General features: G+C 41.4%; 2 protein-coding genes across 2 annotated transcripts; one reads left to right on the top strand and one right to left on the bottom strand.

Moving 5' to 3' along the window:
* Nucleotides 1–6,129: 6,129 nt before the first annotated feature.
* MCOLN3 (mucolipin TRP cation channel 3) lies at nucleotides 6,130–44,096 on the bottom strand. Its single transcript, XM_063117811.1, has 14 exons — nucleotides 44,031–44,096; nucleotides 22,320–22,549; nucleotides 20,276–20,443; nucleotides 17,992–18,145; nucleotides 16,638–16,722; nucleotides 16,464–16,560; nucleotides 14,785–14,884; nucleotides 13,293–13,405; nucleotides 13,057–13,206; nucleotides 11,808–11,909; nucleotides 11,552–11,674; nucleotides 10,717–10,923; nucleotides 9,292–9,422; nucleotides 6,130–6,283 (listed from the first exon to the last, which is right to left on the bottom strand). Exons 2-14 carry the CDS (start codon nucleotides 22,545–22,547, stop codon nucleotides 6,277–6,279), a joined length of 1,665 nt encoding a protein of 554 aa, XP_062973881.1. The 5' UTR covers nucleotides 22,548–22,549; nucleotides 44,031–44,096; the 3' UTR covers nucleotides 6,130–6,276.
* On the top strand, nucleotides 41,630–77,655 carry DNAI3 (dynein axonemal intermediate chain 3). The gene is made up of 23 exons (XM_063133652.1): nucleotides 41,630–41,775; nucleotides 43,545–43,588; nucleotides 43,797–43,844; nucleotides 45,864–46,045; nucleotides 47,109–47,213; nucleotides 47,391–47,537; nucleotides 49,154–49,353; nucleotides 50,964–51,080; nucleotides 52,577–52,767; nucleotides 55,137–55,261; nucleotides 55,398–55,487; nucleotides 58,562–58,651; nucleotides 59,761–59,889; nucleotides 61,572–61,645; nucleotides 65,497–65,644; nucleotides 67,490–67,577; nucleotides 68,452–68,582; nucleotides 71,071–71,134; nucleotides 71,846–71,976; nucleotides 72,967–73,171; nucleotides 74,289–74,380; nucleotides 75,562–75,684; nucleotides 77,515–77,655. Exons 1-23 carry the CDS (start codon nucleotides 41,630–41,632, stop codon nucleotides 77,653–77,655), a joined length of 2,811 nt encoding a protein of 936 aa, XP_062989722.1.
* Nucleotides 77,656–103,819: the final 26,164 nt, after the last annotated feature.

Here is a 103,819-nt window from a genome sequence, read left to right as displayed (position 1 = left end):
TTTGGGGAGGGGCTTCAGGGAGAACCGGGGAATTGTTCTGCCGATGGTTTCCGTTCCACTGGTAGGTGTTCAGGATTGGATGCAAGCCATGTATAGGAGTATGCATAGAATTGGGCTGTTGGACTGCAGTCTTATCCATACATACTTGAAAATATGTTACAATGCATTCACAAGATTAAACATAAACAATGCAAAACAGTTTTGATAAGACTAAAAAGGGTCTCCAGATTAATCAGGAAGCAGATTTTTCATGTTTTAAAATGATTTTTAATAGAGGTACTTATACTAACTGCAGATGGCAAGTTAGTATAAGAAAAAATAAGAAACAATGCCTCTTTTAAGACTGCTGCAGTTTGATTGGTGCAATGAGTCCATCATTAGGTAATGGAATTCAGGGTCACAAGATGTGGTGATGGCCACTGTCTCGATGACTTTGTTGCAGGAGTAGACAAGTTAATGGAAGACAGGTCGATCAACAGCTAATGGCCATGATAGGTTAATGTAACTTGTGTTCATAGGCAGTAAGATGGGGCAAACCACGAGGCTGGGGATGCTTGTAGGCATCCCGTCTGACCACACACTAGATGCTGGACTGGATGGATCCTTGGTCTGATCCATCAAGGTGGTTCTTGTGTGTAGAACCATTGAGCTGTCCAGAAGTGTGGTTGCTTCTTGGAAAAGTAGCTGCATGTGGTCTAAGATGTATCCCTCTCAAGTTCTACCACACTGGCAAGGTTGATAGGAGCACATTCCTGGCAACTATTTTCCACACCTCGTTTCCCCTCCCATTAATGGGTGTTGTTTAAACTTGACTGGGGTTCACACAATTAGTATAAGATAAGAGGTTGTGATGAGTTCTTTATTTTTTAAAAAAGATGTTATCTTGTCTTTCATGAGGGCACATGGTAGTCACTGAAATTGGAAAACACATTCCATGCTAATTAGGAATAATTCATCCATTTTCAGATCCACAAGTGGGGGCTTGCCCTGTGTGCCTTCCTTGTCAGAAGTTAAGATGGTCATCTACCAAGAGCAGGGACTGCCTTGGCATCTTCCTTGCGGGGTGTATACCACTTGGTGCCTCACAGCTAAATATGCAAACAAGCCAGTGGAAAGGCAGTGTTTGAGGTGATAGGAAAGCTCTGGACATGGCATTCAATCTACATAGGCCATTTGCCACATTTAGATTATCACCTGATGTTGAAGATGAGTGAAATCCCCTTTAGGTTTTGTACAGCTGTCATGAAGACGATGACATCATAAATCTGTTTGTAGTAAAAAGCAATTCAAGTGGATGCAAGGAATAATTTATTAAAATGCCAGTCACTGTGAAAGCCCTGAGTTTACTTTACATAGTTACTATCATGTTACAATGCCAGAGCAAACCTGGGGGTGGGGGCAGGTTGGTGGATCACTTTCAAAGTTCTACCTGTTCACACAAGTTAAAATGGGAGGCTTTGGTGTTTATTTTAAGACCAGCAGATCTTTATCTTTTTTGTAATCCCCTCCTGCCCCCTACCCCCAAACAATGTGGTGCTGGTGAGATTAGCTACATCAGGTAGAGGCTGATACTGTGACATCATAGATGAACTGGGTAGTTGTATCCAGGAGATCCAAATCTGCCCCTGGAACAACCTGTTTTTGGTATCTGCAGAGCTTTTCATGAGTGTAACCAGTGCCTCTGGGAGGGCAAATATGCCTCCCCTGCCTTCAGTCCTTCCTAGCAGATCAAAAACACTGTTCAAGTTGGACTATTTAGTTTACTAACCAAAAATATTGTTCAGGTTGTACAGTATAGTTTACTAACATATAAACAAATCATCTCTACTAAATAGGACACTATGTGATAAGGTGTTATTGTAAAATTAGTGTCGTAAAAAGATAGATACGCACAGGTGGAAGTTCATTCAAACTCAATAGAAGTAGCCCATAACAGCTTGAACAATTGAAACTAATTGCCTGCTGTATTGACAGCTCTGACTATCCAGCAGTGAGTCTCTTAAGACTACCTCTCTTGGGTCCAAGATTTCTTGGCTGGATTTGCCTGGAGCCTCTTATATCTTTTCCCCTTCAGATAGGATGCATATCTGAACTCCCTCGGACTGCATGATTCACCAGGATTATGTTTGTTACTTCTTCTTTGTACTATAAATATCATATGGCCCATCTTGTTCTTGACTGCTGTTTACTTGAGGTAGTACACTGTAATCTGGATGGTAGGCATAAAAGATTTTGGTGTAAAGTGGAACTAGATGTCCTTTGTAATCATCCAAACCTGCAATTTATGATTCAACTTCCTTTTAATTGAAGACACTTCTCTAGCTCCAAATAAACTCAGGTACATCACAATATTAAATCCTTTCCAAAATTACAAGATGGCAGTAATGAGAAAGTACTGGTTAAACAAATGTTTATTCTTAATATCAATATTAGCTTGAAAGTTTGATATGTAATACAATATTTACTATAGCATCTCCCTACAAAATATAAACAAACAGCACATACTTGATGTTTTCCAAAGTTTGTACACAGTACATAAAAATGTCTTGCTGCTTATTCAGTACTCTGCCATGACTGCTGCTTTTACATCTGAAATTTTGAAAAGTCTAAAAAGATTTCCTTTATTTTTCACACTTGCTTTCCAAGTACATACAGTATAACAAATAAGGCATCTAGAAAAGTCAGGTTCCACATAAAGGATTTAGACTACTATTTAGCAGCTCAAACACAAATTGCAGAAAAAGAACTATATGTGCAAATAGTTCTATGCCCAATGCTATTGCAAGCAGTCTGCACTTGTTTAATATAAAAGCTTGAGAAATACACTGATTTGAACACACCAGATTTGAAATGACATGTTAGGCCTTCCATTTATTAGTGTACACATCTCTTCCTACCTCACTGAGCATTGTGATAAAAGATGTAAAAACCCAGGATGCTTCATGCTCTTCCACTGAGTTTCAGTCCTGGCATCGAAGGAATACCAAATAATGCCAGGCACTAAAGCTTTGCTTGAACCACATTGGGATAACATGAGCATCTGTGTAGGGTATTGGCTATATTTCTGTGATTTCTTTAGTGTTTCCATTCTGGTAAGCAACAGCAGACTGTAGCAGACTTTTTTTCTAATTGCAAAAATATTTTGCACATTATTTTTTTCCTTGTCCCGCCATTTGCACAAATGGTAATTTGCTCACATTGGATTGGGGGTGAGATCCTAAAATTTGTGCAAATGAGATAGTGTTTTTTTAATCCCTTGTCTTTCATAAGAGCACAGATATAGCTGTCCAACATACTTAGTCTTGCCTTGTCAATTTCCTTGTATGTTTCAACTGTTAATGGGAACATGGAAATGGAATAGGTAATATAGAAAGAAATTGACAGAGAGAGACTGCATATAGGCCAATTTGCTGCACAGTTGTGAAGGGGTGAGGGAATAATAGTAAGACAAAGGAGGAACCCATTTGCACAATTCTGAGAGCCCGACCTCCCCCCCAAATTTAAAATTGAGTGAGGTGCACCAAAGTGGGATGGACGGATACACACACAGTATCTCCACTTGGCAATGTAATCCTCTTGCTATTACATGTTGAAGTGACACTTGTCACTGTCCTTTTATTTTTCAGCTTCTAAATTTGAGAAAATTTCCCTTCCCATTTACTTCCAAAATCTTAGAAGCTGTGAAGTAAATGGGGAGGAAATTTGTGCAATAGTAGTAACTGTTCCAAGGAGGAGCCCATGAAAACGGGGGAACCAATGCCTGTGGGCAGGGACTGTCAAGAAATATTTTTGTAAGCCACCATGAGAGGCTTTTTTGGCTGAATGGCGGGATAAAAAATGCTTAAATAAATAAATAACTCCCCTTTCTGGACTTGCTGGAGACTTGGGAAAGTGTTGAAAAGGAGAACACTGAGAAGTATCACGACAACACGTAATAGCAAGAGAATTGCCAAGTGGGAGATATCCCCCCCACAAACACACACACAAACTTTGGTGCACTTACTTTGTTCAGAACTTTTTTCTTTTTCAGTGCTGCAGGATTGCAGAAATGGATTTCTCCCTTGTCTTACTATTGTTCCACAAATTAGTCCATATGTAGTCTTGCCATGCCAATTTCCTTCCTACTCCACTTTGGTGCTCCTGTTGACAGCTGAAACATGCAAGGAAACTGACAAAGCGAGACCACACATATCAGACAGTTGAATCTGTGCTCTTGCACACTTGCAAAAGGAGAATTAAACAAACAAAAAAAGACCTCATGTGCACAAATTTCAGGATTCCTGACTTTGGAGAGGCAGCTGGTGCAGTTCTTTCCTTGCTGGCTCTGAGGCTGAGGAGAGTTGGAGTGTGGATTCCTGGATCCAAGGTCAGAGCGCTGTCTCCGACTTTGGATCCAGGAATACAAAGTATCCTATGGCCAGTCAGACACTGTCTAGAGGCCATAGGATTGCTCTCTCAATCAATAAAATAAATATAAAAACAATACAAGACTAAAACAATCTGTGGCTAGTTATTTGCTCAACATTACCCACATAGCAAGAGATCCCCAAGATTTAAAGCAGTGCCCTGGCCCTTGGTGGTGCCCTCCATACAGCACAGCCCTCTCTGAGCTGCAGCAACTCTTTTCATAAAAAAAATGAACCCCCTTTTTCACTCTCAGTCACAATAGCCCCATCTAATTTGACAGCTGTCAAACTAGCCGTGGTTATTGCATTGGAAGCAAAAAAGGAGGGTGCATTTTTCTATGAAAAAGAGTTGCTGAGGATTTTGGCAAGTGGAGATTTGAACCCTGGGGATAATCTTGCTAAGGGGATGATCTACACCCTATTTCCCCACCTATCAAATGTCAAACCAACCTATATGCAGTATTGTCATGGCTGTTATCTTGTATGTTTGACAATTCAAACATACAAGGTTCCAGGCAAGACAAGCCTATATATTTTTAACAGTTGGAGTTTCACAAGTGCCCCAATTAAAAAGGAAAAGGAAAGGGGGCATTTTCATACATTCTCCAGGGCTGGGAAAATGCGGGGAAACATATTTCAGCCCTATCTAAAAGTGTGTTGTTGTTGTTTTAAAAAGGCTGCAACCTTGACTGGGGCAGGGGACTTGGTTGCAGGCAAGATGGTCTCTGCTGCCAAATCCCCTGGGATAAATATCAAGATAATTGGAGGCAATGGTTGGATATACTAATTACAAAGCTAGGGTATCCACCCTCCAACCACAACTAAGAACAATAATCACAATACTATTTTACCTGACAGCCTTGAGAGCTAGATTCAGTAGTGCTTGGCCTAAAGTGTATGAGAAATTATGTATTAGGGGAGACTATTATGAAAGGCCTTGGCTTACAGTCTGAGAGAAGTGTGTTTCCGAAGAAGCAGTATCTCACGAAACAGGTTAATGTACTGGACTCCTGTTGGTGCAATGAAACTACAACGCTAAAGGTGTAATGAAACTTCTACACTAAAAAATTGGTGTATACAGATATGGAAATTGTTAAAATTCTAATTAAAAGTCTTATGTTTACATGTATGTAAAATTGTAATTATTGGAATGGTGAAATGCATTGTGATGAATCTATATTTTAAAATTGGTGCCAAAGATTATGTCTATGTATATATGACATCAAATTGGTGTGTTTGAATGATGATTAGTGTATATTGTAAAATTGGTGCAAAGACTGAGTTTATGCATATATGCAATGCTGCAGTTATTGGAATGTTGATATAGAATTATGATATATAATTGTTATTACAGAGGTCATATAAAGGGTTAAAATAGTATTGTGATTAATTATTGTTCTTAATTGTAGTTGGAGGGTGGATACCCTAGCTTTGTAATTAATAAATCCCCTGGGATACCAGATGAAGATGGCTGGAGAACCGAGGGGGAATGCAGGGGGTGGGGAAGAACCCACATTGAGCCCAAACATCGTCGGGTTCACCATGAGTTTTCTAACAACCCACATTGCATGGCTTATTCCAAAGTGTGGGTTGTCGTGTTGTGCAAACTCACCTATAGGTTAGTAGCCAGTAATGCCACTAACATAAACTGCTTTCCTTTCCACAGCAATTCTAATGTGTGCATTATAAGATAAGCAAACCGTGCTTATAAAAATGTTTAAAGTTGATGGATGCTGCAAGAACTTTACTGAGAGCATTGTGCTTCATGTGTAGAAGGAGTTTCCTCTGTGACTATTTAGTTACGGATCTGTGTTGAATGTGCAGTACAAGAATCTCCAGGTAAATTCAAAAATTCCTGCCAATATTTTCATTAAGACCTAAAAGAAGGGGGGAAAGTTAGATATGTTAGGTATGCTATATGCTTGTAGTGTGGGTGTCAAGCCTCTTTCAGCCCATGGGCGGAATTCAATTTTAGAGAAGCTGTCAAGGGAACAATAGCAAAAATGGCATTAGCTTAAAGTTCTTACTGCCAGTAACAAAGCCTTAGTAAGCTCCACAAAAACCATGAAACCACCAAAAGAATTGGGAGAAAGGGGATAGGATCAAGGAACAGGGCCAATTGCAGAACCCAGATGGGCCAGATTTGTTTTGGATTTCTATGAAACACATAGGATTAAGGGAGGGAGGGAGAGAAATCAAGACTGCTTATTTTATAAAACACAACGGAACAAATGAAACTGCAATCCTAACCATAATTACTCTGGGGCAAGATCTCATTGCACTCAAGATTTGTTTCTTAGTAAACCTGCTGCTTTATGATTTGCACTGAATATTTGATCATTTCCTTGATTATGAATATAAACAGTTTCTGTTGGGTATAATCCACATTTCTAGTTCTTGCCAAAATATCGCTGCAGTACATGAAGAGGACCATTGCTATGGTCTCACACAAAAATACCTCCATTGCAACAGTTAATGTTCTTGCATGTTCTGCTTCAGCTCAGGACTTCATGGCTGCCGTGACAACTATGGGGCTGTCTCAACATGTCACTGGCCCAACACATGCAAAAGGACACACGCTTGATCTGGTTTTCTTGACTGGACAGGAGGATGGTGATCTGGAAGTGGGGGAACTAACATCCACCCCCTTGTCATGGTCGGATAACTTCCTATTGAGGTTTAGACTCTCGGTGGCCTTTCCCCTCTGCAAGGGTGGGGGGCCTATTAAAATGGTCTGCCCCCGGAGACTAATGGACTCTCTCTGTCGATGCCCAGGTCGCTCTGTGGAATGCAGAGATGACTCGGGCGGTTGACACGATCGCGCCCAAGCGTCCTCTCCCTCTGAGCAGAGCCCGGTCAGCTCCTTGGTATACACCTGAGCTGAGGGCAATGAAGCAAGAGGGGAGACGGCTAGAACGCAGGTGGAGGAAAACTTGTGCTGAGTCTGATCGAACACGGGTTAGAGCTCACTATCGAGCCTTCTCTGTGGCAGTGAGGGTGGCAAAGAGACAGTTCTTTTCCACCAGCATTGCATCTTCACAGTGTCGTCCGACGGAGCTTTTCCGGGTGGTTCATGGCCTGTTACACTCTGGGCCAGGGCGTGAGATGGTTGAACCCTCGGTAGCACGCTGTGACGAGTTTGCACAGCACTTTGAAGATAAAGTTGCTCAGATTCGTCTTGAGTTGGACACCACACTTAATGCAGTTCCACTAACAGAGGCATTCAGAGTGCCGTCTGAGCCAGTTTTATTGGATGAGTTTGTTATTGAGGCCTGAGGATGTGGTTGGCCAAGTCCGGTCGACCACCTGTGTGCTTGACCTTGCCCTTCATGGCTTATTACATCAAATAAGGAGGGGATCGCCGGCTGGGTCCAGGAGGTTGTAAATGCCTCCTTGAGAGAGGGAGTGGTGCTGGCCTCTTTAAAAGAGGCGGTAATCAGACCACTCCTGAAAAAGCCAAACCTGGACCAGGAAGATGTTAAAAACTAAAGGCCAGTGGCGAACATCCCCTTCCTGGACAAGGTGCCCAGGATTTCTAATTGGCTATCCATTCCACTTAATTGGCTACCTGTTCCAGAGATGTAGCTATTCTCACCATTAGACAAAACAGACCAGCATTTACTGGTCACAGATTCCCATAAAGCATCACCTCAATATTTTGTCTCCAAGGAAATATCCAAATCAGAAGTTCAAAGATGCCCTCAGATCTTCTTCCTTGCAAGGAACTCTGTGCATGCTCTGAAACCCACAATTCTACTCAAGTAGGTAAGATGTAACTAATGAAGTAAGAATGACTTTATTGGTTTTAATTTCAAGCTGTGCAGGTGAGGAGAGAGATTACGTGCCTTTCTTTTTCTAAGGAAACTTATTGTTACGCATTGACATGTGGCTTCCCTGTTTAAAATAGTATTTCTCTAAAACTGCTCAGACTTCCCTATGTGCTAAGACTGCACAGGTGTCAAGCTATCCCTTATGTTCTTAGGATATTTTACAAGTTTTTTAAAGTCCTGTGTCTTCTGGGCTTTGGGAAAGGACATCCAGTGCACCTTACTGTTCACTACTTCTAGAGCTAGAACTAAGGTCCTTGGCAGTAGGGTAGAAACTCCTCAAGCAGCTGGACAGCCAAGGATTCAGGGTAGGTTCAGCCTGTGTTGGCAGCCTATTCGGATCCTTTTTGGGGAGAGACCATAATAAAAATGGTCTCTTTACCTCTCCCCATCTACCCCAAGATCCATCACAAAGATTTTGTACACAAAGGGCTTCTCTACACAAGACTTTTATTGTGCGCTCATGATTGGTCACTCATGGTAGTTCGAGTCGTTTACACAACGCCATCAACCTCCAGGGCCTCTCTCAGGCTTTCTGACCATTTCTTAATGGGGAAAATACAGAATTTTAATTGCAGATTGAAGCACTCCAACGGCTCGTGCACTCCCACAATTCCACTATACCGCAATGCCTTTTAGTGGCTGTATAATGAAACATATAGAACTTCCAGAGAAAGGAAATGTGTATAGGAGCTGATCTTAATCCCATAAAGAATCTGGAAGCAGAAGCCTTGGTAAAGGTGCAGGATAAAAGCCTGGTATAGAGAAGCCCAAAGATAGTGTCTGTACTTCTCAAAGGGGACTGTCTACTGGAGCTGTTTAGTATGGCTTAGCACAAAGCTTATTTTCAGCTGCAGAGTCATATAAACTTCAGTTTTTTATCCAGGTTGCTTAGGCAGCTCTTTATCTAGTAAAGAAAATGGGAACTAGCAATCAATTTCAACTTTGTATCATCAGGATGAGGCCCTGCATTAGGGCAGAATGGACAAACTACTAATGATATTTTCTGGAGCAGATTATGCAACTGAGCAAATATGGACATGCCCTTTATCACTAACCTTTTACAACAGCACAAGGTAGTTATGGCCCCCTCGTCTTCTAATCTGTATCTTCCAGAATTTGGTAAATCTTTGCATTGTGCTATGAATGCACGAAGTTCTGTTTCTGGAAAGCCATCTTGCTGGTAATGCTAAAAAGTGATATTTAGTTTCAATGCACAGCAAGCAACTCAAACTACTGTAGAAAAATATCATGGAATAATTTTAATCAGTGGTGACCAGCATATCACTCCCCTTATTTTCAAAAGGGTGGGGGTACTGTGGATAGGCCTGATAGGTGGAAAAGGGCTAGGGGAACAGAGTCAGAGTTTCTGCATATGAGGGATCTGAAAGGTATGCTGAAAAAATGTTTTCACATAATCCCCACCATGATTTGGATCAGGGCTGCTCACACACATAGTGTTTGTGTTGCTTTGCACTCTAGCAGCAGAGAACACGGGACAGACACAAATTCTCCACTGCTGGAGTGATGGAGATGGCCTTCCATTTCCTTCCTGCCATCTTGGAGCTTAAGTAAGGATTGAAGTCTGAGGATGCCTGCTGATAGGTCTACATTCTCCAAAACAACTTTCTTCTACAGGGTCCCCATCACATTTTACTTGAAAGTTGATGGAGGGTAGAGGAGTTGGCATTGGAATGTGTGCCCTTAAGTTCAATTTTCCCACCCTACCCATTGGAGATGCACTGCAACCCCTCTGCTGAATCAGGACCTTCCATCTCAACCAGTCGAGCTGCAGCAGTCACCCCCAGAGCTGCCCCCCTCTGGAGCCAGGCACCCTAATTCAACTGAGAAGATCTGCACATGGAAGCCGTGTTTCACATAGATCCTCTTAACTTAAGATGTGGAAACCCTTCATCCTATTTGCACTGCTATTTTCATCTCTCACTGAAATTGTGGAAGAGTGGGAAAGTGTGGGAGAGCCCACAACCTCCCTAGGTAACTGATTCCATTGTCGTACTGCTCTAACAGTCAGGAAGTTTTTCCTGATGTCCAGCCGGAATCTGGCTTCCTTTAACTTGAGCCCGTTATTCCGTGTCCTGCACTCTGGGAGGATCGAGAAGAGATCCTGGCCCTCCTCTGTGTGACAACCTTTTAAGTATTTGAAGAGTGCTATCATGTCTCCCCTCAGTCTTCTCTTCTGCAGGCTAAACATGCCCAGTTCTTTCATACTTACATTTACATACTTAATACATACTTATATTTTGGCTATTTTAATTCCAACAGAAAAACAAATGGGTAACTTGGCTATGATGGTTGTCTTAGAAGACAGCCATTGAAACAATACTTCAGGAAAAGAAACCACTGCTTGATCAACATTTTCCTGATCAGTAATATGCTTTTTCCAGAAGTTTTTGAAACTCACAACTGGATATAAGAACAACATTTTAAACATTAGTTCTCTATAAAGAATAGTCCATACATACCTTAACTGTTTCATATGTATCTGTAATAAGGGCAATGAAGAGACTCAGAACCATGTAGATAAACAGGCTAATGAAAGAGTAGAGGTAGATGCGACTGAATAACCAAACCAAATAGCTTTTCTGCTGCATTTTTGCAAAAGTGGCAAACATATCATCTCCATTTATCAAAGAGAAGAGACACTCAGAAACCATGTTCAAGGAACGGAACTTGAAGAGAAGGAGCCCAAAAACAAGAGAAAAAAAATAATTGTTATTTATAAAATGTCTAGATGTTTACAACGTACTTACAAATATAAAAATATAATAAATAAATAAATTAATTAAGCTTTGAGGAAACATTACATATTTTATTTGGGGCCATTGTCACACTTAGAACAAGATTTGGGTATCTGAACATTTGGACAGTACTTTATTCTGGTATTGTTTGCATGTACAGGAACCTACATACTCATGGATGAGGTAATATTTGAAACAGTCGGTTGCATCTAGACTTAGTCTTACATAAAGTAGACTAAAAGTAGAATTTATTTCAAAGGGACTGAAACTGATTATGATTCAATTAAATCCCACTGATTTCGATAGATCTACTCTTAAGTATGACTTAATCTGAATCCAATCTCATGTTTTTGGTAAGTCGCCCTAAATAAAGTCGTCTCTATTCACTTTATGACTAAGGAGATAGACCCACCCCTACAAATGTGTTGATAGTGTGCACATCTCCTTCTATATGCGTTTATGGAGGATTTAATGTTTGCGGAAAGAGCTCAGAAAATTTAGATGCAAGACTTTAAAACAAAACAAAAAAACACACCAGCACCAACCTAGATTACAGTACCTTGACATGATACGGGCCCAGCACAATCCAGCCGCAGAAACAGTAACCCAGATAAATCATAGCAGCACAGCAGCAAAACCGAATGACATTGGGCAATGCCGCACGTAGTGTCAAAATAAGGAGCTGCAAAAAAAAAAAAAAAAGCCCCCAAAATCCAATGATACCCATTAGACTTCAGTCACACATTGAATACAGCTCGATAGTAACAGAAAGCAAAATAAATACCAACAGCCTGGAGGTCTCAGAAGATCCTTACATTGTACTTCTGAAAGAAGCCCAGGTAGCGAATCACTCCAAGCCACACGAGCATGGTGGAGGTTCCCAAGAGGATACTACAGACATCGTAGCTCGTTAGACTCTGTATGGAATACAGAAGAGCAAAACAGAATCTGAAAAGGTGTTAGCCTCTGTTCTCGATGTGCACCTTCCCAAAGCCAGAGCGTTGTGACTATGATATAAAGAAGGGTGGATTGCATGGAAACCGGATTGTGTTTATGGCAGCAGTGCAAGTAAGACAGATCTGTGGCACATCCTGCAACAACAACAACAAAATTTTAAGATCTTATCAAATTGCAGTCCCAATCAAAGAGAATACTTAATAGGTATGTGGACTGCATTTTTTGGCCAGACAGCTAGATGAAATCTCTATTTGGTTCAGGACTGAGACCAAAAGCACATGTTACTTTAAAGATGTAGCTAGTTACTCTAGGCATAGCTCTAGAGCAGGGGTCAGAACCTCAGGCCTGGGGGCTAGATTCGGCCCTCCAGGGATGGGGGCTGCCCAGAAGGCCACAGGCCCCCCTTCCCATGTCCCTACCCCTTGCTCCCAACTACTGAGTGTTCAGTGATTTCCCAGCTCCCCCCCCCCCCCATTCTAAAGGACTGAAATATCTCTCCTAAGGCTTAGTTATTGGCAGTAACAGCTTTTAAGCTAATAAATGCTGGTATTTTTTTTAGCCCAAATCCCTTCCTTTTGCCTTTGTCCCCCACTGGATGTCAGCCTTCTCAAAAATAGAATTTAGCCCTTAGGCAGAAAAAGGTTCTGTACTCCTGCTCTAGAGTACATGTAAGGGCTTTGATAAGGATCAAGACCTTAACATACAGGATAAGGGGCATCTAGCTCTTCCCCTGCTGTGCTCCCAGTCCAGATTGGGGGCCCTGTGTCTGCAATTTATATTGCCAAACTAAAGCAATGTCTTCTTTCCCCTTTTTACTCTACTGTGCATGCCCAGAGGTGAACACATTCCCAGTTCACAGCATTGCCTATGTCAATGGGGGAGGAAAACCCCTTTTATGCATTCCCCCCAAATTCAGACTCCACAGTAGCCAGTGGAAAGATATCCAAATGAGAGAATTTAGGGTCTTGTGAGGGATGCAGTTTTAAAATGCTTAACCTAGAATGCCAAAATGCTAGAGGCAATTTCAGTTGGAAGGAGCTTCAGAGCAGAGGAAGAGGCTGGATTTGAATGTTTCTATGTTTTCTATCCAGCATGCCAGTGCCTTACCTTGGCCTGTATTTCCATCTTTAGTGTAGAACCAATTATGGTTAGAACATCACTAACAATGATCATGATATACCATCCATTGACAAATTCCATCAGATCATTGAAAGATACTTCTTTCTTGTAATGATGTTGGAAAAAGGACACAAATTCCTGGAGAGAAAGGACAGAAAAGATAAATGGCCATTGACAAGTTGCAGTTACACTTATTAGGAAACAATTACAAACTTGAAACTCACCCTCTGTAGACGAATTCCTTTAATTACAGATCGTGTGCAGAGAATCAGTGATGCTAGACATGTCAATATGACAAAAGCATCAAAGATCATCATGTAGTGGGTATTCTTCTGTACTGGAGGATGAAAAAGGAACCAACATTTGGTTTATTTTTATAGACATACTAGTAATCTTGATTCCCTCCTAGATCTCATGCTTATTCATGTCCATACATCTGTGTAAGCAAACTTTAATTTGTAAAATAGCCCTGAGCAAAGGTGCTAATTGAGAAGACAACTCTTTACTTCTGAGAGTTGGGCCACAATGGAGAGTAGATTTATATTTGTCAAGCCAACTCTACTGCTCATAGCACAGACCTTAAGTGACAGTTTCACTTTCAAGTGGTTAACTACATGGAAATTTCTGTCTGAAATCTGTTTTTACACATTATCCTGCAATAGACCTGTATTTCCTAAGTGGAACAAGTACCCAATCCCATTTTTTTGGTGACAGTACCTGTATAATACAAACACATGGTTGCCCATGTTATATATTGTACATTCATACACTGCTGCCAAGACACAAGACCTGTCTCCACAGTTGCTCTGCATATAACCATTATAAGAGAGATGGTGACCTAGATGTTAAACCCAGGGGCCAGGATCCAAGTCTGTCATGTCCTAAAAGCCCTGAATTATCAAGGTGAAAGTGACCCATGAAAAGAGTTGGCACATTTGTTTGAGTATCTTCCTGAGGTCCAAAGTACATGTGTCATGACATTAAATGCATCTTTGTACTGAATGTGGAGTTGTTTTTTTAAAAAAGGAAATTGCATCAGCTAAGACAGGGGAGAGAATAATTAATGTGATCACAACAAGCACAGAGAAATGGTTTAACCCTTTCTTCCCTTGCTGTGATCCTTGGGGAAATCCTTTTTCTTAAGATGGCATTTGTTTTGAGAAATGAGCAAGCCTCCACTGGGACCAGTGGAGAATGTTCTCCCAGTGCAAATACTAGCTTCATAGAATCACAGAATAGTAGAGTTGGAAGGGGCCTTTAAGGCCATCGAGTCCAACCCCCTGCTCAATGCAGGAATCCACCTTAAAGCGATAACTCGAAACCTGAAGTTATTGTCATGATGGGAGTATTCAATGCTGGGGTAATGGTGCATCCAGAACCTGATGTCTTTGCTTGGAACAAGGGTCCTCTTATTCGTGTTCTAATGCTACGTGAAGTTTTTCCCTACATGCAAATAGTCTTCATGGACAGAAAAATGATATAGATGACTTAAGATGAGGCTTTTTTTCATGACCACAGCAAGGGAGGAAAGGGTTAAATTGCACCTCCACGCCTTTCTCAGGTCCTATTAATTATCAGCTGATACAGTTTGCACTTGTATCTTAACTACACATTAGATATAAAGACTCATTTAACCACATGTGTGTTTAGGTTCTCTGTAAAAAGATCTGGCCTCCATCAACAGGAGAAAGTGCTAAAGGTGAAATAATTACTTACTTGATCCAGAAACATGCCAGTCTTTACATTCATTGATAGCAATATCATTATCTAGACTTATTTTAATTCTTCCACTATGTGCTTTGTTATCAAATACTATCTGTGCAGGGGGGGAGAGAAAGAGAAAGAAAAAAAAGGTCATTATGCTTATTTGTTACTGTATTTCATTTCAGTATTGCAGTATTTATATCTTTCACAGAAAGATATGAGGCCTTCTACTATGTTAACACACCATAAATACAGACTGAATTTGAAAAAAAATATTTTTCCAGCAAGAAAAATAGGATTGAAAAGTATTACTTTTTCCAGATGCTTGTACAGTAAAGTTAAATGAATGCGAAGATTAGAAGTTCAAATTTTAAAACAGAAGTGTATATGTGTTGCATGTTTCATGCCATTACTTACATGAAAGTGCTTCCATGTAGGTAATACAGTACATACCACTCCTTCATTTTTTGCTGAATCCTAGCTGTCATTGCAGAAATGATCATAGCTGTCATTGCAGAAATTATCATCTTTGTCAAAGTGGGCAATGTTAGTGAAATCAGGCCTGGAGTTGATACATGACATCCTTGGGAATCCCAGAGGGACCCACTACTGATTTCTGACCCGGAGCCCCACCTTGAAACTCCCCACCCCACCCCTCCAATCTGTACTTGAGTCTGGAAGTCACCATTTTAGTTTCCCACAACCTCCTGGGGTATTGTTACATCATGGCTACTGTAGGAAATTAAAATAGCAGCTCACTTCCTAACACTGATTGGAATACTGCTGCTACCCACTGCTGCCAAGTAAGCCTGTCAGGGCATAAGATTGCCCAGCAGAGGACATTTTGGTGAGGACCCCATCAAAACTCTAATGAATGCTCAGAAATCAGAGACTTCTTGTAATCAATGGAAATAGAGCTTCAGTGAAAACAGCTTTTCTACTGTTTCTGCAGCTACCGTTTCTTTGCCCATGTCCAGGCTTGGACAATCACAAGAGGAGATGAAGTGAGGGTTGGTGTGTTGTGAAAACCCAGTGCAGGGTACAGTGGCGGTCATTTTGTACACAATCTAAACTTACGACATGCAGTAGAGCTTGTGAGGTAGGTATGATGTGACCACCTCTGCACTCAGTTTGTATGACATGCCAACTCCTGCTGTATTGTGGGAGATTATGCAAATAGCAGCACACACAGTTGCGGGAAAGGAACCACAATGTTCCCTTCCCCCACTGTGATTGTCCATACCAGGTCCATGCCTCTACCACTGTATCCTTCACCACAAAACTCCAAGTTGTTTCAAAACAGGGATCTTGGAAGAATACACCAAAAAAATTAGATAACCTTGGAGCATAACTTGGGAAACTTAGGGGACGCAGCCTATACCCTCCTTTACCATCATGTTCCATGTTTAAGAAATATTTGCAAATGGTGGACTGAATTGTTGATTTTAAAAGACAGCAATTATCCCTACAGTAGAAATCAGCAATTGGCAGATTTAGCCCCATGATCAGCTAGTGCCATCTGCCCCCCGACCCCAAGTTGCCTTCCCAGACAGAGTAGCAGTGAGAAGGGATGTTGCTGTAGCCCTGGGCCCATCCCGACCTCAAAGTTGCCTTTTAGGTGCGGAAGGGAACTAATTACTGATGTGGGCCCTATAGTAAGTAGGACTCTTTTCAATCAAGTTTCTACTCACCGTCAAAGTGAAATCATAGCAATCTGGGAGTTCATGGTGACGAACCGTCTGGAGATTGATGGCCTTCAGTTTGAACGTGAGCTGCACAGTCACAAGTCTAGAAGACAGATTAGAATTTTATTTCACCATGACCAACAACATGAAAGTTCACAAGCAGCTGTTATTCCAGCTCACCTGTGGAAATCTAGGGTGAAGTTGAAAGGGTTCTTCCTCAGTGTCCTATTTTCGAAGGGCAGCATTGGCTCCACATAAAAACATTCTGTGAGGAGAAAAAGATGGGTAGTTTATACAGGACTAGCCCAAGACATTTTGCTTTGAAACAAGAGCACTGAATGGTACCTCCCCACCCACACCCCAAGTCAAGGTACACAGTAATCAAAGCCAGGCAAGTTAGAAACAAAAGAACATAGGAAGCTGTCTTATACTGAGTAAGTCCATTGGTCCATCTAGCCCAGTTTTGTTGACACTGACCGGTAGCAACTCTCTAGGGATTCCAGCGCTACCTGGAGACGATGGAGATTATTATTATTATTACTATTATTTATATAGCACCATCAATGTACATGGTGCTGTACAGAGTAAAACAGTAAATAGCAAGACCCTGCCGCATAGGCTTACATTCTAATAAAATCTTAGTAAAGCAATAAGGAGGGGAATAGAATGCAAACAGGCACTGGGTAGGGTAAACAGGCACAGGGTAGGGTAAAACTAACAGTATAGAGTCCAAACAACATCAGGTTTTAAAAGCTTTAGGAAAAAGAAAAGTTTTTAGCTGAGCTTTAAAAGCTGCGATTGAACTTGTGGATCTCAGATGTTCTGGAAGAGCGTTCCAGTCGTAAGGGGCAGCAGAAGAAAATGGACGAAGCCGAGCAAGGGAACCTGGGACCTTCCATTGAGCCATGCCCTTCCCAAGTTATTTTGACCCATGAGGCAAAAAATATCACAAGCAAGGCTCCCCATCCCTGGCAGTAAAAATAATAAAACATTAAATAACTAATGATTTGCTGCCCTTTCATGCTACCCAGCATCTGCTGCCTTGAGGCAGCTGCCTCATTCTACCATATGGTAGGGCTGGCCCTGCCACTACAATGTCATTTCCCTTCCAAAACGGAATATTTCTGTTATCAGTTGTGATGAAGCAATGGGTTCCACCTCTCAGGGAGATAAATGCTTATGCTAACATGGCCACAATCCAAAGGATTTCATACATGTGCTTAAGTTTATCTTTTCATAGGAGAGAATCTCTGTGTACTGGGCCCTAGATGGTGCCCTATGTGTCGTAGGTGTCTGCAATGATATTACATATATATATATATCTATATATCTATCTATCTATCTATCTATCTATCTATCTATCTATCTATCTATCTATATATATATATATATATGTATATATGTATATATGTATATAGAAATATTGATGATGATAGGAAATTGATGTATATTTCTTTCAAGTTCCATAAGATTTTTATGAACCATTCTTACTTACACATGCACATACATTGATTTGAATAGGTGAGAGTGTTACCAGTTTCAATTTCTGGATCAATATCGAAAGTGTCATTTCCAGGGCAGATAGTTCCTCGCTTGTAAAAGTATTGGCATATTGCCATAGGTGTCTCTTCTGCTCCTCTCTTTTCATAGGCATGATTTCCAATAGATATAGTACGCAGCTGTAAATACTAAGCCAAAAGCAACAAGTAATTATTTATTATTTATTTTATTTTTATACCACCCAATAGCTGAAGCTCTCTGCAATTCACACAAATTAAACACCATTCAAAATATAAAACAAACAGTATAAAAACATGATATAAAATACAATATAAAAGCACAACCAGGATAAAATCAGTAGCAGTGCAGAAATGCAATTTTAAAATACAGATTTAAAACAGCAATGTTAAAATTAAACTTATAAACTGTTAAAATACTGAGAGAATAAAAAGTTCTTCACCTGGCGTCTGACAGCATATAATGTAGGTGCAGGCGAACAGCCTTATGGAGCTCATTCCACAGCTGGGGTACCACAGCAGAGAAGGCCCTCCTCCTGGTAGCCACCTGCCTTACTTCCTTTGGAAGGGGCTCACAGAGAAGGACCCCTGAGGATGAGGTACATATGGGAGGAGGTGTTCCTTCAGATAGCCTGGCCCCAAGCCGTTTAGTTAATGAACCCTATGAACCTGCCTGACAATTAAGAGCCCTGTTCTCTGTCCCATTGATACACAAGGTCAGATGGGCAGCTACAAGAGACAGGGCCTTTTCAGTGGTGGTCCCAAAGTTGTGGAATGTCCTTCCTTTGGAAATATTCCTGCCTCCTTCTCTCTTGGTTTTTAGATGTCTTTTAAAAGACCTTCTTTCAGCAGACTTTTAGTGTGCAAATTTAAATCTCCTGGCTTGAATTTATTATATGCTATTATCTATGTACGACTTTTGAGTTTGTTTTTATTTGTAATGTTATTTATTATCTTTGGGTTTTGTTAATTTGTAAACTGCTTTGAATGATTTGCAGAGAAAGCAGCAGCGGCAATATTCTGCCAAGAGGATATCTCATAATATTTACAACACTGAGATCAACATTTAAAAGTTACTTAAGTAGATTTAGGGTTACTCTCATGGACAAAGTGTGTGAGATTACAACCTACACTTGACTGAGTATTTAATTTGCCTTTTTCCCATAGTTATTTAGGACATGAATGGACAATTTCTTCAGTCCATTAAGCCATTTTTCATAGGAAGCTCCCCAATATAAACCCCAGATGGTTGAAAGCTATGAGGTTGCTTTCACAGAGTGATAGCAATTGACCGTGTCCTCACTAGTACATACTAAGGCAGGATCCAATTTGGGCCAAATTAATAAGGCTTAGCTACACCTTACAGGAAGGTCTGTGTGTGTAATTCTGATTTTGGAATAGGAGGGTGTTTTCTCATTGCCTTACCACACACAGATACTGATGACAAACAGCAGGACTGATCTTGCTGTGAATGTACAGAAATATTTTTCTGGCCACACTGAAACAAAATGTGACATTGGTCTGATGAATCAAGGCAATTCTTGCAGTCCAACAGTTGTTAGCTTTAGTGGACAAAATGGGCAGCCAGTCAAGAATAGGCCCAGTTCAAAAAGCCAGGTTCTCCATCTCAGTTCCCAAATGTCACAGTGAGAAAAATGGATTGTGAGGCAAACCATAGTATCAACTAAGAAGTTATCATAGATTTGGTCTCAAGTAGACTTCTTCACTTTGTTACATAACTGCTTTTGTGATATAATTATAGTCAGTGCGGTATAGCAGTTAGAGCAGCCTTCCCCAATCTGGTGCCCTCCAAATGTTGTGGACAACAAATCCCAGAAAACCCAACCACTGGCCATGTTAGCTGGGGCTGATGGGAATTGAAATCCAAAATATCTGGAGGGCGGAAGGCTGGGTTAGAGTGTTGAAGAAGTACTGAAGAGACCAATGCTCAAATCTGCACTCAGCCATAAAACTGTGTGGGTGACCTTGGGTCAATTAGTATCTCTTAGCCTATCCTACTGCACAGGGTCATTGTGTGGTTTAAATCATGGGGAACAGATATGCATGTCACCTTGGGTAACCTGGAGGAAAGGCAGGACATAAACATAAATAAATACAAATACTGCAGAAAACAGATTTGTTCGTCCTGCTGCTACTTTTTTTCTGATAAATTAATGTTCATAACTGAATTTCAGGACTAATAACTTAGTTTTTAAAGCTTGCTTTAAATTTAGTGGATAATTTTATCCTTCTGTAAGATGATTCCTATTGCTCCATACGTACAGTAAGAGAAACAGTTACCTGGTTAATGGCAAAGGAGATTTGGTCATAGACATCCATTTGTGTATACACTGCGTAAGTGTCATCCATTCTGTCTGTATAGCCTTTCAGGAAGAGATGTTTAAAAGCCACTGTGTTTTCTTCTTTAAATTCAACCACCATTTGGTTGCTTAACCCAAACAGAACGAGCTGAGAGCCACCAAAAACAAAAAAACAAGAAGCCAAAGTTAGTTTTTAGATTTCAGGCAGTGTTGTATTTTAGCAGTTTAAAAGTTACACCTTTCTCTGCAAATAATTGCCCATGCATGAGCAGCAATGGCTAGGGCTATAAGATATGGAAGCCTTTATGATATGAATCCAATGCCAGGATCAAAAAGTGAGCCTAAATACAAGCAGTTTCAGAAAAATGAAAGTTCTCCAAAGATGTTTCTTTAAAACAGGAGGCATGGAGCTAACCCTATGTCAGTACAACACTGCTATGCATTTTCATTAGACAGCATGGAAAAGAAGCAGCCTCCTCCAATCTGCTCCTATCATCCCCAGTTGGTGCACCTTTGCTGGATGGGGATTATGAGAGTTGCAGTCCAACACATCTTGATGGCACCAGGTTGGGGAAGACTATGTGTGATTAAAGCAACTACAAAAGAGAAAGGAAGGAAGGAAGAGCCTTATCTCTTAATATTTCCCTCTTATCACACAATGGCTGCACCCATTCAAGCCTTCCTCAGCAACTGCAGATCAAAAGCTTATTGTTTTCACCATTCAAACAACAGATGAAACCAGCTTCATACACCAAAGCTGGAGGACCATACTTACCCAGTGCCAACCCCACCACCCCAAATCATTCTCCTCCTCCGTCTGAAATTGAGGGGAAAGTGGTGTGCAATAGCTCCTGGCTAAGATTGTACCACAGCAATAGAGTTATAGTCCCCTTAGAGCAGGAGAGAGAAATTGTTCATAAAGCCTGCACTAAACCTGTAGGAAGGGGAGAACTGGTGGTATTTCACAACATTCTTATTTCACAACATTGTCAGTCAAGATTATCTGTGTTCATTATCATGCTGTTAGACACAAATCGTTGAAGCTTTCTTCCCTGTTTATGGAATCGTTCTCATGTCTACCATTGTAATTTAACACAAGGGCAAATTTCAATGTTGTAGCTGTGCAATATTGCAGCTGTTTGGCCTTTGATGTGGCTTGGCAAAGAAACAGGGCAAGGTATTAGTACATTCCATATTTATTGGACATATTTTACAGTATGCCCCCCACCCCTGCCACCAAACACACACACAGGCCCTGTTCAGACAACACAGGTTAGGCCACTAAGCCTTTTGCAGTAAATGGTTAGTGGACATGTTTAAACCATGGTTATGTAGCCATCATGATTAGGAATGGTTCACATGTCACACTAAGCCATTATGTTTAGCTCAAAATGCTTAACCACTGTGGTTCAGCATGTTATCTGAACAGGGTCACACAGATTTTCTTATCAGTTGCTGAGCAATGCACATTTACTACAAGCCAAGGCATTGCCCAAGTAAAGGCAGTGGCGTTTCCTGCTGCAACTTTAAACGTAGCCTTTCACATTCTCTATTTGCACATACGTAGAGCTTGTTTCATTATTCAGCCTTCCCCAACCTGGTGTCCTCCAGACATTTTGGACTACAACTCCCAACCATGCTGGGTGGGTATAATGGAAGTTGTAGCCCAATGCATCTAGAGGTTGCCAGGGAGGGAAAAGGCTTCATTACCTTATCTAGAACCTCAAAGCTGAAGACAGCATAAAGGCTGTAAAACTGGTCCCAAACATTTGAGAAAGTTATTTTCCTCCCAAACATCCATGCTATGAAAACACTGAGGTCATTTCCCCACTCATGTATTATCACATTTCAAAATTTGAAACATTCAGGAAGTATTCAAAGTAGCAGTTCTGGAAATGTTCAAACCAGTATTAAATTTGGGATTACCAGTTCAGTGGCAACAATTTCTTGGAGTTGTGCTCTGATAACAAAAGCTTTCTAAAAAAGAAAAAAGATTATTACACTACAACTGTTCTTAGCCTCACCTGGATAGTAACCATGGCTATTTTTAGAAGTTGTATCCCCAGCTTCCAAGGCTTCCTCCCCCGGGCCCAGAATTTTTCACAGGGGTTCATGAAGAAAAATTTAAGTTTCCTTCTCAGCTGATCTTCCAGAAGTAAATCTTGACCCATTGAAGGACGTCGCTTGTAGCTGTAGATATTTTCATCATCATGAGAACTGCAGCTGCTTACAACCACTTCAGGATTTTCCATTGCTGGAATGCACAAACCACCGATAAAGTCAGAGAGACACATTAGCAATCTTGGAATGAGTAGCAGAAAAATGTATATTTGTGATTAGTTATGAGCATATCTAAAACAAGTCTTCTTGAAGGAGTGGCAGATTAAAGCCCAGAAGTATAAAGTGGACAGAGAGAACACACCCATCCCAAGTGCCAGCCAATTCAAAGGACCATCAACTTAGCTAGACCTAAGGTTTATCCTGGGATCGTCCCAGGGTCATCCCTGTTCATGTAAATGACACACAGGATATCCCAGGAGCAGGCAGGGATGACCCCAGGATGATCCCGGGATAAACCTTAGGTCTAGCTAAGGCCCTCGTCATCAACTTACTCATCAACTAAGCCCAGCAGAGAAGGACAAATCTGTTAAGAGTGAATTTTTTAAAATTCAGTCACAGTTCCCATGCTTCACTCACAAAAAGCACTATTTTTAGAACAAACATTTCCCTTAAATGCAAGTTGTATGTTAGTTTTCCTGTTTTCTTATTAGAGTTTGGACATGTGTAAAAAGAATTATCTTAAATCAGGGGAGGGGGTGAAAACTATTTTTAAAATAATCACCCTTGCATGGAAATTCTTGATTGAATTTTATCTACGTGCCTGGTAACATAGAGTTATCAGGTCAGAATGTGCTTTACCTCTTACCTACACATAATCCAAGAGGAGGATGGAGTCTTTGTATTACACTAAATGCAAATCGACATCCATACTAGCATCTGTAGAATGCATAGTCTTCAAATACAAGAAAAGTAAGGTAAAGTCCTCTTTTCCCCAGGTTGGATACAGACTTAGACATGCTAAGAACAGAACCATTGAAATCAATCATCAATAGGTTCAATTCTATCACCCAAGGCTTGAATCAGGATAAAGGATTTTTATCACACTGCATGTGTTCATTGGCTTACCTAGGACCTGGAGCTTTGGCTATGGGGCAGCATATAAATGTAATAAATTAAAATAATTATTATCAGTTAGAATTGCACTGTGAAGGACTACTGTTAATAATGTGATTGCCGCTGCCAGTATTTTCTGCACTTAATTTCCTTCTGATCTCACTCTTTACAATTCTTCCCCAAACACACCTGAATATAAACCTGAAACTCTCCAGAATACTTCATGCATTGGATAAAGTGGGCTATAGCTTATACGAGAATAAATTTATTAGTCCTTAAGGTACTACAGGACTCTTTCTTGTTATGATTTTTTGGTGATCATCCTCAAGTGAACCCTTTCTCAAAGTGGGAGAAAGCACAAGAGACCCTCAGGGTATGAGCAAAGAATTGCCAGCTTGAGTATCAGTGGCTGATGGTTGGGAGCAATCTTCTTTTTCCATCGAATTAGCAACAGGGAGAGGCGGGATTAATGCTCCTACCTACCCTAAGCCTTCTTTTCCTGCTATGCAGCTGGCTGCCTTCCCCAGAATACAGCAAAGAGCTGCAGCCCATTCAAAGGCAAGTCATTTAGGTCCAGCAACTACCCAAAGCAGCTTTTGGAGAGGCTGGCCCCATTCAGACAACACGCTAAACCATGCTGCTTAACCACAAAATGGTTAACAGAATGCATTCCATTAAATATTTTGTGGTTAAGCAGCATGGTTTAGTGTGTTGTCTGAACAGGGCCATTGTGAAGGTTCCTGGAAGCCTTGGTACATAGCCTATGCGGCAGGGTCTTGCTATTTACTGTGTTATCTGTACAGCACCATGTACATTGATGGTGCTATATAAATAAATAATAATAATAATAATAATAATAATAATAATAATAATAATAATAATAATAATATAGGGCAGTAGACACAGTGCCATAATCCAACATCCTGTTTTCTCTGCTTGTAACTTAAATGGGACAAAGATACTTTGTTCTTGATCACCCTTCCTTCTAGTTCTCCTGCCCCTATCTCTTGCACAGGTCATGTGAATTATTTAGTGTTTTGCCTGCAGTAGCGGCCAAATTATGCCAGGAATCAGTTAACAGGCTGCAGTACATTTTGTTTATTTATTTAATACACTTTTAAACCACCCAATAACTGAAGTTCTGCAGACAGCGTAAAATACCTTGAAAACATAAAATACAAACATTAAAAATGATAAGAACACAGAATAAAGCCAAGATAAAATCAAGAGCAAAGAATAAAGCTGTTCTAGCACATAAAACCAAATTAAAACCTTCAGCAGCAGAATAAAGTACTAACAGTACTAAAAACCATACTTTAGATGCCTGCAAGAATAAAAAGGTCTTTGTCTGGTACTAGAAAGACTGTAACATAGGCACTAGACAAGACTCTCTGGGGGAAAGCATTACGCAAATGGGGTGCCACTTCTGAAAAGGCCCTCTCTTTCATAAGCACTCACCACATCTCATTTGGCAGAGACATTGGGCAAGGGCCTCAGATGATTATCTTAATGTCCAAGTAGGTGCTGTTACTCTCATTATGGAAAACAAGAAAAGCTTCATTTGGAAAACAAAATCCTATATGACGGAAGAAGAAGAAGAAGAAGCAGCAGCAGCAGCTCATCAGCAAAGTAATAACTTTCATTCCCTATTTGGCAGACCAGGACCTTCAGAAAGCTGTTTTACTATCCCAGCAATAATACGACACTATCAGATTTCAACTAGGTGCTGTGATAACAATAACGAAGCATCAGCCATTGAGACAAATGACTTTAGAGAAAGGGCACATAGAATTAGTATAACCTCGTCAGTGAAACATATTGGAAGACACCCAGATCTATAGGACTATTTTGCTCTGAATCCATATAAATCCATATTACCTTTTGCTATGACTGGGAAGGGGAAGCTTTAATGGGGAAGGGGAAGCTTTAATGGGGCTTTCTATAGGTCCAACACCAAGCTGAAGAAAGATTTCTGCCCATTGAACAGGCTCATTGAACAGAATGGAACGTACTGCCAAGTAAGCATGCATAGGCATACATGGCTGACTCAAGTTACTTTTAATCAAATAAATCTGAACTAATTTGTGTGTGGGTTAAACAGTAATTTTCAAGGGGGAAAACATATTGCCCTTGCATTTAGATGTTGCATGTATATGTCTCAGCATTTCAAGAAACAATCAGTCCTTGGTGAGAATGAAGGGGAAATGTCTCTGGCCACTCACAGTTTATATAAATACCCCAGTGTCTCTTTTCAGAGGGGCTTCTGGGTTGTGGCACCATTAATGGAATACCTTCCCCAAGGAGATTTTCCTGGTGCCCACTCAGTTATCTTTTCAGTGCTGGGTGCATACATTCCTTCCCACATAACTTTAGATTTCAGATTCCTTATTCATCATTTAAATTGACCTGTAAAATGCTGGAATGGTGGTTTTTATATATTTTATATTTCCTATGCCAGTTATTGTTTTTGTGTGTACTGTTCGTATTCTTTTTATCATGTAATACACCCAGAAAACTTTTTTTGTTTTGAGGGGGACTAAAAATATAAATAAATAAAATGTAGATAGTGCTGGGAATAAATTATCCAAAACAATAAATGACTAAAACAAATAATAAATGGTTAACTTTTTTAAAAAAACTGTTCTCCAATTCATGGAGCTAATGTCTTTTTAGTTGATTAAAAGTTTTAGATTGATTGAACTAATTGATTAATGATTGCAGCCCTGCCTATCTCCAGGGCCAGCTCTAAGCCCTGAACCTATTTGTGTAAACAAAACAGGAGAAATTTGTGACATTTTAGAGACTAACACATTTATTCTGGCATAAGCTTTTGTGAACCACAGCCCACTTATTCAAATGCATGGAGTATTAAGGAGGGTTTCAGGTTTATATGCAGTACAGGGTAACCCATTGGAACAGCCTTTGCCAACCTGGTACCATCCAGATATTTGAGACTTCAACTCCCATCAGCCCCAGAAAACATGGCCAGTAGTCAGGAATGCTGGGCATTGTGGTCCAAATCTTCTCGAAGTTGGGAAAGGCTGTTCTGGAAAGTGTAGTCAGTGTCTTTAAGCATGTACAAGTGTCCTGCCCTTGCACAAAGTCCAACCCTTTTGAGCAAGGCTTTCCTAGGGCAGCAGCAGGCCCGTAGACAGCCTAAAATTGGGAGGGGTAAAAAAAAGTGGGGGGAGAGTTCATGTGGTTAAAGACAAAACTGTAAACTGTTTTTTTTAAAAAAATATTTTATTTATTTATTTATTTATTTATTTATTACATTTTTATACCACCCAATAGCCGAAGCTCTCTAGGCAGTTCACAAAAATTAAAACCGTAATAAAACAACCAACAGGTTAAAAACACAAATACAAAATACAGCATAAAAAGTACAACCAGGATAAAACCCCGCAGCAAAATTGATATAAGATTAAAATACAGAGTTAGAACAGTAAAATTTAAATGTAAGTTAAAATTAAGTGTTAAAATACTGAGAGAATAAAAAGGTCTTCAGCTGGCAACGAAAAGAGTACAGTGTAGACGCCAGACAGACCTCCAAAATTATTTGGAGAGAGGCAGAGGAAATTTAAGATGGGCCAGGCCCCCACCCCTGTCTATAGGCCTGGGCAGCGGCACCTAAAGGGCCCTGGGCTGTCACAGCAAGGCGCTTTTCATTGGGATGAATCAGATGACAGCAAAAGGGGTTCGCTTAAATAACGGGACGTTCGTAAGTGTCCATCGGTCTGAGTAGTACCCCATGGGCAATATCTAAGGTAACTTAAGTCCCAGTCATTTTAATAGGTCTACTCTAAGTAGGAGTAACATACAATCCAATGTCTCTCGCCCGGTTCCCTTCTTCAGCGGTTGGGAAGAAAGCACACTCACTCAAACATCCGACTGACTCCACCGAGGTGAAAAGCCCCGGTCCCCACGCTTTCCGTCCTACCGGCTCTTTGCTCAGGAGCGTCTGGCGCGCAGGGCCAAAGAGCGCCCACCAATTCCAGACTGACCTTTCGAAGGATAGCGAGAGAAGCAGCGCATTTCGTCGCAGCCCGGGGCGCCTTTCACTTCCATGAGCTGCCTCCCCGACGCGTCTCTCCCCACCCCCACCCCATCCATGAACAAGCCTACTCCGGCGACTTACTCATTTCTTCCCTCAGCCGCCGCCGCCGCCGCCGCCGCCTCCTTCACAGCCACGAGGAGAGGGGCCCCCTGAGCCTCAGTGCGAGGCGCAACCAGACACCTGAGGATGCTTGCAGCCAGGGCAAGGCGCTGCCCCCGCCGCCGCGCTCCACTCACCTGCCGCAGTCACCTCGACGCGTTAGGGGAAATATGCATGCACTAGCCGGCAGCCGCTTCAAGGGGAATCCGGTTTCATAGTGGCTCGGGTGGTGGCGCGCGTCGATCTCGTCCGCCCGGCGCTGCCCGAGGAAGCGTCGGCAGAAACCAAATGTTCAGGATTGTGGCGGGGAAGCGGCCTCGGAGCAGCTACTGCGGCGGCACCACGTGACCCAAGACGACTCCTGCAGCAGAAGCACCAGCCGCCGCTGCCGCCACCGCCACCTCCACTCCCACCAACAATGTAATCAGAAACTAAAGAAGCATTCCTGCCTCACCCGCCCCCTGCAACATCATAATTATAATCACTCCAAGACCTTAAAAGAAAAGAAAAAAAAGCACATTTAGCTGCCAGAGCTGTTGCTAGGCTTATAAAAGATTGAGCATGCACTAGTCAATAGGGTATAATTAGGGTGACCATATGAAAAGGAGGACAGAGCTCCTGTATCTTTAACAGTTGCATATAACTGTTATCTGATACAAAAGAGGGCAGGGCTCCTGCAGCTTTAACTGTTGTGATGAAGAGGGGATTTCACCAGGTGCAGCATGACACCTGCTGAAATTCCCTTTTCTATACAACTCGTAAAGATACAGGAGCACTGTCCTCTTTTCCATATGGTCACCCTATTACTATTCCCACTTACCTGACATAAGCCCCGCTGAACTAAGTGGAGCTAACTTCTGAATAGACATATATAGCACTGCATCATTTTAAATTTACCTCATAGGTCCCAAGTTATTGACCTTTATTCATCTTGTCAGTCATAGCCACCATTTTAAAGATGGTGACCAAACGCAAAAATTAGACAAATAACCCTCAAGCTATTTTTTTTTATCCTAGGGGCCTCAGAAATGATTATCAGCCATTAAAAGATCCCATTAAAAATTGCGTTGATGACATACAGACGACTGGCTGTGTATCTTTAAAAAAGAATTTTGTTCTTGTCAGAACAGTATCTGTAGAAACAGTTGCACTGCTTTTTGTGTCGTTCTACCGCACCCCTCCCCCGATTCCTGAATGCAGGAGAGAATACTATATATAATTATAAAGAGCAAACTCTTGGTACGGGGCGGGGCGCGCTACTGTGAATAGCTCCCTTTGATTGTATCGTCATCAAAAATAAAGCTCAAGTGCAATTACGCTATTAAAGTTATTAGATGGGCTTAAAAGAAGCCGTCTTCCGGCTGCAAGTCAGCCAGAAGCAACGAAGACAGAAGAAATGCTGTGACAAAAGAGAAGATCTCTAGTGAAGGGTAAATATACTGGAGATCGCTTCCATCTCTCTGGCTTTTCCACGGTTCAGCCACAGACAGCATTTGTTGTCTTCGGTAAAGTATTATGAAGAACATATAAAGGAGAGCGATGCAATGGCCTCAAGGAAGAATAAGAACCGCGCCTCCATCATATATAATCAAGAGATCTTTCCCATGGGGAAAGATTTTTTGCTTTGTTGATTTCATGCCCGCCTGCAACGTGCTGAAACGAACCAAACGCCAGCGCCTGAACAAAAAAGAGCCAACAACTCCCAAGATGCACTGCTCACACCCCTTACACCGACGGTTATGAGGGCTAGGGCAGTGCATGCTGGGATTTGTAGTACATTCGATGCTTCGTAGCTTAAAGTTGCGCTTTGCCCCGAAGCGTCCAATGGCTCTTTCCTTCAAGAGAGGGCGGGTTAAACCCAGAGAATGCTAATTCGCCCTTGCAACTGCCAGTCTTGAGTGGCTGTTGACCATAGCAACTGAACGACGCCCGCTGTAGAAAGGCAGCGTTAAGATTCGGAAGCCCAGACAGACACAGAGAGAGGAAAACATATTTGCAAGCAGGTAGGCAGTGATCCCCGGGAGAGGGAGGGATATAGTGTAATTTTGCGCTCGAAGCCAACTACTTTGGGGTATTCAAACCATTGCATATGGGGTTAGTAAGTAGCTGGGATATGCAACCATCAGAGAGGAATGCTATGGCCCAATTCTTTATCAGAGACCTTTCCTCAAAGTTTGCCATTGCAGTTTTCCTTCCTCACTTGATAAGGCTTTTTTAACCGTGCTGTGCAACTTTTCTTTCATTCCTGCTCACAAACCTGGATAGTATTGCACCCATTGAATGATGTACTAGTGAACTACTGGCTTCCTTCCAGTGCTGAACAAAGACACCAGCACCCACTAGCCCGTAATGGTTCTTGCTTGCAAATGGACCTGGCATTCATTATACAAACATAGGGTAGCCTGCGTTACTTCACTCTGGATGGCTTAAGGGGGAGAAAGCTGTCAGGAGGAGTTGCTTTATACAGACATGTCATTGTCGTGCTTCCTCCAAGTCAGGTTGCATGGTACCCAAGCCAGCCAAGTTATTTTGGCAGAAAATCCCACAACCGCCTCTCCCTCATCTCTGGCAGATCATCATCATCATCATCATCATCCACTGGTTATGGAAGTTAAAGAACTATGGCAACAGGAAAAAGTTACAATTATTCTGTTAGTCACATCAGTTTATTCTGTTAGTCACATCACTTTAAAAAAAAAAAAAAATCCGAAACTGGGCCTACCAAAATACATCCACACCAACATCCAGAAAGCAGTGATACTTAAAACATGTTCAATCATCAGGAAATTTCTGAATCTGTAAAAGACAGCATAATTTGGCAAAGCCCGTCATGCTCATCTACAAAAAACATCATGAGTGAGAAAATTTATTTATTTATTTTATTTTATTGCATTTCTATGCTGCCCAATAGCCGGAGCTCTCTGGGCGGTTTACGAATTGAAGACAATTCAAATATAAAACAACAGTATAAAACCGTAATATAAAATACAATATAAAAGCTCAACCAGATAAAAACAGCAGCAATGCAAAATTACAAATTTAAAACACCAAGTTAAAAGTTTATTTATAGACTGTTAAAATACTGGGAAAATAAAAAGGAGAATAATAATTAATAATTAAAATTCTGTCTTATCATGACTTCCCAAATTCTGTCTTATAATGATTTCACCTTAATCTGCCTAATGGTAAGACTGGCCCAGACAGAGTCAGAGACCACTAGCCGAGAACTATTGACTTTGACTGACAGTGCATGACCAAGAAGCCTTTCTAAGGACACTACCTTTTGAAAAGGAGGGAGTAGGGCTGGGGAAGGAAAGGATTTGCTCTGCCATCTTGTCACAGAAGTACCTGAGGGAGGGAGAACTAAAATTGTTGTGAATCACTGGGGACAATGACAACACATTTGTACTGGTTCAAGACCCATTGGTTCAGGACTTCAGAACCTGCAAGCCAAGTGTTGATCTTCACCCCACAAGGCAGGGTACAAGAATTCCAGGGTTAGCAAAGGCAGTAATCTACATAGGGGAATGTTACACAAAACTACACATTTGTTGTCTCTCCCTAGAGCATTTGACTGGCATTGCTTAAAGATCCCATTCAGTCCTAAAGAAAGAAAAAGAAAACTTGAAAGACATATGCAATACAGTGATGTTATAGTTGCTGGCATGCTAATGGCCTCAAAATGACTGGTTAATGTTTTCTCAATCAGAGCTAATACTTGGATATCTAGAGATCGCTCAAGTATTATTCATGCATGAAACAATTTTACGCAGGGATTGTAGACCTATTAAAAGAGAACTATAGAATGGAGCACTATGTGGAGAGGGAAGAGGGACTGTGTGAACTGAAGGGTTTGGTTGAGCTTTTTCATGCTCATCATGAACTAAGTGAACCTTATTTCTGCATAGATGTGTATTGGATTGTACTATAAAGCAGGCTTGTATTGAAGAGGTTTTGACTTTTTTGTAGACATATTCTTTAGTATAACTATTTATAATATTCTCAGCATGTTTCACATCACAAAGACATAAAATAACACTGCAGTCCAATACATGTAAAATTCACATCAGCAGGACTACTGTATGTGTAACTGTGTAGAGGTTTGCAGCCTACATTGATAAAAGTATATGGCTGAAGTTATGTAAACCATGCACTGGGCCATGTAGAATTTAGTAAAGTTAAGACTCTCAGGTGTCCTTTTAAAATGATAATAAGTTCCTAGTGCATGTGATGCAGAAATCTTGGAAATATGAGCTAAACAGGAGTATTGTTAACACCCTCAGCATATTTACAGCTAGATACAATAACATATTTAACATTTAGAAAAGTACATATTTCATCTTTTTTGGTAAGTATGGATTTTAAATGTTAATAATGCTAACTCATTCATTCTTAGTCATTTGACTGGAAACATTGGCCTGGTTTGGACGACATGATAATCAACAGAGTGGGGGTGGGGAGGCAACTGTGCATTGAGTTGCTTGTGTCGTGGTAGGGGGAAAAACAACACACTATGTTATTTTCTTCATTTAAACAATGTGGAAAAACAACGGGCTGCTCCATTGCTTATCCAATAATCAATTGATTAAAATGGCGTGTGGAGGGCTCCACCGTATCATCTCCCCCCGTCGAGTGCACTATTCCACACGTCATAGAGTTCTCCAGCAGGAGTGGCTGAAAACACCCCGGCTGCTCCTGACCACCTGGCTGAACTTGCAATGGCTGATGGGATAGGGCAGGAGGACTGAGGGAGGAGGAATGGAGGATGCTGGGACTTTCAGCCACGCGATGGGGGGAGGGGCAACATGTTGTGTGGGGAGTACCAGCAAAATAATGCATGGTGAGTGTGCTATTCCCCCCTCTGTTACCTAATTTGTCAACCAAACTCAGCCATTGAATATTTCTTAAACTATCTCTTTGCACCTTCCTAGGTGGGTGAGTCCCATTTGCTCAACACAGTTGACATGCCCACATCATAATTTTTAATACTGAAAAACATTTGTTTTATTTGTCATAGGTGTTTCTTCACTGCTTTTTAGGCAAAGCAGTTTTCATTAAAAGCCTAAAGCCACAATAAATGATAAAAAGAATAAGCAACAATAAAACCAGAACAATAGCAAAAGGGCCAGATGACATCACAAATTAAAATATACTAAAAGCCTGAATGAATATAAAGCTCAACTAGCACTGAAAGGAAAGCAAAATTGGTGCCAGGCAAGCCTCCCTGTTGCTGCCACAGAGAAGGCCTGATGATAGGTCATCATTTGCCTCCCTTCAGATGATGGGGCCTAGCAGAAGGGACTCCACTGAGGTTCTTGGGCAGTTTAACATGTGCCCAAGTTCTGAACCAAGCTGTATACACCTGGCTTACAAGCAACTTCCATTTTTAACCAACTCCATTCTAGACCATCTATTAGCAACCACCACACTTCCAATTAAACCCAATTTCTGCCCCAGTTGTGCTGATTTTGCAGGAGCTACCATTTAGCCCTAGCCCCTGGCTGTTCTCAGATGCCACGTGTGGTTTTGGTGTTCACTGAAATCCTCATTCACACCTACAGACTTTATTTAAGTTTGCCATTAATTAGATTCAGTTTTCATAATTCGGGCTCTTCTAGAAACAGTGCAAAAGAGTAAGAAGATGTTTTGCTTGGCCACTTAACCGATTTCAGGATTTAAATTAAAATGAGGACTCAAAGACTAGATCTATTTAGACTTCAGCTGCAACAATAGGAGGCAATATGTCTTCTGAAAGAAACATGTATCTTTGAGAATTGAGGTGTCTCCTTATACGGAGCTCTCATGACATTGCTGCTTTGTGGGTTAAGTATGATTTTTAAAAAATCCTTCATGTTCTACACCTCTGTATTCTGATGATTCAGTTCTTTTGTACTCAAATAAATTACCACCTTTAACGAGTACCGCACATAAACATGACATTTAGATAATTCAGTCTGGTCACCAATTAATCATTCTTCCTTCATAGTACAGACAGCATTCATGTCTTTGCAGATAACTAATTAACTTCCCCCCCTGTTGAGCACCTAGCAACACAATAGTTCAGTTTCGTAACACTAAATTTTTCAGCCCATTAGATAATTATAAGAACATACTGCTCTTACTTTGTTTTGATTACTCAAATTCAAAGTTTAAGAGCCATCTGCAGTTTTGCTAATGTACTGTCTGCTTTAAACACTATTTTATGGTTTTAGAATCACAGGTTGCTTAAATGCAGAAATAAAGTCACCCCAGCTTTATATATATATAAAAAGTTGGGCTGGGGAAGGACAACTGCCTTTCCCCCCTCTAAAGACAGTTTATTGGAAAGTGTTTTTAATTCGCCCAAAAGGGTAATTGAGAAGACTGAGCAAAACAGAATTACATTTCTGTGCTGTGGATCTAAAAGACTGAGTATTGCCTCATGGTTGGAGGTACATTAGAAGGCTTTGATGCAATCTACAAGGAATTTCTCCTCCCCAAGTGAACTAAATGAAATGCATTGTGTTTTACCACAACGCCCATTAATTTCAAAGAGTGCAGAAGAAATACTCTGCTGTTGTATCCCATTATTCTTTGATCTGACCTCTGAAAGTGGACCAGAGTAAAAAGAGTGTGGCAGGATCCACACCTTCTCTAATCCTAGTTGTGTCATGTCAGACTGTGGTTTCTCCATGAGGTAAATAATGTACTGTATATACACAAAGGTCTTACAATTACTTCACTTTTTCAGGACTTAGGTTTAAGCACTTAAAACTAGTTCCAATGAGGTGAGATACACATTTAGCCCTAGAAGGACTTATAACCTCCACTCGGGATTAAAATCATCACATATTTAAGGTTATGTCTACATTTCATGTTTTGGGGTGTGATTTGTAGTATCAGGTGCAGTTTGTTTGAACCATGTATAAAACCATGTATGGATTTGTCCTACACTTCCGTGTTAGAGTTCCCTTAATTTAGGGGAGCAGAGTCTAGGGGACATAGGATTGTTCAGTTTCTTGGCTCTGGGCCAGGAAATCCTGTTCCCCGCCTCCTTGCCCTCCCCTTCATAGCTGGTGCAGGGAGAATTGCACCAGTTACCTTTCTGCATTCAGTAAATAGAATGCGGAGACAGGGGAAAAGGGGCATTCCCAGGGGAGGGGAGGAGACCAGGGCGGCAGCTGTACGACATAAGAGATGGCCACTCCGGCCTCCTTTCCCCCACTCCCCAAAACCTCTGCTACATGAGCAAAAATTCCTGTCTAGCATAAATCAGAGAGTGAGGTGTGAGGCCCCACCACCACACTCTGCATTGGATACTCATCATCCTCATCCTTTATTTACAGTCAACAGACCAATATAAAACAAGAAGATACACAGTTTTATAAAGCAGTGCATAGTGAGAATAGGGAAGTAAGGGAAGTGGTTCAAAACCACTAAAGATACTGGAATTTTATTCTGTGGTTTTTGGGAAGGGAACAGGATCGGGTTATTAAAAGCCTTGCATAATGAGAAAGGGAGGGATGTATAGGTGATGAAGTTGCTAATCTGTGGATTTAAACACAGTCAGACATCCATAAGAGATCTGGTGCGGATGGCCAAACTCAGGAATTTGGCCACCTGCTTGGTGATAGATTTGCTGGAGCCCTGGAGTAGACTAATCAGAAGTGACTCGGGGGAGCATCCCGGGAAACGTTGCGTGATAGAACGTATTAGGTCTTTCCTTGCCTGTTGGTAAAAATTGCAATGGAAGAGAACATGTAGAATGGACTCCACCTCGATGTTGTTACAAGAGCAGCATCTATTTTTGGATGGAATTTTCTTATATCTGCCCTCCAGCAGCTTAGAGGGGAGGGTGTTGAATCTTGCTAGGGTGAATGCCTTCCTGTATTTAGGAATGGTTAACCATCCCAGGTATGGCATTCCATCTTTGCAAAAAGGGACTGGGAGACCCAATGATTGGGGGGAACAGGTTCCCCAAGCAGCTCCCCAGAGCTCCTGATGGTCTATGTCCAGTAGTCTCTGTTTGGTGATCTGTTTAGTGCTGTCTAAGTCCAAAGATAGAAGGAAGGAGGGGGATAGCCCTATTGAGGTTACTTTTTGCTTTACTGCCTTAGACCAGTGAGATTTGAAGGGTTCTAACAGGACCTTGGTAACCAACACTAGGTGGCAGCGGAGCCAATAGTGCACTGGATACGCATATAAGCCTCCAAGTTCAAGGGCTACCCAGGGCAGATAAAATAAGACTGTGCCCTTAGTATTTCATATAATCATCATCAAGCTTACAAATTAAACTGATTGTCAGGAGGTTCAGGACAGACAAAAAGAAGCACTTGTGGTTGCACTCTCCCTAAAGGATCGGGTCCGTAGTTTGGGGGTGCTCTTGGATCCAGAACTGTCACTTGAGGCACAGGTGAACTCAGTGGCAAAGAGCACCTTTTATCAGCTTAGGTTGATATACCAACTACGCCCTTATCTGGACAGAGATAGCCTAGCTACAGTTATCCATGCTCTGATAACCTCTCGCTTGGATTACTGCAATGCGTTATACGTGGGGCTGCCTTTGAAAACGGTCCGAAAACTTCAGCTGGTACAAAACAGAGCAGCCCGTTTACTAACAGGGACTGGCCAGCGAGACCACATTACGCCAGTCCTTTTACAACTTCATTGGCTGCCAGTCCAGGTTCGGGCCCAATTCAAAGTGCTGGTATTGACATAAATGGTTTGGGGCCAGGTTATTTGAAGGAATGCCTCCTCCCATATGTACCTGCCCGGACCTTAAGATCATCTACAGGGGCCCTTCTCCATGAGCCCCTGCCAAAGGAAGTGAGATAGGTGGCTACTAGAAGGAGGGCTTTCTCTGCTGTGGCATCCCGGCTCTCGAATGAGCTCCCCAGAGAGGTCCGTCTGGCGCCTACACTGTACTCTTCATCGCCAGCTGAAGACCTTTTTATTCTCTCAGTATTTTAACACTTAATTTTAACTTAAATTTAAATTTTACTGTTCTAACTCTGTATTTTAATTTTATATCAATTTTGCTGCGTGGTTTTATCCTGGTTGTGCTTTTTATACTGTATTTCATATTTGTGTTTTTAACCTGTTGGTTGTTTTATTATGGTTTTAATTTTTGTGAACCGCCCAGAGAGCTTCAGCTATTGGGCGGTATAAAAATGTAATAAATAAATAAAATACTGCACATAATTAATTTATGTAGGGATTTTCACCTGATATTTAAATGCTTGGCTGCTGCTGTTGTCTATGTTTTGCTTGTTTTTTTAAAAAAATATTTACACTGTTTTATTCTGCTGCTGCTGTTATATCTTTGGATGCATTTGGGCAGGAGTGGGACACTAGAATGGCATGATGACATCAGGGCTGTGTGACCACACACCCCGATGTCATTTGATCTCTGCCTGAAGTGCAGTTGGAGCTCCTCCAGTTTGTGCCATGGTTGAGATGGCTCCTCCAGGCTTGCAGACCCAGTGTGGACTCGTAAAGTGCTGTTGATGCTGCTGGTGTGAAAGGTACTCATCAGATTGATGAGGCCCCATCATTCAGCATCTTTTGTCCTTCATTGCCTGAGGAGAATCTACACTAGAGCACCTTTTGTTCGTGAGCCATCACTATGATGGTATTTTTCAAAACAATTACTGCTCTAGAGGCATACAGTAATAAATACAGGGCAGTATCAACTATAGGGTGACCATATGAAAAGGAGGACAGGGCTCCTGTATCTTTAACAGTTCATAGAAAAGGGAATTTCAGCAGGTGTCATTTGTATATATGGAGAACCTGGTGAAATTCCCTCTTCATCACAACAGCTAAAGCTGCAGGAGCTACCGTATTTCTTCGATTGTAAGACGCCATCGATTGTAAGACGCACGTTAATTTCAGTACCACCAACAGAAAAAAAAGCTTTGATTCTAAGAATAATAATCGCACCCGCGATTCTAAGACGCACCCCACTTTTAGAGATGTTTATATGGGGGGAAAAGTGCGTCTTAGAATCAAAGAAATACAGTATACTAGAGTAACCAGATTTAAAAGAGGGCAGGGCTCTTGCAGCTTTAACTGTTGTGATGAAGAGGAAATTTCACCAGTTTCCCCATATGTACAAATGACACTTGCTGAAATTACCTTTTCAGTACAAAAGTTAAAGATACAGGAGCCCTGTCCTCCTTTACATATGGTCACCCTAATCAACTGCGTTTATAACATGATCGAGTACTACACACAAATGTAGTAGTAATTCTGGGAAAAGTAGGAGACATTTAAACAGCCACAAGCCACAGTGTAGTGCTGCAATTGTGGGAGAAATGGAAGGGCATGCTACCATTTTAATTTCTTCTTTTTCTTTTGTGAGTCTGCTAATTGCGTTTTCCCTCTCCCTACTGTACAGGAATGACAGTTTAAAAATAAAGTGAGTGGTTATTCAGTGCTATGTACATGCACAGTGGGAAATAGTTGCCCAAAAAATCATGGATTTTCTTCCCTGAAATTCAGTGTGAGGAAAGGGTAGGAGAAAAAGTGTATACCCTACTATGGGAGGAGGGGAATGTTGCAAAACACACTCTACAGCTTAAAACCACTCTATCAGTAACTGTTTTAATACCACTAGATTGAAACACAAATGTTTTTGTAGCAGACAGAAATTGCATGCACTAAAAAACACATCATAAAAGTAGCTTGAGAAAAAACAGGATATTGAGGGAGAAACAGTGACAGGGCAACCGTTTGAGAATGCATCATATGCCTTGTGCATGAGTCAGATATTACAATAGCAGGATAAAACACTATTGCAGATTGGCCCCTGGTTTCACTACAGGTTCTACTAAGTAATCATTTCCCTCATAGACAGAATGTTGGCTTGCTTATTAATCACAAAAGCATGCATGCAGGCACAGATGCCTGATTGCTTGCACAGATTGCCTGCAAGATTTTAAGTTAAAACCTTTTAACTTAATTTTTTATTTCATTTCCCCTCCACTAAAGCTCAATTGAGCTAATAAAAATAAAATAAGTGTACAACAAGGACTGCTCAGGCTGCAAAAAGGAAATTAGTAATTAAAGGGCTGGCAGGGACTAGGAAATGATTAAAAGGCCAACTTCAAACCAGAGACATTTGCAGATTTATAATTAAACTGGGCTTCTGAATCAACCCAGGATTTTACCAGTGAGGACGAGCTCTGCAGGATTTGTATGAGGAATGTAGTGTTATATTAAATGTGATGTGAAACCACAGTTTTAATTCAACTTCCAGCTAGTGGTGAAAGAACAACATCTTCACAGAACTAAAGGGCCCTGTGGTGGAAAGAATCCTTGTTAACAGTTACTGAGTTCGGATGACACACTAATCAACGGTTGGTTCCCATTCTGTTCCTATTTCCTCCACCCCCAGTTGATTAGTGTGTCGTCCGAACTCAGCCAGAGTCTTTCCTCTCCTTTTCATTTTCTACACACCAGCATTATTGTTGGGCCATAGCAATCTGCCACTGACAAATGCATTAATCAATCCACTCACCTGATATCCTAAATTCACTCTCCACTTTTCTTAATTTTACAAAAACTTAAAAAGAAAGAATGAAGTTATGTGGCATGGTTGTTTTTGTTGTTGCTAAATGTGTTGAGAGTGAAACAGTAGCTGCTTTTAGGAACTTTCTGCCTTGCTGTGTAAATTACTTTCCTAAAAATAGCTCTGTGATTAATATCGGAAACTTCAGCATTGCTTCTGTTCATGTGACTCAAACTTTTGGATGACTTGGTAGAAACCATATTTTCCAATCTCTGGTTATTTCAGTTCCTTGCTGAAGCAGAGATTGACAGTGGCCCTTTCGACACCTAAGGATTATCCCAGGCAATTGTAGGGATCATCCCTGCCTGCTCCCGGGATCCCCTGTGTGTCATTTGCATGCACAGGGATGATCCCAGGACGATCTCTGGAAAAAAGGCAGGTGTAGAAACGGCCAGTGTTTCTATAACCACCCATTTGATGTTCAGTTCAGGACCATTAGGCATCCTTGTGTTTCCTCCATACTCTAAAAGTCATGCTTGGAGTGAGCCTATGCTTCAGTCTCTCCTTGTGAAATGAACTTAACTTTGGCTGGATGCATGTCTTGCATCTCCTTCGCTTGTTATCCACTCGTTAAGATCCAGTCTCTTAAACTGCATTGGTTTCTTCAAAAAGAAAACCCTGGCTCACTTAAATTATGAAGCTATTTTTGTTTGCTGTGATACGAATCATTTCCACATGATGGTGCTGCAGTTGTTGTTTTTTATTCTAGCTCCCCCCCCCCATCTTGTCTAACTTGCAGTACTTTAAACTTAATTTTTAAGAACAGAATCAGCCCCTTTTAAAAGAGCTGTGGTTTCTGCCATTGAGTTTTTATAATAATATTAAATGAGTATAAATATTATATAAAGTGAGGGGAGTACCTTTATGCTGGGAAAAGCTCCAGTGGTTACATGTGCTGCTGTCATCCAGAATAAGGGCTTCCGAACAAATCTTTTGTGACGCCATCAACCTGCCTCGTTGGTGGAATATTACAGGGTGTCCAGATGACAACATCTTCCATTGGTAACCTTTCTGTGTTTTTCCCACTGGTTCTTCTGTCTTTTTCTTAATCACAGAAAATCTGTTAATGAGGGGATATCTGTGCAATGCTTTTGATTGTTAGCATTCTATCAGGAAGCCCCCATGTCAGAAAAAGGGTAAAACCCTGATGGGCTTCAGAGAAAATAAAGCCTGGTATTCCTTCCAGTAGTGTCTTTGCATTCTGCCCATCCGTTGTTCAGCAATAGGCACTACAAGTTTGAGTTGTGATATTTTCAGGAGTGTCAGTGAAACTGTATGCATCCCAACGTATCTACCACAGGAAACTTTTCAGGGCTGCAAAGCGATGCTTGAATGGTGCAGGCTGTGCTGTGCTCAAAAGAATGATTCTGTTCTAAATGACTTGTAAACCAGAAAACAAAATCAGTTTTAGGACAATTGCATGAACAAAAATATTCCGAACATATAACAAATTTTAATACGATATTTTGTACAAAGTTTTAAACAATGGATTAGCAGTCCTATAGTTTGACACATTTGTTATTTTTAACTTTGTATGAAATTTGTTGTTTATTCGTTTAATCGCTTCCGACTCTTCGTGACTTCATGGACCAGCCCACGCCAGAGCTTTCTGTCGGCTGTCGCCACCCCCAGCTCCCCCAAGGTCAAGTCTGTCACCTCCAGAATATCATCTATCCATCTTGCCCTTGGTCGGCCCCTCTTCCTTTTGCCTTCCACTTTCCCTAGCATCAGCCTCTTCTCCAGGGTATCCTGTCTTCTTATCATGTGGCCAAAGTACTTCAGTTTTGCCTTTAATACCATTCCAGTCTGGCTTTATTTCTTGGAGTATGGACTGGTTTGATCTTCTTGCAGTCCAAGGCACTCTCAGAATTTTCCTCCAACACCACAGTTCAAAAGCATCTATCTTCCTTCGCTCAGCTTTCCTTATGGTCCAGCTCTCGCAGCCATAGGTTACTACGGGGAATACCATTGCTTTAACTATGCGGACCTTTGTTGTCAGTGTGGTGTCTCTGCTCTTAACTATTTTATCAAGATTTGTCATTGCTCTCCTCCTAAGAAGTAAGCGTCTTCTGAAATACTATATTAAAATTCGTTTCATATTTGGAATATTTTTGTATATACGATTTTCCTGAAACCGATTTTGTTTTATGGCTCTGCTCAATCCAAAGTGCTTTGTGAATCAGCAGCCTCTGTAACATGCAAGGAACTCTGGGATGCAAATTCTTGGATTGCACAATGAAACTGCTTGGAGATCAGCTGCACAATGACTTGGGCCAACTCTCCCCAAGTGTCCTTCTGTCCTAGTAGCATTTAGGATGTGCATCCATCACTGATTATAACCAATTGGGCTTAACTCTGTTATAATCCAGAGAATGGGTTAAAAGCATTCACTTGAATTCTAACTCATTTAGAATTTATTTTTGTCATCTCTTGTCCAGGCAAAAACCTGAAGAATGGCTGAAAGCCCAGCCTCTGTTCAGTCTCGTTCGCCTCCTGGTGGTGGTTCAGCAAAGAAAGGAAAAGGTAAAGGTAAAGGAACACCAAAAGCGAAAGGAAGTCCAAAAGGATCACCCAAAGGGAAACAAAAATCTGCCAGTGAGTATAATACTAAAAAACTAAATAAACAGTAATTTTCTTGAGTGTATGTATGCAAACAATGTTTCACTCACATGTGTTTTCATATATTTACATTTTCATTTCAGATATTGTCTAGAGCATTTTCTTATTTTTTTTTTAAAAAAAATCAGCTTAAGGCAGTTCAGGTAGACTGCTTACAGGGGGGGGGGGGGGAGAAAGAAAAGTAAAAGAACTTGGTGTGCTGTAGAAGTGAAAAAGGCAGATTAAGTGGATTGGATCCCAAGAATCAAAAGCTGAAGAAAGCTAGTGGAAGGGGATTTTTTCACCACTTCCTCCCCAATGCAGCTTCCTGCACCTGTTAACCTACTCTTAAGATTTGGGGGACCCTCTGGAATGGTGCAGGCTACTGCCAGCATTGTGTGTGTGTGTGTGTGTGTGTGTGTGTGTGTGTGTGTGTGTAATTGGCCCAAATTGGGTGGAGGCACTTTGCATGAGTGGAGTGGAGCTTCTTCCAACTGCCTTCACATGATTTTAGACCATTCTTACCCCACAAAATCCCACCATGCTCCATCTCTCCCCACTCCAGAGGACTTCAGGAGCAGTTCTTTGGAAAGCTCAGGGGATTGCAGTGGCAAGAGCTTTCTCCTGCTTGCAGATCCAACTCCTTGTTGAGAATTATTAGGAAAATGTAACTGCCAGTATTATAATGCCCTCATATAAATGGATGGTTTGGCCACTTTTGGGATATTGTATGTATGATTCTCAGTGCCCTGCCTGAGAAAAAAAAGAGGCTCTGGCTCTGGCTATAAAAACGAAATTTACTTGGAAAAAGGAAATAGCATTTCACACTATGCACAATTAAGTGATGCTCCTAGAGGGTGAGTTGACAGCTACTATTTCAGGTTTAAAAGGTGGTTAATGGAAAATAGCGATCAGTGGCAGCTAGTCCTGATAGTTCAGAGGAAGTGTAGTAGTAATAGTAGTAGTAATAATATGAATAACTTGCAAACAGACCAGGCTTTGCTTGGGTTAGAATAGCCCTTAGTTTGATACATCAAAGCCTTCAAGCAAACTCACACAGCTATCAAAGTTCGACACATTGTGCCCGCTCCATCTGAGTGAAGCCATGCTCACTGGCACCCCTAGGCATGGCTCCTGCCATGTTGCACCCCTATAGTCCCCTTTCCCCTTCATTCCCTTCATAGGGGGGCTGCCCCATAGCTGTGTGGAGGGGTAGGTATATAACTCTCTTTCTGCCTGCTAATCTCTCCTGGCTTTAAACTCTTTGTACTGGAAAGCTATGTGCTAGTTAGGGTAGTCTGCCCCTAGTGGCTAAAGTTGTTACTGTAGGCTTCAACCACATATTATAAATTAAATTAATGTATTTTAAAAATGAACAGTTGTACATCCCATAGGATCCTGTTACTGTGAATGCCAAGTTTCAGGTGTCTAGCCTTCATGGTCTTGGCAGTATGGCGCTGACAGATGAACAAACATACATCCTCTTTTATTATTATACACCAGTGGTCTTCAACTGGTCCAGACCCAAGACCCATCTCAGACTCCCCACCTGCAAAATAGGAGCCATTTTCACAATTTTATCTATGCCCAACACAGCAGCAACAGCCTCTTCCACGACCCATCTGGACTGATCTCGGGACCCACATTTTGGTCGCAACACACCATTTGAAGACCACTGTTATAAACAATCATTTATAAAGTGCCTAAAATGTGCTTTACCCAGATTAAAAACATGGCAGTCTCTGCCTGCAGTCTTACCATCTAAAAAAGACACAACATAAAAGGGAAGGGTTCTGAGGCAGGAAGAAGGAAACAAGAAAACTCAGTTAGTTTAACTCAGGAATATGACCTGGGGGGGGGGCAGACAATAGGAGGGAGGTTGGTGTTTCATGCCCTCCCTGTGGTCTTCCTTTTTCGAGAGAGATCTGGCTAGCCACTGTTGAAAGTAGTGGACTAAATGGAACCTTGGTCTAATTCAGCAGGGCTGTTTTTATGTTCTTACATTAAGACCATTTTATCTCATTTCAGCTAAAAAAGATGAGGAACCTGATCTATCTATGGCAAGCATGGGTAAGTTCTACATGGACAATCAGGTGTTTTTTTTTAAAAAAAAGAAAAGAAATACAGTATGCAGAATATGAAGACTATAAGCAATTTAAAGCAGGGGGTGGAAGTATTCCTGTTATTTAACTGCAGAAATAAAACAAAACACACAAGCATTTTAGAAGTTCTGGTAAGAGGGAGTAGATACATTACCTGAGATTCATAAATCCTAAGAAGGGAGAACACAGAAGAGGGTGGTGAGATACAGGGAATCATAAGGCATTCGTTATTATGTGTAAAATTATCTGCACTTTCTGTGTTAATCCACGAACTGCCCGCTTTAGCAGTAAGTAAAAATGTATAGGCCACTTATGGAGGTTACAATGGGTAGGTACTGCATGTAATAAAATAAAATTACAGTTAATTTCTCTTCATTTCTTGGCAATTCTTGTCACTAAAGTTCTGAACATGCCATACATCTCTCATCTTTCTGAAGATTTTAATAAATAATTGTGGTTGAGCAGGTGCAGTGGAGGACCAAAAATGAAAAGGCTTAAGGGATAAATGTAGGATTTATCAAATGTAACATATTAAGTGATAGACATTTGTTGAGGGATTTAGATTGCTGGATGAAAGAGATTAAAATTGGATTTTATTGTTTTGTCAGTTCTAAAAAAGGATTAAGTGAGTGAAGACTTTCCCAAAGCATGTGTACCTAAGCTGATCAATATTCTCAAGTTTAGATTTAATTCAGCTGTAGAAATACACAAAAATATGCCTACCCTTGGAATCTAAACTGACATAATTATCTACTATCCTGAAGTTGGTTCAGCTTTCGCTGACTCTTAATATTTATTAACTGGTGTATTTATATCCCACCTTTCTTGTCTCACACAGTGGAGCTTCAAGGTAGCTCAGAACATTAATTTAAAAAGTAATTTTAAAAACAACCAAAATAATAATATACATCCAAACAAACGAATTCAAACAACAATAGCAGTTAAACCAATGTACAGCCTCATACCCCAAAATACATAACAAAAGCAACTTCATCACTTTGTAGGTAAATGAAAAGCACAATGAAACGATTAACCAGATGTTAAAACATCAGCAGAGATGGAACCAAACACACTTCCCAGGGCAGGGATTTTTACAGTCCAGTTATTTCCCAGTAGCGTGAACCTTTAAAGATAATGGGGCAAATATAGGGATGGATCCAAAGTTTTTGTTCCATTCATGAAAAGGGCTTCTGTTCATCGAACAAGAGTTCTGCTCACTCAAGGACCATAAGTGGAATTATCTTTCCAAGAATGGAACAAAAAAATTGGAATGAAATTATAGTTTTTAAATTTTGTTATGCTGTTACGTGCCAGATTTTTTAAAAATAGGGTGGTCTTTCAGGGCTGTAATTAATTTCCAGCTGGGTGCCACATATGTTCTTGGCTGCACGCAACTAGTTTGTTACAATTTCCAGGTTTCCACTTAGATCACATCAAATAATTATCATTGGATCCCTTAGAAGTCCATAATCTCTTTGCCTGTCATACAGAGAGTCTATTAAAGAATTGTATCAGAGTGTAGAATTCTTCTAGAGCATAAGACACATCAAATTACTTGATAAATTAATACTATTAATACAAGTACTATTGTATTTTCCCCAGTTCCACCCAGAGAGCTCCGGCTATTGGGCTGTATAGAAATGTAATAAATAAATAAAATAAATAAATTTCTCTTGTTTTGCATTATTGGAAGACCAGTTGTGATTACACTCTTGATTCTGCTCTAACAGTTGTTGTTTTAGACAGCATACAGTAAATATAGAAAGAGTATAGGGTCAAGACAATTAACAAGGGTAATACTGGGGGGAAAGACTCTTTTATTATTTAATTTTAGTAATTGCTCTAAGAATATCAATTATACTTTTCAAAGGACTTCAATTATACTTTTTCAGAAATCAACTGAAGGTTTTAGTCTGTTTGTGACATTACTTGGAACATTGTGAATCTTTTAAGAAGAGGTTTTTAGAAATCATTGTTACTTTTTCAGGCCACCCAGAAATCTTTCCATTGGTCCTAACAGAAAAAACACAGGAAATTTTTAATTGCCGTGTTGATGTAGATGTGTCAGCTGAAAATCCTCACAAACTTGTGAAAAAAGAGGACATCATTAATGATATGAAGACAAGAGCTGCAATTTCTGACTTCCACCCCATCAAAAAAATTGTCTTAGTGAGTTGCCCTTTTAGGGCATGCTGTACTCAGGGTTGTTTCTGGAACTCAGTGTACTTATTGTTTCATTTTATTTAACTTGGGCTGCATAGAATAAAACTTTGAATGGCATTAAAGGCCCTTTAGTTTAAAATGTTTATAATATTTTATGTGCTGCAGAAGAGACCATCAACCTGTATTACATGTGGGAGGAATGGAGTAGCTTTTATGTTTATTGCAAAATTGGACCAGTAATAAGTAGTGGAGAGTAGTTGACATAAATCTGAGATACAATTATTGTCATTGCTAACTTATAAAGCTCAAAGTTGGCAGACAGAAACAAGGTTAGCTTCTCTCTGAAAAATGGCAGTTATTGATTATAGCAACAGATTACACTAATCAAGTGCTAAGAGTTACTTTTGGTATTGTATAAACTTGTGTATGATATTTTAAATCAGAATATCTTGTTCAAAACTTTTCCATAAACTGGGCTGTATATATCTATGGATATATTCAATTATCATTTTATTGATATATCTGTATGATATTTGCAATCAAACTTGTGTATCCATAACTCGGTCTTTCATTTGTTTTAATGACTGTTAATCACCTCCTTATATTTAATTGTTGTTTTCCATTGGTTAGTTGGTATGAAAGACCATTCCTCCTTTCCCCTGACCTATTTTTTTAAAAATAATAATAATAGATGCCAACCAATCTTCCTCATAGATTTCCCAAGTAGGGCACTTGGGAGTTAGTGAGCCAATGATAAATTGGGGGAAATTCAACTGTCTGGCCTTTCTGCAGAATCCAAAATCTAGCTGATATTATTCAGTTTAGGACAGGCAGTGATGACCTAGAAAGAATTCAGCTGGCCCTGGTTGGGTGGATAGAGATGTGATGGGAGGGAGATGAATACATTCATGAAGACACTCAAGGGAAGCCTGACCTCTGAAGCAGTTCATGCTAGACAAAAAAAGTAGTTGTCAAATCTTCAGATCCATCAATATCAAAGTAATGTCAATCTAGCCTGATGTAGAAGTCATTTCTATTTGAAACTTCTCATTTGTTTGTATTCACACAGGATTATCCAGGGGAAGAACTTCTGTTAGTCTTTGACAGAGAATTAAAATATGGGCAAATCTTTTATATTATTGCAACCGAAGAGGCCAAGGAAAGCATTTTAAATGTAAGCTAAAATGGTAAACATATTGTTCCACATGTGCCTGTTAGACCAGCAAAGCAGTCTCATGAATAGAGATTGCTGAGATTGATATAAAGCGAAAAGAACTGCATGTCAATATTGTATTTATCTATTTATGAAATATCTGTACATCTACACCTTTGCAAATATTTTCCCTGATAGCCTCCAGAGCCAGAAGAAGAAGAAGGAGAGGTTAAAGAATGGGTCCAAGAAGAATATGTTTATAAGCCTCCTGTCCGCAAACCTTGGGTCTCACTTGGAAGTGAAAAGGAAATTGAAGAAGAATCACTTATAGAATCAACAAGGAAGGTCAGCTCTCCAAGGGATAATATTCAGTCCTACTTGCTTTGTGTGTCTACACTAAATAACAATACTGAAGATACTACTTTAAAATGTTATAAAATACAGGAAAAGGGGGATTTGCTTTGGTTACAAAACCAGATGCTAGGGTCTTTTCATATTTCATAAGCTATTTATAGAGTGGAATTAGAAAGCATCTAGAAAAATGAGCCTAACTCTTATACACGTTTTGGTAGCTTTAGCCAGAGAGTGAATTTTATCCAGAGAAAACTAAAGTGCTAATACATATAATGTTCCATAGAAAAGAGAATCCAGGTATGATAAGTTGGCCAGAATTCAGAGAAGCTTTTGATGAGACCCTTCAGAACTCCCCAAAAATAGTCCTGTAACAAATACAACCCAAGATAACTGAAGTAACCTACATCCCTCTCCTATCCACCCTCGGCTCTCCCCTGTTTCTTTCCTTCCATCCTCTTCCTTTGCCTCTCTCTTTATTGATAACTTTAAACTTAACTAGGCTTTGTGGGTGAGCCTGCATGTCATGGGATGGATGTTTGTTTAACATACAAAATCAATAAAGAATCAGACTGCAATCCTATGTACTCCTACCTGGGAATAAGCCCTATTGAATACCAACACAGGGACTAACTTCTGAGTAAACGTTCATAGGATTGCTTTGTTAATTAAAGACGTCTGTGGCATCATGGTAGAATAAGAATGTGTAATCCAAGAGTTTGTTTCCCCCTCTTTTATAATCAGGCTTTATATTGGAAACGTTACCACATGTTACACATGTGTGCTGATAACATAAATAAAAAAAAACAGCCCTTACAAATTTCTGTTAGTATGTGGCTCATTTATTCCTATGGACTGAGTATTCTGTTGCTCTTTCCATGGGAAATTATAAATACAAACCTGTTTGTGAAATTTCATGCAGGTGCTTTAAGAGACCTTAAGGGCAGCTTCCTATGTTGGAGGCTGCCAAGTATCCTAATGAAGGGTGGCCAGAGTGTGGAGGCTTTCCTCGCCTCCATGCTCCATCTCCCCTGCATGTCTGCTAGACAGGAACGTTTGCCCATCGAGCAGTGGCATTTTGGAGCGGGAGGGAAGGAGTGAGCATTGGATTGTGCCATTAAGGCAGCTTCCCTGGTCATAGAATCATAGAATAGCAGAGTTGGAAGGGGCCTACAACCCCCTGCTCAATGCATCTCCCTTTCCTGCCCTTGGGACTGCCCCTTTTACTTTGTCTCCACGCTCAGGTCTCCGAGCACGGAGAAATAGCTGGCGGTGTTCTGTCCACGTCAGCTAGGAGAAGGCAGGAAAAGGAGAGGGGAGCACAATATAATGGATCAGAGGTCAAAGCCAGTCAACCAAGCAATCCTGTGCCCCATCAGACACTGTCTATGAGCCATAGGATTGCTCTCTCTGGATCAATTATTTATTTTAACGTTTTCTGAGTTGTCCTAGTGCAAGGCACATTCAAAAATATGAAAATAGATTGCTGAAAAGAAACCAATAGAAACAGAACAAAAAACAAACAATGCAATTATCAAACCATAACATCTACAATTGTCATTGCTCCGAGAAAACTCTTCCAACAAGAACTATTTTGGCTGAAATTACAGATTAAATATATGATTTCTCGCCCACACAAAGAATTTGGGATTCGGATTAAATTGCACAAACGGAATGCTTCAACTGATAAACATGGCTATGTTGAGTGTACATCTTATCAAGATAAGAACTTCACCATTCGACAGCTTGAGAAACATACTGGTACACAGGTAGTTCCTAACGAAAAAGAGACAGGAACTCAGACAAAATGGTAAGTATGATAAGACTTTTTAAAAAAAACAATAAGGGAAATGATGTAGCTATTAATTTGGAGCCAGTTCTTTCATTATGTGAATTGAGGGTAGTGCTGTGGAGGCTGGTGACTCCCATGTCAGTGGGGCATTGAATCAGTTCTGGGCTTCCACGTCTTGGATAGGTCCTTTAGAGCTGTGGCAGCCAGAATGATAACAGGGACAAAATGGTCCAGTCATCTAACACCAATTCTGGCCTGCTTGTACTTGCTGCTGTATGTTTCTGAGCCCAGTTCAAGGTTCTGGTTTTGGCCTATAAAGCCTTACACAGCTCAGCACCACAGTACCTGATGGAATGCCTCTCCCAGCATGAATCGACCCTTACACTATGTTCTGCATCCAAGGCCCTCCTCTTGGAGCCTCTTCCGAGGAGGCTCAGAGGGTGGCAACAAGGGAGAGGACCTTCTTGGTAGTGGCCCCCCATTTATGGAAAGATCTCCCTGACAAGGCCCGCCTGGCACTAACAGTGTCATCTTTTCAGTGCCAGGTTAATACTGCCCTCTTCTCTCATACATTTGCAGCGTATAACTAGTCTTTTTGACCAGGTTGTGGATTGCCTCTGGCTGATGGTTTTAAATTGTTTTTGATACGTTGTTGTGCATGCTATCTGTTTTATGTTCTTACGTGAATGGCTTTATACTTTATATAATGTATTTTAATGCTTTCCAATGTTTTGTGAACTGCCCAGAGAGTTTTGGCTATGAGGTGTTATAGAAATATAATAAATGAAATGTAAATGAAATGAAATGGCTGGTTCTGACTGAAATCCGGAGTGGATTCACTGCCCCATGACATTTTATTTATTTATTTATTTATTTATTACATTTTTATACCGCCCAATAGCCGAAGCTCTCTGGGTGGTTCACAAAAATTAAAACCATGAAAGGCTATTTACTGTTTTACTCTGTACTGCACCATATACATTGATGGTGCTATATAAATTAATAATAATAATAATAATAATAATAATAATAATAATAATAATAATAAAAACACAAATACAAAATACAATACACCAGAGCCTCCAGCATCCACTAGGGTAACCTAGAACCAAACAGCATTCACTATTGTTTAAATCTAACTTGCAAGCCTTAGCAGAGATAACAATTTCAGGTGATTTATTTGTTACAGCCTTCCCCACCAGATACGCTGTCCCATAATTGGTCATAGAACTATGGGAGTTGCAGTCCAATATATCTGGAGAGCTTTAGGTTGGGGAAGGCTGATTTATTGCATATATAATTTGCCTTTTTTTCTCTAATAGAATTTCAGGCATTTCAAGGTGGTCTCCCATTCAGTTATTGTTTAACCCTCGCCCAGGTTTGTATGACATAACAAACTGCAGCTGGGCGTAGAATATACAAATTCTGCCCAGCACACACCACGGTCCGCCGTGGCTTATAAAAACCACAGTGGGCTATTTTGATCATGAAAACTAGGTCTTTCTGTAGAATTTTCAGGGGGCTGGAGGGGCTGCCATGGGAAGGAAGGGGCAGGGAAGTCCATTTCCACCACCTCAGTTGATCCAGCTTAAATCTGGATCCAATCCAGTGTATTTCACTTCCCTTAGGACCTACCCCAAAAATGCAACAACACAGTATTATCCTAGAGAATTTTCAGAAGAAGAAAGGGAGAAATATTTGTCATCAGAAGACCTGAAAAACTTCATCTTGTCTGTGGCTGTAAGGTTAGTATCATTCTCCTCTAAAAGTTCTGTGGGCAAGATCTTGTACAAAATAATAAAATAGAACATAGTCTACTTAATGTCCTGCTTTTTCCATTCTAATGATTAAGTACAAGTCATTGCACGTATCTGATGAATTGGGCTTTATGCTTATGCCAGAATAAATCTGGTTTTACCCTTTTGTTGTTGATGGTCTTCTTCTATCCCTGACTTGTTTACCTCCCCGCTTCTCTCTTTCTATAATACAAACACACAGAGACGGTTTCAAAAATATATAGTACGTCTTTGAGGCCACATGACTGTTTGTTGTAACAAGTAACATGATGATGATGATGATGATGGTGGTGGTGGTGATGGTGATGATGATACATACCTTGCAAAACTATTTTGATGGTGTGAATTATTTTTTAAAAATGGGTATGATATTTCCAAGATGTTTTGATCAACCGTGTTAAAATAAAATTAGAGCCTAATCCTAAAATGTGCTTGCTCAGCAAATCCTGTAATTAGACGAGCGTTGGAATCTGCCTTGTAATGAATCAAACCATTGATCAATCTAGCTCTGTACTGTCTGCACTGACTGGCATCAGCTCTCTAGGGTTTCAGGCAGGAATCTTTCCTAGGCCTTCCTGGAGAGGCCGGGGATTGAACCTGCAAAGGGTGTTTGGGTTGCATGCTCTTAAAACAGGATATGCCAAAATCTACCTCAGCACAAAGTAATAGAGCAAAACGTTTTCACCAGCATTGTGGGGACTTTGCATGAACATTACAGGCAGATACATTAGTGAAGCATTCCGGATTGTGTTATTAAGCTGACAAATTTTGTGTGGAATTTAAAACAGTGTTCTTCACTGCAAGGCTCAAGAGCTACTAGCAGTTCCCAGTCAACTCTTGTGTGGCTGTCCAGCTTTCTTTCTCGTTCATTCTCTCTTTCTCTCTCTTTGTAGTCAGGGTCTGCACTACCATTAGGCCAACTAGGCAGCCACCTGGGCACAGACCTCAGAGGGGCACAGTACTGACCTTTAAGGGTCACAGTTTTATACAAATTAGCTGTTCTAAGAAAAACACATAATAAAAGGAGAATATAATAGTTCTTGAACAGCTGAATTGTAGTTGGCAATTTTGGGTGTGTGTGTGTGCAAGTAGCTCGCCTTGCCTAGGGGGCAAAATAGTCTGGCACCAGCCATGTTTGTAGTAGCTGCTCACTCTCAGCTTTGTCTTGATCTTTGCTTTAGCAGTAGGCTGGCTGCTGTGATCTGGGCTACCGGAGAAGGCTTCAGGGGTGGGGAGTCAAGAAACCTGCTGCTATCATGTAGGACAGTAATCCTCCCAAATGTATCCAGGTATATGTCTGGATATCAAGTACAGACAAAGTATACTTCTGTAGTGGCAATAACACTGTTTTTAAAATGAAAGGTGCATCCTTTCTGAAATAATGAATTTATACTATGCCATGATTTGAGAAGCTGATTTGTCTTTTTAATTTCCCCCTCCCACAGAGTTGAAGTAGCACTCCAGCAAAATGAAATAATGGATGCCTTCTATGATGACTGGAAAGCCCTTGCAGAAGATGAAAGTGGCTTTGTAGGCAAATCAGATGTTTCCCTTAAGGAATATCAGTCATTTACAGACCTGCATTATCTCAAGGACAGAACGGTTAGCTGCATTTGCTGGCACCCAACCATTTATGGTAAAGTTTACAGAATGTTCTGTTCATGGTTAGGCACATTGTGTTAAAGGTTAACAACTACACCGTGTATTGGTTTTTCTCTGAAAAATCAGTGTGTCATGAAAAGGAAATGAGATGAGCTAAGAAGATGTTGTAATATTCTTCTAACAGATAATATTAGTTATATCACCTCTAGGCAGGTTGTAGTAGTGATGTAAGAAGTTAAAGTGAAATACAAATAGTATAACTGCAGGTTCCTGCTTCATTTCCATCATTTCTAAGGGACAAATGGCCTGCTACTCTGAAGTTGTGTGTAAGAAAGACTCTTGGTTCCTTCTGCTTGTTGGACCACCTTCCTTGTGTACAGTTCAGACTTTTAGATTACAGAAAAGACAACCAGTTGGGGACATGAGGATGGTTTATAAAATCATAATTCCCTTTAATAGCAAACTCAGCTGGTGATAGTAATAAAAAAGTGTCCTCTGAGAAACAAGAGGGAAGAATTAGCATACTTAGAGGAGTACAAGGAGTACAAAAAATATTCAAGGGAAAAAACCTGAAAGGAAAAAAGAAGCCAAAACAATCTATTGAAAACTGAGCATGCTCAGTGGTCACAAAATGATGAGTATTTACTTGGGGGGACTGAAAGTGGGGGCAGGAGAGAGAGGAAATAGAATGGGGGGAGTGTCCTGGATGAGGATGAGGATGACTGGGGGGCCTGAACAGGTGAACACTCCACATACCAACATTTAGTTGCCAGTCACACATGTTCTCTTGAATAGTAAACTCAGATGGTTGAGTGCCTATCAATTTGGAAGCAAAATGGGACCACACAAATAAAAAAATGGTGGTTTCCACATACGTGGGGGACCCCAAGGTATGCAGAAGTCTGGGCGTTTGTAAATTAGAGGAAATTAACATTTTAACCAGCCAAATCCAGTCTGACAAAGATTCGTAAGCTACTGAGACATATGGATTGTTAAGGCCTCAGTTTAGAGGGGAAGATGAAGATGAAGAAACGGAGATTGAGGAGGAGGAGGAGAAGTTGGCTTGCTCAATCCCTTAATAGTATCCTGGAAAAGAGTGATTAGGGTTGGAAGGGAGGCATGCCAGGATGTTCACACACACACACACACACCCTCCCCTCCCTGCATTTTAAGAGGATATTTCAGGTGGAAGAAAGGGAACAGGATACCTTTTCCCAGGAACATTGCTAGGCGCTTAAAAGGTTTGGGGCCCAGGCTCACAGGCTTAATTGCAACTGGTGGGAGGGTGTCAGAAGGAGGATTTGGGGACACAGCATGCAGGGAGGGGTGGGTTAACCCATCCCATTGGTATCAGTGGAAGCACTTTTTTTCTGAGCTGAATTGCCATGCAAGGGTGAGGGTTTGGGGAGGTTGCGGTATGTGGGGAGGAGTTTAACCCTTCATTTCCCAGCTGCAATTCCCCTTGAAAACCATCTCTTTTCTCAATTAAGCTGAGAAAAAACCCTTCCACTGGCATGAATGGAGACTCAGGGCTCTGGGAAACAGATTTTGGCCCAGGCCTAATAACACCCCTGCTTTTTCCCAACAAGGAAAGGCATCAAGGCATGGGGTGAGAAAAAAAGTTGACCTTTCCCTTTCTTCCTGTGAGAGGCCTGTGACAGGCTGGCTGGAGCCCTGAACACGAACAGCCCTTTTAGGGGTTGGGAATACATTGCAATACTGTGGGGAGAGTAGAAAGAATCCCCCACAACCTCTGACATAATGAGCTTCTCTACACATAGGAAAAATCCCACAGCTTTATCGAGCTTTCATCCTTTGCTGTCTTTACACCTTCACAACATGCTCCTTTACACGTGACCACGTGATTTTGAATTCAAAACTTCCCTTGTTGGAAAGGCTCCATTGTGTTTAATGAGGCAGCACCATCTAGTGGAGGAATTATAGCACAAATGTCGACTTTACACACTGGAAAGATCCTGCAATATTCCAGATAATACCACATTATCTGTGATCTTTTTAAAAGCGAGATTTGAGGCGATAGTGTGGAAGGTGCCCTGGATGTTGACGACGACATGAAATGTAACATTCCGTGATTGGCCAATCATGAGCATGTACTAAATTGCTCATTTAGAAAAGCTCAAAATTAGAACTCAGAATAACCCAATGAAGTTCATTTGCAGGACAGACAAAAGAGAACAACCTCTTCATAAAACATATCCTTCAGTTCTGGAATTCACTGCTATAAGAAGCAGTGAGGATCATTAGCTTCTAAAACAGCCTTTGGTAATTTGTATAGTGATTTCTGACAGTAGCCAGTTAGGACTGAGTCTAGACATGGCCTTTTTAAAAAGAACACAAATCTTTCCCATTGTGGAAGGTATAATTCTATTTGTCTTCAATCAGGGATTGTTGCAGTGGCAGTAACAGAGCGACTTTCTTATGAGGAACGAATTCAACAGTCTGGGAAATTACTCTTGTGGAAAGCACCCATTCTGTTTTGGAGTTTTGCAGATCCTATTCACCCTCAGGTATTTAAAAGAAGACTCTAATGTTTCTGAAGTGTTTAAACAACAAAGCAGCAATCATTTCAACATAAGACTCTCCTCAGATCTGATGTGTTTCCCCTCCTGCCGTCCCCCTCATCTTGATAAATATGTTTTCTAGCTCATGCTGGAGTGCCCTGAAGATATCTACTGCTTTCAGTTTTCTCCAAGTGATCCCAACATCATTGCAGGAGGCTGTATGAATGGACAGGTACAGGACATGCACACATACCCTTTTCTTTCTCTCTTTTAGCCAAGCATTTTGTGTTTGCATTTACTACCCAACTTTTCTGGCTGGACTTTTATACTGTAGTTTTGAGCTTTTATATATTATAGTGTATTTTATGCTGTATTTTTGTGTTTTAAATTTTTGTGAACTGCCCAGAGAGCTTTGGCTATTGGAAGGAATAGAAATGTGATAGATAGATAGACAGATAGATAGATGAATAGATGCCTTGTTTGGAAGCTCCCTCTGTCAGGACTTTTTCTCTCAGTGGATCTTAAAATGGCAGCCTGAGGGACAGGAGGCAGGATTTAAATTGTGCACCAGCACCCATCTCTTTAGATTCTCAGCCTACGAGCAGAATTTGTCCTTTTAAACTAATTATAGTTTTGGAGACACTGTAGATGTTATAATTATTAGACCAGACACACCGGCCAAGGAAGCCACCGTACACTAATTGGCCAAAGAAGGCCAGGCAGTGCTCACTGGCCCCTATAAAAGCTTTCAGATCATTGAGCAATAAAGAGACCTGCCCTTGGTAACCACAGACTGCCCTTGGCCTTGCCTTACTTGCATCTATACAGGGCCTCACACACTCTAGCATTCCCTCCTCTTCCTTAGAGAAGATTGATGCTGCAACCCCATACTCACCTGGGAGTAAGCCTCATTGAACTCAATGGGACTTACTCCTGAGTAGACACACATTGGATTGCACTGTGAGTGAATTGTGACTTTCCTGTATCCTTATGGGCTTAGGTGTGGTAGTTTAGTCAGAGTCTAATTCTTCTTCATGCCATAATTTCCTCCTTCTGCAGTTGGGACAAGTGTGTATCAATAAAAATCCAAAGAAATTAGCTAAGGTAATTCATAATGACTTTTGCTATTTGGACAGTATCATCAGTGTAAGTGATGCTCTATCTCTCCTCTCTCATCTCACACTATTGCCCCACTCGTGCTCTCCGCTCCTCTGATGCCATGCTTCTCGCCTGCCCAAGGACCTCCACTTCCCTTACTCGGCTTCGTCCTTTTTCTTCTGCTGCCCCTTACGCCTGGAACGCTCTTCCAGAACACTTGAGAACTACAAACTCAATCACTGCTTTTAAAACTCAGCTAAAAACTTTTCTTTTCCCTATAGCCTTCAAATATTGAATTTGTTCTGACTCTATACTGTTAGCTTCACCCTACCCGGTGCCTGTTTACACTTCCCTGTGCCTGTTTGCATTCTCCTTCCCTCTTTATTGTTTACTACAACTTATTAGATTGTAAGCCTATGCGGCAGGGTCTTGCTATTTACTGTGTTATCTGTACAGCACCATGTACATCGATGGTGCTATATAAATAAATAATAATAATAATAATAATAAAGACAAAAATCCAGGTCTCTGTCCTCACGGAGCTTACAATCTAAATTTTGACTCTGGGGAAGAAACATAGGAAGGGAGCATTTCCTTGCCTTATGCTATTATTAGAGATGTGCTCTGCTTCTAATCGGACCGGCGAATTAGAAGTGGAGCGGGGGGCTTCGCCTGCCCCTAAGGCGGAGGCGAAGAGGATTGGGGGGCCGGCGGAGCGTAGCGAAGAGGATCGAGGTGAAGGCGGATCCTTCGCCTCAATCCGGAGCTCTGCCGGAAAGGTAAGTGGGGTTTACCGGGCCCTGCCGCTATCACTGTCGCCCATGCGGCGACAGCGGCAGGGCCCGGTAACCCCCCCTCCTCTCCCTTACCTGCGTCCATCCGCGGTCCGTCAGCTTCTTCAATTGAGCCCATGCGGCGACGGCAGCAGGGCCCGGTAAACCCCCCCCCGCCCTCCTCTCCCTTACCTGCCTCCGTCCGCGGTCTGTCGGCTTCTTCAATTGAGCCCGTGGTTCAACCAGGAAGTCTGAACCGCGGGCTCAATTGAAGAAGCCGACAGACCACGGACGGAGGCAAGTAAGGGAGAGGAGGGGGGGTTACCGGGCCCTGCCGCTGTCGCCGCATGGGCTCAATTGAAGAAGCCGACGGACCGCGGACGGAGGCAGGTAAGGCCCCCCTCCCCCTTGGTCCCTTACCCCCCCCTGCCCTCCTCTCCTGGCCTTACCTGACGCCACTCCCCTCCACTGCAGAGCTCCAATTAGGAGCCAGAGCTCCGTGGCGAAGAGGAGTGGAGTATGGGCGGAGCGGAGCGGGCCGATCTGAAATTTTCGGATCAGCCCACGGGACAGAGCGGGGGGTCCGTGCACACCCCTAGCTATTATAGCTTAACATGGTGATACCACTAAAACATCCAAATTGGTTGTTTCAGGTTATGATATACAGTGAACATTACCACCACTGATCCATTCTCCATCTTGGTCAACTGTTTGTATTTGCTTTGGTAATTCAAGACTGGTTTTAGTTTGGGTAAAAAGTAAGGGATGCTGTTTGTATCGCCACAAAGCTTCAGTGGGTGCCTGCGGTTTCTGTTTATTAGTGCACTTCTGTTTGCAGGTCAAAATGTTTTGTGAGGGTTTTTTGCACCTGAGATGGAGTCCTCAGGTGTTCTTCCCTATTGGGGGAAGGAGGTTTGTTACCAAGCCCAACTTCTCAGGGCCAGTTCCAGGTTTGAGGAAGCCCTCACCAAAGAGCCCTCTTGAGGCGCCTTCCTATTTTGGTGGCCTTTGGTGGCTTATCTGGCATCAGTGGTGGGCATCAGCGATTCTCTGAATGGCTGGGACCTGCCATTTAAATTTCCTGCAATGACCCTCAACATATTTATTATTTGCGAGTCTGTCAGGGATGCTTGAAGGTGGATTCCTGCATTGAGCAGGGGGTTGGACTCCATGGCCTTAGAGGCCACTTCCAACTCTACAATTCTATGATTCTATGATTCTATACTACTTGAGCTCCAGGCTGTTACATGGGACTCCTTAAGACTCGCAACACTGAACTTTTTAAAATCCCTCCCTTTTTCTATAATACTCATTTGTTTCTGTAACCTCAAGCAGCTCTCCTTTCTGTAGAACAGAAATATTTCACAGTTCTGTCATGTAGCACATTAACTGAAAGAATTATCTTATTCCCCCTACCCTGTGCTCCTCATTCCAGGTTGTACTGTGGGACATTTCAGAATATGAAGAGAGGTTACAAAATGCAAAGTCAGGTACAGGTGGAAGCAAGAGCACTACGGTTAATATGGTTAGTACTTCATGATTCTATTTATCATTGCATGAAATGAATTTCCTAATGAACTTTTGCTCTTAGGACTGATTCACACAAGGTCTTTTCTTCTATGCGTAAACAAAGCCCCAATCATTCTAGGGTACTCATTTGCATGGACACAAATGTCATGCAGGAAGAAAACAACCACAGATATAGCCACTAACAATTTCCAGTTTTGTGTCAGCTGGAAAATTTAATTGCCTAGTTCACACATTAATAGTGCAATCCTATACATGCCTTGGGTTCAGTGGGACTTGTTCCCATTGAATAAGTGAATGTAGCTGTATGTACAAGCTTTCACACAGTTTGAGCTTGCATTCTCCCCACTTTTCCTTTTGTGTGGGTGCAAGGAGATCAGTAACATTCACTTGTGCTTTTCAACAAATCACAGTTCCCCATTAGGTCCAAAGTTGGGAGAACCACAGATTGTTTAAACAGTGGTTTCAGAACAAGCCAGAATCTGAACCATGGTTTGATCTTGGTTTGTTCTAACAAAGCTCTTTTTAAACAAACCACAATTCCCTAAGTTTTTACTGAACACCAAGAATCTGGACCATCCAAATAGGTAAGTTGTATCACTGAATTTTGGTAGTTATTTCATTCTGGGTATCTAGAAAGTGTTACTATAATTTAAAAACACAAATGGGAAGTGAAATTTGGTAGTTATTTTGGTAGTTATTTCATTCTGGGTATCTAGAAAGTGTTACTATAATTTAAAAACACAAATGGGAAGTGAAAACCAAAAGTATGCCCATCAGGAAAGCTAAAGGAAAGAATAGGAAAAACTGGAACCTGAAATGGATACAAGTAAAAAAACACTTTCATAGAAATTATATCTTTATATCATGTGTTCCTGGAAAGAGTGAGAGACATACTTGTCTTATCTTGTCTTTTTTAGTTGTGTGGTTTATACACCAAACTTTGTTGGTCTTTGTGAGCTTCCAAAAAGGGTTTTGATTAACAAAACAGAGTTAAATAATATGCTACATATATATATATATATATATATATATATATATATATATATATATTTAAAGTGGTAACTACCTTCTTCCTAAGCACTAAAGGGTGATGTTCAATTTTAGCCAAGTTTCATGCTGGAACAACAGATTGGGAAGGAACCTCACCTGGTGAGATATTGCGCAGTTTCATCCATAGAATATGGCCATAAATCAGTAATAACAGATATACACTGGCTGCCAGAAATGTTTGAGGTAAGATTTAGTTGTTAATATTTCATACCTATACCACTAATGCAAAAACAACAACTTCTGCCTTACCTGTTACATCTTAATTGTTGTCTGGGACCCACGCAGGAACAATTCTCTGTACCTCACTGAACAAACAATGCATATTAAGCTCTATATTATTTCTTCCTGTTATTTCAGCTTCACATAAGACATTTTTCTGTACCTGTACATATATTTGATTGTGGAAAGAAAAGTGATGTATACACATGTAACTGCGGCAAAATAAGCACGCCAAACATTTTCACATGTAACTGTGTATATTGATGCACACATGGTCCCACACACACACATGTCCATTAAGAAAAAGATTGTGTGAGACAGATGTGAGCATGCATATTTTATTCTCTTGCCTACTCCTTTGATACCACTTTCATCACAGCCTCTTCTAAAACTGATGCTGTCCTGTAATGGATTGGTATTCCGAGACCAATGACTGGCAATTTAACAAAATTGCGGTATTAATAATAATTCTAACATGACTGGTGCTACTCTGTGTTGATAATGAGCAATAATCTTGCTCATTATCAACACCTAGATGAGGTTTTCAGAATATGCTCTCTTTAAATCTGGGAATTTCTAGCCTAGACTCAAGAATAAGATGATTCTATAGGAATTATTTGAATTCTGAATGTTCAAAACACGTTGTATGTATTATTTCAATCATCCTTAAAAAAAAACCTGTAAGGTAGGTCATATTGCAGATGTAGGGCATGTGCAGCCTGAGTTTCTTGTCAAAGGCTCCTGTAATCTGTTTAAGGAAGAGTTTCACCGCTCAGTCCTTTAGGCTGTATGCTACAGAAACAGAGCAAAAATTTATAAATCACCCCAGCAGATGAAGCTCTTCACTACTATGGTTGGAGGCGTGAAACCCTTGTCAAGGCACTGGATATAAACATAATGAAACAAAAACAAAATTGTAAGGAAATTTGCATGGTAAAATGAAACCATGCTACTATAGAAAGGGCAACAATAAAAATCCAAACAGTGGAGCGTAACCATTCACAGGCCTTTGGGTTCTATCAGAAAACCCTTCTGATCAACCATAGCCACCTGAGTGTTTTTCCAAAGGTCAGATCTGCAGTGGATTTGCTCCAATGCGTACGTGAAACTGGCAAGCGACACTGCACCATCGTCAGCCCAGCACTGGAGCTATTGAGGGTAGTTAGTAATTTTATCCATAGTATGCTTTCCATAGCCTTCTAAAAAAATGTAGCCAACACAAAAGGTATCCCCCACCTTTAATTTGAGCACCGCTTCAGCCCATGCTGTTTATGCACGCCCTTAACATTCGACTGAAATGCATTCACTAGCTTGGTAAGTTCCTTCTGCATTCAAGATGGGACTAAATTTTCAGCAACGTTAAAATTCAAATCTGAAATGTTGAACTTAGGAAGTTATGACGTTAACATATATTCATTTCACAATATTATCTTTCTTTTCTGTTTCAGAACAAAGCATTTATTTGGTATCAATAATCATGCTGGAATTTGAGTTTGAATGACACGTTAAACATTCGAAACTAAATTTTGAGTTCTGTTGATACATTTTAAAAGCATTGATATTCAGCATTGACTTGACAGATTTAACCTGACAAATGTGCTTTCCAGTTTCTAACGCTAAGTGCTATTTTTCTTGCTCTTTCTTAGCTCAACAGAATGGGCACTGTCTTTGAAAACAGAGCTGGGATTTGTGTACAGCTTGTCACCTGCTCACCAGACTGGTACTGATTTTTATTTTATTTTTAAGGTTTATTTCACAAAGGCCCAGTTCAGACATTATAATCACTGTGGAGTAAACCAGAATTGACTTATGTACCCTTCCTGTCACGTTCCTGGCTTTGGTAAAGATATCCTGGTTTCTTAAATTGCAGTTTCCCGTGATCAAACTGGGAAGTTCTGGTTTAAAGTCTTCCTCCAGCTCAGGATGATAGTTAATTGAACAGAAATTGTAACATCTAAACTGGGCCACTGAGAAATCATTTATCCTGGTTGTGCTTTTTATACTGTATTTTGTAATTGTGCTTTTATCATGTTGGTTGTTTTATTATGGTTTTAACTTTTGTGAACCGCCCAGAGAGCTTCGGCTATTGGGCGGTATAGAAATGTAATAAATAAATAAATATTGATGATTTGATTTGATTTGTAGCCTGCCTGCCTTCCAAGAAAACAGCACTCACGGCGGTTTACAATCTTAGGAACTAAAAAAAAACCCTGTAAATAAAAAACTGATTAAAACAAATGCAATGATAACACAAATGCAATTATTATTATTATTATTATTATTATTATTATTATTATTATTCCTGATAAATAAATAAAAATCCTGATAGGATGGAAGCCCTGTGGATTGGTGGTACTCGAGTCCAGGAATTGGGTAAGGGACCTGTCCTGGATGGCATTGCATGCCCTCTGAAGAAGCAAGGGTGTTGCTTGGATGTACTCCTAGATCCATCCCTGTCATTGGAGGCTCATTTGGAACTCCATGGTCCAGAGTACTTGGGGACAACTTTAGCTGATCCACCAGCTAGTGCATGCACTGGTAACTGCAATGCACTCTACATGGGGCTGCCTTTGAAGACAACTCGGAAGTTGCAGCTAGTGCAAAATGCAGCAGCTAGACTGCTGACCAGAACATCATGAAGAGACCATATAACACCAGTCTTAAAATAATTGCACTGGTTGCAATAAGCTTCCGGTCGTAATTGGTGATGACATTTAAAGCCCTAAACGGCTAGGGCCTCGAGACTTGAGGAAGTGTCTCTCCCTATATCTGCCTGGCCGAGATTTGAGATCTGTTGGAGGAGCCCTCCTTTGCATGCCACCAATATGAGACGTACATTATAGTGGGACCTGGGAGAGAGCTTTCTCTGTTGTGGCATTGACGCTGGCTTTGTTTCGGCACCAAGCTAAAATGTGGCTTTTTATCAAAGCCTTTGAGGGCTAAAGTTGCACATAGTTTTAATTGTTATTATTGCTTTTAAATTTTCTACTGTTTTAGCTAATTTATTTATTTTATTAATTTATTTAGTACATTTTTATACCGCCCAATAGCCAAAGCTCTCTGGGCGGTTCACAAAAATTAAAACCAAGAGGAACATAGTTAATAGTATAATATGTTTTTAGTTGTGTACATTATTTATTGTTTTTATATTGTTTGATTTTATCTGTATGCCACCCTGAGATCTCAATCATATATGGCAGGATACAAATTCTTAAATAAATAAATAATGCAACAATAACAGGAAAAAACTAGCACGCAACCCAACAGACCTATTTACACGCCAATGGCTTGCTTGAATAAAAATGTCTGCCTGCCAGCAGAAGGACAACAGTGAGGGAGCCAACTTTCATTGTTTTTTTGATTTCTCCCCTTTTCATCTTTCTTTTTTTCTCCCCTTTGTTTTATGTAGTGACTACTAGTTCAGATTAAAATACAGAGAGAGGGAGGGAGGAGCAGGGCTGGCCAGAGGGGGCGCCAGTGGGGCCAGTTGGCATGGGCCTATGATTTTGAGCAGACCTACTCCCTGGGCAAAGTTGCTTGATTTTTCTGTTGTTGATGATGAATTTGCCCAAATTATTATTATTATTTATTTATATAGCACCATCAATGTACATGGTGCTGTACAGAGTAAAACAGTAAATAGCAAGACTCTGCCGCATAGGCTTACAATCTAATAAAATCATAGTAAAACAATAAGGAGGGGAAGAGAAGGCAAACAGGCACAGGGTAGGGTAAGCAGGCACAGGGTAGGGTAAAACTAACAGTAGAAAGTCTGCACAACATCAAGTTTTAAAAGCTTTAGGAAAAAGAAAAGTTTTTAGTTGAGCTTTAAAAGCTGCGATTGAACTTGTAGTTCTCAAATGTTCTGGAAGAGCGTTCCAGGCGTAAGGGGCAGCAGAAGAAAATGGACGGAGCCGAGCAAGGGAAGTAGAGGCCCTTGGGCAGGCGAGAAACATGGCATCAGAGGAGCGAAGAGCACGAGCGGGGCAATAGTGTGAGATGAGAGAGGAGAGATAGGACGTAAAGCAGGTAAAGCATTTCTGAATGTGAAGAAGTGGGGAGGAGAGATTATCTTGATATCCTGAACTACCACTTGAGGTGTTCTAAAAAAAATACTACCTGAAAGGTTCAGCTCTATGGTACTTTGATGCAAGTCCTCCTCTTGTTTAAAATTCTGGCAAAGGGAGATGTGGCGGAGGGACGCTCCTACTTTCCACTAGCATTCAGAGTAGCCATTCAGAGGCCCCAACATTACTCCCTGTGCTTTCTATTTATTTATTTATTTCATTTATTACATTTTTATATCGCCCGATAGCCGAAGCTCTCTGGGCGGTTCACAAAAATTTAAACCCTGAAGAGCATAAAAACAACCAACAATTTAAAAATACGAATACAAAATACAATATAAAAAGCACAACCAGGATTAAAAACACACAGCAAAAATTGATACAGGTTAAAATATGGAATTAAAACAGCAAAGTTTAAATTTAAGTTAAATTAAGTGTTAAAATACTGAGAAAATAAAAAGGTCTTCAGCTGGCGACGAAAGGAATACACTGTAGGTGCCAAGCGAACCTCTCTGGGGAGCTCATTCCACAGCTGGGGTGCCACAGCAGAGAAAGCCCTCCACCTGGTAGCCACCTGCCTCACTTCCTTTGGCAGGGGCTCACGGAGAAGGATCCCCGTGGATGATCTTAAGGTCTGGGCAGGCACATATGGGAGGAGGTGTTCCTTCAAATAACTTGGCCCCAAGCCGTTTAGGACTTTGAATGTTAGTATCAGCACTTTGAGTTGGGCCCGGACCTGGACTGGCAGCCAATGAAGTTGTAGAAGGACTGGATTAATGTGGTGGCAATTCATCTGTTTTCCATAGCTTTTGGTATTTTAGCCTGATTTACTGTTGTCATTGCTATGATTATTCCTTTATATCTGTTTTGTGTAACCCCTTCCCCCCTTCATATGTTTTAATGTGATTTTAGACTGTAAGCCTCTAGGCAGAGTATTGCTGTTTTATTTGTATATTCTGTACAGCACCAAGTACATTGTTGGAACTATATTAATAAATAAATAAATATTATTAATAATAATGGGCCTGGAAGTGAACTGGAAACCAGTGCAGGTGAGAGAGGACTGGATTAATATGACCATAGCGCCTACAGTAATGGGACTAGTTATAATTCTTGGAGCCATATTTTTCACTAGCTGTCTTCAAAGGCAGCTCCATATACAATGCTCCATATACAATTACAATAATCCAAAGAGGAGGTTGCCAGAGATCATGATGGTTAATTCAAAGAACCAAACTTTTTCCTAGCTCAGGGACAAAGTCAATACCTGTTATAGCTCTTCATACAGCCAAGTTATCATCTGATTTCTCCTTGCAGTGAAACTGTATATTGAGGGTGACCAAATGAAAAGGATTTGTGGGATTTCATAATCCAGATGACCATAACACAGCCTGAGGGATAACATGCTTATCTGATAGGAATGTATGGATAGGGTGGAACCTTGCTCACTGTCTAGCTAGCCCTACAACCTTAGCCTTCCATTTCTATCGTTGTTCCTCTGCAGCACAATATATATTTGGGATCTCCGAGCTCACAGGCCTGCACTCCAACCTTCAAATGAGAAGAAAAAGGAAGATAAGATCATTGCAGCTCCACCTGATGTGCCAATTACCTTCAAACATCTAGACCTTTCATGGAGGCCTCTCATTAAGGTACACTTCTGCAAAGAACTTGGGAGAGCAGTCAAGATGTATTGATGATGTCTTTCTTTCCCCAACCTGTTGCTCTCCTGATATGTTGGACAACAACTCCCAGAATTCCCAGCAGGCGTGGCCAATGGCCATACTGGCTAACAGAGAACTAGGTTGAGGAAGGCAGGCCTAAGGAAGTACTGTTGTTGGACCTGATCACTTGCCAGGAAGTCTCACAGAATCTGGAGTCATTTTCTTCTCTCCCTACCCCCTATAGCAGGTGATTGGCATTGTTGGATTTGATGGTGTTGATCATTTATCAGGTAGTGGGCACCATGTGTGAAACAATGTTCTAGTGAATGGAGGGAGACTTCCTTGTGCAGCAGCCATTTGCATATGAAGTGGGACAGATCCACATATAGAAAACTTTATCTGCAAAGAGATCGGCCTCGCACAGCAGAGGCAGTTAGATATAGTTTTATCCAAAGGTCGTTTTGTGTTAGAGGGCACCAGGTTCCCTCCACTGTGGAAACATGCGAATACCTCCAGGAAAAACTCCTGCCTGAAAACCTGGTGAGCTGCTGCCAGTCAGTGTCTACAATACTGGGCTAGATGGACCAATGGATAAGGCAGCTTCCTACATTGTTTTGATGCTTTAGCCTCCCTATGTGAATCACTGAATTCTTTGTACTCTTTGTTTCAAAACCTATTAGTGCCTTGGCGTTCAGGCAGCCAGTGTTCATTCTTTCTGTTTGGGCATCCCTCACACTGGGGTGTCTTGGCCCTGAGAATAAACCGGGATCTGATTGGTTGTTACATAGTTCCTTGTGACTCTTTCCTAGCATGCTTCTCCATTCTACTCTGGTGTCTGTCCCATGTTTCCTGGGCCATACATTTCCCCTTGCACTTTCCAATTGAGGCCTTTGCCCAGATAAATCAGTTGCTTTGTATACCTAGAGTGAGAACTTTACCAGTACTCCATTTCCCACAGGGGCCAACCAGCTGCCCCAATGGGAAGCCCACAAGCAGGACACAAGGACAACAGACCTCTCTTGCTGTATGTTTCCCAGGAACTGGTATTCAGAGGTTTCCTGCCTCTAATCCTGGAGGTAACGTAGCTATGTAAGAACTTGCCTTGAAACTGTGCCAAGCAGGTGCATGGAGCCTGTTCTCCTAGAACAGCTGTCTGTCTGCTGGACCTCACTTTCCCAAAGACAGCAACAAAGGGAAGGCAGTGCAGGCTTCCTGTTACAATCAGAATGATATTGGTGTACTTCACACAAGTATATATCAGTGTAAGACATACGAATCCTAATCCTAGATCAGTCGATAATATCAGGTTTGACGGGAGGAGCTTAGAGTTTTCACCTTCACATTGTCTTCAAACATGTCCTAACAAATAAGTAATTAAAAATAAATTAAACCTAGGCATTAAAACGCACCAGCACTCAGTCAGGTGGTAACCACATGATTACTGAATATTATGGGCTTGATCTATCTAAAGCTAAGCACTTTTAAGTCCCATTAATTTCAGTCAGAGACTTACCCAGCAGATGCATGAATTGCATCCTATATTTGCAGCCCAAACATTTTTTTTTCTTAAAAGGACTGTGTAGCATAAATAATGCTTCTGGCCTCACTTTACAATATCAAAAATGTGTAGCCCGCCTTTCTGGTCACACCTAAAGCAGCCTGGGTGCTCTCCAGATGTATTTGACTGTAACTCCCATTATGGCTGGGAATGATGGGACCTGCAATGCCAACATATTTGGAGGGCACTAGGTTTGGGAAACTGTCTAAAAGTAATGTAGCCATATTGTTTTTTCATGAACTGTATTATCAAATGCTCTTTACATCCTAAAACAGATAAACCTACCCAAGACAGATACAGGTGCAGAGTACAGTCCAACAAAAGTTAGCCTCAGAGAAGAGCACTATCACACCAAAATTCAAGGTAATGATGTTTTTTACATTATATGTTTTCGGGAAACATATCTCAGTACTTAGCATGATTCAAACGTGTGTAGCAGAAAGAATAGCAAACCCCACCCCCAAAGAGAGCAATCTTTCCCAATGTGTATTGCATGGTTTCCTAACAAATAATCCAATATCAATTGAGTCCTTCTGAATATACAAAGCCAGTTTCCTGCCATCATTCTGTTCAGCTTCTTGGGTGCCATAAATATTTTATCCTCTGCTTTATATCAGTAAAATGTGTGCTTGCGAGTTCTACAGTCAACAGACAGTGCACTCTATTTAATGCCATACATGCTTCCCATAGGGCACGTCTAGTATCCAATGTTAGTCCTATGTAGAGTAAACCCATTAAAATGAGCTAACTTGTTCCATTCATTTCACTGGGTCTTTTCTAAATAGGACTAACACTGGATACTACCCTGTAATCTAATGCTAAGTAATATAAGCAAGCGAGGAGGCCTATGAGTTTCTAATTGAGAATTGTTAGCAATTCCATCAAGCTATACTCATATCAAATTGAAGGACAATGGGTAAGTTTGAAATGTTGAAACCTTAGGGTAGTGGCTGAAGGCCAATAATTAATGGGAACAATTAAAGTTAATTGCTATGTTTAGCATTAGGAAAATAACTAATAATGGTTGTAGTGAGTTAGTAGATGTGTGGAAGCTTTCAGATTACACAGAGCTCTTTATCAGGCTGAAGGAAAAGTGGATTAGTTAACAGTCAACATGTACAATTGAAAAATCTCTTTCCCACCTCCCTCCAGTTGCTTAGCTACTTTGGTGAACAAGGTAAGTTATTTGATTATGTAGCGTTTCCATTTTGGTAATTTTTACCAAATTCTTTTAAAGACAAGACGCAGCCCCAAATCAAACCAGAGGCACCGACAGAAAAGCTGCCATATAGCCAGATACAGGCCACATCAATGAAACCTCTGAAGCTGCTAGAAAATATCACTAGCAGCTTTTTTGTTGGGACCGAAGTAAGTTGGCCTTTTGATTAAATTATTGTTAACAACAGGAGATGTAAGAGACTTGGAGAATACACAATAAAAGATCTATGTGAATCTATTACAGTCTGCTTTATGAACTGATCTATGGTTTCTTATTGACAATTAGGGTACTTCCATTTAAGGCTTTTATTGTACCATCACCCTGCCTCATTCACAACTTTTTACAGGGGCTCCAGATGATGTCTTCTATTCATAGCCCTCTCACTGCTTCTTCACCTATTTTCCTTAAAGCAGAAAATCTGCTAAGGAAAAAAAAGATGGAATTGCTGCACAGTGCTTTTGGATGGTTAGCACAAGGAGCCCCTGGCCTGCAAAAACCCTTTAGCATCACCAGGAAAGTTAGTGGTCAGAAATCTACTAACCTGTGGAGTTGAACCTATCTTGTGAACCCTGATTAAAAACTCCCATGCTGTCCCCAAATCCAATGGGTTAATTCTTTCCCAAGGTAAGGATCATCTTTGGATTGATTGCCACAAACGTATATAATCTGGTCTGCCTTGTTGGAAATGTTCTGAAATAGCTCTTAGAAAGAAAATGACTCATATCTGGATTAGAACAGACAGCAATCCCTGTTTCCCCCACCATGGTTCTCATTCTCTCTCTCTCTCTCTCTCTCTCTCTCTCTCTGAGAGACAAGCCTCTGTTTCCCAAAGGAAACTTTTTGTAAGCAGAATTTTGCTTTGGGACTCATGGTCAATCAGACTTAGCTGTAAGTGTAACTTGCAGATTTGGGACCAGCCAATAGAGACATTCCCTTGATGTGTTTTGCTAATTCCTAAAGGCAAAGGCAGGAAAGCAATAACTTAAGCCATCAAGACATATTATTCTTATAGTTGCCATTTGTGTGGGTACTTTGGCTGTTTCCTGGAATGTGTTTGTTTGTTCAACTTTATTGTTCAAAGCCACAGACCACCACAATTTCGAATAAACAGGAATAATAAAATGTAATAAAAAACAATTTGAAATAAACAGGAATAATAAAATGTAATAAAAAACAAAGCAGTTTAAAAACAAGACATAAGCAATAATTAAAATCACACGTTAAAATCACACTTCCCCTCCAGAGCAACAGCAATAAAAGAAAAACGCAGTCCTTCTCCATAATTTAATGTGAGGTTAGAGTACAATACCTGGGCCTTTATTTTCTGGCAGCAAGGGCAAATTTTGCAACCTCGGTTGTAATATATACACCATTGTCTGCAATCTGATCCAGAAAAGGACTACTCTTGTACGTTCTCACAGGAAACATAGGGCCAATTCATAATTTATTGATACCTGGGGGTGGGGGGTGTTCAAAAAGAATCCAATAGGAGTTTCTCCATGACATGAAAATTTGGAGTGATTGAACCAAATCGAGACACCAATTGCACAAATGTCACACGGGGAGGAATCATAGTGAAAACGTTTTGTGAACTTCCAAACTTTAAACCTTTCTATTTTTGCACCATCCTTCAGATTCAAAGTCTATTTTCTAGCTAGCATCACTCCCTGTAACAAATTGCAAATCTTCCTCGTGTTCTTTTATGATCATAATGCAAAGTAGAGCAGTATATAACATTTTTTTTTTAAAAAAAATTGTCAGTTCTTTCAAAACCCGTCTCTTTCACAAAGCTTTTGGCTAAGCCCTTACCTCCAACTCTAACAACACAATCTTATGCACATTTATCCTGTTCAACTTGATGCGAATGCATAGGATTAAGCTGTAAATGGAGCTAAAGTATAAGTAACCGCATTTGCTTGTATTTCATCTCTCTCCCCTTCTGTTTATTCTCTCCTTCCTCCCCACTCCATGGTGTAGACTGTAAGCTCATTGGCCATATATTTTTCTCATTTTGCTTTGTAAAGCTCTATAAAGGACAGGTCATTTTTTAAACAATTTAGAAAATGTGAATTTCTCAAAAGTAGAAGTAAATAAACCAGCAAGTTAAAAAGCCTGTGAGATGTTGAGAATCTATCCCAAGAGAAAAGACCTCTCCATAAGGGTTAGAAAGTTGGAGCTTCCATTCCATTCCAAAGAGCATCTGCTTATGATTTTGTGCTTTATTCGGAATTAGCACTTCTGCTCAGTATTCTCACCCACGCCCCACCCTCCTGGTTTCAAAACAAAACAGAAAACTGTGTAAAATAGTTTCTTTGTCTAGCTTTGTCTCTTGGCCCATAAACACAGGGTATCAGTGCCAAAAAATCATTAGCTAAACTTAAAGAAAAAGATCACATCATAAACTACACTTTAATGTGGCATTGAAATCAACCAATAGTTTTTGCATTCTCATAGCTTTTAGTTCAAATGGATCTAAATGCAGAAATAATGTAGAAAATAATTTCCATTTTGCAAGCAGTTTTCTAAACTTTGAAAGAGATGAATGTTTGACTTTCTTCTTTACTTTTAAAAATTGTGGCCAATATTTCACCTAACCTCCTGCTGTCCATATTTATTACATTTTTTGTGGTATTACAGGATGGTGAAGTTCTTTGTTCAGAATGGAAGATGGAAAGAGATGGTGACTCAGGAAGACTGCTTAGTATGTTTTAAATTTCTCAGCATGGACCAAAATTGCTATGGGTCATGAGTAGTGACTTTTACATCGCCAAAGACTTCACACAACACAGATGTTTGAATTCTGTAAAAATTGCACACAAAATTGCACACTTCTTGAACCAGTGTTGTTATAAATTGCTCGAAATGGTCTTAGTAAGGTAGAAAGTATAGAGGGGTGTGTGTGTGTGTGTGTGTGTGTGTGTGTGTGTGTGTGTGTGTAATTAATAATACTGAAAACACTTAATTGCAGCTTTCTCCAATCTGGTGCCATCTAGATTTTGGCTTTTTAATTCCCAACAGGCCCAGCATCATGACCAATAGTAGGAATGCTGAGAGTTATAGTCCAAAATTCTGAAAGGTGCCAGATTGGGGAAGGCTATCTGATACCAATTCAATAGTGTTCAAATCCACATGAAAGTCAATGAAAAATTCACAACAGACATTTTACAGTAGTCTTACCCAAGATAAATGAGTCCTCAGCTGCATCTTTCACGAACAAGAGATAGGTACATATTAAGATGAGGTATAGTTGGCTGTTCTTTGCCTATTCCTTAGTGACAGAGGAAGGATAACTCTTCTCTTCCTTCTGAGTTCTCTAACACTGTTCAGCGTCTTGCAACAACTGAATAAAATGTAAAGATGAGACAAATGTATGCATATACAAAACAGTCTTCTCCCTTTCTCTTTTCATAAGGCCAGAAGCCATCCAACATTCACACCATCCATGATGGACTTGTCCACACCGTTCAGCGGTCTCCATTTTTCAAAGACATCATTCTCACAGTTGGAGGCTGGAATTTTGCAATATGGAAAGAAGGTGTTATGGTATGTTCCTATGGAATCAGAAGTTCTAAAGAAAGAAGTCACAAATCCATTCCAAATATAGCACAAGACGATTCAGAGAGGTGCAAGAAACAGTCAAGTTGCAACTTGTTTTGAATTGTAAGAACAGTTATTCATCGGGGAACACTGATTTGTTTAAATATTTCTTTTCATAGCAGGACATGGGGAGTATGAAGGATTGTTTAATCAGTACACAGATTCCCATCTTCCATAGAGAATGGAAGCCATGGCTGTTTGAATGATCTCTATACGAGATGGATGTAAGATGTTCAAGAACCATACTTCAAGTTATGGGGTCCCTTGCCCTGGAAATTCCCTCCCTTGCTTACTCATGTAGAGTTCTTTATCTTTGCAGCTGAGGAGTTAACATTCCTGGCGGGTGTTTGTGATTGGAGTCCTGAAGCAGAACACCTGTAAGGGTCTAATAAGATGTGTTATCCATCTGCCTTTCCCCTTTCGTTAGCCTTGTCTAGCCATACTTTGTGAACAGCACTCCACTAAGTGGGCATAGGGTGGAGCCAAGCCCCACTTCTCTCTGACCAGACTTCAGATTTTTTTTCCTGGTATCTGCCAGCTTTACTCAAATGGTCCCTGCTTGTGTAAGTTCACTATGCAAGCATAGCTTTTCTTTCTGCCAGCACAGTGGAATTTATTAATGATCATCCCACTCCACCCCACCTAATATGCATAAATTGAAGGTAAGGTAAGATCACACTGTAAGTTTCAACTAAATTTCCTAAATCCTATGACAGTTAAAATCATATTCACAAAATTCTAAAAAGTATTTATTTGCAAAATTGTATGTGGCTGTCCAATGTAATATCTATCACATTGATTAAGTTGGGGTTTTGTTCCATTTTGATGAGATGGGGAAATGGTAAAAGTTCTCAAAAAAACAGGGAAGAGGCTGAGTGTTAGGTTTTCTTCCAATATTTTTCATGCATATATTTGCCTTTTGTGTTTTTAATTAAGAATGGACCGCTCCTTGAGTCAAGCTGTGCAGCAAAGAGATATACTGTTGGACACTGGTCCTTATCAAGACCAGGTGTTTTCTTTATTGGAAGAGAAGATGGAAATATTGACATTTGGGACCTATTGGAAAAAACACATGAACCGTCACAGACCCAAAATGTCTGTATTGCACTGATTACTTGCATCAAACCCTGGATCTACTCTTGTATGTCATTGTATTGTATTTTTACTTTCCTTTTCTGAATGTAATGTTGCAATGGTTCGGTCCTTAGTACTCAATGGCATGTGCAGAAGGAATTGTTGCTAGGTAGCAGGACAATGTAAAAAAGGTGAAGGCAACTCAGACGAAGGTATCAACTTGTGCCAAATGCTTAGGTGGTTATAAAATGGTCTTGAAAGGTTTAGAAAGGGAAGGAAAGAGCAGGCAAGGCAGCAGTAGAGCTATGTGCAGAGCTATGATCTGCACATAGCTCTCTGTCTTCAGCAGCTACTTGGAAGTATGAGTGTTGCAAAATAGGCCTAGGGCCAACTACACATTGCAGATAAATGCATGCAACAGAGACCTGACATTGATTATTTTTTTAAAAAAATTAGGCTGCCTTTAAGTGACTTCCAAAGCCATTTGAAGGTTTCCTGGGGCAAATATTGTCTTGAAACCCCATGAGGGGAGTTGGGGAAGTCACTTGATAATGTAATTATGGAGCAGAAAAGTGGGATCAGCACTAAATTCCATCCCAACCTAGTGGCTTTTTATTTTAAAGAACAGCCCATGGTCTCAGTTACATGGGTTTGTGTGTAACATTCAGTAGCTAGTTCCATAGTCACATGGCTAAGAGTTTGCTCTACCAACATCTTTGAACACTTGCAATCAATGGTCCTGCCATATGCAGCGGGAGTGGATAAATTGTCACCCTCCAGATCTTTTGGCCTACAACTCCCATTAGTCCTAGAAATCGTGGAAGGGATCATGGGAGTAGTAAAATCTGGAGGCCTTTAAGTTGCCCACCCTGATGTATGGTATGCACATGTTGGGTTCTCTATAGCCCAACTCAGAATTGTAATTAGGGGTTCCAATTTAATAGGCGTTGATGAGGAACAATACAGGATAGGTAGAAAGATAGCAACAGGGGGAAATGTCATTCCTTATCAAGCCACGGAGCTATCTGATTTTTGTGTAGGGCAGGTTTTAGTAGCGAAAGGCTAGGAAGAAGGTACATTTATGGCCAATTCACTATCTGCCAGAAATGCTGAATGCAAACATTCTTCTGTGTAGTTGTTTTCACAACTCCTTCTGCAATAAAATCTTCTGTCTTCTCTTACAGCAAAACAACACTTCTTAGCAGTATCTGATGACTTTGGTACACTACATATTTTAGAAATTTCATGGACATTAAGTCACCCTTCCAGCAATGAGGTCTGTAACCTGTTCTACAAGCCTTGGGGGGGGCATGAGAAGGTTTTTGCATGGGATATTCAGAGAGCTCCCGGTTGTAGTTGGCTTGGCGGTGGCAGTCTGTTGACTAGCAGGCAGACTGGATGTGGCCCATGTTTAGAGAAGAGACATCAGATACGAGGATTGCCACATAATGCAAATGCACCCTACATTTGTGTAGCAAACACATCAGGGTCAGTAATGGTACAGAACAGCTGTTGAGGACTGAGGAGGGAGCAAAGGAACACAAGGCATTGAACCTAGGAGCTGTTTGGTGGGAAGGAGGACAGACTTCCTGAACAGCCAATTAGTGCTATTGCCAAATTCCTAGCAGCTGCATTTAGGGAGGAACGACACCCATAGGGTGCTTCCAGAGTAGGCCTTTATTGTATAGTGGCCTTCCCTCATTCACAGGATTTGACAGATGGCAACGTCCTCCATTTGTAATCGTCCCGTGTTTTCCCACTGCTGCTTCTGTCTTTTTGCTTACCATCGAAAATCCATTAAGGAGGGAAAGGTGGAATCGCTGCAGAATGTCTTTTGATGGGTAGAGCCAGTGTGGTGTAGTGGCTAAGGTGTTGGACTGGGAGTCGGGAGATCCGGGTTCTAGTCCCCACTTGGCCATGGAAACCCACTGGGTGACTCTCAACCCAACCTACCTCACAGGGTTGTTGTTGTGAGGATAAAATGGAGAGGTGGAGGATTATGTATACCACCTTGGGTTCCTTTGAGGAAAAACGAGATATAAATGCAATAAATAGTGCTAGAAGCCATATGTGGGGAAGATAACGGGGAAGCACCCGTCATCTCTCATCTAGCAAAAGATTTAATACGCAATGTTTAGACAGAAAAGAGTCCTACAACTCCCAGCATTCCCCAGCCAGCCATGCTAGTCGAGGAATGCTGGGAGTTGTAGGATATTTTTTTGTCCAAACATGCATAGAGTTGCATCTGTATTCATTATTTTTTAATTACATTTATATCCCACTCTTCCTCCGAAGAGCTCAGGATAGGTGGTGCATCCTTTCCCATTTTTTCTAGACTTTTGTAATATGACAGCATGCTTCTGTATACACAATTCCTAGCTTGGATTGGGTTAGCAGTGTGTGTGAATGGATATTTAACATGCCTATCATAAACTAAAAATGCACTGGGAACATCAGCGTTCCAGTGTTCTTCATTACTTTGAGCGAGAAGTCAAACATCTGGAGTTCTTTGAGCAGCGGAAAGAATTCAGAGCTCAAGAAAAAATGACACTGGAGCATGAACTGATGATGATGAAAACGGTAAGCTCTCCTCCAGAAAATGCCAAAAAAGGAGCACTATTAAGATGTTGAAAATGTAGCCATTGAAGTGTTATTTTGTGTTTCCAGTCCTTTAATTTACAAACAGTGCAATCCTAGGCAAGTTTATTCAGAGGTAAGCTCCACTATGTTCGATGGCACTTACTCCCAAATAAGTGTGCATAGGATTGCAGCCAAAGAGAATTTGTTGTGCATTTTCTCAGCACCCTTGTTTTTCGTCTAAGAATGAATATTTTGACTGATGCTATTCCATTAGTGCTTCTGCAAAGATTGTTTCTTATTTGCATCTATTAAATATAATGCTTGCTTCTTTTTCTTGGTGGTCACCTTTGGGACATTCTCCCTTTTAATTGCACATTTTGATCTGCACTGAAAAAGGGGCATGCTAACACAATTCATGGTTCGCCTAGTAACAAAAAACACAGTATTATTGTACCAAATAAAAGCAGCTTTATTGTGGCATAAGTTTTTGTGGACTAGAAAGCATATTCTCACGTGGCAGATTTCTACAGTTTTTCATGCCACGTGGCACAGCAAATCCATACTCACATTATAACAGGGCCAGACTGTTGCACTGGTGAAACAGTCTCTTTACCCTGTGCATACTCAGCTTGGGTGGGGGGGGAAACATAGTACCAGCAAATACAAAAATGGCAGCAAAATGACAGGCATGCCCACGTGAGTCCAATTCAGAGAAGGAGTCTTCTTGGATCAAGCCTGGGCCAGGCATGACACACAGACGCAACCAATGAACTCACAACAATGGGGACATGCCCCCAGCACACACTCCTGCATCACCACACACACACACACACACACACTGCAAGTCAACACAGTAACACCCACGCACACACACACCCCATCAGTGCCAGTGGCACAGCAAGCAATGACCCAGTTACTTCCTGTCTCCAGACATCCTTACATGCAGGGAGTCAAATCCTTTTATGCTCCTCATAACCACTGTTTTAAGGGCACAATACACACAGAACGAAGGAAGAAAATGACACACAACACAGCCTCCATATAGCTCCCTGGGTAGGGGCCCTGCAGACCGCACACACAGCCCTCTTGGGACAATGGTTTGAGACCCACCCAAGGAAGGAAAAAAACTTTTGCAAAAGCCTCTTGAGGCAGAACCTAATGTCCCTAACTAATTACTACAAGCCATTGTTAACACAAACTGTGCTTTGCAAAACAGCTTCCAACTGTAGTTTCAGGTCTTGGTTTGTCACCTCTGAACAAAACATGGTTTCAGGGCAGGCTTGGGTTCAGAGAAATAGTTTTACATTATGTCTGACCCTAGCTTCTGTAGAAAACATTTTTGGAGGGGTATTTATTGCCAAAATGTAAGACTAGTGTAGAATGTAATGAACATGAAATCCTTAAGAGAGTGATGGAGGTTTGCTATTAGTATATAGATAGCACCCGTTGTATGCCTTCCTTGGTTGAGAGATTACAAACAGTAATGCCCTAACTCTTGGCACCATATTTGAGGTAGCAAGGATGGTGAAGGATGACTGAATTCTACTAGAACAGAGATGGGCAACATGTAGCTCTCCATGTATTTGGCCTTCAACTCTCGACAACCTTAGCCAGTATAGGCAATGGTGAGGGATCATGGGAGTTGTAGGCCAAAACATTTGGACGGCTAGATTATGCTTGAGTACAAAGTTGCTGTAGTACTAAATAGATGTTTGGATATTTTAGAAGCAGAGTTTTCTTCAGGAACGTAAGGTGGTGTTTCCTAAGGCTTTAAAAATTATTTTTTTCTATGACTCAGAACATTTTTGGTTATTTCTTTCTACCTTGCAGAAAGCAGTTGGTGGTCAGCGATCAAGAGAATTAATGGAAGAACAGACCCAACAAGATTATGTAGATTTTTTGGAACTAGAGAAGACCATTCTGCTTCGACTTGGACTATTGAAGGGACCTGATAGATTTAACACCTCATGAACCACCTAGCTTTGTGATCAACCACTGCTATTATATTCAGGACAGTATGAATTGTTATGAGGAATGTATTTAGAATGGCCACGATCCAAATACATGTGTGTGTTTGAAGAGACTCTTCTGTGAAACTGTGGTTTTGAAATGTATAGTGTAACAGTCTCTTCTGCCCAAGAGACTGGCTGTTCAGTTTAATTAACAGCTGGTCTCTTTGGCAGTGAGAGGGAATTGCCAAAAAAAGTCAAATGAAACGTGGCTGTATATGCTGTTATTCCCAATCCCTACTATATGTATAATAAATATACACATAAGCACTAATTTCACAGGTGATTAAGTTATGTATTCACAATACAAATGGATGATTTTTGCATTGAGATTACTTGATGCATCAGAGACCCAGAATGCAAATATTAAAAGATTTGTTAAGTACCAGCGCATAAAATGTAACATAAGAACAGAAAATGTATGGTTTTATCTCATATTGCATCTGGAAGTGCAAGAAGGCATTGGCTTTCATCCAGATCTACATACAAGGCTGTAACGGAGCTATTCTCACATTACAGTTTCATGAAGTGTATCTCCACGTATGAAATGGGAATGTAAGGAGCAGCCCTTTGGGAATGTTTCTGCCCTTAAAGTGACTGAGGCTGTAATCCTATAAACATTTAATGAAGAGTATATTCCACTGGACTCAGTGGGGCTTAGATACATATAGGATTGCACCATAAGCTAGGTTTAGCCCCTGAACAACCTACTAGTTTTCTGACTGACCATAGTCAGTTTTATTAAGGGCAGCATAAATGGTTACATGCAATATTTCATATGAATGGTATATTTGGAATAGTCTCAATCCAAAGACACTACATGGGTCCACAGGGAGCACCTCATTTGAGACCACGTGAACCAGTCATCACACGGAGGAATTTACTTCACAGTGCTCTCCATAGCAGCAACACAGAGAAGCCTTCCATTGCCACATTTCTGCCAACCACAGGGCCTGGAGGTTTCTCTGCATGGTAAGTCACTGAGTATTAATTGTTCACTGCGTCCATGCTACTGCTATATGGATCAACTTAAAGCAGCCTGCCCCTGGTAGCTCCCATATACATGGACCCTCTTGTGGGCAAAAGAATCATAGTAGTGAGTGGGATTGCATAGGCATGAGATTGAAGCCTAAATCAAGAAACCTAACTCACGATTTTCCAGCTCCTTTTCCAAGCTCAGTTTGGTTTTCTATCAAATGATGCTCAGAACGTTCACATCTGTGCTTGATTAGCTTATCTAGTACTTACTTATTATAAACACCTTCAATCCTAAAGCATTCCTCTTGTGCAAAGAGGGGAGAAATAACAGTACACCAAATCTGGACATGCGATAAATCAAAATGGAAAACTGGTTCTAGAACCAATTGACTTATTCAAATGCCCTGCAACCAGCTGAGTCTCATCTATAAAAGGAGAGAGAGCACACCCATTTTGAGAACAATGTCAAGAGAGACAGCCATGTTAGGCGTGAGCGGCAAAAACAATGAAGAAGCTTGGGACACCTTAAATACTATCAGATTTAATATGGCACATTTCTTTCATGGACTAAGTCCATTTCATCAGATGCATGAAGTGTTATTCACAGATGATAGCATATAGTCACACTGATGTGTGGTGAAGGGAATGTTTGTAAATTGGGGGAGTCAACAATAAAATGCTTGTGACAATTCTATGCAAAGCTTAAGATAAGCAAAGTGACCATTTAAAACTATCATTCTAGCTTTGATAAATTAATCAACACCTTGTAGTGGAACAGAAAACCATTTGCTTGTTTCAAGCCTAAATAGATAGAATCAAACTTCTTGAGAAGTTCTAATTCTGCAATTTCAGCCTGAAGTCTCAAATAGGGGCTTAAGCTTTAAAGTCAATTGGTAGGATTTTCTCAATTAAATAAAGTGTGCAGGATGATCAATGAGGGCCCCATTCTAAAGAACCACTGATCATGTGAACCGAGATGAAAACTTGAGAAATGAATACTTACAAGCTGGGCTATAGGCTGCCATATCAATATTTCAAGCCTTTTATCAAATTGTCTTCCCTTGATCTCCAAAAATAAAGTTTTAATTTTTTGATTCCCAACAAGACATTGCAATTGTGACCTTCCCGAAATTGTGCTTGAAAGCATTTTCTGTTGGACAAAATTAAGTAACATACAGCCAGAAGATAGTGTTCAATAGCTTTGTTTAGGAGTTAAATTTGACCACCTAGGTTGCTTTAAATATAGTTTAATTCCTGTATTTATTTAATGGTTTGATAGATTGATGTCTGAACTATTTAACATGTTTAGTTTTATCAAAATCATAAAATAGTAGAGATGAAAGGGGCCTACAAGGCCATCGAGTCCAACCCCCTGCTCATTGCAGGAATCTATCTTAAATCTTGGTAAATTACACAATTTCATTCCTAAAGATATAATTCTTAAATACATCTTGATTTAAATGAAAAGGCAGATCCCATCCCAATGTCTTTCAATGTTAGAAAGAAAAGAAACCATGCAGCTAAATAGATCCTTTCAAAATTACAGTAGTAAAGCTACTAACACTATGCTGGGTGTTTATTTTGTAAGTATAATGGCCTGAACCAGGCCACAATTTTTACAATCTCCCCCACCTTTCAAGTCACCACCAACAGACATGTGGAAAATGTCATACTTTAGCAGGGCAGGATCTACACTACTGCTTTAAAATGGTTTATAACAGCTTTGACAACTGTTGGGGCCCAGGACACAGTTCTTATACAGTTTTTAAAACATTTTCAAAGTGTTCTATCCTGCTTGGTGTAGATCTGCCCCAGTTCTCTGCTCATCTATGGTCAATGCTGTCATTTTGTTAACCCAACATGCCAAATAAATTCTCAACATGTAAAAAGTCAGGATAGCGGCACAGTTCCGCAGTGGAAATCAGCTTGCACTGGAAAAAGTGTCTTTCCCTTGTCATACAAAAGTGGATATTGGCTGTTTGTTTTGCAGTAGGAGAGCAATTATCCAACAACCTTAATATTTACCTGTGTACATGAATGGCAGCTCATTAATATTAATGTAGCTCTGTTATCAGTTGGGGCGACAGTTTTCACAATGCCGCTTTCTGCCTGTTGCTATGTTTCCAGAGGCAGTTCAGAGACCAGGTAACCAAGCAGAGCCCATTAAGCGGAAATTAAAGGTATTGGAGAAGGACAGATAAAAACTCTACACAGACAAATCAACACTTTGCATGAGTCACTTCGCGGTGGCTGACAGAGGCTGCTGGCCAACATGTCCATATAGTGAGATGGGCAGAAACCAGAATGCAAGAAGAAAGCCTGATATGGGCCCACTTTGCAAAGCACCTCTTGACATTCTGTGATATCCCATCATCCTGCTCTGCTTTGATCAAAGCAAACAATTATTGTAATGCAGAAATCCAAAGATATGTCAACCCTGCTTCATTACAGCAAAGGGATATTTAAAATGTGGTCTTTCTGGCTGTTGGTGAAGACCATTTTATTTCCCTTGCTTTTTAGTCCTTCAGTTTTGTTTTTAAGTGTATCCATGTGTGTTTTGAGCTTTACACTGCTGCTGGCTTTTACTCTGGTTTTTCCTTGGGAAAATTAAAGGTTTATAGTTTATAATGTATTTTTTGAGTTTGAACTTTTGTGAACTGCTTTGGCTATCGGGAGGTATAAATGTCGCAAACAAAATGAAATTTGCTGGTACTAACATACAAAGCCCCAAATGGCTTGGGGCCAGGTTATTTAAAGGAACACCTCCTCCCATATGTACCTGCCCGGACATTAAGATCATCCACAGGGGTCCTTCTCCATGAGCCCCTGCCAAAGGAAGTAAGGCAGGTGGCTACTAGGAGGAGGGCTTTCTCCGCTGTGTCACCCCGGTTGTGGAACGAGCTCCCCAGAGAGGTCCGCCTGGCGCCTACACTGTATTCTTTTTGTCGCCAGCTGAAGACCTTTTTATTTTCTCAGTATTTTAACACCTAATTTAACTTACATTTAAATTTTGCTATTTTAATTCTGTATTTTAATTCTATATCAATTTCTGCTGTGTGGTTTTATCCTGGTTGTGCTTTTTATATTGTATTTTGTATTTGGGTTTTTAGATTATTGGTTATTTTATCATGTTCCTCATGGTTTTAATTTTTGTGAACCGCCTAGAGAGCTTCGGCTATTGGGCAGTGTAAAAATGTAATAAATAAATAAATAAATAAAAATGAGCTGGAAGTAATATTTTTAAAAATATGCAAGTACTAAAAAGAAACGTACTAAGACTGTATTAATTTATCATTCTCCTCCTTTCCCCTGTAGAAATAAGGATCTTTCCGTAATTAGCTTTTAGATTTGCTTTCCTCTCTATTTCTCCCCACCACCCCTATTCTCCCTCTCTATCACACACACACCAGCCAGAGTACACTGAATAACAAAGGGCATGTCTACACTGAGGAAGGGAGCGAGATCCTCCCCTTGGGTTTACACATGGGGCACGACATCCAGGGAGAAAGCAGGACGTCGCGCCTACCTTTTTTTAAAAAAAAAAAAAAAAAGCAGGAGCTGGAGCGCTCTTGCGCTCCAAAGAAAAAGAAAGTAAAAAAAACTAATGCCCTAACCCCACCACCCACCCACACCAATGTCCCTGGACAACCTCCATCCCGCCTCCTTCCCTCTGCTGACCCCTGCTACTCGCGGGTAAGAGGGAGGAAACTAAGATGGGTGCCCTCACCACCCACAGTCCTTGGGATTGTTCCGGGACCATGGGAAAAGCTGGGAGGAAAGTGTCTGCAGATATCCTGGGGAAATGGAGGGATCATCCCTACCTGCTCCTGGGATCCCCTGTGTATCATGTGGACACACAGGGACGATCCAGGGATGATCCCTGGGATAGGGTGACCATATGACCAGATTTGTCCGGGTTTTTGATGGCAAATCCGGGAGGGGGAGGGGAAATCCGGATTTATCTTCAAAGAGCAGCTCTAATGAGAATTAACAAAAATGCTTATAACTCTGTCATTTTTTTAAGATAAAGACATGAAATTTGGCACAGTGGTAGCTCTTAGGAAGGGCTTTAGTCATACCAAATTTGGAACAGATCCGTTCATCCATTGATTTTTTTAGGATTTTTTTTTAAATTGAGGTTTTAAAATTATTATTTTTAAAATCATCATTTTTAAAGTTAAAGAGATGAAACTTTGTACCATGATAGGATTTAGGTAGAGCTTTAGCCACACCAAATTTGAAACAGATCCGTTCATCTATTGATTTTTTAGGAATTTTTTAAAAATTGAGGTTTTAAAATTATTATTTTTAAAACTGTCATTTTTAAAGATAAAGAGCTGAAAGTTGGCACCATGATAGCTTTTAGGTAGAGCTTTCGCCATACCAAATTTGAAACAGATCTGGGGCCAGTAGCAAACCTTGTTAACAATAACAGCAGCTTGCAATGAGTGAAGATTCAGTCAGAAAAGATATCTGAGGGAAGGGGAGAATGTAACACACAGAGTATACCAAAAGCTTCAAAGTACAGCAAAACCTACAAAAGTAGGAGTGAGTGAAGTTAATTTCAGATACATTGAATCTCTCACTTGTTCTTTATTTCAGTGATTTTAACATTAAGATGTTATGTAGAACAGATTTGTCTTAAATGTGTGCTGTAAAATCAGACATGTGACCAAGGCTATGTTCGGGTGGGCACGCCCCCTTGGTGCTGGACACACACACCCCCTTGGGGGCGACCATGTTGTCCTCCTTTTTGGTTTCCAAAATATGGTCACCCTAACTTGAGGGTCAGATTCTTGCTCCTCAGATTCTGACAAGCCTTCAATATTCAGCTTGAGCATTTCAAGTTGAGATCTTGCTACCTTGTGAGTGGAGAATACGTGAAGTCTTGCTGTCCTTGTGGGTTATTCGTTTCACAGGATCACCGCATTGTTGAATGTTAGCTCTGCAGAGTTGTTCAGTGAAGAAGTTAAAAGATTTTCTTCTGTTGAGGGTCTCAGGACTCAAGTCTTGGCAAAGTTGCACCGTGGTGCCGCCTATTAACAGGGGAGGCTTGTTTCTTGCAGCTTTGAAAATGGCATCTCTTAGTGCTTAATTTGACAGTGTGGCTCTATGATCTCCTTTCCCTCAGCTGATTCTGTAACTGAATTCCGAGGTTAGCACGTCTGTTGGGTTCTCCAGAGATTCTCTCTTTTGGCTTAGCTCTTCATTTACCAAAGTCAGTTTTTAAAACTGCTTCTGGTGTTTCAGCCCCAATTCCAGGGCACTGTAGCTTCTAGCTGACCTTCTTTAGGAAGGCTCTTCCAACAGAGTCTTCCTCTTGCTCTGGCCACTTCTCTCCTCCTGCCGCATCTTCTTCTGGTTCTTCTCTTGTAATGTTCTCCAAACCCTTATTTACTTCTAGTGCAACAACCCACCTGGTTCGCCATCGCTCAAAGTGGAGTCCTTGAAGTCTGTTCTTGGGTTTGCACCCAGCATTTCCTTGCTCAGGGTTTGGCAAACCTGGAGGCTGCTCTGTATACAGTTCTTCTGTTACATCTTAATGTCTCCAGGTGCCTGGCTTGCCTCTTCTTGGGCGTTGCTGGCTTCAGGAATGTTCCAATGCTGCTGCATTTCACAACCGGGCCAACAATTTCATTGACGTCTTCTCCATGCTTTTGCACAAATCCTTGGGACACTCGTTCCACCTTGAGGTGTTCTGCTTCGCCTTCCACACTTTCTTTTCTCTTGAATGCCCAATGACATCTCCTGGCATTCTTGCCTGGCGGTCGTTTTATCAGGATCGACGTTTGGCTCCTGTGCAGGGCCTCTCTTTCCTCTTGGGCTGCTCCCTCCATCAGCTGCTCCAGCCTTCGGCCTTTCTTCCGTTACTTCACTGGGAGGTCTCCAGACATCTTGACCTCAAAGGTCCTCAATGATGATGGCCTCTGGATGAAAGGGAAGAAAAGAAGAGCTTCAGAGCCTGAAAGCAAGGGGAACTGCAGAGGTCGCACTGAAAAGCGACAGTCCTTGGGGGTGTTTTAGTGAGATTGGGGAAAGAGGTTGTTCAGCCTCGTTGGGGGAATCTCTCTCCTCAAAACTGGAGGCTGTGGGGTGCTAGGGGCAAATATTGATAAACTGTCTTGAGACAGGGAAGGCTACGGTTCCTTCTTTCCTTCTGGACCTCAGGTAGCCTAGAACAGAGCCTCTTCCATGCCCCTGCTCTGCATCTCCTCCTCCTCTGTTGCCAACTTACCCCTTTGGTGATGGAGGAGCTCTTGATAGGCCAGGAGGGCTTCACTGGCCTGCTGCCGGATCTCCTCCCTCTCATGAGAGAGCAGCCCTCCAACTTCCCCCAGGAGCCTCCGAATGGTGGATTCTTCTCCTAATATCTAGGGGGAAAGAAAACAAGACAGATCTCTACCCACACTTCTCTCTCGGGTGGACCCTTAGCCTCATGGGGCCTCTGTAGAAAAGGCCCTCCATGGGAGCTGTAAGGGGACCTGGCATTGGGATGGGGGTTTAACCCTTTGCCACCTGACAGTGGCCCTGGTTTGGTGGGCCCCAGCCCTGCTCCTTCCATGGAGGAGACAGCTCCCTTTCCTCCAAGAGCAGCTTTGGTCCACTGCTTTGGATTCTCCTATGGTCCCAGTCCAGGGCTCCAGCCATGACAGCAAGTATTGCTACTCACATCCAAATTCTCTATCTTCTGAGCAAATTGGAGGAAGTCTGTCCCACATGTCAGGGCCCTCCACCTCTCGACGCCATCCACGGACTGGGCCCAGTAATGGATGTGCTGTGGAGAGAAGCAGGAGCTCAGAATCCAGGCAGGACCTTCCCATTTGCATTCGGGGCTTTGAATTGGGCATCCTCACATGCCTTGCGAGCAAAATCAAAGTCCTCCTGCAACCCCACTCACCTCCAGAATGAATAGTAAATGGCCGACGGTTGGCTCTCTGGTCAGCAAGCCCCTCAGCATGAACTCAGCATTTTCAAATCCATATGATTTGAAGAGGCGCTGAAAGGAAAGCGAGTGTTAGACCAGAGTGTTGGCACTGAAGTCCCTTCCTGCCATTTGCCCATGAGTCTCCCTTCTTCCATCTGTACAAGGTCAAGGGAGCAATGCTATTCCTTTGTTTTTAACAGAGTTCGGCGAAAGCGCGCCCAGCTGAAAAAGGGCCTGAGAGTGGAAGAAGCTCATGCCACACCAAGGAATTTTGGGGCACAAAGGTCTCCTCCCTCCAGCCACGTTCCGGCCAGGAACCCCTTTTCCCCTCTCTCTGGAGGTCAAGGAGGGGCGACGGAGACACAACATCATCAGAGGGGCCTGCAGGCCTGAAGGTTTTGCCTCCCCCCAGGCCGCAGAAAGCCCTGTGACTCCGCTTCTCCAAGGAACCCACCTTCCTCTAACAGTTCCATGGGCAGACGCTGCAGCTAAGGAACGTGGGGGCCCTTCCCACCTTCCCTCTGGAACAGACACCTGCCCCCGAGCCTATAGCAGACGGCCACAACTTCTGTTCCAGAGGGGAGCCAAAGCTCCGGAAACGGCCTCTGCCCAGCACCAAAGCCTTTGGGGAGGATTTACCTGTTGCCGAGGGGCTGCTCCAGGCCTTGGATGGCTGAGGACCTCATGGAGAACCAACCGCAAGACGTGGGACTCCAGCTCCCGGTTGTAGTGTCCCCAGATTTGGCTGGGAGGAGAAAAGAGAAAGGAATTGGCTGTTATTCAGGCTTGTCCAAGGACCATCGTTTGGATATACCCCCAGCCCCACTCACGCACACAGCCATGTCCTTCGGAGAGGCCTTCCATGCTGGCAGAGAGTACTGCCTAAAAAGCTCTCCTCCCTCCTTGACCAAAGCCGCCAAGGGGTGAGGGTGAAGAGACCAATCCGTGACCCCCCGCAGACCCCATCAGCCGTCGTCGTACCTGAGCCCATAAATGGCTTTCGTGGCACATGCCAGGAGGCAGTGTGGCAGCCATTGTCCCGGCTTGGTTTCCATGGCCACCTGGGAGAGATGTCGACAGGGAGGAAGCAAAAGATGAGATTCAAGGCCCTCTCAAGCCCCAAGCATTGCATGAAACTGCAGTCACCTTCTCTTTATTGTATTCGGTTTTCTTTTTATGTTTGGAGATGATCCCTAGAAACCACTGTGTTGGGGGTCATAGGAATTGTTTCCCAAAACCACTTTGTTAGTTTGTATTTTGATTCTGTGTGGTTTTCTATGAAAACTAAATGTTTAACTCCTTTCAGTATTTTATTTATTTATTTATTTCATTTATATACCGCCCCATAGCCAAAGCTCTCTGGGAGGCTTACAAAAGTTAAAAACAGTAAACATTAAAAAAATGTTTGTTAGCTGATAGCATGATGCTAGGTTTGAGGAATGCAGCCATTTTTATTTATATGTCTATTCTTTATTAAATATTAACATTTGAGAGTCGTATAAAGAAAAAATAGTTTTAGTTGAACCTGTTGGCAAATTGTTTAGAAAAGAGTAGTTGGCATATTCAAGTATTTTCCCATGTGGTTCTTTCTTCCTATTAAGCTTTCTAAACTCTTCAGAACAGCCTTAAGTGTTGTAGTCCCAACAAAAACTCAAGTGTTCTTCTTCAATTCATCCAGAATACTCTCTGTTCTCTTTGTTCCCAATACCAAGAGTAGGCTCTCTCTTCACTGATTTTAATTTGTAGATGATCCCTAAACTCCTTCAATGGTTTCCTATGGCCATTCAGAATGACACAATGCATTTCAATGGCCATTCGGTGTCCTTCGGTTTAGTATGCCCCCAAAATACCCCCACATACCTAGCATCATTTGAGGGTGAGGCGGGGGGGGGGGGATATTGCTAAGCCCTCCCCTCAATGTTGAAGACAATTTGGAGGAAATTCTGCCAAGTGTCCTTTTTGTTGTTGTTCTTACTGTATTTCGACAGCACCCAAAAGCCCAAACTCTCTGGGCCAATTACAGGGTTCAACAGTGGGTACCCTGGGGAAGGGGTCTCAGGTAAGATTAAGAAACCACCTCTAAAAAACCCTTCCAGCCCCACCCTAGGTCAGCAGTAGGAGCTCTGAAACAGAGGCAGGGCAGGCCTTGGACCTCAAGCATTTATAACACACACACACACACACACACACACACACACACACACACACACGTGCACACACAGATATTGACCTGGCCATGAGAGAGAGGTGGGAGAGCCCCCCTAGGGTGAGAAGGAGACTATAAATATTGTACTCACATCTTTGCAGATTCAATGTCTCCGTCTAGATCCAAAACCTCCCTCTAACAACTGCCTCTGTCTAGAAACTAGAATTCTAACTCTATCCTATGATGTTTCTTTAATCCAAATGACACTAACTCTCTAAGCTGTTTCTACCACCCTCTACCACTCTCTACCTCTCTCTCTAGCTCTCTCTAACCTTCAAACGCACTCCCACTCTCTACTCCGCTCCCTCTCTCTCTCTCCTCACTACCCACAAAGACCTCCTCCCCCCACAGGCCTCCTGAAGCCCTTCCAGCTGGGGGTCGTGTCACAATGGAAGACATGCCGCCATCACTTAGCAACCTTGCTCAGCCATGGCCAGTGTTCCGCTCAGTACTGGTGGTTTTAATGGGGGGGGGGGGGGCTATGGCCTGTGGTTTACAAGGGTGCCCAACATTGGGCTGGCCTCCTTAGCCAGGCCTGTTGGTTAGCCAGATGGGTGGCCCTGCAGACTCCTGGATGCGTTGTCTGCTCAGAGGGAGCGTCACCAAGGGAAACCCTCCAGCCAGCTAAGGAGCAGACTGGGTGCCTTCCTTGCAGGGGAGGCGGTCATGTGGCTTATGGGAATATGACTATGAGGGGATGAATTTTACAGCTTCCTCCTTAGAGGTCTGACACTTAGGACCTCTTCATATTATTAGCTACAGGAAGATTCTGTCTTTACACTTCTGTTTCTTTCAGTCCTTCCAAACTGTCATCAAGCAGTTTGGAAACCCCCAAAATAAATATTAATGTTCCCTTATGTACAGAATATTCCTTTAGTGAATCCACTTGCTTCACAGTTCATGTTGCCTCTAGTGCTGGTGCCAGTGTCATACTTTGGATATAACTTGAAAGACTGCCTTCACTTGTATCAACCTGCTCACATGCTCCAATCAGCAAGAGAGGCCTTCTCCTTGACCCACCTGTGAGAGTAGTTGATCACAAGTGGGAGGCCTGCTCTGCAGTGACCCCACATCTCTGGAAGAAGTGGCCTTCTGCGGTCCTCCATGCCCCATCACATCAAGCTTTTAGGAAGGCTGTGAAAACATATGCCTGGAACCTAATGGCACCCATTTAGAGAGAGGAACAGATAAGAAGATTCCCAAGCTGACCATGATGGAAGACCCAGTGTAAACAGGAAAGACCCAAATGCCCTGGATCCATCCTTCAGTCAAGGGAACCTCAGGCGAGCATAAACACCAGCAGGGGAAATCAACCGGACCCAAACTGACTCAAAACTCCTCCCCTTCCTCTTCCTGCCATTCCCCTTCCCATGCGTGTCATTACCTAGGGTGATCATATTTTGGAAACCAAAAAGGAGGACAACATGGCCGGCCCTACGGGGCATGTCCAGCACCAAGAGGATGTGCCCACCTAAACATAGCCTTGGTCACATATCTGATTTTACTTCACACAATTAAGACAAACCTGTTCTACATAACATCATAATGTTAAAATTAGGGCTGTGCATGGACCCCCTGACCTGCTCCGGAACCCGATCTGCAACTTCCAGATCAGGTCCGCTCCGCCCCGCATCGATCCGCCTATGGTCCTCTTCGCTCCACTGTGGATCTCTGGATCTGAATTGGAGCGCCATGTTTTCCCCCATAGACTTGTGTTGAAATTGAAATGCTTATAACTTTTTTACTGTTAATATTACAAACCTCAAAGTTGGCACCATGAGAGCTTAGCCATGTACCCACATTCCTGCCAAGCTCCAAGCAAATCTGAGCATGCCCTGATTTTGGGGGATTTTTTGAAAATCTGACACTCCATTTACAGAAATGGGATTTACTCTGACATTTTTACAGATTCAAACTTGCAAATGGGAACCCTCACAGATGTCATCTAGATCCACATTCATGGCATGCTTCAAGCAAATCTGAGCATGCCCTGATTTTTGTCGATTTTAATTCGTTTTGAGCACCACCCCCTAACCCCAATTCACACCCCTTTCAAGAACGCTGTCAGTTTACATGTTACAAACCTCAAAATTGGCACCATGAGAGCTTAGCCATGTATCCACCTTCACACCCAGTTGGAAGCAAATCCAATCCTCCACTGATTTTGGGGGAATTTTTGAAAATCCTACACCCCATTTTCAGAAATGGGATTTACTCTGACATTTTCACAGATTCAAACTTCCAAATGGGCACCCTCACAGATGCCACCTAGATCCACATTCATGGTATGTTTCAAGCAAATCCGAGCATGCCCTGATTTTTGGCCAAAAAAACCCAAAAAAAACCACATTTTAAGCATGCTAATAGCTCTGACATCTTTCCATACCTGCCCATAAGGATCCATTGCAAAGCACTTGCCCATAGCAATTAATAACTAATTTCGTGGAGCGCTCCGCCCGCCATTTTGGATTTTTTTCGCCCATAGTATTGCATTGAGGAAAAGATTAGTGGATAACTTTTTTGTTTTTCAAGCTAACTATTTCAAACTCACTGTGCTTAGAGAGTTGTGGGTGGGGGTCATTTTGAGCCTATTTTCAGCACTCTGCGTGGTGCAGTTTGCTTGCTATAATTTTTTTTAAAATAGGGTAAAAAAAGCAGGAGAGGTACCTTTTTGAAGTGCTGAGAGGCAGATTCAACTCCCAGTCATGATCACCTGATGAAGCATCCTCCAATCCCAAAGTTGGAGGGGGGATAAGCAAAACAGGATACTTAGTAACTTGGAATACTGGGAAACTTCTCTTTCTTAGTCTCTGAACAGACTTTTCCCAGTGTTTTTTTAAACAGTAGCCCCACCAAATGCACAAACACAGCCTGAAATCATATACTAAGTAAATAAATAACAGATAGGAAACACAGCACTGCTACCCACCCTAACCTTGGTGAACAACTGAATAGATGTGGTGCAAGGGGATGAGGTCCCCTAGGGCATATGGACATGCTCAGTGCACACACTCCTGCTCTTGCAGGGTAATCCGAACACTCCAAAGCTTAAACAATCTAGAACTTCTAGAAGCTAATGCCTGTCATGAGTTGAAGTGTCAGGTAGCTTCTTAAAGACTGGTACTTACTTAGGGCCAGTCAAATTGGCATATCCCCCCCACCCAGCACGTGCCCTTTCCTTTCCTCTTACTGGTAAAAGACAGACATAGCCTTTTTAAAAAAATTCTTGTTGTTTATTCAGCAACACTGCTGCTTTTATTTCCACCCCTCCTTTGTTTGTTTATTTATTTATTACATTTTGTATTGATACACCCCATAGCCCAAGCTCTCCTGGCTTTTCCTCTTCAGCGAAGTCAGGCAGGCTTTCATTGTGGTTCAACTCCTTATTGTTGTTGTTGTTGATATTAATATTAATTAGTACTTCTATTATTAACGTTATTATTTTGTAGTTTAATAATGGGTGTGATGATCACAATGCAGTCAATCAACTCTGAAGCAAGGATCACAAAGCTTTACTCTTATCCTCCTAGCCTCCTAGTTATGGGATGCAAAAGAAAAGGCATCTCTCTGTGCTGCTCCCGCCTCACAGGGATGGTTTGCATTATTGGCTTTGAAACAATCCTTGGCTCACTTCCTTGTGCCCCCAGAAATGTCTGCACCATGCCTGCCTGGCTGCCTTCCCTCCTCCCCCTGTGTGCTGCTGTGGTGGGGCATCTGCCGGGACTGACTTCCCTGTAGATCTATGGCATATCTCTGCCTGCCTCTCTGCCCACCTGGTGCCTAGGAGCTACACTACATGATGGGCTTTGTGGTTCAACCCCACAAGCCTCTGATATGCTTGCTCCCAGTGCTGCCTGTCCTCCTCTGTGCCCGCCTCGCAGGATGGTTTGTGTGTGTCTTGCTTTGACTCAGGAGATAAGTCCTTCCTGCTCTCACTTAGACTTTTTGAAGTTCCAAATAAATTTTTCAAGTGTGGAAGAAGATTCATATTTAGGTTTATCTACTCCCCAATTCATGGCATGTTGGGATTTCCTTTGAAATGGCCATGAATAAAGCCCATTGAGCTGTCTGCAGCTTCCCTGAGATACTGGGGTGTCCGATTTTCAAAAATCTCCCCAAAATCAGGGGAGGCTTGAATTTGCTGGAGTCTTGGCATGCATGTGTATACATGGATCAGGTGTCATGGTGCCTAATTTGACGTTTCTAACATGAAAATTGACAGAGTTCTAGCATGGAAGTTGCTAGAACTCCGTGGAGCGGACCTGATCCAGAAGTTGCAAATCTGGAAGAGAAGCGGATCGGGGGGGTGTGTGTGTCCGTGCACACTCATCTATACCAAGCAGGATATTCCACTTTGAAAGCGGTAGAGAAAAGCCAGGAGCCACACTACTGCTATATAGCAGTATTGAAGTGTACTGACAACTATTGGGGCCCATGACACATACCATACACCACTTTCATAACACTTTCATAGTGTTATATCCTGCTTGGTGTAGATGTGTCATGGGCCCCAACAGTTGTCAGTGCACTTCAGTACCACTATAAAGCAGTAGTGTAGATCCTGCAGTGCAGTTCAATACCTCTATAAAGTAATAGTGTGGCTCCTGCCTTTTATATACTGGTTTCATAGTGGAATACCCTGCTTGGTGTAGCTGAGCACACAGTATAGCAAAAGCTTCAACGTACAGCAAAAGATACAGAAGTAGGAATGAGTGAAGTTAATTTCAGATACATTGAATGTCTCACTTATACTTTATTCCAGTGATTTTAACATTAAGATGTTATGTAGAACAGGTTTGTCTTAATTGTGTGCTGTGAAAATCAGACCTGTGACCAAGGCCATGTTAGGGTGGGCACGCCCCTTTGGGGGCTGGACATGTTGGTGGGCACCCCCCTATAGGGCGGCCATGTTGTCCTCCTTTTTGGTTTCCAAAATATGGTCACCCTACCCTGGGATAAAGACTGGTGCAGACGTGCCCAAAGAAAACAGAAAAGGCAAAGGTAGCAACGTTTGGAATTTTTACAACTTTTCTTTCTTTCTTTTTACAAAATCTATATTAGGGTAATATCTTTTATGTCATAAAATGCTGTGCAAAATTTCAAGCTCTCTAAGCTGCAGACATACAAATGAGGCTCAACCAGGTACTGAGATGGTGGCCCTCTCTACACCTACGGATTATTCCAGGAAAATGGAGGGATCATCCCTGTCTGCTCCTAGGATCTCCTGTGTGTCATTTGCAAGCACAGGGATGATCCCTGGAAAAAAGACAGGTGTAGAAACAGCCAGTGTCAGATTATACCTGAGACTCTCCCAAGAGTTACTGGGAAGAAAACACAAACAAACAATTGCTGACCCATTTTTATAAAGATAGAATCCAGCTGTTATTCAGAACCATCTGCATCGTATAGATATAGGGCATTTCTACATGACGCTTTTATCCTGCACCTTTACCGGGGCTTCTGCTTCTGAATTCCTTGCGAGATTAAGATCAGTTTCCTAATGCATGCTTTTTCCTGGGGTTTTTCTTTTTCTGCTGGTCCATATGTTTCATTATACAGACACTAGATGACACTGTGATATAGCAGAATTTTGCAAATACATGGAACATTTCATAGTGCCATTCAAGATATACCAGATTTTCCTTGATCTAAAACCCCTGCTGTACTGGTTACAAAGCATGGGAGAAGCTCTGGAGGATGACAATGGTGTCATGTAAAGGACCCACAAGCTGCAGTCCGTGGGCAATCATGAGCACACAATAAAAACCTTGCGTAGAAAGGCTCAAAGATTTTGTCTGAGAAGTCATACATGATTCTGGGAAACACATTTGGATCTTAGGTCATACACAATCATTTAAAAAGATGGACAGGTAATGCCCTAAAACAATGTTCACCACTTTCCTTTATACAAAGCCAGTGAGACTAAAGAGCAGGAAAAATGGATTGCCCTTTTCAAAATGTACCTCACATTGCTGAAGTATTAGAGAACAACCACAATTGCAATTTTTAAAAAATAAAAAATAAAAACCAGCTATTGTGGACAGCAGTATGCTTCGAATATTAATTATCCTTGTGTGTTGTGTACTAGACTGGCCCTCTAACATTAAAGGTCTGTTGCCTGGCAATCCAACTACCAGATGTGTCCCAAGCTTATCAGATTTAGAGATTTGTGCTATAAAAATCCCAAGGATCGGTTTTTGCATGGGGAGTTTCCAACTATTTTTAGAATACCCATGTAGCTTTTTTCCTCCCCCCCTTTTTTTTTTTTACTGACTGGCTCATAAAACACTTGTTTTCTCAGTGACTTCTGCAAAATTAACTACCAAGGTATCCAAAGAATGAACTCAAAGGTTCAGCCCTGATTAACCCATATGGGGCCTCCTGCTGAACCATATGGTGGGGGAAAGGGGGTTAGATCAATAAACGTGCACTTTACAATGTTCCCATCTGTCAGCAGGCACGCACAGAAGGTGGGCACAGACAAAGGAGGCAGATATAGTAGGCGTCATTCAGCAGCCTTCCTCAAATGTTCCTCACTTATTCCTTTATTCACCACTATGGAATATGGGCAACCACTCTAAGCACCGAAAGGGGAAACGGCAGCAAACTGGAACTTAGCCATAGAGGACATAATGGCAGCGTGTGGATTAAAAATAATCAAAAGTCATCACTCTGGGAAAAGTATCACATGTATTTACTTCAAGCAAAAAAGAAAACAAGGTCACAAGCTCATGCAGCCTTCAACTGCATGCTTCATGCACAACAGAAATTCCACTGAAATAAAATGAGACTTGCTCCCGAGGAGATGTATTTAGAACAAAGGCATCGTGTTGCCAAGGGGCAGAAAAGATGTAGCTGTCTTTCACACAGGAAAAGGACTGTTCTGTAAAATGGAGATACTGGGCAGTATCCAAGAAGACACGAGCACTAACTTAAATTAGGTTGCTCTTGTGTACGGGTCCTTTAGCTCAAAGCTAATAGTGTTAACTAGCATGAAGGGATTCTCCAGAAAACCGGCCATGCCAGCTGATGCAATTGGCATTGAACTAGCATGGGGTGGGGAACTTTCAGCCTAAGGGCCAAATTCCAGCAAACGATCAACCCAGGGGCCAAAACCAGCAAACGATCAAGAGTGGAACCAGAGCAGTGGAGCCAGGGGAAGGGGGAATGGCCTTTTAGGGATCTCCAGAGGGATGAATTGGGACCTGAGGAGTGTCACGTTTCGTCCCTTGGCCCGAGGTTCTGCGCCCCTGTGCAGTTCTTTATGCTAATACAATGTAATTTATGTTACAACTCTTGTCTTACTGGATACTGTCCATGGCAAGTTAAGATAGCTAAGGGAGGGGGAAGCTGAGGGAAAAGGAGCCAGATGTGCTAGAGGGTTTTACATATAAATATATGTTACATACACACACACACACACACACACAATCAAGGAGGTGCTGAAAAGAAGTGGGCCATGAACTGTTCATTTTGAAGAAGTCAGGCATACTTAAAGATATCAAGTAAAAAAAAGAAGGAATAACACTCTCCTCTCACAATACACAAGGGACCACTGGAATATACTGCTGAATGACCACCAATTTATGCAGTAGCATTTAAAAGGGCTAGACCAGTTCATAAATACATACATAGGAACCTGCTGCCTTACACCAACCAAGTCAGACTATCTGTCCACTCATCTAGCCCTATATTGTCTCCTCTATGACCTCAGGCAGAAAAGCTGCCATATAAAAATGGTTAGTGGCTTCCATGTTTGTGGAGGCCTTAAACTATAGATAGATCCAACAGCCACATCTCTGAACATACATACTGACCCCATTCAGACGACACGCTAAACCATGCTGCTTAACCACAAAATGGTTTACAGAATCCTTAACCATGGTTTATGGTGGGGGACACATATGACCCCCGGATCATAACAGATGCGGGGGTAGGAAAACAGGAAGCAGACTTATACCAAATCAGACCATTGGTCCGTCTTTCTCAGTATTGTCTCTACTGACTAGGGAAATCCGTCCCGCGTGTGTTTTGTGGGTTGTGCAGCACCATCCGTTCCAGTGTCTGTTCACAGACAGATTTATTTATTTATTAATCAGTTATGCGGAAAAATACGCAAATAATTCTGTAAGAAAGCTCACAACAATTGACATGATTTATGTTACTACAGAACATTTAGCATAATGTCTCCCATTCCACTCTACTTTTTCCCATGTATATTTTCCAGCATGGCATATATCTTAGCAGAAACTTGCGTATTTTCCTGTGAATGAATTTGTGTAAATCGGGAAAGTAAAAAACAAAACAAAAAACAAAAATCCAGAAGTTGGTGGAGACTCCACATGGCCTGGGGACGCCAGCCCGCAGCGGATTCCACTGGTCAGATTCTTAGAAATCCAAACTCATTTTAGTCCATCTCGAAGTCCTCCAGCCTCCCAACTATTGACTGGCAGTGATTGTCCAGGGTTTCTGACAAGAGTCTTTTTTAGCCCAACTGAGAGATATCAGAGACTGCACCCAGAACCTTCTGCATGCAAAGCAGGTGATCTGCCACTGAGCGATGCCATTTCCTCGCCTCAAAAGAAGCATTGGGCTCATGTATGTTCTTCTTGGGAATTACATTTCTAGGAGGAGGAGGGTTACATTTGGCAAGTAGGTTGCAATGCTGGAGAGAGGAAGATGTGGCAGAGTGAGTGTGGATCTCGTAGGATATCTCAGCGAGTCACTGTGTAGCCCCGTGACTCTCTCGTGCTTCTTGTGGTGTAGCTGTCCCCCACTCCACCAAATAAATAAAGCCAACACAGTGCACAGCCTTCCACCCTCCCTGCATAGGGTAAAGGAAGGCTGCAGAAGACTCCACGGAGCATGCCCTACAGATGCATCCTACCCTGCTCTTGCCTCCTCCATGGTTGCCACCGGGAAGGGGGAAAACGGAAAGCTGCAGTGGGAGTGAAGGGTGGGTTTCCTTTGATCAAAATGAACAGCTTGATTGAAAAAGTGAACATCCTAGACGGCTCTGCTAGAAGATATGCTTATTCCAGTGGACTACAGCAAGCCCATTTTGTCATTGCATTGATTGTTATTTGTATGCAATTCCAACTCTAATTTGATAGGCCCATAAGTTCAGTGGGTAGAGCAGCTCCTTTGCATTCAAAAGGTCCCAGGTTCGATCCTGAGATGGGAAAGAACCATGTCTGAAACCTTGGAGAGCAGCTGCCGGTGGTGTAGACCGGTCATGCCTAACCTGGCACCGTCTAGATGTGTCAGACTACAACCACCATCATGCCCAGCCAGTAGGGCCTGGATGACTGGGGATGATGGGAGCTGTAGTCCAACGCATTTGAAGGGAACCAGGTCAGGGAAAGGTGGTGTAGACAATACGGAGCTAGATGGGGCAATGATCTATATAAGGTAGCTTTAGATGTCTCCATGTTCTAATCTTGTTATTTAAGAAGGAACCTCTGTTACATTGCCTGACCACAGGCTGTACAAAGATTGCAGGCTGCACAAAGCCATTGGCCATGCTGGCTGGGAATTATAGGAGTCGCAATCCCGACACATCTGCAGGGCCCTAGGTTGGGGAAAGCTGAACTAGATCCTATTATATAAACAGTTGCATAACATAACTAAGAACAGATTACACAAATATGTATTACCAATTTGGATTATCAAATTTTAAAGTTCGTTTTGCAACAGACAGACGAGATTTGGTACACATGCAGCCTAAGACACCCTTATCACAAGAAAAGCCTGTCAATGGAGCCAAGGTATGGGACCTGGTTCTGGATTTATTTACTTTACCAGCCCCAGATATCAGCCAGCGATGTAGTTATATTTGCAGAATGAATTCCCTAGGACAGAATTCAGGCACTTTTCTTAGTAAGATCAGTGTGATTTTACATGGGATGGAGAATTCCAAAAAAGCAAATAAGCACATAAAAAAATGGAGCATTGCACATCCAAATTTCCACCCATCTAATAAGACACAATTATGTAGGCAAACAGAGCTCCATCAGAAGAGCATTTTATTGCACGCTCCTTATTGGGCACTCATGGATTTTCGCAGGTCCCTCTCACGATGTTGTCTGCCTCCTGCGTGCCTCCCGCCCCTTCTAGCCTTCTTTGCATCATAAAAGTGTTCTTTTATGATGCAGTAAGTCCGAGGCAGAATCTACACTACAGCTTTAAAACGGTTTATAACAGTACTGACAACTGTTGGGGCCCAGAACACACTCCCTATGCAGTCTTCAAAACGTTTTCAAAGTGTTATATCCTGATTAATGTAGATTTGGCCCGAGTTATTTTTAAAGACAGTAGTTGCCACTTTATCCTGTTGTGTGCAGGAGAAGGAGTGGGATCAAAACAGCCCACTGAATGGGCCACCTGCAAGTTGTTTACTTCCTCTTTCAAAAGAGGAAGTAATGAGGGACAAATGTGCAGGCAGAGAAGCGACGGTAAGCAAATGCGATTTTCCTCTGTGCGATGATGCACAATCTACCCCTATACAGTAGGGATGTACTGAAACATTTAAAAACAGATTTGAAGTAATTTAATAGAGGCTATCGAGAGGATTGCGTTTTAATTTAACAAATCCATTATTGCATTTAATCTTGACATATGCATTTCCATTTGGGAGAGACATGTTTTTGCACAAATTATTTTAGACCTTTTACTTTAAATTGTGCTCATTTCAATAGAGCAGTAACCACTCATATTAAAACACTGTAGTAAATAGCAATCTCCATACTCAAAATGTATAAATATTTCTAGTACTTAACAGAAAATATCACACACACACACACACACACACACACACACAGGGTTGGACCTAACAGAACAGTTAAAAAATAATCCTTGTATATGTCAAGAACTGCTGCTCCAGAGTACAGGAAATCTTGAAACACATTCACAGAATTGGCCCCATTAAGGCCTTGTTCATACATTGCTGGGCTACTGAGTTTTGGGTGGAGGGATGCACCTCCCTGTGAAGACTGCACGCAACCGGTCCTGCAAGGCGGTCCAGGCCAGGCCACATTTCATTTTACTTACTTACTCACTTAATTTATCCTAAATCTGAGGTGAGAACTCCAAGACCTATAGGTTAATTTCCTGAGCAAACATCTTCTGCATTCTACTTTAGACAAAGAGGTCAGTCTCTTTGCAAAAGAATAAATGGACACAAATCTGACAGCAGAAATGGCATTATTCAAAAAACACCGGGCTAACATTTCAACCTCCCAGTGACACCCTGGGGCTTACTCCCAGATAAGTGGGCATGCATTGCTGCCTTAGTAAAAGATCAAAACTCCTTAGTACTATGGGAGTATCCACAGATGAACTTTCTTTCCCTAATCCTGGTATACTTTTTAGCATAAGTTTCAAACATAGGACAAAATTGACATAAAACCAAATTTTGCCTTATGGGCTATAAACAGTACATGGCTCACAATTCCCTGCATGTGCCATAGTGGATAGGTGAGGAAATCAGGGTGGGCTATGCTTCAGTTTGAATGACTGCACGCAATACCCCCCCCCCCCAAAAAAAAAACCTCTATCAAGAAGCTCTCTTACTTTCATTTTGACTGTATACAAATATTTTATGCTTCCCATCCAATAGAGCAAGATCATCTGCAAGGGTTACATACATTCTTTTTTAGTTTTGTGCCTTTGGTAACATCCTCACATTGAACTATTGAACGTAAGTGACTTTATACTAGAAATGCACATTAGTTCATCCCCACAAGGAGAGTAGAAGTGGGACCGCACCTGCAGGCCACACCTGCCAGCAGCCACACGTCAATATTGATGAGGAAAGGCTGCACAAGAGTACAGCTCTAACTTTTGGTGAGGAACCTTGAATGGCCTAGTGTTCCCATTTGTCAGGAAGAGCCCTACACACATAGGATTCTGTCGTTAATGCTGTACATGTAGCAATTGGAAGGGTGTGGCCGGGAAGCATATCCACATTAGGGCAAGTCTAACAGGCACACATGTTCAGTGAACTTGTAAGAGGGTTGTATGAAAAGCCCTGTCGATCCAGGCTACTAACATATCTACTCTACTTTGGTTCATGAAGGCCCAACGACCCAGACTTGCAACATTTAGTTAAAAATGCCAAGGACTGGACATGGAACATAATCATCCAAAGCATGTGCTAGAACAATAATTCATGTGGTAACCTGGACTGCAAGATAAAGCTGTCAATGATGACTAGAATAATTTCTTTTTTTGAGAAAGGCATCTAAATATTAACAACAACAACAACAACAACAATGGCTATGCATTACGTCCAGTGTCAGAGAGCAATATTGCCTCTGAATGCCAGTTCCTGTGGCACATGAGTGGGAGGATGCTAGTGCACTCCTGTCCTGCTTGTGCGCTTTCCGTAACGATTGGCTACTCTTTGAATAGCTAGAATGCATAGGTTTTTGTCTAATCAAGCACAGATCATTTATGTTCTTAAATGTAGGTGCTCCTGTCCTGCTAAAATTGTGGGTGTTGCCCTTTGCCTGCCTCCATCCCCAAACACACTAAACAGTCAGAAAGGAAACAACATCAAAGTCACCACCCAAATTCACCATGAGTATAGTCCTGTGCCCTCCTCCCAGTTTCAGTATATTGAATTAATAGCCCTGAAAATATGAACACTACTCTTCATGCATCTGGCAACTTTTGAAATAAGCTCTTCAACATATTCTTCAAAATCAGAAATATGTGCAAGTCACAAAGACACCTCTTCAAATAACAGCAACATTTAACAAAATACAATCCATTTTTATTCTCATTTCAGTTTTTATTCAGAATTAACATTTATAGTTCAAAAATAATCCACTTCCTGATCATTTTTTTTTTAAAAAAAACATCAACTTATCAATAAATGCTTCTGGTTAAAACTTATGTTTTTAAACAGTACCACTGTTATTGTATTGCAATGATTGCATTTGTGTATTGCCACACTAATAATAAATTAATAAAAGGAGACTGAATAAAATGCTGAGATATTTCTTTTAAGTGGGAAAATGTGGCAAAATCATGCACCAGATTCGGTCATCCTATTGTAAATAAATAACTAAATAATAATAAGAAGAATCAGACAATATACAGGAACACATTAAACAGCATTTATACAAGGTCCATAGAAAAGAAGGGGCTGATGTTATAAAACAGGAGAAAATTAAGCCCTACAGTGTAGAGTGAATAGGTGAGATCCAAAACTCTATTTAAAAGATAGCCCCCACCTACCCACCCCTTTGCTTGCTGGTATTTCTAAAAGATGGCCATTTTAAAAGCATACTCATCTATTTTACTAACTCAGTCTTTGTATTTTGTGAGGCAAGAGATTGTATAATTTTTATTGCTTGGGTCTTATTGCTAGACAGAGGATAGGAATTCAGTTTTCATTTAGACTTGCATAAGACTTGTGTTTGCTTTGGTTAACTACTAAGGTATCAAGCATTTGAGGACAAATTTAATAAAGGTTTATCACATTCACCCTTCCAAGGGTAGGGCTGAGGAGATGCCAATGCTAATTTAAGACAACCGGCAAGATAAACAGTAAATTGGTAGTCTTAATATCTAATACTTTTAGTATTTCTGGTATTAAAGAAACAACAACATTTGAACCAAGAACTTCAACATGTTTTCAGGCCTTTCAGATAGATTATTTTTTTAAAAGGCACTCTTGTCTATTCACATATCAACCTTGAAAAGGGGGATAGACTTGAGGGGAGGGGTCCTTACAATGCTGTAATTCTCTATTAAGTTTGAAGAACATCTGAAAAGTCCCACCCAGAACAATATGACTGCCTTTCCCCCTACACACTCTCCCTGCTCGTGTATGCAGGGAGGTCTACAGGAATAGACCCAAGAGACTATATTGCAAAGTGCTAAATGGGACCTTGTTCCAACCATTTTTGTGCAAAGGAAGAGCTAGTTGATAACACACTGGCATGTAAAATTTACATGTAGCCACAGTGTAGAAGTCGCACACTTACAATGTACATGCAAACATAGAATGTGCATTAAAATTGGACACGTATATGCACATCTCCATATATTCATACACCCCACTTTGAGATGTTGTACATCTTTCAGCCCGAAGGGCGAATTCCATTTCAGAGAAGCTCTCGGGGGCTGCATTCTAGTGGTGGGTGTGGCCAAAGCAAAAGGGGCGGGACTAAAAATACCAGCATGTTTTACACTGCTGCCAGTAATGAGGCCTTAGGAGAGGCAATTCAGCCTTTTAAAATGAAGGCAAACTGCACAAAAGCCAAGAAACCACCAACGATTGGCGGTCGGAGGTAAGGGGGTTTCCTCTGTTTGTCCCGTAGGCCTGAGGTTCTCCAGCCCTGCCCTACATACACAAACATGAGCTTCATTGTAAGGCTTCTTCCACATGTATGTGAAGTTAGGCACTCCTGACCCACCTCCAGACTTGCTCCCACATGCTGCTCTTTGTACCATTTACATACCAGGCCAATTTGTGAACCAGCTTAATAGTTTCAGAGAATCTCATTTTTGATGTCTTACTAGCCCTTACCGGCAAGTCCGAATGCATGGAGACAGGCCTGAATTGGCCATTATGCCAAGACTGCAATCCTAAAGACCACATACAAGAAAGCTATAAAGACTGATCTCTTCTGCCAGGCCTACCCAGTGGAATTTTAGGATGTTTTTGGAATGTTTCAACAATGTATATTATGTTTTAATTCAGTTTTATGTATTTTATATTTACTGCTGTTCCCCGCCTCAGTCAAAATGGAGAGGGTTATTTAAATTTATTAAGAAGTAAATTTATTATTATTATACTGATTCAAAAGTCAGTTACTCAGCGTAAGCTCCCTTGAACTCAGCAAGACTTTTGAATCAATATGCGTGGGATCATGCATGCTATGGAATACAATTACAGCCCAACTGTGGTTCTGCGACACTGATGTAAATTACCTACTTTTGGAGATGAGATACATAGATTTTGCCTGACCTGATCAATACTACGTTCTCTCTCAAAATCCTGTGAGCTCAGTCCTTAGTGGCTGGTTCTTCATCACAAGACTGGAGACCAACTGATAACATTCCCAACTATATGGAAATTTTGAATTCGAGCAGCCAGCCCTGGTTAGCATGAAATAAGGCAAAATTCCCTATACAAGAAAAACATTTGGGGGGAAGGGTAAAAGCAATAGAGGATGTACAGGATGGGTTCAGACAACCAGCGAGCCGGTCAAGCGACTGAGATTACCCTAATTACCCATGCCTTGGGTTGCTGTGTCATCCAAACCTAGCACACATTGCAGGCATACTAACTTTTCACACACCCTAGAACATTGCAGTAGGTGTTGTAAGGTAGGTGAAAAGTCACTAAGTCACACACCAGGTTCAGGAGACACGGTAACCTCTGACATGGTGCAGGTAATTAGGGTAATTCCGGTCACATAATCTGCAAACATGGGTGCGGGCGAAGCAGCTGCATTGTTTTCCCCACTCATTGTCCGAACCTGGCCAGGGAGTTAGGACCCTACATTTGCAGTCCAAGGGGACTGACATGTCAGCCTCCCAAACATGGTTCTATAACCCTTGAATTAAGTCCAAAGGTTGAGGCTCAAACAGAAAGGATATTAAGTCTTCAAACCCAGCCTGCTTTAAATCTCATCTTTAAAATCAAAATCATACATCTAACTGAGCTGAACATTTGGCATCATCAAAGTCAGGGCCACTAATGATGTATGAAATTATTGCTTGATCCGCTATTAGAATCTGGCTGATCTTGGGACAGGTCACAAAAATGCATATTTGAGGGCAAAGTGCATTTTAAATCATGTGCATATTTGTGAGAAAGTGTAAAACTATGGACTCTGAAAAACAAGTACTCCCCTCGCCCTAAAACTCCTCTAGAAACGCCCATTTGTAATCTCACAGTGAAAATCCCACAAATGACAAAATGGTACAAGAGGCAAACCATTATTATCTGGACAAATTATGATTCTGGACCGATTAAAGAAATCTGTAAGTTAGATGTGG

This window comes from Elgaria multicarinata, chromosome 1 (genome assembly GCF_023053635.1).
Source record: "Elgaria multicarinata webbii isolate HBS135686 ecotype San Diego chromosome 1, rElgMul1.1.pri, whole genome shotgun sequence".
NCBI lineage: Eukaryota > Metazoa > Chordata > Lepidosauria > Squamata > Anguidae > Elgaria > Elgaria multicarinata.
The sequence above is the reverse complement of the archived record's forward strand: the minus strand, read 5'-3'. Positions and strand labels throughout refer to the sequence as shown.

Coding starts and splice junctions, on each gene's coding strand:
- MCOLN3 (XM_063117811.1), bottom strand. CDS start 22,547: ATGGAAAATCCTGAAGTGGTTGTAAGCAGCTGCAGTTCTCATGATGAT. Junction 13,406..14,784: donor CTGGCATGTTTCTGGATCAA/GTAAGTAATTAT, acceptor TTCATCCTCCAG/TACAGAAGAATACCCACTAC. Junction 13,207..13,292: donor AAGGAATTCGTCTACAGAGG/GTGAGTTTCAAG, acceptor CTTTCTCTCCAG/GAATTTGTGTCCTTTTTCCA.
- DNAI3 (XM_063133652.1), top strand. CDS start 41,630: ATGGCTGAAAGCCCAGCCTCTGTTCAGTCTCGTTCGCCTCCTGGTGGT. Junction 43,589..43,796: donor TGAGGCAGGAAGAAGGAAAC/AAGAAAACTCAG, acceptor CATTTTATCTCA/TTTCAGCTAAAAAAGATGAG. Junction 51,081..52,576: donor ATCTTGTCTGTGGCTGTAAG/GTTAGTATCATT, acceptor CCCCTCCCACAG/AGTTGAAGTAGCACTCCAGC.